General features: G+C 41.1%; 4 protein-coding genes across 6 annotated transcripts in view; 2 read left to right on the top strand and 2 right to left on the bottom strand.

The window, feature by feature from the left end:
• Window positions 1–2,679, bottom strand: part of LOC139155543 (cytochrome c oxidase assembly protein COX19-like) — a 2,840-nt gene extending 161 nt beyond the window's left edge. Inside the window, exons 1-3 of the mRNA XM_070730724.1 lie at window positions 2,513–2,679; window positions 1,149–1,260; window positions 1–195 (exon numbers count right to left, since the gene is read on the bottom strand). The exon at window positions 1–195 is cut by the window's left edge and continues 161 nt beyond it. Coding sequence (XP_070586825.1) covers window positions 93–195; window positions 1,149–1,260; window positions 2,513–2,591 — 294 coding nt within the window. The 5' untranslated portion in view covers window positions 2,592–2,679 and the 3' untranslated portion in view covers window positions 1–92. The remainder of the gene's footprint in view (window positions 196–1,148; window positions 1,261–2,512) is intronic.
• An 11,865-nt stretch (window positions 2,680–14,544) lies between these two features.
• Window positions 14,545–29,938, top strand: LOC139155563 (cytochrome P450 2W1-like). The gene is made up of 9 exons (XM_070730746.1): window positions 14,545–14,742; window positions 17,472–17,634; window positions 19,790–19,939; window positions 22,195–22,352; window positions 23,683–23,856; window positions 26,325–26,466; window positions 27,169–27,353; window positions 28,003–28,144; window positions 29,747–29,938. Exons 1-9 carry the CDS (start codon window positions 14,545–14,547, stop codon window positions 29,935–29,937), a joined length of 1,503 nt encoding a protein of 500 aa, XP_070586847.1. The 3' UTR covers window position 29,938.
• Window positions 29,939–50,812: 20,874 nt separating this feature from the next.
• LOC139155562 (tumor necrosis factor receptor superfamily member 13B-like) lies at window positions 50,813–60,002 on the top strand. Its single transcript, XM_070730745.1, has 5 exons — window positions 50,813–50,899; window positions 53,338–53,536; window positions 56,311–56,427; window positions 58,367–58,594; window positions 59,640–60,002. Exons 1-5 carry the CDS (start codon window positions 50,813–50,815, stop codon window positions 59,906–59,908), a joined length of 900 nt encoding a protein of 299 aa, XP_070586846.1. The 3' UTR covers window positions 59,909–60,002.
• A 5,966-nt stretch (window positions 60,003–65,968) lies between these two features.
• LOC139155575 (ubiquitin carboxyl-terminal hydrolase 22-A) lies at window positions 65,969–133,141 on the bottom strand. 3 transcript variants are annotated; one of them, XM_070730767.1, is made up of 15 exons: window positions 132,711–133,135; window positions 122,084–122,216; window positions 121,378–121,428; window positions 116,151–116,264; window positions 115,655–115,699; window positions 113,162–113,263; window positions 88,074–88,243; window positions 85,467–85,614; window positions 81,683–81,788; window positions 79,627–79,785; window positions 76,673–76,799; window positions 72,481–72,572; window positions 71,149–71,211; window positions 70,070–70,219; window positions 65,969–66,719 (listed from the first exon to the last, which is right to left on the bottom strand). In XM_070730767.1, the coding sequence occupies exons 4-15, from the start codon at window positions 116,227–116,229 to the stop codon at window positions 66,677–66,679; spliced, it is 1,284 nt and encodes a 427-aa protein (XP_070586868.1). In that variant the 5' UTR covers window positions 116,230–116,264; window positions 121,378–121,428; window positions 122,084–122,216; window positions 132,711–133,135; the 3' UTR covers window positions 65,969–66,676. The 3 variants fall into 3 exon arrangements, with proteins under 3 accessions (XP_070586868.1, XP_070586866.1, XP_070586867.1); XM_070730765.1 differs by lacking the exon at window positions 121,378–121,428; XM_070730766.1 differs by lacking the exons at window positions 115,655–115,699; window positions 121,378–121,428 and having other exon boundaries at window positions 132,711–133,141.
• Between the last annotated feature and the right edge of the window lie 11,038 nt (window positions 133,142–144,179).

The raw sequence follows: 144,179 nt of genomic DNA, 5'->3' as shown, positions 1-144,179 counted from the left end.
CAAATCCGTCATTTGCTTAATTTCTGTGACCTTTTTCGAGAATAACTTTTTCTTAAAACGAGGCCGCAGATTCTGGGGGTCCAAATTGAGGGTCAGGAGGGATTTTGTTGCACTGTTTCAGGCTGGTCTTCGGGTTTCTCTTCCTTTAGGTCTTTAAACCCCAGTTTTTCCAGGGGCTCTTTGGCCATCAGTTGCCTTGAAGAAATCAAAACAAGATTGGGGGGAAAAATAGTTAAGACTTCAAAGCTGCCCATTTAGCCATGTTCATTTCCATTGTTGAATAATTTAGTCTCTTTAAAAGCAATCACACACACACACACAAAGCACACACGTCCCAAAGGATTATATCAAGTTCTCTGTGTGTGTATATCTGAATGTGTGTGTTGTGTATGAGTGCATTATAAACTCTAGAACAGATACCGAAGACTCCTGCACATGGTACAGGACAAGAGAATTTAGCATCCTATGTACCCCAACACATACTTTGAGTTAGTACATTTCTGTTTCTTCTGTAAATAAAAATATACTTAACAGTTGGCAGGCAGTGATTCACAAGACAACAACTATACAACAACAAAATACGCTTGCTGAGAGGGTTAAGCTTTTCTTAAAGCAATGTTGGCTTTTGATATCAGACTCATCATTATTTAAATGTACAATTCATAGTAACTCTGGGCCGCTTGGATTAGATTTATTGGATTTATATGATTAGATTTATTGGATTTATATATGGATTTATATGCCGCCCTTCTCCACAAACTCGGGGCGGCTTTATTTCTTAGAGGAAAATAATGTGTGTATGTGTGTGAGTGAGAGAGAGAGAGAGAAACAGACAGACAGACAGAGAGAGAAACAGACAGAGAGAGAAACAGACAGAGAGAGAGAGAGAAACAAACAGAGAGAGAGAGAAACAGACAGAGAGAGAAACAGACAGAGAGAGAGAAACACACATACACACAGAGAAACAGAGAGAGAGAGAGAGAGAGAGAAACAGAGAGAGAGAGAGACAAACAGACAGACAGAGAGAATAAAGAAATTGCCTTCCTGTCTTGAGATTGCACAGACCAGAGATGTCTGAAGAGCTAATTTAGCAAAATCCGGACTCGTGCAAAGCGAGCCAAATATCCATTAACCTCAGCAGTTCTCACCTCTCCATTCGGCATTCAAGGTATTCTTTCGACTCCTGTCTGCACAATCCGTTCTCAAAGTTATTTGCCCGCAGACATTTCATGAATTTTTCTTTGAAAAGCGTACATTCTCCTGTACGAAAAACAGAACAAAAAACAGCTCACTATTTTTTGTTTGTGTTCGTTTAGAAGAAAAAGCAAAAGATGCCTAGAATTAGTATATAGTATATATATAGTATGTAGCATATATATAGTATGTAGCATTTGCTGGCTGGGGAATTCTGGGAATTGAAGTCCAAATATCTTCAAGTTGCCAAGGTTGGGAAACACTGCTCTAGAAAAAGGATGAAAATTCTTGCACAGATGAAAAATGTCTAGGGGGGACATGATAGACGTCTTCCAATATCTCAGGGATTGCCACAAAGAAGAGGGAGTCAACCTAGTCTTCAAAACACCTGAGGGTAGAACAAGAAGCAATGGATGGAAACTAAACAAGGAGAGAAGCAACTTAGAACTAAGGAGAAATTTCCTGATAGTTAGAACAATGAATCCGTGGGACAGCTTCCCTCCAGAAGTTGTAAATGCCCCGACACTGGAAGTTTTTAAGAAGAGATTAGATAGCCATTTGTCTGAAGTAGTGTAAAGTTTCCTGCCTAGGCAGGGGGTTGGACTAGAAGACCTCGAAGGTCCCTTCCAGCTCTGTTATTCTATTCTATTTCACAAACTATGGGTTACTAAAAATGTTCCACCCGAAATTACATTGTGGCTCATCCTGAGATACAAAATCTTTCTTTTACACAATTGAGCCCCAAATTTATGTCGCTAAGTGAGTTTGGTCTCATTTTACAAAACAGAGTTGTTAAGTGAATCACGGCAGTTGTTAAATAAGAAACACGGTCATTAAGTGAATCCCCATTGGCTTTGCCTATCAGGAGGTTGCACAAAGGGGGTCCCAAGATCCCAGGGATACCTCAAAGATCGTATATGTGAGTCAGTTGTCAAAAATATGAATATAAATCACGTGTCCGTGAGGGGGATGCTACAACGGCCATAAGTATGAGGAATGGCCAGAAGACATTTCTTTTTCAGTGCCACTGTAATTTCCAACAGTCACTTAAGTGAACCTTTGTGAGTCAAAGACTAACTGTAGTATTTTTCAAACTTGGCCACTTCTGTAATGGACTTCAACTCCCAGAATTCCCGAGTCAAGCATGGCGGACTAGGGAATGCTGGGAGTTGAAGCCCACACACCTTAAAGGCCAGAGAGGTAAAAAGAGCGAGGGCGGCGACGCTCTAGATTCGCCATCTCTATGGTGGGAGTTCTTCACGCCGGGCGTCTCCGTGGGATGGAGAGCCGCGCATGCGCACTTCCCCTCTCCCCTCACCGAAATGATCCAAAGGGAAGGCGCCCTTGTCCGGCGCCTTCGGCTTGAAGCTTTTCGACCCGAAAACCATGGTGGACATGACGGCGACGGACGAAACCGACGGGACCGAGGCCCGTCGCTAAGCTACGAGCGCGGTTCTCCACCCACTTCCGGAATGAAGGAGCCCAGTCCAGGCCTGGCAGCGGAGCACCGAACCAGGCCAGACCGAAGGAGAAGAAAGCCGAGCGAATCGAGCGGGAAAACGCTCGGCCCCGCCCCTTTGGAACGTCGGCGGGGAATTGCTGCAGAGCGGGCGCCACGTGCTCTGGTTGCAGCAAGAAAATAAAATAAAAATATGGACTGGCCAGAGAAGCCACAATGGGGCGGGACGGAGAAGCAAAGATGCTCCTAAATCCTTGCATTCGTTGCCCGGGGCAGGAGGCTTCAATCTTGGCCACTTTAAGACTTCAACTCCCAGAATTCTCCAGCCTGCTATGCAAGGACCTTGATATATAAATTAACGGGGGGGATTGATTTATCTATCTATCTATCTATCCATCATCTATTATCTATCATCTATCTATCATTTGTCATTCTATCTATCATCTATCCAGCTATTATGTCTATCTATCATCTATCCTATCGTTGATCATCTCTACCATCGTCTGTCTAACCTATCTAATATAAATAAATATTGATGAAATTATTAAATTGATATGCCATCCATTCATTTTCATACTTTATTTATTAATTCATGTGTCCCTTCTGGCTCTTAGGCAACTCTTCACGTTGCCTTTATAAGTCCAATTAGTTCTCGATGTACAGCAGTTCATTTAGTGACTGTCCAAAGTCACAGTGGCACTGAAAAAAATCGACATGACCATTTATTATTTATTATTTAGATTTGTATGCCGCCCCTCTCCGCGAACTCGGGGCCATCCTTCGTTGCAGCATCCTCAAGGTCACATGGTCAAAATACAGCCACTTGGCAGCTGATCTCCTTTTGCGACCTTCTCACAAGCAAAGTCCATGGAAGGGAGCCAGATTCACTTAATGACTTAATAACTTAATAATTATTAATAAATTAATACAACTTAATAATTTGGCAACTGCGGTGATTCACTTAACAACTGAGCCAAGGAAAGGTCAAATGGTCAAACTCACTTAACTGTCTCACCTAGCAATGGAAGCTTTGGGTTCCATCATGGTCATAACTTGAGGACTGCTGGTAATGATTTAAGAGTGGTAATATTTCTTTTTCCTGGACATAAACTGTTTCAACTCTGACCCTCAAAACGTCGCTGCGGAGCACTGCACCCCAAGACAACTAGACACAAGAACAGGTTTTCCCCGAATGCCATCACTCGGCTAAACAAATAATTCCCTCAACACTGTCAAACTTTTTACTAAGTTTGCACTTCTATTACTACTAGTTTTTTTCATCATTCCTATCACCTATTTCCTCCCACTTAGGACTATATGACTGTAACTTGTTGCTTGCATCCTGAGATTTTTATTACATATTGTTTCTTCATTGCTTATTTGATCCCTGTGGCAATCATTGTTGTGCCTCACGATTCTTGACAAATGTATATTTTCTTTTATGAACACTGAGAGCATCTGCACCAAGACAAATTCCTTGTGTGTCCAATCACACTTGGCCAATAAAGACTTCTATTCTATTTTATTCTAGACAAACGTATTTTTTATTTTATGAACACTGAGAGCATCTGCACCAAAGACAAATTCCTTGTGTGTCCAATCACACTTGGCCAATAAAGACTTCTATTCTATTTTATTCTAGACAAACGTATTTTTTATTTTATGAACACTGAGAGCATCTGCACCAAAGACAAATTCCTTGTGTGTCCAATCACACTTGGCCAATAAAGAATTCTATTCTATTCTATTTTTTCAGCTCAGTGATGTTTAGGGAGAAACAATGGCAGGTTATAAAACCCCATTTCATTGGTGTGACCACAAGCAATAAAATAATCTCCTTAGCTTTGTCTTCTGTTCGTGCTTCATATTCTACCTCATAAGTGGTGGCGGGGGGAACACCACCTGGATGGTTATATAACCACTGGCTGGAAATATGAATCTGGTATTGTGCGGTGGCAGAGAGCGTGAAAAACAGGCTTTGCTGGGGTTTTGAAGAAATTACTCCTCATGGTACCGCTAACAAAAATCTCTTGAGTCAACTTGTTTGCCTCGCCACTTGATTTGAACTGCAGGAAAAGGAGAATATGAAACGAGGGGAAATATTTTACCCTCTAGAGCAGTGTTTCCCAACCTTGGCAACTTGAAGATATCTGGACTTCAATTCTGGGAGTTGAAGTCCAAATATCTTCAAGTTGCCAAGGTTGGGAAACATTGCTCTAGAGGGGTTTCCATCCAACCTCTAACTGGACAACTTACAGATTAACAGAGTTGGAAAAAGGGACCTTGGAGGAAAGATCCTTAGCGCCTTGTTAGGACTGAAAACACACACACACACACGGGCGTAGAAATGAAAACAAGCCTGCAAAGCAGAAATTGCTGGGAAGATGGTTCACATCTGAGGGCTGGAGGAAAAAGCTACCTAAGTTGAGCATTGAGCACATGGAATGGAAGTGTTGCACTCTGCCTTTTGAACCACTTTAGTGGTTAAGACACCAGATTAGAAATCAGGACACAGTGAATTCAGGTCCTGCCTTAGCCATCAAATCACCAGCTACTGTATTTTTCGGAGGATAACATGGGCCTTTTCCCCCTCTAAAAGAGGCTGTTGGGTGTGTCTTATACTTATGTGGCTTTTTCTTTTTTTATATAAAGTTTTAAAATTGGTTTTTATAGTACAGTGTTCCCTCTATTTTCGCGAGGGATGCGTTCCGAGACCGCCCGCGAAAGTCGAATTTCCGCAAAGTAGAGATGCGGAAGTAAAAACACCATTTTTGGCTATGGACAGTATCACAAACCTTCCCTTAACACTTTAAACCCCTAAATTGCAATTTTCCATTCCCTTAGCAACCATTTAGATTATTACTCACCATGTTTATTTATTAAAGTTTACTAAAAAAATATATTTATTAAAGTTCTTACAAACTTTTCTTCTTAAGAACCTGGTCACAGAACGAATTAAGTTCAAAAGTACAGTGGTACCTCTACCTACAAACGCCTCTACGAACTTTTCTAGAGAAGAACCGGGTGTTCAAGATTTTTTTGCCTCTTCTCAAGAACTAGTTTCCACTTACAAACCCGAGCCTCCAAAACTGTAACTGGAAAAGGCAAGGAGAAGCCTCCGTGGGGCCTCTCTAGGGATCTCCTGAGATGAAACAGGGCTGGAAAAGGCAGAGAGAAGCCTCCGTGGGGTCTCTCTAGGAATCTCCTGGGATGAAACAGGGCTGGAAAAGGTGGGGAGAAGCCTCCGTGGGGCCTCTCTAGGAATCTCTTGAGATGAAACGGCTGGAAAAGGTGGGGAGAAGCCTCTATGGGGCCTCTCTAGGAATCTCCTGGGAGAAAACAGGGCCTCCACCCTCCCTGTGGTTTCCCCAATCGCACACATTATTTGCTTTTACATGGATTCCTAGGGGGAAAATTGCTTCTTCTTACAAACTTTTCTACTTAAGAACCTGGTCACGGAACGAATTAAGTTCATAAGTAGAGGTACCACTGTAGTTTCTCCAGATGTTGTTTCACTCCAACTTCCATCAGCCACACCACAAATGGTGAGGTTTTATAGGAACTACCCTGATGGTTGATCACAGGGATCTTTAACTTTGCTTTAGCTTGGTCATTCAGCCCCATGAATTGTGAGTTGCGTAAAGCCAGCGTTAAATAAAATTGGACACACAAACATGTTACATAAATATAAATATAAATATATATATATATAAATATAATGAGAAGACAGAGGGAAGTGATCAGCATTGAGCAAGCCCTGGCAGACTTAATGCCTAATCTTAGTACTGTAATTTGAAGAGACAGGAAGGAATGTAATCTGATCTTTGGTGTTTTCTGGACTTTAATCTGTGTTTTTGTTAATTTAGTAATGCACCAAAGGAGCTCAATGAAAATGTCTGACGAATGGTATTTTTCAGGGTAATGATTCCAAGGGCGCTACTCTTTGGGGATTCTTGGATAATTTGGTGCTAATTGTCCCGAGAATTACAAAACTGAGAAATTGTCACCAATCTATTGCTGATTTCCTCTCTCTCGGAATAGGTACTTTGCCTGACATTATCGGTTAATATTTGGTGTTCATGTGTGGTAAGATTCTGTCTGTCATCTTGTCATCTATCTATCTATCTATCTATCTATCTATCTATCTATCTATCTATCTATCTATCTATCTTCATCTATCTATCTATCCATCTAACTATCTATCTATCTATCTATCTATCCATCTAACTATCTATCTATCTATCTATCTATCTATCTATCTATCTATCTATCTATCTATCCATCCACCTTTATCTATGTATCTATCCATCCATCCATCCACCTCTATCTATCTATCTATCTATCTATCTATCTATCTATCTATCCATCTAACTATATCTACCTATCTATCTATCTATCTATCTATCTATCTATCTATCCATCTAACTATATCTATCTATCTATCTATCTATCTATCTATCCATCTAACTAACTATATCTACCTATCTATCTACCTATCTATCTATCTATCTATCTATCTATCTATCTATCTATCTATCTATCTATCTGTAACCATCTATCTAACCCATTATCTATCATCATTCCTTCCTTCCTTCCTTCCTCCCTTCCTTCCTTCCCACTAGCTCTGCTACTTATTTATTCCTTGCACAACAATATATTTTAGTCCACTTTAGAGTATTTTTTTCTAAAAAGCAAGTCTGCCAAAAACAATTTGCAAATTGGAGACTCGCATTCGTCCAACCTCTCCCCACTTGGTGTGTCTTTCCCAGAACACTTTAATTTTTATTGCTATCAGCACAATAAAACCGCCCAAAAATGTATTTATTAATATTTTTTTTGAACAAAGTCTCATCAATCGACCGCCGAAGCCAGAAAACCTCACCGGATAAAAATCCCAACAATGGTTCCCATTAGAAGCGAGGGAAGGCAAAGGGTGGGTGTGTAAAGCCTTTTTTTGACTTTTTTCCAGGGGCCCCCAGGCAAATATTAACCTTTGTGGTGACAGGGAAAAACGCCTAGAAGATAAATCCTAGCGCACAAAAACCCTTGAACACAAAAGGCCTAGGAAGGGGGGGGGGGGGAAACCCATCATAGATGGAAAGAAGAAGAAAAGTCATTAAATTTTTCTTTCTCTCCTTCCCTCTTTTTTTTTAGCCGTACACCTGCTCAGCTTTGCTAAGGAAATTCTCTGTTTGACAGGAAAGCAATGCTTAATAGCTTGGGCTTCAATGCGATTAATCTCTCGGCTTTTAAGAGTTGCCTTTAAAAAGGGGTTCACAATACACCTGCCTAAGCAAGCCCCACATTTCGACCAAACACGTTAGGCTTAAAAGTAAAGGGCTAATCACAGGAACAAAGAGCTCGGTTGTCAAGGTGTACTTTGTGGTTAAGGCACATCCTTCATCTTCTTAGCTGACCTGCCTTCGGGCAGGACCCAGGTATGTCGCTGACAGGTATTAATCTCTTGGGAGAGAAGCACCAGCTTTCCCATCGCGAGCGGAGGAACAAGGGTCCAAAAATAAGATTGCTAAGATTTTTTTTAAAAGAAAAAAGCAAATTGTTTTACAGTATCCAACTAAAGGGGGGAGGGATCGGTCCCTGTAACTGTATTTGCAATGCGCTGTTATATTGAGGAGGAGGAGGAGGAAGAGGAACAGGTGGAAGGGGAGGAGGGGGAGGAAGAAGAACAGAAGGAGGAGGAGGAGAGAAGCAGGAGGAGAAGGAGAAGAGGAGGGGGAGGAGGAAGAAGAGGAAGAAGGAGGAGGAGGAAGAAGGAGGGAGGAGGAGAAAGAAGGTGAAGAGGAGGAGGAAGAGGAAGAAGGAAGGAGGAGGAAGAGAAAGAAGATGAAGAAGAGGAGGAAGGAGGAAAGGAGAAGGAGAAAGAAGAAGAAGAGGAGGAGGAGGAGAAAGAGGAAGTGGAAGAAGAGGAGGAAGAAGAGGAGAAAGAAGAAAAAGAAAAGGAGGAGGAAGAAGGAGGAGGAAGAAGAGGAGGAGAAAGAAGATGAAGAAGAGGAGGAGGAGGAAGGAGAAAAGGAGAAGAAGAAAGAAGAAGAGGAGGAGGAGGAAGAAGAGGAGGAGGAGGATGCAAAGGCAGGGGCAGAGGAGGTGGAGGAGGAAGAAGAAGAAGAAGAAGAAGAAGGTGAAGAGGAGGAGGAAGAGGAAGAAGGAAGGAGGAGGAAGAGGAAGAAGATGAAGAAGAGGAGGAAGGAGGAAAGGAGAAGGAGAAAGGAGAAGAAGAGGAGGAGGAGGAGAAAGAGGAAGAGGAAGAAGGGGAGGAGGAAGAGGAGAAAGAAGAAAAAGAAAAGGAGGAGGAAGAAGGAGGAGGAAGAAGAGGAGGAGGAAGAAGATGAAGAAGAGGAGGAGGAGGAAGGAGAAAAGGAGAAGAAGAAAGAAGAAAAGGAGGAGGAAGAAGGAGGAGGAAGAGGAGGAGGAAGAAGATGAAGAAGAGGAGGAGGAGGAAGGAGAAAAGGAGAAGAAGAAAGAAGAAAAGGAGGAGGAAGAAGGAGGAGGAAGAGGAGGAGGAAGAAGATGAAGAAGAGGAGGAGGAGGAAGGAGAAAAGGAGAAGAAGAAAGAAGAAAAGGAGGAGGAAGAAGGAGGAGGAAGAAGAGGAGGAGGAAGAAGATGAAGAAGAGGAGGAGGAGGAAGGAGAAAAGGAGAAGAAGAAAGAAGAAAAGGAGGAGGAAGAAGGAGGAGGAAGAAGAGGAGGAGGAAGAAGATGAAGAAGAGGAGGAGGAGGAAGGAGAAAAGGAGAAGAAGAAAGAAGAAAAGGAGGAGGAAGAAGGAGGAGGAAGAAGAGGAGGAGGAAGAAGATGAAGAAGAGGAGGAGGAGGAAGGAGAAAAGGAGAAGAAGAAAGAAGAAAAGGAGGAGGAAGAAGGAGGAGGAAGAAGAGGAGGAGGAAGAAGATGAAGAAGAGGAGGAGGAGGAAGGAGAAAAGGAGAAGAAGAAAGAAGAAGAGGAGGAGGAGGAAGAAGAGGAGGAGGAGGATGCAAAGGCAGGGGCAGAGGAGGTGGAGGAGGAAGAGGAAGAAGAAGAAGAAGAAGAAGAAGAAGAAGAAGAAGAAGAAGAAGAGGAAGAAGAAGAAGAAGAAGAAATAATAATGTGGAGTCAGGGCTCTCTGAGCTTGGTTGTTTTGTTCTAAACCTTTTATGACCCAACTAGATCAGGGCATCCAACCTTGGTTATTTTAAGACCTGCGGACTTCATCTCCCAGAATTCCCCACCCAGCTATGAAATATAAAGACAATTCAAAGGATGCCTCTTAGCAGAAGACCAATTTTGAAAGCTCTGAGCCATATATGGATGAAAGAAAGCCATCACTGGAAGGGGAAAAAAAAAAGCAAAAAACATATCTTGGCTGCGTTCGACCCGAGAAGCACGTAGACCTGCGAGGCAGAAGGTCGAGCCCAACAGAAGCGTCTTCTGAAGTAGCGACCTGCGTCACTGACTCGCTCCCACCCGTTTCTCAGCAAGCTGCGACTTTTGTACAACATAGTTTCAGCTCACAATGGAAAACAGTCTGTCAATAGTGGGCGGAGGGCCAACCTCGGTGGGCAATGGCACACATACCTTTGGGGACCTGAGGTGTGTCTCGGTGCAGCAATAATCCTGTGGGATAATACATGTCAAATCAGCCTGGCAATTTAAACACACAGCACACTCACTCACAAACACACACACACATACGCACAGGGAGGGAGGGAGAGATATGGTTCATCAACAGCTAATGCTACTGCAAAGAAGTTCTGCTTTTGGTTTGTCCAGAATGGACAATGGTCTGCTTAAGCAGGGAGTGGTAATAATAATAGTAATAGTAATAATAGTAAGATAAAATACAGGAAATAGTATAAGGGCAGACTAGATGGACCATGAGGTCTTTTTCTGCCGTCAGACTGCTATGTTTCAATAATAATAATAATAATAATAATAATAATAATAATAATAATAACAACAACAACAACAACAAAGCCAGAATTGAAAAATCAACAGACGATCCAAAGTGCAGACTCTGTAAAGAAACAGATGAAACAATCGATCACATACTCAGCTGCTGCAAAAAGATCGCACAGACTGACTACAAGCATAGACATGATGCTGTGGCACAGATGATCCACTGGAACGTGTGCCGTAACTACCATCTACCAGTGGCAAAGAACTGGTAGGATCATAAGCCCGAAAAAGTGGTTGAAAATGAGCAAGGAAAACTACTGTGGGACTTCCGACTTCCGACTGACCGAATCCTGAAGCATAACACACCAGACATTGTGATTGTGGAGAAAAAGAAAGTATGGATCATCGACATCGCAATCCCAGGAGACAGCAGAATTGAGGAGAAGCAGCTAGAGAAATTAGTGAAATACAAAGATCTAAAAATCGAGCTGCAACCACTCTGGCATAAGCCCGTGGAAGTGGTCCCAGTGGTCCTTGGCATGCTGGGTGCAGTGCCAAAGGATCTCAGCGGACATTTGAAAACCATCAGAATTGACAAAATCTCCATCGGTCAATTGCAAAAGGCCGCTTTACTGGGATCGGCAAACATAATTCACCACTACATCACGCAGTCCTAGGTGCTTGGGAAGCGCCCGACTGGTGATGAAATACGAAATCCAGCATAGTGATCTCGTTTGCTGCGTTGTACTGACATAATAATAATAATAATAATAATAATAATAATAATAATAATAAGAAGAAGAAGAAGAAGAAGAAGAACAACAACAACAACTAACAATAACTGTTATTGAGTTGGAAGGGACCTTGGAGGTCTTCTAGTCCAACCCCCTGCTTAGGCAGGAAACCCTGCACCATTTCAGACAGATGGTTATCCAACATCTTCTTAAAAACTTCCAGTATTGGGGAATTCACAACCTCTGGAGTCAAGCTGTTCCATTGATCAACCGTTCTGACTGTCAGGAAATTTCTCCCTGGTTCTAAGTTGCTTCTCTCCTTGTTTAGTTTCCACCCATTGCTTCTTGTCTTACCCTCGGGTGCTTTGGAGAATAGGTTGATCCTTCTTCTTTGTGGCAACCCTTGAGATATTGGAACACTGCTATCATGTCTCCCCTGGTCCTTTTTTTCATTAAACTAGCCATGCCCAGTTCCTGCAAGCGTTCTTCATATCTTTTAGCCTCCAGTTCCCTAATCAACTTTGTTGCTCTTCTCTGTACTTTTTTTTCCTAGAGTCTCAATACCCTTTTTGCATCATGACGACCAAAACTGAAGGCAGTATTCCAAGCGTGGTTTTACGAAGACCTTATAAAGTGGTACAAAGGGTTGGTTTACAAGACCTCCAACGCTATTATTCTACATTCTGTATTCTGGTTCTAACTTTTGCTGGGCTTCCTCTTGGTCCCTGTTCTTTGTATATTATTATTATGTATGTTCAGCAAAGATGATTAGGGGACTGGAGGCTAAAATATACAATGCCTACTGTATAATGGGGGATAGAATACTTATTTATTTATTTATTTATTTATTCATTTGTCCAATACACAATACTGTACATATGGAAGAGAATAGACATGAAGTAATATATATAAAGATAATATGTAAAAATAGAGGAGAGGATATATGAAAGGAAGAAAATATATATGATATATGAGATAAAGGAAAGACAATTGGACAGGGGACAAAAGGCACACTAGTGCACTTATGTACGGCCCTTACTGACCTCTTAGGAACCTGGAGAGGTCAATTGTGGATAGTCTAAGGGAGAAATGTTGGGGGTTAGGGGTTGACACTATTGAGTCCGGTAATGAGTTCCACGCTTCGACAACTCGATTGTTAAAGTCATATTTTTTACAGTCAAGTTTGGAGCGTACCCCCGTGTGTTTTGTGTTGTTATTGTTGTATGTTGTATTTTCGTGTCTGTTTATTTTATTTTTTTTAAAGAGAGAATTTATTCTTTATTTTGTCCCTTTCAAGAGAGGATAGCATTTAGGTGAAAACTTACCTGGGTTGGATCTGGTATCTGTTGTGTCTTATTTTCATTCGCCTTGTACAATACTGACCTTACAGTTCGTTGTTCCTTTGATAACCCCAAGATGGAATTTTTGGGGAACCTGCTGATGAATGATTCCAAACTTTGAAAAATAGACAAAGCCCAGGAATTTGGTTGGTCTGCATTCTTTGCAAAATTGCACGGGGGACAGGTGGGGGTCTGCCCTCTGCTTTCAACTCTTGACGAAACATTCCCAGTCAAGCATCACAAAGAAATATTTATTTATTGGATTTGTATGCCGCCCTTCTCCGTAGACTCCGTAGACTATTCTACCCGCGTTGGAACACCTACTGCAGAGAAGAAGCCAGTGGCCAGGACCAACCTACCAGGTGAAGAAGCTCAAGAGAAATATTAAGTTGAAGGGCTGAGACTTTGCAGGGAAGCTAACCCAAGTTTGGGACAAGCCATAATGCCATTGAAACCCAATATGAGCCGTTATTTATTTTACCCAATATACTCAGAGACCTGGACAGCTTACAGATATAGAAATAGAGATGAGGTCAATTTTATATCTGCAGGGATGATGTTCCACAGGGAGGGAGCCACCACAGAGAAGACCCTTTGTCTTGGTCCCTCTAGATGGACCTGGAACTATTGAACGATTACACTTTGCTCCAGCTAGTAGTATGCTAGTAGCAATGGATGAGTGATAGATGAATGTTTTTAATGTTTTTTTAAAAATATTTTGGAGTTTTAAATTTTGTGTCTTTGTTTAATTCTGTACGCCGCCCTGGGTCCATTAGGAGAAGGGTGGCCTATAAATAATAATAATAATAATAATAATAATAATAATAATAGGAAGGGGGGGAGGAGGAGGAGGAGGAGGAGGAGAAGAAGAAGAAGCTTCTCAAGGTGAAGCAAACCAAGGATCAGTACAGAAAATCTATAACTCAATGTCATATGAACAGCTGGCGGAACATTGATTGATGACCCCAAACCTGGCGGCATAAATAATAATAATAATAATAATAATTATTATTATTATTGTTGTTGTTGTTATTATTATTATTTATTAGATTTGTATGCCACGCATCTCCACATATTCGGAGCGGCTCACAACAATAATAATAACAATGTGACAATGTAACAAATCTAATATCATTTAAAACCATGCAACACAAGCATACCATACATAAAACTATATAAGCCTGGGGGAGATATCTCAATTCCCCCATGCCTGATGATACAGGTGGGTCTTAAGCAATTTACAAAAGACAAGGAGGGTGGGGTCTTTTCTGATCTCTGTGAGGAGTTGATTCCAGAGGGCCGGGGCCGCTACAGAGAAGGCTCTTCCCCTGGGTCCCGCCAGACGACATTGTTTCGTCGAAGGGACCCAGAGAAGGCCAACTTTATGGGACCTTATCGGCCTCTGGGATTTGAATACATTTTCAAATTCTTACAAAAGGCAAGGAGGGTGGGGGCAGTACGAATCTCCGGGGGAAGCTGATTCCAGAGGGCCGGGCCCCCCAAAGAAAAGGCCCTTCCCCTAGTGCCCGCCAAATGACATTGTTTAGTCAAGGCTGACTCTGTGGGACCAAACCGGCTGCTGGGATCCATGCGGCAGAAGTCCACCCATTCTGGAAAATGTCCTTTGGCTCCTGAGTTTGATCCAAAAACCCAGGTGGGTCTGAAAAGTTATAATTTTGATGATTGCTTCACCTGCCTGATAGACACAGCTGGTAACTGAAAACTGTTCTTCCCCTCCAATCACAAACTGCTTCGACCACATTCTGCAGAAGTGTTTAAAGAGGGTGGGGTTTAACAGTCTTTATCTTCACATTTCTGCAGCCCGGCTTATAAAGCTTAGCGCTGGACAAGGGTTCGGCAAAGGCGCCAGCCGATGCCTGCGGTCCCCTGCGCCACCCCTGGGCCAGGCTTTCGTTTCTCGTTGGCAAATGGCTCTGCTGGATTTCCTTTCTTCGCTCCCTGCCTCTGTCGTTCTGCTTTTTTGCCTGTTGCTTTTTGCATCCTCTTATTTGCCGGCTGTCTTTCAAAAATCGTCTTTAAAGCTGCCGCCCGGCCCTTGGCCGCTCCCCATCATTGGACACCTTCACTTGCTCGATTTTAAAAGGCAGGATAAGTCCTTGCTGAAGGTAGGAGAAGGGAGAGAGAGAGAGAGAGAAAGGAAGAGAGAGAGAAAGGAAAGAGAGAGAGAAAGAAAGAGAGAGAGAGAAAGAGGAGAGAAAGGAAGAAAGAAAGAGAGAGAGAGAGAAAGAGAGAGAACGAGGGGAAAGGAAGAGAGAGAAAGAGAGAGAGAGATGAGAGAAAGGAAGAGAGAGAGAGAGAGAAAGAGGAGAGAAAGGAAGAGAGAGAGAGAAAGAGAAAGGAAGAGAGAGAAAGAGAGAGCAAGAGAAAGAGGAGAGAAAAGGAGAAAGAAAGACAGGTGAGAAAGAGAGAGAACAGATAGAAGAGAGAGAGAAAGGGGAGGAGGAGAGAGAAAAGAGAGAGAGAAAGGGGAGGAGGAGAGAGAAAAGAGAGAGAGAAAGAGGAGAGAAAAGGAGAGAGAAAAGGGGAGAGAACAAAGAGAACAGAGAGAGAAAAAGGAGAGAAAGGGAGAGAGAGAAAGGAAGAGGGAGAAAGAGAAGAGAGAGAGAGAAAAGGAGAGAAATGGAGAAAAGAGAGAAAAAGAGGGGGGGAGAGAGAGAGAGAAAGGAGAGAGAGAGAGAGAGAAGGAGGGCTGATAGATTCTCGGGGCAAATTCCAGAGTTTTCCCTCCTTAGGATGCTAAAATCCATTTTTCCCCACTTCCAGGATGCCTAGTTTTAAACCAGCGGATTCCACAGTGCTCTGCCGGAATGCAGAATGTTGAATTCTGCCTGGGTTTGTTCAGTGTTTGCTTTGTCAAGTTTTGCTTGGGGCGAAACAAAACGGGTGCTTCGTCCGTCCATCCATCCATCCATGTGTTTGTGTGTTTCATTTAACTCTTGACTTTGAAATCCCTTAGACATGAATGCCTGGCTTGAGTCTTCTTCTCTTGCTCCCCAATATTTACGGGGGGTTTTGTCTTCAACAAGTGCTTGGTAGACAGTGTATTTGTCTGGGTTAATATACTTTGCACACAGTTCTACTGACTTCAATAGCAGGCTAGGATGGGAGTTGTAGTCTATGACCTTTATAGAGTGCCAAGGCAAGAATGGAGTTATTGTTTATGTATTTTTTTTAAGGCTGCAACTCCTAAAAGAGCGAGAGAGAAATCTTTTTTCAAGCTCCGCTTGGTCTATCAATGCTAGGTGTGGCAGTTATTGGCTGGCAATGCCATTGTGGGATGCATTCATACATACTTATTAACCCGAGAAAACCTGTTTGCTCTTAAGAGGAAGGGGTAGATCTCATGCCTGGGAGTTGGAATTTTTAAAAAAAATCAGAATTGTTCTAAAGTTCAGCAGCCCAAAGCAGGTAGGTCACTGTAAAAGGAGTAAACTATAAACCTTCCAGTATTGACTTCTGAAAGGTATTGCAAAGGGTGTGACTTTTGCAAGTATGTGGGCCTGTTAAAGTAAACTCTAATTGTTGATAGACCCCAAGATAGATCTTGCTATCGCAGTGAAACTGCTATTTCCTAATTTTTGAGAGTTGTATATATGGCTACATCTTTAACAATGGCCCTTTGAGACATGGGCATGGTAATCAATAAACCTCTTATTAGGGTTGGTCTCACAGTCAGACAGATGTTTAGATGGGATTCTTGGTATTTTTCTTTCCAAGGAACTGGGATAGACAGAGGTGCATGTTTGATGGTGTTACAGATATTGTCGGAGGATGTAAGCTGTTCCAAGCAAAACTGCCTTTTGCAATTGACCGACGGGGATTTTGTCAATGCAGATGGTGTTCAAGGAATGCTCAGTTATTAGCATCGGGTAGTGATTGAGGGGTAGTGATTTCTGACAGTCTCAAAATGGGTGAAGCAGTAGGGAAAGCAAGTAGAATGCTTGGCTGCATAGCTAGAGGTATAACAAGCAGGAAGAGCGAGATTGTGATCCCGCTGTATAGAGCGCTGGTGAGACCCCATTTGGAATAATACTGTGTCCAGTTCTGGAGACCTCAGCTACAAAAAGATATTGACAAAATTGAACGGGTCCAAAAATGGGCTACAAAAATGGTGGAAGGTCTTAAGCATAAAACTTATCAAGACTTAATGAATTCAATCTGTATAGTCTGGAGGACAGAAGGAAAAGGGGGGACAGGATCGAAACATTTAAATATGGTTAAATAGGATTCAGGAGGGAAGTGTTTTTAATAGGAAAGTGAACACAAGAACAAGGGGGCACAATCTGAAGTTAGTTGGGGGAAAGATCAGAAGCAACGTGAGAAAATATTATTTTATTGAAAGAGTAGTAGATGTTTGAAACAAACTTCCAGCAGACGTGGTTGGCAAATCTACAGTGACTGAATTTAAACATGCATGGGATAAACATAGATCCATCCTAAGATAAAATAGTATAAGGGCAGACTAGATGGACCAGGAGGTCTTTTTCTGCTATCAATATTCTACATTTCTATGTTTCTATCATGACTTGTCACCGATCAACCAGATGTTTAGACTGGATTTGACATCTTTGTCCATCTGTTCAGTCCTTGCCATGGCCCTGGGAGAGGCAGATGTTTGGATGTTTGATGGTGTTATAGGTCCCATCGCAGGATATTAAGCTGTTCCAAGCAAAGCTGCCTTTTGTAATTGACTGATGGGGATTTGGTCAATGCCGATGGTCTTCAAGGGATTCTCCAGTTGTTTTGGGATTGCACCCAAGGTACCAATGGCTGTTGGGAACTTCCTTTGCTTTCTTTTGACACAGACGTTCCATTTCTATTGGCTCTCTTTCAGCTTGCGGAAAAATACGGACCCGTCTTCACTCTCTATTTCGGGTTCAAGAAAGTGGTGGTGTTGACAGGCTACGAAGCAGTGAAGGATGCTCTTGTGAACTACACCGAGGAATTTGTGGACAGGCCCTCCATACCTATATTTGAGCAAATTCAGCATGGAAATGGTAAATACTCACTGCCTCTCCTTTAAAGCCCTGCATGGCATTGGACCAGATTACCTCCGGAACCGCCTGCTACCGCACGAATCTCAGCGACCGATAAGGTCCCACAGAGTTGGCCTTCTCCGGGTCCCGTCGACTAAACAATATTGTTTGGCGGGCCCCAGGGGAAGGGCCTTCTCTGTGGCGGCCCCGGCCCTCTGGAACCAACTCGCCCCGGAGATTAGAACTGCCCCCACCCTCCCTGTCTTTTGTAAACTACTCAAGACTCACTTATACCGCCAGGCATGGGGGAATTGAGATATTCCTTCTCCGTAGGCCATTACAATTTATGCATGGTATGTTTGTGTGTATGTTTGGTTTTATAATAAGGGTTTTTAGTTGTTTTAGTATTGGATTGTCACATGCTGTTTTTATCATTGTTGTTAGCCGCCCCGAGTCTACAGAGAGGGGCGGCATATAAATCCAATAAATAATAATAATAATAATAATAATAATAATAATAATAATAATAATAATAATGGAAAACTAAAACACATTGTAACTGGTTACACCAACCTTATTCCCTGGTGGAAGTCAGCATGGCATTGCTAATCATTTATGCTAAAAGCCCCTTTGAAGAACCTCAATAGATACAAAAACTAAACACTTCTGGGCAGGGTGATTTGAGGGAAAACAGATAATAGCTAAACCAGGGTCCCAAAACTTGGCAACTTTAGGACTTGTGAACTTCAACTTCCAGAATTCTGGGAGTTGAAGTCCACGAGTATTAAAGTTGCCAAGTTTGAAGACCTTTGAAGTAGACGGAATCTGTCCAGAAAGGTTGACAGTTTCAATAATAAAACTTAGAGTTCTCAAGTTTGGAGACCTGAGAATTTGAGAACCTGCTCTAGATTTTACTAAATGCAATTCCCGCCATTGTCCAACTGCAGTTGAGCTGGGTTTGAACTCCTGGGAGTTACCGTTTTGATCAACAAGTGGAGAATCCCCAATTTCCTAGTTACTCTTTCCCACTTGAATGGCTTGTATCCAAGCTGTATCTTGGTTGACTTCTCATCTGAAATTTCTCCCTCCTCTTTGTGGGATCCTTGGTGCTCTCAGAGCTGGGTTATTTTCTTGCAAATGTTTGCGGAGTTTGCATACCTACATTTCTTAAACTTCACAGGAATAGAAGGTAGAATATAGGAGAAGAGCAGGCAGCACTGAAGGTGGAGTTAAGAACGTTTAGTGTCCTTAAGTTGCCACAAGTGATCAAAATCAAACTACTCTTGAATTCCATTGACCCTTATCTGGGGCCAATTTGAACTTTAGCTGACCAGATTTTTATGTATAGGATTTATTTATCTGGAATAAGTCTTCCATGCTATGACTTAAGGCATTGTTTTTCAATCAGTGTGCCGCGAGACATGGTCAGGTGTGCCGCGAAGAAGGAAGCTTAGGTTCCCGTCTCACAACTTTTTGCTGAGAGCAAGAGAGAGAGAGAAAGAGAGAAAGAAAGCAAAAGAAAGAGAAAGAGCTAGAAAGAAAGCAAGAGAGAGAGAAAGAGAGAGAGAGAGAAAGAAACCAAGAGTGAGAGAGAAAGAAAGCAAGAGAGAGAGAGAAAGAAAGCAAGAGAGAGAGAAAGAAACCAAGAGAGAGAAAGAAACCGAGAGAGAGAGGGAGAAAGAAAGAAAGAAAGAGAGACAGAGAGAGAAAAGGATATGAAGTGAGAGAGAAAAAATGAGCAAAAAGGGGAGGAAAAAAGAGAAATGAGAAAATGATTGAGGCAGAGAATGACAAGAAAGAAAGAGAAACAAAAGAGAGAGATAAGTGACTCTTGATTTAAAGCATATGTTAAAAAGCACCCAAAGAATAAGAGAGAAAAAAACCCCAGCCCATACCAGTTTTTGGAAATGGTTGAAGACTGTGTACACACACACACACACACACACACACACACAAGGGTGGGAGGAGACAGGGATGGAATAAGTCAGGAGAGTGTTTTAGAGTGTCATTTTGGTTGGTGGTCTGCCCCAGGATTTTGTAAATGTAAAAAATGTGCCGCGGCTCAAAAAAGGTTGAAAATCACTGACTTAATGGATGGCCCTTTGCCCTTAATAGTAATTTGGGAATACAGTATTAACAACTCTTCTTCAATTGTATCATCTATCTTCCCCAACAGGGGTTTTCTTCTCCACTGGAGAGTTATGGAGGTCCACCCGAAGATTTACGGTATCCACCATGCGCAACCTTGGAGTGGGGAAAAAACACATTGAGGAATGCATCCAGGAAGAGCTCGCTTTTCTGATAGAGCATATTAACTCTTTCCAAGGTGAGTTTCAGACCTCACAAAAGTAAAGTACCCTTAGATTATCTACGGTTGACCTATCCATATTCCTAAGAGGTCAGTAAGGGGCGAATACAAGTGCACTAGAGTGCCTTCCGTCCCCTGTCCTATTGCTCTCCTATATCTCCTATATCTTTCTTCTATTCCTATATCTCTTCTTCTATTCTTTCATTGCTCTCCTATGTCTCCTATTCCTTTCTTCTATTCCTATATCTCTTCTTCTATTCTTTCATTGATATGTTCTATTACTATACCTTCTTTTCTATTCTTTCTTAGATACAGTGATACCTCGTCTTACAAACGCCTCATCATACAAACTTTTCGAGATACAAACCCGGGGTTTAAGATTTTTTTTGCCTCTTCTTACAAACTATTTTCACCTTACAAACCTACCGCTGCCTCTGGGATGCCCCGCCTCCAGACTTCCGTTGCCAGCGAAGCACCCGTTTTTGTGCTGCTGGGATTTCCCTGAGGCTCCCCTCTATGGGAAACCCCACCTCCGAACTTCCGTGTTTTTGTGATGCTGCAGGGGAATCCCAGCAGTGCAAAACAGGTGCTTCGCTGGCAATGGAAGTCCCGAGGTGGGGTTTCCCATGGAGGGGAGCCTCAGGGGAATCCCAGCAGCTCAAAACTAGGCGCCTCGGCTGGCAAAAGGGGTGAATTTTGGGCTTGCACACATTAATCACTTTTCCATTGATTCCTACGGAAAACATTGTTTCGTCTTACAAACTTTTCACCTTAAGAACCTCGTCCCGGAACCAATTAGGTTTGTAAGACAAGGTGTCACTGTATATTGTACTATGAGTATCTCCTCTATAACCTTCATCATGTATTTTACAATGTGTATATAGATATATACCCACTAAAACCCTCATTGTGTATTGTACAAAATCAATCAATCAATCAATCCTTGTTCCAGGAACAAAGCCCCACAGTCTTCTTTAACAAGAGTTATTGATGAGCAAAAGGATAGTTACCAGTATGTCTGCAACTGAGTTATTTCTTAGTAACAACTCATTTTGTCTTCTTGGATATTGTTTCTCAAACGTGGCAACTTTAAAAGGTGTGGACTTCAACTCCCAGAATTCTCCAGCCATCCAGCATGAGGAATTCTGGGAGTTGAAGTCCATATGTCTTAAGACTGCCAAGGTTGGGAAATACCGTACCATTACAAAGGCGCAAGCAACCAATATATATAAATTGCTAGTGCAGTCAGAAGGGGACACGATTGAAGGATTGACTAAATGGTGGCAAAATGAGATACAAGTAGAGGTACAAGAGATGGAAAATATAGTAGAAAATATAAGGAAAATTAAAAATGCAAGAATCAGGGAAATGAGAAGGAAAATATTACATAAGTGGTATTTTACTCCCGTTCAACTCGCACACTTTCAGCAGAAGGTCAGGGGGAATTGTTGGCATGGGTGTCAAGACAAAGGAGTGTTTATTCATATGTTTTGGGAATGCCCAATAGTGCAGGAATTTTGGCAAAAAGTGAAAGAGGATATCAATAGAATGCTAAACATACAATGGACAATCACTAAGGAAATGGCAGTACTAGTAAAAAGCAATGCGATGGGAGAATTTAGAGAAATAAAAAAAGTAGCAATAGAAAGCGCTCAGGCAGTAATAGTTTTGGGCTGGAAGGATGCGACAAAATGGACAATGCAAAATTGGTATAGGTACATGGTGGACCATATTTAATTTGAAATTATGGATAAAAGGATAAATTCGGATAATGAAACGGAGTTGGGACAACTGATGGGACGGTGGGACAAGGTAAGACGATATATGACGAGCAGAATCCGAGACCAAGCTACAAGAAATAAATTGGAATCACTCTATAATATGTAAATAGATATATTGCTCTTGGGTTAAGTGGACTATACAAGAAACACCCCCAATTTGGTGGTGGGGAATGTGTGTGTGTCGGGGTGGTGGGCACAATTCACTATGTACTGTTTTATGTTGTGTGATATAAAAACTGTGAAAAATCAATTTAAAAAATTATTTTTTAAAAAAGTACCATTCTAAGTTGTTAGAGCAAAGCCTTCGTCACTATCTCATGGTGCTTTTATGTCAAATAGGTGGGGCACCTTCAGTGGTGATGGATGGGCTTACAGGTGTCTCTTTACAAAACAGGCTCTAAGCCCTGAACAATCTTGTCTTTAAAAAACCTCCATTGTTGGAGCACCCACAACTTTCCGCTGATACCGGTTCTCCTTATATTCCCTCTGAAGGTGAACCTTTCACTCTGCGAACGTTCAACGCGGCTGCCACCAACATCACTTTTGTTCTGCTGTTCGGGGAACGGTTTGAGTACAACAACCCGACTTTCGTCACTCTTCTAAGACTCATCGATGAAGTGATGTGTCTTCTTGGGTCTCCTGCTTTACACGTAAGCTGGTGTTGCGCCTGCGGTCAGTGGTGGGTTTCACCTTTTTTAAACTACAGGTTCTGTGGGCGTGGCGTGCCTTGGTGGGCGTGCCGGGGAAGGATACTGCAAAAGTCTTCTGCCTTGTGTATCCCAGTGACCAGTTAGGTCCCACAGAGTCGGCCTTCTCCAGATCCTATCAGCCAGACAGCCAAACTTCAGAAGAGAAGGATTTAGGGGTAGTGATTTCTCACCGTCTCAAAATGGGTGAACAGTGCAGTCAGGCGTTAGGGAAGGCGAGTAGAATGCTTGGCTGCATAGCTAGAGGTATAACAAGCAGGAAGAGGGAGATTGTGATCCCGCTGTATAGAGCGCTGGTGAGACCCCATATTGTGTCCAGATTTGGAGACCTCACCTACAAAAAGATATGGATAAAATTAAAGGGGTCCAAAGACAGGCTGCAAAAATGGTGGAAGGTCTTAAGCATAAAACGTGTCAGGAAAGACTTGATGAACTCAATCTGTATAGTCTGGAGGACTGAAGGGAAAGGGGGGACACGATCGAAACATTTAAATATGTGAAAGGGTTAAATAAGGTTCAGGAGGGAAGTGTTTTTAATAGGAAAGTGAACACAAGAACAAGGGGGCACAATCTGAGGTTGGTTGGGGGAAAGATCAGAAGCTACATGAGAAAATATTATTTGACTGAATAGTAAATGCTTGGAACAAACTTCCAGCCGACGTGGTTGGTAAATCTACAGGAACTGAATGTAAACATGCCTGAGATAAACATATATAGCATAAGGGCAGACTAGATGGACCAGGAGGTCTTTTTCTGCCATCAATCTTCTATGATTCTATGTCAACTGCTGAGGCCTAGGGGAAGAGCCTTCTCTGTGGCGGCCCCGGCCCTCTGGAGCAAACTTCCTCCAGAGATATTTACCACCCCCTCCCTCCTGGTCTTTCGTAAAGCCTTAAAAACCTACCTCTGTTGGCGGGCATGTGTGCCATGAGTGATGACACTGTCTCCGGACGATACTAGATATGATTGGACTGGATGAATGTGTATGAGTTTACATGGGGTCTTTTAAAACTTTTTAGCAAATTTCCATATTTTTTTTACAGTTATTTAGATTTCTTACCTATTGTTGTATTCTATGTTGTGCGCCGCCCTGATTCGCCTGGAAAATGGTGGCATAGAAATCTAATCAAATAAATAAAAACAATAAATTAAATAAAAATTTATCATCTGCAAGCTCTGGATCTTAATGGTCTCTTTTGGAAGCAGAGGTGTATTGTCCTTCGTCTTTCTTATATTTCTCTCCTCTGTTTTTCCTGCCTTTCGGTCTGACCAGCTGTTCAACTTCTATCCATTCCTGGGATTTCTCTTCAAAGTGCACAAGACTTTGCTGCGGAAGATCGAAGAGGTCCGCGTGGTTATCAGAGATTACGTCAAGAGTAGCCGACAAGATCTCAACAGCAACAGCTTCAGGAGCTACACAGAGGCTTTAGTCTTAAAGCAGGAACAGGTGGGACCGACTCGAGCGACAGGGCTCACAAACAGGGTGGTGGGTCTACATAGGGGTCACATTATGTGCATCGCCCAGAATTGATCTCATATGTCCAGGGAAGGGCGGCAAACATTCTTTTATTTTTAAAAGTAAACTTTATTGATTTTCTTAAAATTGACAAACACACATTTAGCATAAAATTGGGGTTGCAAATACGCCGCTTGTTCAGGAAGTCAAATTGCAATACAGAAAAGAGAATACATTATTAATAGGTTAAGTCAACCTATTACTTTAAGTGAAAAGAAGAAATTTTATGTTACCTTATTATAAAAAAACCCATAAACTTCCTATCTAAGCAAAGTACAAACACAAAAATTAAATCCTAACCATACTACTATTGTGCATTTTTAATTCTTCTTTTTGTCTATCCATGTATACACTTTATTCCAAATCACATAAAGTTCAGATTCTTCTTGGTTATTTAACCGTCTTGTCATCATATCCATTTCAGCGCAGTCTAATATTTTCTTAATAACCTCCTCCTCTTTGGGGATATCTTCCCCCTTCCAATTTTGCGCATGTACTATCCTGGCCACTGTCGTTATGTGAATAACTAGATGTAAAATATCTTTCTTATATTTTGGTTTGGTTATACCTAATAAGTAAAATTCCTGAGTTTTTTCTATCTCTTGCTTTATTATTTCTTTTATTATTCTTTCTATCATTTTCCAATATGTCTTAACTTTGCTACAGCTCCACCATTGATGATAATATGAACCTACGGTATTTCAAACATTCTTACTACCACACTGTGGGCATGGCTTATTTTGTGGGTGTGGCTTGATGACCACGTGGGAGTGGCTTGACGACCATGTGACTTGGGGTGGCTTAAAGGTCATGTCATTGGCTTAAAGGTGGCCAACTTGACGTCACTCACGTCAAGGGTTAGGGTTAGGGTGCCTGGCCCCTCCTCGCCTTAAGGAGATACAATTTCCCTCTCTATTTACTATGACTGAACATCCAAAATATACTCTTTAATTCTATGTATAAAGGCCCTATGTGTACATACGTATCACACACAGGCATACAAAAAGATACATTATCTACTACTGTATAAACTGTATGTATATGTACACACACAGAGAGCTCTTCTAAAATTATACAGTGGTACCTCGAGATACGAGTTTAATTCGTTCCTGACCTGGGCTCTTAAGTCGAGCAGCTCTTATCTCGAACGACTTTTCCCCATAGGAATTAATGTAAATAATTTTAATTGGTTCCAGCCCTCAAAAAACTCACAAAGTTAGTCTAAATTATGCAGAAAGACAAGTTTTTAATGAAGAAATGTACATGTACATATAAATGAATAATGAAGTTTCTTTCACTTAACTTGTAAACTTTCTTAAACTTTTAAATTTACATATGTTCAACTTCTCTGCCACCCAATCCTGTAGGACAGAGGTCCCCAACCCTTTTTGCACCAGGGACCGGCTTTAAGCGATCAAGAGAGGAATGGGATAAATGAATGGACGGAGGGTGGGAAGGAAGGAAGGAAAGAGGGAAGGGACAGGAACAGAGGAAGGAAGCAAGGAAACTTATGAAAGGGGAGAGTAAGAGAAGAATGAGTGAAGGGAGGGAGGGAGGGAAGAAGGTGGGAAGGAGAAAGAAAAGAAGAAATAGAGGAAGGGAAGGTAAAAGAGAGAAAGAAAAAGAGCTAACTTCCGCGTTCAGCTTCAGGAGACAGCTGCGAAGCGGCGCGCGTGTTTTAAAAGGTTGCAGCCGGCCTGGGGGGGCTCGGAGGGTGCTGGCAAGCCCCCCAGGCTGGCTGCAAGCCCCCCGAGCCCCCCAGGCCGGCTGCAACCTTTTAAAACACGCGCGCCGCTTCGCAGCTGTCTCCTGAAGCCGAACGCGGAAGTTAGCGTTCGGCTTCAGGAGACAGCTCCTTGGCGCTTGTATCTCGAATTTGGGCTTGTAAGTAGAACAAAAATATCTCTCCCCTCCCAGCTCTTATCTCGAGTTGCTCTTAAGTAGAGCAGCTCTTATGTCGGGGTTCCACTATACACATTTAATAGATAAGCAATAGACACTAGGTATAGCTATAGGAATATGTTGAAGGATTTTTCCTTAAAACAAATTAAAACTGAAATAGAGAGGATACACAAAGAATAAGATTGTGATTTAATGTTTTTCCTTGGAAACACCATTATAGCAAAAATCCCCTTTCTCCATAACCTGGTTCTTCCAGGGATATACTGTTAGCTTTACAGATATTTTTTATTATTATCATCATCATCATCATCATCATCATCATTATTATTATTAATAATAATAATTAGATTAGTATTTACTGCAAGCCCAGAAGAGAAAAAAATAAAAAAATTGCATAACGGACCAAAATTTTTCTACCAGTTCTGCATACCTGACCAAAACCCATAGGAGCCCATCACTGATTCATCTCTCCTCTTCCCTCTCACCCCCTTTCATAGGACATGAACAAAAACCAGAATCTTTTCCATGAAGATAATTTAATTGCGTCCATTCTGGATCTTGTCATGGCTGGGACAGAAACCACGGCCACAACTCTGCAATGGGCTGTCCTACTGGCCATGAGGTATCCGGAGATCCAAAGTGAGTTGTGGCTTTCTGTTGTGGGGTTGTCTAGCTGCAAATTTAGTGGAAGAGAATGGATTGTGAAATGAAAATGGACCGATTGGCTTTCTTTCTTTCTTCTTTCTTTCTTTCTTTCTTTCTTTCTTTCTTTCTTTCTCTTTCTTTCTTTTTCTTTCTTTCTTCCTTCCTTCCTTCCTCCCTCTTTCTTTCCTTCCTTCCTTTCTTCCTTCCTTCTTTCCTTCCTTCCTTCCTTCTTTCCTTCCTTCTTTCCTTCCTTCCTTCCTTCTTTCTTTCTTTCTTTCCTTCCTCCTCCTTCCTTCCTTCCTTCCTTCTTTCTTTCTTTCTTTCTTTCTTTGACCTGTATGCCACCCCTCTCCGTGGACTCAGGACGGCTCACAACATACAGCAAAAAACACAACAGTACATTCTATCCAATTAATATACTAAAAGGTTCTTAAAATTCTAACTTTAAAAGCATTCATTTCCATTCATTCAATAACCACGCAACATTCGTTGGACAGGGGAAGGTCTAATGTCCCCAGGCCTGGCGGCAAAGATGTGTTTTTAAACTATTTCGGAAGGTGAGGAGGGTGGGGGCAGTGCGAATCTCCAGGGGGAGCTGATTCCAGAGAGCTGGGGCCGCCACAGAGAAGGCTCTTCCCCTAGGTCCTGCCAGCCGACGGTGTTTGTCTTTCTCTCTTTTCACCGGGTCGGCTTCAGAGAAGGTCCAGGAGGAGCTCGGGCGAGTGGTGAAGCCGGGCCGCTGGGCCACCTACGAAGACCGACTCCAGATGCCGTTCACCAATGCCGTCATCCACGAAGTGCAACGCTTCATCACCCTCCTGCCCCACGTCCCACGAAGCACCTCCGTGGACACCCACTTCCGGGGCTACTTCCTGCCCAAGGTAACTCCCGCACGGGGAGACCTCGAAACGCCTGGGTTAGCGAGAGGTGGGTGAGGCTAGTTTTGGCCCTGTTTTACGGCCTTTTCTTGCCCCGGTCATTAAGCAGAATAATTAATAATCATAATCATAATTTATTGGATTTGTATGCCGCCCCTCTCCACAGATTTGGGGCAGACCTCCTGGTCCATCTAGTCTGCCCTTATACTATTTCCTGTATTTTATCTTAGGATGGATCTATGTTTATCCCAGGCATGTTTCAATTCAGTGACTGTGGATTTATCTACCACGTCTGCTGGAAGTTTGTTCCAAGGATCTACTACTCTTTCAGTGAAATAATATTTTCTCATGTTGCTTCTGACCTTTCCCCCAACTAACTTCAGATTGTGTCCCCTTGTTCTTGTGTTCACTTTCCTATTAAAAAAACTTCCCTCCTGGACCTTATTTAGCCCTTTGACATATTTAAATGTTTCGATCATGTCCCCCCTTTTCCTTCTGTCCTCCAGACTATACAGATGGAGTTCATTAAGTCTTTCCTGATACGTTTTATGCTTAAGACCTTCCACCATTCTTGTAGCCCGTCTTTGGACCCGTTCAATTTTATCCATTGACCCATTTGAGGCTTTGGTTCCAATCTCCCCTTGTCCTCCAGGGAACGATGGTCATCCCATCATTGACCTCCGTCCTGCTTGACCAGAATCAATGGGAAACCCCCCACAAATTCAACCCCAACCACTTCCTCGATGCCAGTGGGAATTTTGTCAAGAAAGAGGCCTTCGTGCCTTATTCATTAGGTAAGTGAGGTCTTCTTGGGGGCGTTGAGCCTTGGGAGGGTCTTGGGGTCCAACGTGGCAATAACAGTGCTGAAGAGACCCTCCTTCAATCCGGAGCTTTTCTTGCAAGGGTTGTGTGGTCTTTGCACAAAAGTTGTGTCTTTGGGAAACCCTTTTCAGAACACTTTTTTCCAGGCTGGAAGAAGTTCTGACCCCTCCCTCTTCCTCCTCCTTCTTCCTCTTCCTTTCCTCCTCTTCCTTCTTTCTCTTCCCATCCCCTTCCACCTTCTTCTTTTCTTTCTCTTCCTTCTTCTTCTTCTCCTCTTCTTCTTCTCCTCCTCCTTCTTCCTCTTCCTTTCCTCCTCTTCCTCCTTCTTCCTCTTTCTCTCCTCCTTCTTCCTCTTCCTTTCTTCCTCTTCCTTCTTCTTCCTCTCCTCTCCTTTCTCTTTCCTGCCTCCCCCACCTCCTTCTTCTTCCTTTCTTCCTCTTCCTTTTTCTTCCTCTTCCCCTCTTCCCCTTTCCTTTTCCTTTCTTCCTCTTCCTTCTTCTTCCTCTCCTCTTCTTCCTCTTTCCTGCCTCCTCTCCTCTTTCTTCTTCCTTTCCTCTTCTTCCTTCTTCCCCTTCCCCTCCTCCATCTCCTTCTTCCTCTTCTTTCTTCCCCTTCCTTCTTCTTTTCTTCATCTTCCCCTCTTCTCCAACCTTCTTCCTCTTCCTCTCCTCTTCCTTTTCCCACTTTCTTTCTTCCTCTTCCTTCTTCTTCCTATCCTCTTCTTCCTCTTCATCCTCTCCTCCTCCTGTTTTTTCCTCTTCTTTTCTTCCTCTTCCTTCTCCTTCCTCTTCCTCTTCATCCTCTTCCCTTCCTTTCTGCGCCAGCTCAGGAAACTCAAACTGCCCAAGGAGCTGTTGATACAGTTCTACAGAGGAATCATTGAGTCTGTCATCTGCACCTCTATAACTGTCTGGTTTGGTGCTGCAACCCAACAGGACCGACACAGACTTCAGAGGATAATCAGAATTGCAGAAAAAACAATTGCTGCCAACCTGCCTTCCATTGAGGACCTGTATACTGCACGAGTCAAAAAGAGGGCGGGGAAAATATTTACTGACCCCTCACATCCTGGACACAAATTGTTTCAACTCCCACCCTCAAAACGTCGCTACAGAGCACTGCACACCAAGACAACTAGACACAAGAACAGTTTTTTCCCGAACGCCCTCACTCTACTAAACAAATAATTCCCTCAACACTGTCAGACTTTCTACTAAATCTGCACTTCTATTCTACTAGTTTTTTTCATCATTCCTTTCACCCATTTCCTCCCATTTTGACTCTATGACTGTAACTTGTTGCTTATATCCTAAGATTTTTATTAATATTGCTTCTTCATTGCTTATTTGACCCTTATGACAATCATTAAGTGTTGTACCACATGATTCTTGACAAATGTATATTTTATTTTATGTATTCTGAGAGCATATGCACCAGGACAAATTCCTTGTGTGTCCAATCACACTTGGCCAATAAAAATTCTATTCTATTCTATTCTATTCTATTCCTTCTCCTCCCTCTTCATCCTCTTCCTCTCCTCCTCTATCTCCTCCTCTCTCTCTTTTTTTCAACAGGTCGCAGGAACTGCATCGGCGAAAGTCTGGCCAAAACGGAGCTTTTCCTCTTCTTCACGGGCCTTCTGCAGAAATTCACCTTCCGGCCTCCACCTGGGCTTACAGAAACAGACTTGGACCTCAATGTCCCTGAGACGACGTTCACACTAAGACCACAACCGCAGCTGACGTGGGCCGTTCTTCGGGAGTGAAGAAAACGTTGCACGAAAGACAAAAGAAGGACATTCTCTATGTGTATAGGTTTGTGTGTATATTTGTGTGCCTGCATAATCTGTATCTATACACAGGGCTGGGCTGCTGCCCAGATGGTTTGGGGGAATGCAGTGGGGGAGCGAAAATGGAGGAAGGATGAAGGAAGGAAGTGGAAGGAAGGATGAAGGAAATAAGGAAAAGAGGGAGGGACAGAGGAAAGAAGAAAGGAGAAGGAAGGAAGGAAGGAAGGAAGGAGAAGGGAAGAAGGAAAGGTAAAGAAGAAGGAAGGAGGGAAAAGAAGGGGGAGAGGAAAGGACATTACAGCAACTAAGAAACTGGCTTTCATAAAAACTTAACCAGGCAACACTTTCTACACCAGCATATGAACCACAACATCTTTGTAGGTGAGAAGTGAAGTCACCCCAGAGCACCCAATTTGCACCGAAAGATGTTGAAAGAAAATGCAAGACATCTTATTCGGGCAGCCTCGGAGTTCTTCCCGAAAGCGTTTAAAAACCCCAAAGCCGGCGATTCTGCTACAAACCAAAGTGTCTAGGAAAAATATAAGGAGAAAAAAATCTGGAATTAATCCTTTGTGATCTGGGTTTCTGCCTCCCCTTCCTTTCCGAAAGGCTATAATATTCTCTAGAACAGAGGTCTTCATCGCTTGCTGGAGAATTCTGGGAGTTGGAATCCACAAGTCTTAAAGTTGCCAACTTTGGGGACCCCCTGCTCCAGAAAAATAAAATGAATAATGCTTGAAACCTAATGTTTTGCCAGAAACCTAATGTTTTGCCAGAAACCTAATGTTTTGGCAGTCGGCAGGAAGGAGGGTTAAGACTGTGATGTGGAATGGAGCATTTTGGGACGTTCACTTAGGCTGTGGAAGTAGCAAGGGACACCTTAGATTGCCACCTTTGAGTAAGGAATTATTTTGTGAGTGGCCGTTTTAATCATGAAGGCACCTTTGTGCTCAAAATGGGCTTTCAAAGTGAGATGTTTGTTGTCATTTCACTGTTCTGTAACTGCTCACTTCTAGGATGGGGGTGAATTCGATGACCTGCTTGTTTTGAGCCCATTGAGATGGGTATTGTTTGGAGTTTCTTGGAAAATAATAATAATTTAATCATAATAATTTATTAGATTTGTATGCCGCCCCTCTCCGAAGACTCGGGGCGGCTCACAACGATAAAAACAATATTATAATGGCACAAATCTCATATTAAAAAACTAAAAACCCTATCATAATTAAAAACCAAACAGCACATACATACCAAACATAAATTATAATAAGCCTGGGGGAAAGGTGTCTCAGATCCCCCATGCCTTAGCGTATAGGTGGGTCTTAAGTAGTTTACGGAAGACAAGGAGGGTGGGAGCAGTTCTAATCTCCGGGGGGAGTTGATTCCAGAGGGCCGGAGCCACCACAGAGAAGGCTCTTCCCCTGGGGCCCGCCAGACGACATTGTTTAGTCGACGGGACCTGGAGAAGGCCAACTCTGTGGGACCTTATCAGCCGCTGGGATTCGTGCAGTAGCAGGCGTTTCCAAATCCAATCACATGATTGGCAACCCACTCCTACCCAGTCACATGACCATCAAGCCACACCCACAAAATAAATCACGCCCACAGTGTGGTAGTAAAAAATTTGGTAGCCTTTCACTGCATATATGTACAGTATCTATACATAGACATATTAGGGCGGTGTTTGCAACTTTAAGATGTGCAGATGTCAATTCCCAGAATGCCCCAGCCAGCGCATCTTAAAGTGGCCAAGGTTGAAAAAGATTGTGCTGGAATCTAATTCCATAGAATGCTAGATTTAAATTTAAACTGAAGATCACAAAAGAATGAGAGAGATATGTGCCACTCACCTTTGCAAGTATCTGAATGTTATACGATTGTGGATAAAAAGTTTCATGAAAAAGGCCCCGCCCATGGATGATCCGATCCTAGAAATGTGCTTTTTTTTTTCTTACTTTGTGCTAAGATTTCTTTTCTTCCTTTAAAAAATATTTATTGCTACCTACCTACCTACCATTGTGCTTGGATCACAGACAGCTTCTCTGGTAATGGACTTTGAATGTGTGTGCGAGAAGGGTTAGGGGGAGACAGGAACAGTTGCACAAACATAGGAAGAAGTATTGATCACGGCAGGGAGTAATAGGGAATTCTTCAGCATGCATAAACGGGGAGGTTTTGTAGGAGCGTTCTTTGCAGGAGTTATCGTTTGTGGTTTAACAGAGAAAAAGAAACAGATCCAGAATTTTCTCTAAACCAACATCTTGCTTCCTTGGAGAAACTCAGCCTTTGGACAATTGTTTTACGAGAGACTGTAGCTCTTGCAAAAAAAGAGAGTGAGAACCTTTCCTTCAGCCCCGTTTGGAGACATTATTTACAAATCTTGGGGGGATGGGGCATTCATGCGTACCTGACTGCACCCGTAGGAGCCCATCACTAGGTGTGACCCTAAAAGTTACACTAGTGAGAACTCAGGCCTGATCCAGTCCCTGGGGGCGTCTTACATTCTTTGGAATCCATCACAAACTTTTCTAGTTTAGCTTACAAACTAAATTCTGTCTTGCTGGGGACCGTCCCTGATTGACCAGTGGAGTCAGAACAGAACAGCCTCAAGGAAGCCATATATATATATATACTGTATTTACAAGAATTTGTCTCTGTTACTAGTAGAAAGGCATTTGGGAATAATTTATAAGAAGAAAACTGTAAATATATACTACCAGTATGTACACACACACGCGCGCACACACACATGCATACACACACATATATGTCACATGTTTTTTTGCTCAATTTGAAAATTAAGGGAGACTAGGATAGATCTATTTCGGCCTTATTTTGGCCTCATCAGCTAGCCATACCCACTGGGACTTGAACCTGAAACCGTTGCCTTGTAAGGCAGAGAATTATCCTCTAGGCTACAGTATCCAATCCCTTCAGCTATATATATATACATATACATACATACATACATACATACATACATACATACTGGTAGTATATATTTATAGTTTTCTTCTTATAAATTATTCCCAAATGCCTTTCTACTAGTAACAGAGACAAATTCTTGTAAATGACTTTGGGAATGGAAACAAAAGTTGAAAACAGATTTTTGACATCTCCTCCTCCTCTTTTTCTTCTTATTCTTCCTTTTACTCATGTTTTTCCTCCTTTTCTTCTTTCCTCCTCTCTTCTTCTTTCCTCTTCTTCTTTTTTCCTTCACTCTTCTTCTTTCCTCCTCCTCCTCTCCCCCCTCTTCTTCCTCCTCCTCTCTGTGCCCTCCCCCTCTTTTCTTCTATCATAGAATAACAGAGTTGGAAGGGACCTTGAAGGTCTTCTAGTCCAGCCCCCTGGTTAGGCAAGAAACCTATAGTGCTTCAGACAAAGGGTTGTCCAGCATCTTCTTTAAAATATTTCCAGTGTTCGAGCATTCACAACTTCTGGTGGCAAACTGTTCCACTGATTAATTGTTTTAACTGTCAGGAAAATTTCTCCTTAGTTCTAGGTTACTTCTCTCCTTGTTAAGTTTCCACCCATTGCTTCTTTTTTCTACCCTCAGGTGCTTTGGAGAATAGCTTGACTCCCTCTTCTTCCTGGCAACCCCTGAGATATTGGAAGGCTGCTATCCTGTGTCCCCCGGTCCTTCTTTTCATTAAACCAGCCATGCCCAGTTCCTGCAACCGTTCTTCATATGTTTTAGCCTCCAGTCCCTTAATCACATTGGTTGGTCTTCTCAGCACTTTTTCTAATGTCTCAACATCCTTTCTGCATTGTGGCAACCAAAACTGAAGGCAGTATTCCAAGTGTGGCTTTACCAAGGCCTTGTAAAGTGTAATTAATCCTTCACATGATCTTGATTCTATCCCTCTGTTGATGCAACCTAGAACTGTGTTGGCTTTTTTGACATGTGCTGCACATGGCTGGCTGATATTTAAATAGTTGTCCACTAGGACTCCAAGATGCCTCTCACAGATACTACTGTTGAGCAAGGTACTACTACTGTTACTACTACTACTACTATTTCTCCTTCTTCTTCTTCTTCTTCTTCTTCTTCTTCTTCTTCTTCTTCTTCTTCTTCTTCTTCTCCTTCTCTTCCTTCTTCCTCCTCCTCCTCCTCCTCCTTCTTCTTCTTCCTTCTTCTTCTTCTTCTTCTTCTTCCTTCTTCTTCCTCTTCTCCTCCCTTCTTCTTCTTCTTCTTCTTCTTCTTCTTCTTCTTCTTCTTTCCTCTTTCTTCTTCTTCTCATCATCATACTGAATTTCAGCCACAGGAATTTCCGTTCCAGCTTCCCCTGGAGGGCCACCTCAATACTCTGGGGGGTTTCAGATGACAATTTTTAGAGCCCACGGCTTCCCTGACACGGTTGGTTGCCTTCCTTGATTGAATCAGAAAATGTTCAGTCTTTCTCACATCAAGGCTTTGGGCCTCTGCAAATGCTCGGGAGGAAGTAGGTTGGGTTGGCAGTGGATTGTGCCCGAGAACATTCTATTGTCTGAGATTTAAAAAAAACAGAACAATACCCCTGCATTTGTAGGGGCCATGCCTTAAAATGACCACCGCCGGACTTGCAACTGGAAAATATACAGGAAGGGTTTAGAAATTTGGAAGAAAAAAGAAAAGAACCCATTGCTTTTGAGTTACTTTAGCAATTTTAGGGTATAGGACTAATTTTACAACTGAGAAAGTATATAGCTAAATGGTTCAAGTCTACATTGTGGAATTCTGTGGATGTAAATCCCTGGATTAAGGGTGTTAGTGTATAGAATAAGATATCATATCACATACACAACTGTTTCCAGCAGTTAATTCCATCTTCAATCCAAGACAATATCTCAGGGGTTGCCACAAAGGAGAAGGAGTCAACCTATTCTCCAAAGGGTAGAACAAGAAGCAATGGGTGAAAACTAAACTTAAGGAGAGAAGCAACTTAGAACTAAGGAGAAATTTTCTGACAGTTAGAAGAATGAATCAGTGGAACTGCTTGCCACCAGAAGTTGCGAATCCTCCAACCCTGGAAGCTTTTAAGAAGATGTTGGATAACCCTCTGACTGAAGTAATGTAGGGTTTCCTGCCTAAGCAGGTGATTGGACTATAAGACCTCCAAGGTCCCTTCCAATTCTGTTGTTATTATTATTATTGGAATAGAGCAGCCTTCTTTACTTTAAGATGTGTGGACTTCAGCTCCCAGAATTCCCTGCACTAACCATTACACCAGGCCTTGTAAACATTTAGACCAGGGGTCGGCAACCTTAAACACTCAAAGAGCCATTTCCCCAAGTGCATTATTTTACATTTGGAAACATTAAACTGCAGTTTCCATTGCTTTGACCAGTTATCTAGTAAGGCTAAATCATTTGCCATATTATAGACGCCTCCAGGAATATCAACCCTATCTTCTCTACCACAATTAGCAAGAAGCTTTTTTAGGGTTAGTTGTTCCTTTATAGAAGTGAGGGAAACCCCAGTGATGTACGACAAGGTGTTTAACCATTGTTGTAACCCTTGCTGTAAATCCATCAACTGCCCAGAAAAAAAACCCCCTCTCTTTGTTTTCAAAATGTATCATTGAAACCTGATTTTGCAGCAACAATTGAAGAGCAGAACAAATAACTTATCCAATGACGCACAGTGAGTTTCTCTCCATCTGAGTGTTTTAACCCCATTTATGCAATAAATCAAAGGGGCAGAACAACATGAGGACAGTGGATGCAACAGGGTTCGTCTTTGAAAAGATGGCGCGGACTCCAAAGATACGTTTCTAAATGGCATTGGGCAACCAACCGGCATTACAAAATGAACTACACTGCTCAAAAAAATAAAGGGAACACTCAAAGAACACATCCTAGATCTGAATGAATGAAATATTCTCATTGAATACTTTGTTCCGTACAAAATTGAATGTGCACAACAGCAGGTGAAATGGATTGTCAGTGTTGCTTCCTAAGTGGACCGTTTGATTTCACAGAAGTTTGATTGACTTGGAGTTATATTGTGTTGTTTAAGTGTTCCCTTTATTTATTTATTTTTAGCAGTGTATTTATCCTCCATTCAAGGATGCCCGTTAGAACAGGGATGGGTCTGGTCTCTGAGAAATTGCATTTTACATTTCCATTCTAGAAACATAGAAGACTGAGGGCAGAAAAAGACCTCATGGTCCATCTAGTCTGCCCTTATACTATTTCCTGTATTTTATCTTACAATGGATCTATGTTTATCCCAGGCATGTTAAAATTCAGTTACTGTGGATTTACCAACCACGTCTGCTGGAGGTTTGTTCCAAGGATCTACTACTCTTTCAGTAAAATAATATTTTCTCATGTTGCCTTTGATCTTTCCCCCAACTAACTTCAGACTGTGCCCCCTTGTTCTTGTGTTCACTTTCCTATTAAAAACACTTCCCTCCTGAACCTTATTTAACCCTTTCACATATTTAAATGTTTCGATCCTGTCCTTCTGTCCTCCAGACTATACAGATTGAGTTCATGAAGTCTTTCCTGATACGTTTTATACTTAAGACCTTCCACCATTCTTGTAGGACCCTTTGGACCCGTTCAATTTTGTCAGTATCTTTTTGTAGGTGAGGTCTCCAGAACTGAACACAGTACTCCAAATGGGGTCTCACCAGCGCTTTATATAAGGGGATCACAATCTCCCTCTTCCTGCTTGTTATACCTCTAGCTATGCAGCCAAGCATCCTACTTGCTTTTCCTACCGCCCAACCACACTGCTCACCCATTTTGAGACTGTCAGAAATCACTGCCCCTAAATTCTGTATTGCTTTTTTAAAAAATGTGTTTGTATTGATTTTTCACATTTTACATATCATAACATTTCTTTTGAGCAGATCTGCAGCCTTTTATATACATGATTGTTATATTTATACAATGTATACATCATTTTACAGTTATTTTCTAATTTGATATCTTTGTCTCACATTTTGTCTATTGTTAGTCCATTTATACTATTTTCCCCATATTTCGTAATAGTGTGAGTCCTTTTGTGCTCTACGTTCTATGTTTAAATTCTGGGCAATCACATATCTTCTTGCTTAGCAAATTTCTATGGGTGCATTAGGGTTCCTTCAGCATTGCACATATGCAGTCTTAGCAGCTGTTGTGATGCGCAAAGTCAGATGTACTTGGTACTTTTATCGCATTGCCTTTTAAATATACGGTACCTAACAAAGTTCTGGGGTAGATTCTACTGTTATTCCTATTAGATTTTGTATTGTTTTTAGAATAGAATAGAATAGAATTCTTTATTGGCCAAATGTGATTGAACCCACAAGGAATTTGTCTTTGGTTCATATGCTCTCAGTGTACATAAATATATATATATACTGTATATTCATCAAGAATCATAAGGTACAACCCTTAATCATAGTCTGGGTACACTGAACATTTAAATAGGCCTATGAGTTATCCATAACCCAATAATGGTCACTTGGAAAGGGAAGAAGAAAAGAACTAGATGGATGTTGAACCAGGAAGTTTTAAATGAAAAAGAATTTCAACAATATACAAGAAAAGAAATAGATTTTTTTCTTCAAAGAAAATAATAGAGATAACATATCTTTACATACTATATAAGACACAGCTAAAGGGTATTTTAGAGGACCGACAATGACTTACACTGCAAAAAGAAATAGACAAAGGGGAGAATAAAAAAATAAGGAATGGGAAAAGAAACTTCAGAGAGATGAACAAAATAAAAAGATTAAATTGATGATGGATTTGAATAAGCATAAATTAAACAGGTTAGAAAATGAAGAGATTAGCAAGAAAGTTTAAAAGTTCCAAACAATTTTTTTTTGAACACGCTAATAAACCAAAGAGATGGTTAGCATACAAGATGGAAAAAAAAAAGATAGAAAAAACATTTGGAAGATAGTGTGGAGAGGAATAAAAGAAGATAGTATGGACATTTTACAAAGATCTATAGGAACAGGAAAAAATTAAAAATACAAAAATTTAAAAAAATATTAGGAGGAAATGGACATACCCAAAATTTCTGAAAAATATAAGAAATTATTAGAGGAGAAAATAACAATGATGGAATTGACTACAGCAATTAAAAAACTGAAAAATGGCAAGACATCAGGACCAGATGGATTACTGGGAGAAACATATAAAATATTCAAAGAAAATTTTGGAATTGTGATGCTAGAAATTTATAATGAGTTGATATTACGAACTAAAATTACTGGATTCTTGGACAGAAGCACTTATTACTTTGATACTGAAAAAAGAGACTGGTTTACAAAAAAGTTAAAAATTACAGACTGATCTTCTTGTTGAATGTGGACTATAAAATATTTGCTACAATATTAGCAAACAGACTTTAAAAAACTCATTCTGTTCTGTACAGTTCTGTTCTGTTCTATTCTATTCTACCCTACCCTACTCTATTCTATTCTATTCTATTCTATTCTAAACATTGCCAATATACCCCTTGAAAATGTCCAAAGATACTTCACCAGAAGAGCCCTTCACTCCTCCACTCGAAACAGAAGACCCTACGAAAGCAGACTATCAATCCTAGGTCTAGAAAGCTTAGAACTACGTCGCCTAAAACACGATCTAAGTATTGGCCACAAGATCATATGCTGCAACGTTCTACCTGTCAATAACTATTTCAGCTTCAACCGCAACAACACAAGAGCACGCAACAGATTCAAACTTAATATTAACCGCTCCAAACTTGACTGTAAAAAATATGACTTCAGCAACCAAATTGTCGAAGCGTGGAACTCATTACCCGACTCAGTAGTGTCAACCCCTAACCCCCAACATTTTTCCCTTAGACTATCCACGATTGACCTCTCCAGGTTCCTTAGAGGTCAGTAAGGGGCGTGCATAAGTGCGCCAGTGTGCCTTCCGTCCCCTGTCCAATTGTCTCTCCTTATCTCCTTTGTCTTTTCTTCCTTTCAAATATGTTCACCTATACTTTTATATCCTATCTTCTATTCTTTTCTTTAATTATATTATTACATATCTTTCTCTTCAATGTGTATTATGTATTGGACAAAATGAATAAATGAATAAATAAATAATAAAGTAATAAAGTAATAAAGTAATAAAGTAATAAAGTAATAAAGTAATAAAGTAATAAAGTAATAAAGTAATAAACTAATAAAATAATAAAATAATAAAATACTAAAATACTAAAATACTAAAATACTAAAATACTAAAATAATAAAATAATAAAATAATAAAATAATAAAATAATAAAATAATAAAATAATAAAATAATAAAATAATAAAATAATAAAATAATAAAATAATAAAATAATAAAATAATAAAATAATAAAAATAAAAAAAATAAAAAAATAAAAAAAATATTTTTTTATAACCACCTTCTTGAGGAGTTTGAAGAGCAGGAGAAACCCCCCCCCCAAAAAAAATCTTCTCCTGTCCCACCAGAGAAGCAAAGTTTTAAAAAGCGGAAACTGTTTTGCAAATCAAGGCATTGAATGTTTGGTGAGGTTGCGATATTACACTGACTCATCAAGAAGCGTCAACTTGTCTAAAGAAAAAAGAAAAGGGGGGGGGGAAGAATGAGAAAAGGAGAAGACTTACCAGCTATTTAACTGACATTTCCATAATATACGACTTCTGATTTAAATATGTAGTTGGTGTAAATTTCCCTTGATATTTATTAGTTCATTGAATGGTGTTAAGTTAGATTTTTGTAAATATTGTTGATATTTATCTAACGAGCAGGTTCTTGTCCATGCACTCAATATTTAATGTCGCTTGGCGGGACCCAGAGGAAGAGCCTTCTCTGTGGCGGCCCCGACCCTCTGGAACCAACTACCCCCAGAGATTAGAATTGCCCCCACCCTCCTTGCCTTTCGTAAGCTGCTTAAAACCCACCTCTGCCGCCAGGCATGGGGGAACTAAGATACACTTTCCCCCTAGGCATTCACAATTTTATGTATGGTAAGTTTGTATGTATGATTGGTTTTTATATATTGGGTTTTTCATTTTTTTTTTTTAGTATTGGATTTTGTTGTACTGTTTTACTGCTGTTGTTAGCCACCCCGAGTCTGCGGAGAGGGGCGGCATACAAATACAATAAATAATAATAATATTAATAATTTAGGGGTTTTGTTCGTAGCGTTAGTTACATGTCCAAAAGATGCATCGATCAATGCCTTATGTTAGTTATGTGAAAAGTTGGTTTCCGTTTCATGTTGTATTGCCAGCACATGAAAAAAATTTTTATTTTTATTTTTACTTATTCATTTGTCCAATACAGTACACAATACATATGGAAGAGAATACACATGAAGTAATATATATAAAGGTAATATGTAAAAATAGAGGAGAAGATATATGAAAGGAAGAAAATAGATATGATATATGAGATAAAGGAAAGAATTGGACAGGGGACGGAAGGCACACTAGTGGACTTATGTACGCCCCTTACTGACCTCTTAGGAACCTGGAGAGGTCAATCGTGGATAGTCTAAGGGAGAAATGTTGTGGGTTAGGGGTTGACACTATTGAGTCCGGTAATGAGTTCCACGCTTCGACAACTCGGTTGCTGAAGTCATATTTTTTTACAGTCAAGTTTGAAGCGGTTAATATTAAGTTTGAATCTGTTGCGTGCTCTTGTGTTGTTGCGGTTGAAACTAAAGTAGTCATTGATTGGTAGGACGTTGCTTCATATGATCTTGTGGGCAATACTGTACTTAATTCGTATTTTAGGTGCCGTAGTTCTAAGCTTTCTAGACCTAGGATTGATAGTCTGCTTTCGTAGGGCATTCTGTTTCGAGTGGAGGATTAAACGGCTCTTCTGGTGAAATATCTTTGGATGTTTTCAAGGGTGTTGATGTCCGAGATGTGGTATGGGTTCCAAACAGATGAGCTGTATTCAAGGATGGGTCTGGCAAAAGTTTTGTAGGCTCTTGTGAGTAGTGTGAGATTGCCAGAACAGAAGCTACGTAGGATCAGGTTAACAACTCTAGAAGCCTTTTTGGCTATATTGTTGCAGTGGGCTTTAGCACTTAGGTCATTGTTGTTGAACAATCTTTTTAATAATATTTAGGTATTTGTTTTTGTCTTTGCCATTGGTACCATTTCTCCCAGGCCTTGTAGAAGTCGGTTTCATCCCTATTTTGCATCTCCATAGTCAATTTTGATAATTCTGCACATTCAATGATTTTGATTAAAAGGTTTAAGGTGGTTGGGCTGTTCGGTTGCTTCCAAAATTGTGCATATAAAATTCTCGCTGTGGTTAAGATATGTAGAATGATACAACAATCTTCTTTTTTTATCGTTTGCTTAACGATTCCAAGGAGGAATAATTCTGGTTTAATTTGAATGGTCTGGGAAGTAATCTGATCTAAGAGTTTTTTTAAAAATTTGCCACTATTTTTTTGTGTTCTCACCAGTCCACCAGACGAGGTAATAAGTTTCAGGTAGCTTTCTGCATTTCCACCAGAGGGGTGACATATTTGGCAACATTTTGGAGAATCCAGCAGGTGGTAAGTGCCATCTGTAAAATATTTGATATTGATTTTCTTTGTAGGAAGTAGCCGTTGTTAGTTTATAGTTAGTTTACAGTCTCAAAATGGGTGAGCAGTGTGGTTGGGCAGTAGGAAAAGCAAGTATTATGCTTGGCTGCATAGCTAGAGGTATAACAAGCAGGAAGAGGGAGATTGTGATCCCCTTATATAGAGCGCTGGTGAGACCACATTTGGAGTACTGTGTTCAGTTCTGGAGACCTCACCTACAAAAAGATATTGACAAAATTGAACGGGTCCAAAGACGGGCTACAAGAATGGTGGAAGGTCTTAAGCATCAGCGGCCAGTTAGGTCCCACGGAGTCGGCCTTCTCCAGGTCCCGTCAACCAGACAGTGTGGTGAGGAGGTAGGGAAAGCGAGTAGAATGCTTGGCTGCATAGCTAGAGGTATAACAAGCAGGAAGAGGAAGATTGTGATCCCGCTGTATAGAGCGTTGGTGAGACCCCATATTGTGTCCAGTTCTGGGGACCTCACCTACAAAAAGATATGGATAAAATTGAATGGGTCCAAAGACGGGCTGCAAAAATGGTGGAAGGTCTTAAGCATCAAACGTATCAGGAAAGACTTCATGAATTCAATCTGTCTAGTCTGGAGGACAGAAGGGAAAGGGGGAACACGATCGAAACATTTAAATATGTGAAAGGTTTAAATAAGGTTCAGGAGGGAAGTGTTTTTAATAGGAAAGTGAACACAAGAACAAGGGGACACAATCTGAAGTTAGTTGGAGGAAAGATCAAAAGCAACGTGAGAAAATATTATTTCACTGAAAGAGTAGTAGATCCTTGGAACAAACTTCCAGCAGACATGGTTGGTAAATCCACAGTAACTGAATTTAAACATGCCTGGGATAAACATATATCCATTGTAAGATAAAATACAGGAAATAGTATAAGGGCAGACTAGATGGACCAGGAGGTCTTTTTCTGCCGTCAGTCTTCTATGTTTCTATAGTTGATAGTCCAGATTTTTTCCCATTCGTAAAACAAAAAAAACCTCCCTTATTTATTTATTTGTTTAAAACAAACCCTTTCATGATTTCTTAATTCCTCTCCAGAAAAAAGAGACAGCTTCTTTCCCAAAATTATCCTGGTTTTTCACACACATTTATTGCCTGGCCAAAAAAACCAAAAGTCAAACAAGTAGACATCACTTGAGAACAAAGTTCTCCAAACGTGGCAACTTGAAGACTTGTGGACTTCAACTCCCAGAGTTCCTCATTCCTCTTTGTCCTGTCTGAGGAATTCTGGGAGTTGAAGAACACGAGTATGAAAAGTGGCCAAGGTTGGAAACCTCTGCTTCAGAAGATGTTTTTGTCTGACATGCAAATCAGGAGCCAGTTAAATCAAAACTGGCCCAGGTTTTCTTTAAAAAGACATGTGTCACTGCAAAGTAACTTCAAAGGAAAAAAGGAGGAGAGATTTTAGTAATTCAGGTTTAAGAAAACATGCTATGTAGGCCAAGGAGAGTTTCTCTTCTTCCCCCACAATTATAAGTAGTCCTTGAATTACGACCAAAATTGAGTCTAGCGTTTCTGTGGCTGAAGATTGATTGATTGGATTTATATGAAAAAAGCAAAATCTTACACATGGGTAAGAAAAATTTAAGACACACATACAAATTGGGAGAAACCACACTTAACAGCAGTGACTGTGAGAGAGAACAGAGTGACCAGAACAATTTAGAACTGAACACACTCAAAACCGTAGAAATGGTGGTAGACTTTAAGAGAAACCCTTCCACCCTTCCACCTCTCACAATACTAGACAACACAGCATCAACAGTAGAGACCTTCAAATTTCTAGGTTCTATCATATCTCAAGACCTAAAATGGTCACCGAACATCAAAAACATCGTCAAAAAAGCACAACAAAGAAGGTTCTTTCTGAGCCAGCTCAGGAAGCTCAAACTGCCCAAGGAGCTGCTGATACAGTTCTACAGAGGAATCATTGAGTCTGTCATCTGCACCTCTATAACTCTCTGGTTTGGTGCTGCAACCCAACAGGAGCAACACAGACTTCAGAGGAGAATCAGAACTGCAGAAAAAACAATTGCTGCCAACCTGCCTTCCATTGAGGACCTGTATACTACACGAGTCAAAAAGAGGGCGGGGAAAATATTTACTGACCCCTCACATCCTGGACACAAATTGTTTCAACTCCTACCCTCAAAACGTCGCTACAGAGCACTGCACACCAAGACAACTAGACACAAGAACAGATTTTTTCCAAACGCCATCACTCTACTAAACAAATAATTCCCTCAACACTGTCAGACTTTCTACTAAATCTGCACTTCTATTCTACTAGTTTTTCTCATCATTCCTATCACCCATTTCCTCCCATGTTGACTGTATGACTGTAACTTGTTGCTTATATCCTAAGATTTTTATTAATATTGCTTCTTCATTGCTTATTTGACCCCTATGACAATCATTAAGTGTTGTACCACATGATTCTTGACAAATGTATATTTTATTTTATGTACGCTGAGAGCATATGCATCAAGACAAATTCCTTGTGTGTCCAATCACACTTGGCCAATAAAAATTCTATTCTATTCTATCTTGGAATCAAATAATCAAATAAAAGCAGAATGCCTAAACTACTACAGCAAACAAGAGGAAAACCTCCTACACACAAAATCTAATCGAGCCTTCTACAAGTTTGTCAACAATAAACGCAAAGACTCTAGACCTATTCCACCTCTCAAAGGACCCAACAACAAAAGTTTTGGTGGATAACCAACTAAATATGAGCCAGCAATATGTAGCAGCAGCTAAAAAAAGCCAACAAAATCTCAAGCTGTATCTACAGGAGAGTACACTCCAAGACTAAGGAGGTATTAATACCACTCTATAATGCCCTAGTCCAGGGGTAGGCAAAGTTGGCTCTTCTATGACTTGTGGACTTCAACTCCCAGAAATCCTGAGCCAATCATGCTAGCTCAGGAATTCTGGGAGTGGAAGTCCACAAGTCAACTTTGTCTACCCCTGCCCTAGTCAGACCGCACCTAGAGTACTGCATTCAATTTTGGTCACCCCACTACAAAAAGGACATTGAAACTCTGGAGAAAGTACAGAAAAGAGCAACTGAAATGATAAAGGAACTGGAAACCAAGACATGCGAAGAGAGGTTGCTGGAACTGGGCATGGATAGTTTAGCAAAAAGGAGGGGCAGAGGGGAACAGGGTAGCAGTATACAGATATTTGAGGGTTTGCCACAGAGAAAAACCATTTCTGAATCTCCCAGACTTCTGCATCCTCCCCGAACGTCAGTAGCTACACCGGGTGCCGGCTACGTATGTTGGATTTGAGCCACTCTAGAATTCTCCCCAGCTTTGTGGCCAGAATAAGGCAAGATCATTGGTCTAGCTTAGGAAAGGTTAGTAGGGGCACCAGGTCTCAGCTTGTTGACTACAAGAACCTGGAAAAACAACAGATGACCGCTTGGCGCAGGAAACAAATCTGCTACTTTCAAGTACCAGCAAGGTGTTGAAGTTCAAAACAGAGAAAATTGACTACGCCAAGCCTCTCCCAAAGCAGATGATACTTTCATAACCTCGAGGGTGAGTTTTTCTATCCGTTGCCCCATGGCCGGGCGTACAAGCAGCCCTCGACCACTTCATTTAGTGACCGTGAAAAGTTACAACTTTGAATAAAGGCCAAAGCATACTGGACAAAGAACACATACTTGGATAGAAAAAAAAAAGATAAAGGAACATAGCGATTTAAAACCAGAAATACAATAAAGAAACATAGAAACATAGAAGAGTGACGGCAGAAAAAGACCTCATGGTCCATCTAGTCTGCCCTTATACTATTTCCTGTATTTTACCTTACAATGGATATATGTTTATCCCAGGCATGTTTAAATTCAGTTACTGTGGATTTACCAACCACGTCTGCTGGAAGTTTGTTCCAAGGATCTACTAATCTTTCAGTGAAATAATATTTTCTCACGTTTCTTTTGATCTTTCCCCCAACTAACCTCAGATTGTGGGACTAAAGGGACTACGGATCTGATACTACATGTGTTAACAGCAGCCAGAATTGTATTTCCACAGCAAATTTGTAGTGTGTAGCAGCTGCCAAAAAAGCCAACACAGTTCTAGGCTGCAGTAACAGAGGGAGAGAATCAAGATCACGTGAAGTGTTAATGCCACTTTGTAAGGCCTGGGTAAGGCCACACTTGGAATACAGAATTCGGTTTTGGTCGCCATGATGCAAAAAGGATGTTGAGACTCTAGAAAAAGTGCAGAGAAGAGCGGCAATGAGGACTAGGGGACTGGAGGCTAAATTTGGTCTTGAAAGAGGGGATGATGGTGCCAAATGCAGCCACACGAACAGCCATGGGCCTCCCCAGGCATACCCAAGTCTCTCCAACACTCCACAGGCTTCATTGGTTGCCGATCAGTTATGACCTTTGAAATGCAACATGGCATCGGACCAGATTAACTACAGGACCGCCTTCTGCCGCATGAATCCCAGTGACTGGTCAGGTCCCACAGAGTCGGCCTTCTTTGGGTTCCGTTGACCAGACAATGACGCTTGGCAGGGCCAAGGGGAAGAGCCTTCTCTGTGGGGGCCCCAGCCCTCTGGAATCAGCTCCCCCTGGAGATTCACACTGCCCCCAACCTCCTCGCCTTCCGCAAGAGTCTAAAAACTAATTTGTGCCACCAGGTTTGGGGCTATTAACTGCTTGCCCCCTGGACAATGAATGCATGGAATACTTGTTGTTTTAAATGGAAGTGACTGATTTTAAATATAGGGTTTCTTCAACTTAATTGGATTTCAGAAGGTTTTTTTCTAATTGTTTTTTTACTTGTTGTAAGCTGCCCTGAGTCCTCAGAGAAGGGCGGCGTATAAATCCAAAAAATAAATAAACTTCCAGGGTAAAATCATTTCTCATGAAAAGCCGAAAAGGGAGTAACAGTAAAGGACCCACCCCAAAAGAATTTCCTCATTCTCAAATGTTCTGGGTAACTTTGAGCTGTCACCTTCCCCACCATCACCTTGTTGACATTTACAAAGTAAATTGAACGGTCTTTTTCTGGAAAAAGAGAGGTTGAAAAATGACTGAAGTCGAGTTTTTGACCTTCCCTTGGGAGGGAAACTCAGAGAAGGGGCCTCCTTCTGCTGCAGGTTTTGTTGAGTTGGTTTGCATCTAAAACCTACCAGGGGAAATCCCCAGGAAACACACAGAAGGACTAATCAAATGAAGGACTCATAATAAACCCCCGTAAGTAAGGATCAGTGACACATTCAGATGAAATGAAAGAGATGACCATCAGCAAAGAGACGTTTGGTTCGGTTCAGTAGCAGGGGGGAAAGTGTAAGTAAAATCTGATTTATTTTTTTTAAAGAATAGAATAGAATAGAATAGAATTCTTTATTGGCCAAGTGTGATTGGACACACAAGGAATTTGTCTTGGTGCAGATACTCTCAGTGGACATAAAAGAAACATTTGTCAAGAATCAGTAGAGTAGAATAGAATAGAATAGAATAGAATAGAATTCTTTATTGGCCAAGTGTGATTGGACACACAAGGAATTTGTCTTGATGCAGATGCTCTCACCGTACATAAACTAAAATATACATTTGTCAAGAATCATGTGGTACGACACTTAATGATTGTCACAGGGGTCAAAGAAGCAATGAAGAAGCAATATTAATAAAAATCTTAGGATATAAGCAACAAGTTACAGTCATATAGTCAACGTGGGAGGAAATGGGTGATAGGAATGATGAGAAAAACTAGTAGAAATAGAAGTGCAGATTTAGTAGAAAGTCTGACAGTGTTGAGGGAATTATTTGTTTAGCAGAGTGATGGCGTTCGGGAAAAAAACTGCTCTTGTGTCCAGTTGTCTTGGTGTGCAGTGCTCTGTAGCGACGTTTTGAGGGTAGGAGTTGAAACAGTTTGTGTCCAGGATGCGAGGAGTCAAAAAAAAATCCCTTGACCCCTTTAGAATTCGTGTCTGGCTAGTTGGAAGGATGCAACAAAATAGACAATACAAAATTGGTACTGGTCCATAGTGGAACACATTCAGTTTGAAGTTATGGATATAAAGATGAATATGATTATTGAAAACAAAGTGAAAGAACTGATAGGAAGATGGGACAGGGTTAGAGCTTATACGCTTAGTAGAATTCGAGACCAAGGTATAAAGAATAAACTGGAATCACTCTATAATTTGTAAATATTGTAATGTTCTTGGTTCCAAATGATATTTTTAAAAAGTACATCCCCATTTTGGTGGAGGGGCCTGAATGAATGATGTTGGGGGGTGGGAGCCCGCATTGCACTGTGTTTTATGTAGTGTGTATCTGTCATTATTAAAAATTAATAAAATTTATTTTTTTTAAAAGAATTTGTGTGTGGCCTCCTCAAACTTTGGGTCCAGCTCCAAATGGCATACGAAAGTTACTACCAAATTGTATGTTTGTTTGTTTCAACTTCTATGCCTCCCAATTCCATGGGATCAAAGGGGTAAATTATTAAATGAACGGAGAATAATTTCAGGGTTTATATTTTAATTCAATTTAAAGAGTCAATTTTGAAGTGAGTGGCATATAAAAGAAAGAAAGAAAGAAAGAAGGAAGGAAGGAAGGAGAGAGAGAGAAAGAAAGAAGGAAAGAAGGGAAGGAAGTAAAGAAAGAGAGAGAAAGAAAGAAAGAAAAAAAAAGAACGAAAGAAGAAAGGGAAGGTAGGAAAGAAAGAAAGAGAAAGAAAGAAAGAAAGAAAAAGAAAGAAAGAAAGAAAAAGAAAGAAAGAAAGGGAGGGAGGAAAGAGAGAGAGAAAGAAAGAAAGAAAGAAAGAAAGAAAGAAAGAAAGAAAGAAAGAAATGAAAATTACATCGAGATTTCTCTCTGGAGGCTTCCTCACATTTCCTTTCTGGAATGCAGAATTCCTGGTTGGAGGTCACCCTGTTTTCTGACAAGGAGTGACCTTTGCAATGGAAGCATCGCTAGATGTTATTATGGTGGACTTAGCTCACTTGGTTCAAAGCCTGGAGAAGTTTAAACCTCAGAGAGCTGTCCCGGAGCATGGATTGAAATGAGTTGAGTTGTTGAATTGAATTGAGGTGAGCAGTGCCTTAAATCATTGGTGTGAGTTGTTAGCAACATCTCTGGTTTGGCTCCATTTTACACTAGCTTGGTAGGAGTGAAGGTTGGGCAACCTTGTCTAGGGGCCATGATCCGCCATCTCAAGTCAGCCAAAGTCAAGAAATAAACCTATCCTTGCGAATTCAGGGAGAAACGTCAAAATACCCTATGTGTCCCACAGAGTTGGCCTTCTCCGGGTCCCGTCGACAAAGCAATGTCGTCTGGCAAGCCCCAGGAGTAGAGCCTTCTCTGTGGCAGCCCCGTCCCTCTGGAATCAACTCCCCCCCGGAGATCAGGACCCTCCTTGCCTTTTGCTAATTATTGAAAACCCTCCTATGCCGCCAGGCTTGGGAGAAATAACTGACCCTTTGCTGTTTCATTTTATATATGGTTTAATTGGATGATATGACTGTTTTATAATGAGAGTTTTTATCATTGTTTTTAATATTAGATTTGTGCTTTGTATTGTTGTTCTGAGCCGCTGTGAGTCCTCGCAGAGGGACGGCATACAAGTCAAATACATTATTATTATTATTATTATTATTATTATTATTATTATTATTATTATTATTATTATTGGTTGTGAGATTTGACATGGGCAACGTGTTTTTTAGTTTAGTTCAGTTCAGTTTAATTTGACTAATCCCAATGGGACTCAACTTCTTTTTAAAAAAATAATGCCAATTAATTACACATTTGCACCTCTCCTTCATTTTATTTCTTCCTTTTGTTTTGTTTTGTCTTGTCTTTTCAAAGTTGTGTCTGCCTCAAGAGCGGTTTGCTATTTTTCTATTATTATTATTTTTTTGCCTAAAGGAGCCCTACCAAAAAGAATTGCTAAGGAATTAAACATTGATCTCCTAAGAACGGATCCATTTTTTTCTCCTGTCTTCGTCTCTCACAATGAGGAGACAGGTGCCTCCAGGAATCTTCTGCAGCGAATGCAAATACTCGCCGTTCAGTTTCCCAACAAGCTGCATTGGTTATTTTCTAGCCTTTTCTGAAACTCAACTTTCCACAATTGTTTTTCAACCTTGGTGTTTTGTTCTGACACGCAACCCAGCTGCAAGGCCCCTCCAGGACAGAGTAGGTCTCTGGTCTCTTGACTTTTTTCTTCTCTGGAAAAGACTGATCCGGAGGAGAAGAACTACGGCGCCTAAAACACGATTTAAGTATTGCCCACAAGATCATATGCTGCAACGTCCTACCGGTCAATGACTACTTCAGCTTCAACCGCAACAACACAAGAGCACGCAACAGATTCAAACTTAATATTAACTGCTCCAAGCTTGACTGTAAAAAATATGACTTTAACAATCGAGTTGTCGAAGCGTGGAACTCATTACCGGACTCCATAGTGTCAACCCCTCACCCCCAACATTTCTCCCTTAGACTATCCACGATTGACCTCTCCAGGTTCCTAAGAGGTCAGTAAGGGGCGAGCACTAGTGTGCCTTTCGTCCCCTGTCCAATTGTCTTTCCTTTATCTCATATATCATATATATTTTCTTCCTTTCATATATCTTCTCCTCTAATTTTACATATTATCTTTATATATATTACATTATGTCAAATCACTTCCATATGTATTGTGTATTGGACAAATGAATAAATAAATAAATAAATAAATAAAATAAATAAATACAAAATACCAGAGTTGAGTATCTCCTCTATAACCTTCATCATGTATTTTACTATGTGTGTATATATATACCCACTAAATCCCTCGTTGTGTATTGGACAAAATAAATAAATAAAAATAAATACATAAAAGCTTGGACTCTATCCAGCTAGCGCGTAGCCTTCACCGACATGTTTATCGTCCGCATATCTACTAAAAAAATATTATCTGCAGTTATATTTCCTAGCCTGGGCATTTTGCCTGTAGAAGGGACCCATCGGTATCACAAAAATCTTCATGTTTTTAAAAATTATAGGAGGTGGCTTTTTCAATTACAGGCAATTGCTGCATTCAATCTGCAACATCCATCTTCCAATTAAGTCCAAAGACAGCCAAACTTTGGCATTGTCTGCTTCTGCCCATCTCCTGCAAATCAGCATGCCAAAAATGGGAGGGTGCTTTAAAAAAATAATATCTCTGTTTGTTTTCAAAGAGCTTTCTCTGCGCGGCTTGTTTTTTGTAATGTACGTTACAGCAATTTTTATTTCGACACAGCTGAGGTTGCGAGAACATCAAAGTTCCCTGCGGAGAACACAAAGATGGTGGAATTGCACACAGCCCTGTGCAACTCGTACTTTGCTTTCGCTTTGGTTGTGGTGTCAGTTTTGTTGAGTCACTGCAGGCAGGTCAGCCATTATAGTTTCAGAAGCATGGTGCCCAGCCTTTGTGGACAACCTGGCCGTTGTGATTTGTGCAATGCAACCCAATTAAAACAAACCACACTTTAGAGTGATGCATGAATCAGATTTCAATGCAACCAGGCTCTGTGCGTGATCTTTAAAAGTTTCCCATGTAAATTTGCTTTAAATTTCTCCCTCTTGGAGCGTTAACATGACACTGGAGTCACCAATGTCGCCACTTGTTTTGCTGTGGTTTATTGAATAAATCCCAGTTGCACAACGCATGAGTCATATACTGCACCTAACCCTAACCAAAAAAGGCACCAGAGTAGAAGCTTTAGTCCCTAACACCATGGAATTTTTATTTATTTTTTATTTATTTATTTATTTATTTTGTCCAATACACAATGAGGGTTTTAGTGGGTATACAGTGTTCCCTCGCTTTTTGTGGGGGATGCGTTCCGAGACCGCCCGCGAAAGTCGAATTTCCGCGAAGTAGAGATGTGGAAGTAAATACACTATTTTTGGCTATGAACAGTATCACAAGCCTTCCCTTAACACTTTAAACCCCTAAATTGCAATTTTCTATTCCCTTAGCAACCATTCAGATTATTACTCAACATGTTTATTTATTAACATTTATTAAAAAAATATTTATTAAAGGCAAACAAAAGTTTGGCGATGACATATGACGTCATCGGGTGAGAAAAACTGTGGTATAGGGAAAAAACCCGCAAAGTATTTTTTAATTAATATTTTTGAAAAACCGTGGTATAGACTTTCCGCGAAGTTTGAACCCGCGAAAATCGAGGGAACACTGTATATCTATATACAGTGATACCTTGTCTTACAAACTTAATTGGTTCTGGGACGAGGTTCGTAAGGTGAAAAGTTTGTAAGACAAAACAATGTTTCACATAGGAATTAATGGAAAAGCGATTAATGCGTGCAAGCCCAAAATTCACCCATTTTGCCAGCCGAAGCTTCTGTTTTGTGCTGCTGGGATTCCGCTGAGGTTCCCCTCCATGGGAAACCCCCACCTCTGGGCTTCTGTGTTTTTGCGATGCTGCAGGGGAATCCCAGCATGGGAATCCCAGCATCACAAAAACAAGCACTCCACTGGCAACAGAAGTCCGGAGGTGGAGTTTCCCAATGAAGGGAGCCTCAGTGAAATCACAGCATCGCAAAAACACCGAAGTCCTCGAAACCCCACCTCTGGACCTCTGTGTTTTTGCGATGCTGCGATTTCACTGAGGCTCCCCTCGCTGGGAAACCCCACCTCCGGATTTCCGTTGCCAGTGAAGCACCCGTTTTTGCGCTGCTGGGATTCCCCTGCAGCATCACAAAAACACGGAAGTCCAGATGTGGGGTTTCCCATGGAGGGGAGCCTCAGGGGAATCCCAGCAGTGCAAAAATGGGCACTTCGCTGGCAACGGAAGTCCAGAGGCGGGGCATCCCAGCGGCGGCGGTGGGTTTGTAAGGTGAAAATAGTTTGTAAGAAGAAGCAAAAAAATCTTAAACCCTGGTTTTGTATCTCGAAAAGTTTGTATGATGAGGCGTTTGTAAGACGAGGTATCACTGTCCACCTAGTAAAATACATGATGAAGGTTATAGAGGAGATACTCATAGAAACATAGAAACATAGAAGTCTGACGGCATAAAAAGACCTCATGGTCCATCTAGTCTGCCCTTATACTATTTCCTGTATTTTATCTTAGGATGGATATATGTTTATCCCAGGCATGTTTAAATTCAGTTACTGTGGATTTACCTACCACGTCTGCTGGAAGTTTGTTCCAAGGATCTACTACTCTTTCAGTAAAATAATATTTTCTCATGTTGCTTTTGATCTTACCCCCAACTAACTTCAGATTGTGTCCCCTGGTTCTTGTGTTCACTTTCCTATTAAAAACACTTCCCTCCTGGACCTTATTTGTCCCTTTAATATATTTAAATGTTTCGATCATGTCCCCCCTTTTCCTTCTGTCCTCCAGACTCTACAGATTGAGTTCATGAAGTCTTTCCTGATATGTTTTATGCTTAAGACCTTCCACCATTCTTGTAGCCCGTCTTTGGACCCGTTCAATTTTGTCAATATCTTTTTGTAGGTGAGGTCTCCAGAACTGAACACAGTAAAATATATAGTAAAATATATCTAAGAAATAATAGAAAAGAAGATATAGTAATAGAACATATCAATGAAAGAATAGAAGAAGAGATATAGGAATAGAAGAAAGGTATAGGAGATAGAGGAGAGCAATAGGAGAGGCGACGGAAGGCACTCTAGTGCACTTGTCTTTTCCCATGGTCTTAGGCGACCCCTGTGAAATGGTCGTTCGATCCCCAAAGGGGTCCCGACCCCCAGGTTGAGAACAATTGGTATAAGGACTCCTGCCTTGGGTAGGGAGTTGTATTACACCTCCCTTTCAGCTCCGTGCTTCTAGGTGGCCAAAACTCTACCAGACCACTTATTCTACAACCTGTTGTTCTTCTTTTTAGAGACCGCCCTGGATTCAGAAGTGCATTTTCAGCGGATCATGCAGTGTTCGAAGGAGCAGTACTGGGATGGCCTTCTGAGTAGCTGTGTGTCTTGCAAATTTGCTTGTCAGCCACTCAAGTCCCAAGGATGCGCCGATTTCTGCAGTAAGCATCCGAATATGATGTTTTATGGCTTCCCCACTGAAATTGTTGCATTTCAGCCCTCCAAAGCAATCCACGAATCATGGTAGAACTGGGGAGGGGGGCAGTGAAGGACTGCAAAACATGTTATTACTACACTGTGGGCATGGCTTATTGTGTACATATGGCCATGTGACAAGGTGGGAGTGGCTTGAAAAATCATGTGACTGGGAGTGGCTTAAATGTCATGTGATTGGGTGGGAGTGGCTTACCGACCAAGATAAATTTTCAAAGAGGTGCTTGGACTCCTTTTCACTGGATTAATTCCCATTATTTGAATAGCCACAAAAAGGACAAACGATGGGCAGCATTATCTGTTGAGCAGCACAGTCACATTTTAAGGTTTTGTACTGAGCCCACAAGGTTCAGCAGGATAACAGATTGGGCAAGTAGCTCAATTTTCTTTCATGGCTATAAAAGTTCAGTTCTAGATAATGATTAAAATTATTAAAGTGTTTATGGGTAAAAACATACTATTTGATTATTTTCTATTTTAAAAGTAAGGTACTAGAGACTAAGATATTAGAGGTAAGGTACTAGATACTAAGGTACTAGAGAAGGAACAATGGGTTGCTGGGAAGGGACCGCCTTCTGCCGCAGGAATCCCAGCGGCCAGTTAGGTCCCACAGAGTGGGTCTTCTCCGGGTCCCGTCAACTAAACAATGCCACTTGGCGGGACTCAGGGGAAGAGCCTTCTCTGTGGCGGCCCCGGCCCTCTGGAACCAACTCCCCCCAGAGATTAGAATTGCCCCCACCCTCCTTGCCTTTCGTAAGCTACTTAAAATCCACCTCTGCCGCCAGGCATGGGGGAATTAAGACTTTTTTCTCCCCCTAGGCCGTTACAACTGTATACATGGCATGTTTGTATGTATGTTTGGTTTTTATATATTAAGGGGTTTTAATTTGCTTTTAGTATTGGATTTTATTGTATATTGTTCATGATTGTTGTTAGCCGCCCCGAGTTTTCGGAGAGGGGCGGCATATAAATCCAATAAAACTTGAAACTTGAAATAAGGAAGGAGCTATTCCACATCCCTGACTCCCAAATTGTTTCATGCTCTCAAACAGAGAGGTCCAACCTTGGCCACTTTAAGACCTACAGACTTCAATTCCCATAAAATCATCTGCTACGTCCTTCCTGTCAACGACTACTTCAGCTTCAACCACAAGAACACTCGAGCGCACAACTGATACAAACTTAAAGTAAACTGCTCCAGGCTCGACTGCAGGAAATACAACTTTAGTAACCGAGTAGTTGATGCATGGAACTCACTACCAGACTCTGTAGTATCATCACCTAACCCCCGAAACTTTACTCTTAGGCTATCCACTGTTGACCTCTCCCGATTCCTAAGAGGTCAGTAAGAGGCGTGCATAAGTGCCCCAGCGTGCCTTCCATCCCATCCTAATGTTTCTCTCTTCCTAGTATCATGAGCCTTGGTGGCGCAGGGGTTAGAATTATTATTATTATTATTATTATTATTATTATTATTATTATTATTATTAATTAGATTTGTATGCCGCCCCTCTCCGAAGACTCGGGGCGGCTCACAACAGCATTAAAAAACAGTATAATAATGAAAGAAATCTAATAATAAAATTAAATAAAGTCACATAAAAAACCCCAACAATTAGAAACTTTAAATTTGGATCTGTTGTCCCTGTGGGGAGATGTCTTAGCTGTTTCTGCTGACTGTGGCTGTAGTTCACCAGTTCAAATCTCCCCACCAGCTCAAGGTTGACTCAGCCTTCCATCCTTCCGAGGTGGGTCAAATGACGACCCAGATTGTTGGGGGCAAGAGGCTGACTCTCTGTAAACCGCTTAGCGAGGGCTATAAAGCACCTACGAAGCAGTATATAAGTCTAAGTGCTATTGCTATCGTTTTTATAAACATTGTTTATAGCATACTACCAATACGTGAATTGACGAAACAAATAAATAAATAAAAATAAATAAATAGCTCTTAAAGTGGCCAAGGTTGGATATTCCCTGCTCTAAAAGCCCTTTGTCGAGTAGTGTTCCCTCGATTTTCGCGGGTTCGAACTTCGCAGATAGCCTATACCACGTTTTTTCAAAAAATATTACTTAAAAAATACTTCGCGGGTTTTTTTCTATACCATGGTTTTTCCCGCCCGATGATGTCATACATCATCGCTAAACTAATAATTTTTGCAAATCAATAACAAAAAAATTATTGTTAATAAATAATTATGTTTATAAATATCAGGATCACTAAGTGTCTTATTCAATGGTGAGTACCAGTAATAATGGTTGTTAAGGGAATGGGAAATGGTAATTTAGGGGTTTAAAGTGTTACGGGAAGGCTTGTGATACTGTCCATAGCCAAAAATGGTGTATTTACTTCCGCATCTCTACTTCGCGGAAATTCGACTTTCGCGGGCGGTCTCGGTACGTATCCCCCACGAAAATCGAGAGAACACTGTACCCATCTTTTGCCAAGCTCTGGAGAACAGCTGGAGGACCTTCTGCCAACCTTAACAAGTCAGATACCTTCAAGGACGCAGGAGAGGATGGAAAGGAGCGAAGTCACATCTCCTTTTGCTGCATTAGCTGTCTGGAGGATGCTGCTGTTTCCATGGCTACCGGATTGGGTAGCTCATGAGCAGTAGGCCAGCCAATGATTGGGTGGTCCCTTTGTGGGTGGAGGGGAGTGACGGGGCGAAGTCCTGTCCCCTTTGCACAAACTCTCTCTCTCTCTCTCTGGCTTTCCTCCTAGGCTCCTTGGAGTGCAGCAAACAAGGGGGCTCCTACTACGACCAGCTCCTGAGAGAATGCATCAAATGCTCCAGCATCTGCGGGCAACACCCCAAACAATGTGTCCCTTTCTGTAGAAGTAAGAGCTCGATGAGTCGTCTCTCGAAACAGCTCATGTGGGGGCTGGAGGGTTCAGTTTGATTCCTTGTGTTTTCCACCCAGGCCACACCCAAAACTCTTCCCAGTTTTGCCAGTTAACTTACATTACCCTCCATCACTGGCAGATTTTATTTTATTTTTATTATTATTTTTATTATTTAGATTTGTATGCCGCCCCTCTCCGAAAACTCGGGGCGGCTCACAGAATAAGCATAAAAACACAGCGTACAAAATGAATCAAATATATTAAAAAGTAGAAATAAAAACCCTATATGTAGAATAGAATAGAGAATAATACAATGTAGAATAGAATAGAATAGAATGTAGAATAGAATAGAGAATACAATGTAGAATAGAGAATAATACAATGTAGAATAGAATAGAATAGAATGTAGAATAGAATGAGAATAATACAATGTAGAATAGAATAGAATTGAATGTAGAATAGAATAGAGCAGAGTAGAATAGAGAATAATACAATGTAGAATAGAGTAGAATAGAGAATAGAATGTAGAATAGAATAGAGCAGAGTAGAATAGAATAAATAATACAATGTAGAATAGTGTAGAATACAATAGAGAATAGAATGTAGAATAGAATAGAGAATAATACAATGTAGAATAGAATAGAATTGAATGTAGAATAGAATAGAGAATACAATGTAGAATAGAATAGAACAGAGTAGAATGGAATAGAGACTAATACAATGTAGAATAGAGTAGAATAGAATAGAATGTAGAATAGAAAGAGAATAATACAATGTAGAATAGAGTAGAATAGAATAGAGAATAGAATGTAGAATAGAATAGAGCAGAGTAGAATAGAATAGAGAATAATACAATGTAGAATAGTGTAGAATAGAATAGAGAATAGAATGTAGAATAGAATAGAGAATAGAATGTAGAATAGAATAGAGCAGAGTAGAATAGAATAGAGAATAATAGAATGTAGAATAGAGTAGAATAGAATAGAGAATAGAATGTAGAATAGAATAGAGAATAATACAATGTAGAATAGAGTAGAATAGAATAGAGAATAGAATGTAGAATAGAATAGAGAATAATACAATGTAGAATAGAGTAGAATAGAATAGAGAATACAATGTAGAATAGAATAGAGCAGAGTAGAATAGAATAGAGAATAATATAATGTAGAATAGAGTAAAATAGAAGAGAATAGAATGTAGAATAGAATAGAGAATAATACAATGTAGAATAGAGTAGAATAGAATAGAGAATACAATGTAGAATAGAATAGAGCAGAGTAGAATAGAATAGAATAGAGAATAATACAATGTAGAATAGTGTAGAATAGAATAGAGAATAGAATGTAGAATAGAAGAGAATAATACAATGTAGAATAGAATAGAATTGAATGTAGAATAGAATAGAGAATACAATGTAGAATAGAATAGAACAGAGTAGAATAGAATAGAGAATAATACAATGTAGAATAGAGTAGAATAGAAGAATACAATGTAGAATACAGTAGAATAGAATAGAGCAGAGTAGAATAGAGAATAATACAATCTAGAATAGAATAGAATGTCCAATATTAATGCTCGTCAAAGTTGGCCCCATGTAGAGAGCATTGCAGTAATCGAACCTCAAGGTGATAAGGGCATGAGTGACTGTGAGTAGAGACTCCCTGTCCAAATAGGGCCGCAACTGGTGCACCAGGCGAACCTGGGCAAACGCCTCCCTCGCCCACAGCCGAAAGTTGGGGTTCTAAAGTCAGCTGTGGATCGAGGATGACACCTAGCTTGGTAATGGATATTCATAGATCTGCTGTGCTTGTATCCAAAGGCAAAATCCATTCGAGGCCACCCATCAGAATTGGTACCGAAGCAAGTCAGGCTGTGGGACAAACATTTATTAACCTTTTCTCTCTCTCTCTCTCCGCCCCATCTGAACTTCCAGACCCCTTTACAACCCCTTTACCAACTCCAGCCGCTCTCCTGCCTCTGCAGCGCAAACTGGGCGCGACCTACGACCAACAGGTGCTGCTGTACCTGGCCCTGGGCTTCTCCCTTTGCATCCTGCTCTTCTCCTTGCTGCTGACTTGGTTTTACTTCCAGAAAAGGCGGGACGAGAAGTTTTGTCGAGCCAGCTCAGCATCTTGCCATAAAAAGGGAGATTGCCCCAAAGGTACAGGCATTTTCCTTCTTCTGGTTGAAGTACGTGGCCTTCCTTGTGGGGACTTGTGAAAACGCTCAGAAGATTCCTGCGCGTAGGCGGTTGAGCAATGACGCCACATGGAATGGGATGGAATAGAGAATAATACAGTATAGAATAGAGTAATGTAGAATAGAACAGAGCAGAATAAAGAATAATACAACGTAGAATAGAAGAGAACAGAATAGAGAATAATACAATGTAGAATAGAGTAGAATAGAACAGAGCAGAATAAAGAATAATACAATGTAGAATAGAAGAGAACAGAACAGAATAGAGAATAATACAATATAGAATAGAGTAGAACAGAATAGAGAATAATACAATGTAGAATAACATAGCATAGTATAGAATAGAATGCAGAATAGAATAGAGAATAATAAAATATAGAATTAAGTAAAATAGAATAGAATAGAAGAATACAATGTAGAATAGAACAGAGTAGGATAGAGAATAAAACAATGCAGAATAGAATAGAGTAGATAGAATAGAGAACAATACAATGTAGAATAATGTAGAATAGAATAGATAATAATACAATGTATAATAGAGTAGAAGAGAAGAATGCAATGTAGAATAGAACAGAGTAGAACAGAGAATAATACAATGTATAAACAAATAAGAAGAGAAGCTGGAAGGGACCTTGGAGGTCTTCTAGTCCAGCCCTTTACTCAAGCAGGAGAACCTATACCACTGATGGTGAACTTTTTTGGGTTTGCTTACATGCATGTGTCCACCACTTCTTCCCTCCCCACAAAAGAAGCTAGCAAGCCATAGCATAGCATAGCATAGCACAGACTTTATTGTCATTGTACATTATGTATACAGCGAGATTAGTTTTAGCCTCACTGGTGCAATCAGTATAAAGAATAATCCCTATGCGAAGTAATTAGGAAAGAAAAAACTAGTGGTAGCTATATTTTTTTCAGCGCCACCGTAACTTCGAGCAGTCACTAAACGAACTGCTATAAATTGAGGACTTATCAAAATCACGGCAGGATTTTTTTCCCCCTTTCAGACGGTCTCATGGAAGTGGGAATTTTCGGGAGCGACTGCGGAGGCAACCAAACGCCGGAGCCGGTGGAAACATGCGGCTTTTGCTTCCCGGAAGTGAGTCCTGCCATCCAGGAGACGCGATCGTGCCCGAGGCCGTACCAGCTCGAGATGCTGGCTGAAGTTGCCGTGGCTACTATCCCTGGCGGGATGGTGCCTCCTCCTTCCTCCTCCGAAGACTGCCATTACCCCATTATGTGTTCCCCATCCCAAGAAAAAATGCAGATAAGCTAAGCCCTAAACAGCCAGGAGTGGGTGGGTGGGAGATAGGAGCACGACAGCCCCCTCCCCAAAAAGCTGCTTGCATTGCTGAGGTCTTGAATTGTAAGGAACCAGCTTACAAGAAAACCTAGCGGTGATTTTCTTTTTTTTTCTTTTTTTAATCTTTGCCAGATTGTTCAAAATTCCTGGTTCCGGATACACAGTGGTACCTCTAACCTCAGAACGCTTTTACTTACAAACTTTTCTAGATAAGAACCGGGTGTTCCAAGATTTTTTTGCCTCTTCTTAAGAACTATTTTCCACTTACAAACCCGAGCCTCCGAAAAGGCAGGGAGAAGCCTCTGTGGGGCCTCTCTAGGAATCTCCTGGAAGGTAACAGGGCCGAAAAAGGCAGGAAGAAGCCTCCGTGGGGCCTCTCTAGGAATCTCCTGGGAGGAAACAGGGCCAGAAAAGGCGAGAAGGCTCCATGGGGCCTCCCTAGGAATTTCCTGGGAGGAAACAGGGCCAGAAAAGGCGAGAAGGCCCCGTGGGGCCTCTCTAGGAATTTCCTGGGAGGAAACAGGGTCGAAAAAGGCAGGAAGAAGCCTCCGTGGGGCCTCTTTATGAATCTCCTGGGAGGAAACAGGGCCAGAAAAGGCAAGGAGAAGGCTCCGTGGGGCCTCTCTAGGAATTTCCTGGGAGGAAACAGGGCCGGAAGAGGCAGGGAGAAGCCTCCGTGGGGCCTCTTTAGGAATTTCCTGGGTGGAAACAGGGCCTTCACCCTTCCTGGGGTTTCCCCAATCGCACACATTATTTGCTTTTACATTGATTCCTATAGGAAAAATTGCTTCTTCTTACAAACTTTTCCACTTAAGAATCTGGTCACAGAATGAATTAAGTTCGTAAGTAGAGGTACCACTGTATGTCAAACAGAAATGCTTGGGGGGGGGGAAACCTTTATAGGTGGTTCTCGACTGACGACCATGCCAAATTTTCAGTTGCTAAATGAGAGATAAGTGAGTTTTGTCCCATTTGATGACCTCTCTCACCACCATAAAAGTTGAATCACTGCTGTTGTGAAATCACACAGTCCTTAAGCGATCCCGGCTTCCTCCATTGATTTTTGCTTGTCGGGTCACGCAAAGCAGATCGCCATAACTCTGAGGACTTTGCAACCATCATCAATGTGCCAAGTGTCTTGAATTTTGATCCTGTGACCACGGAGGAGGCTGCAATGGTGTGAAAAAACAGTCCCGTCACTTTTGTCGGTGATGTTGTAACTTCGGTCACTAAATGGAGCCGTTGTAAAGCCAGAACTACCTGTATGCTGCAGTTTGTTTCGCTTAGAATAGTCAAGTGTGATTGGACACACAAGGAATTTGTCTTTGGCGCTTATGCTCTCAGTGTACATAAAAGAAAAATATACTAGCTGTTTCCTGTTGCATTTGTTCACTAATTTTTTTCTTTTGGTATGTTTGCTTAAACGAAATTTCAGTTTATCTGTACATGAACTCCCCTTCCTGGTATTTTCAATAAAATTTCCAGAGGAAGATCTCCAGGGAAGTGATATTTCCATGGCCAATTCTTCTTCCTGTTTATCTCAGGTGTGTTTTTTTAGACATTAAGAACTAAGAATTGTTGCAAAGGCCTCTTGGCTTTTTAAAGGTGGGAGACAGCAGACACAAAAATAAGAGCTTCAATGCAGTTTTTTAAGCCTTGGCAAATCTCAAAAAAGGGTTCCCGGAAAAGATATTACAGTGTTCCCTTGATTTTCGCGGGGGATGCATTCCGAGACCGCCCACGAAAGTCGAATTTCCGCGAAGTAGAGATGTGGAAGTAAATACACTATTTTTGGCTATGAACAGTGTATCACAGGCCTTCCCTTAACACTTTAAACCCTTAAATTGCAATTTCCCATTCCCTTAGCAAACATTTAGATTATTACTCACCATGTTTATTTATTAAAGTTTATTAAAAAATATTTATTAAAGGCCGATGAAAGTTTGGCGATGACATGACATCATCAGGCGGGAAAAACCGTGGTATAGACTTTTTGCGAAGTTTGAACCCGTGAAAATCGAGGGAACACTGTATTATTATTATTATTAATTAGATTTGTATGCCGCCCCTCTCTGGAGACTCGGAGCGGCTCACAACAATAGGTAGATAGATGATACAGTTTAAGAGAGTTGGAAGGGATCCTGTAGGTCATCTAGTTCAACCCTCTGCCCAAGCAGATCCTATACCAGTGTTGGTGAACCTTTCCAATACCGAGGGCTGATTTGAAGGGAAGAAAAAAGTCCTTATTTTCTGTTCATATTTGGAGTTTCCAATCCAGGAAAACCTTCTCAATGACTTGAAGCTGACAAATAACAGAAGGATTAAAAGTGTGCATTGCGCCTTCTTACTCCATGTTTTTTTTCAGAGAAAAGATACCATCTGCACAGACTGTTGCCTGGAAAAATCTCATGGAGGTTTTGCGTACAAATGGGGGGGGGGGGGGAAGAATGTGATTTAGAGGTTTGATGATTAGACAAAATAGATTATAGAAAGAAGAGTATTATGAATAAGTTTACAGAATGAGCTTCAAATATAACGGCTATGAAAATTATTGGAAGCCACGTCTTTGCATTTTTTTTCTTCTCTGTTATTCTTCACCTTTTTTCTTAAACTGTTTGTGTTCTTTTCCTTTTTTCCTTCGTAGTTTGTGCTAGCTTTTATCTTCTTGTAAACATTTGAATAAAAATTATATAAACAATTTAAAAAGAAAAAGTCATTGCATAATTAAAGCAAAGGAAGAATAACAATCACCAATTCCAACATTACACAGAGGAAAATAACTGTCCAAAATAAACTCTTAAGATTAAATTACAAAAAGCAGAAAAGATAATACACAAACACCAGAAACTTTTCACAACTTCTGGAAGTACAATGTGCACAAACACATTTCAGTTTTAGGCCAAGATATTACGAACAACAATTATATGATCTGAATTTTAATTGGATTCGTAATTTAGAGCACCCTGGATCAAAGTGTCCTAAATCTGGGTCCATATATTCATAGAAATTTTCTTTTAATTAACATCTTGGTTGCTTTTTTCAAATCTGTTCCAGAAAGAAAACTTACCTATCAAGTCCTTTTGTCCCAAAAAACAGAAAAGGATTAACACTTATAACTACTTCTTTAAAATAATATCCCCCCCCCCCCTTTTTCTCTTTTTTTGGAATCTAACAATAAAAAGGAAATAAGTTTGGAGGTGGAGAAAAAATATTATTCAGAGTTCAGCCACAAGAGGGTGCCATAATTCCATTTTAGAAAGAATTTTGAACTTCATGAAGCAGGAAAGGAGTTCCTTTCCTCAAACCTACATTATTTAAAAGGAAACAAGGAGATACAATCACAACACACTCATAAAGGCCCCTTCATTTGCAGTTATAAAGTGGCTGCATTGGCTCGCTGTTAGGAAATTGCTGTTTTATTCCATGTAAATATTAGTTTTAAATTTATCTCGAAGGAACCAATAAAGATCCCGGAGAGTAATCTAGAATAGATTATTATTATTATTATTATTATTATTATTATTATTATTATTATTATTATTATTATTATTATTATTATTATTTATTAGATTTGTATGCTGCCCTTCTCCGATGACTCGGGGCAAGACAAAGTAAAATTTTAGGATTAAAATCTTCGTGAGCTAATAATATTCCTGCAGGCTGGGAGTAGAACCACCATCGTAATTTTTGAATTTTCTCATTAGTTTTTCTGAGAGGCCACAGGGGCTTCAGAAAACAGCTTGGGGAAAGAGAAAAAAAGTCATGTTATGAGAATTACAGGCAGTCCTTGGCTTACGACCACAACTGGGCCCGAAATTTCTTGCCACAGTTGTTAAATGAATTGCTGCAGTTAAATTGGTAACATAGAAACATAGAAGATTGATGGCAGAAAAAGACCTCATGGCCCATCTAAACTGCCCTTGTACTATTTCCTGTATTTTATCTTACAATGGATCTATGTTTATCCCAGGCACAATTCAGTTGCAGTGGATATGCCAACCACGACTGCTGGAAGTTTGTTCTAAGTATCTACTATTTTATCCATCAAATAATATTTTCTCACGTTGCTTCTGATCTTTCCCCCAACTAGCCTCAGATTGTGTCCCCTTGTTCTTGTGTTCACTTTCCTATTAAAAACACTTCCCTCCTGAACCTCATTTAACCCTTCAACATATTTAAATGTTTCGATCACGTCCCCCTTTTCCCTTCTGTCCTCCAGACTATACAGATTGAGTTCATTCAGTCTTTCCTGATACGTTTTATGCTTAAGACCTTCCACCATTCTTGTAGCCCGTCTATGGACCTGTTCAACTTTATCAATATCTTTTTGTAGGTGAGGCCTCCAGAACTAAACACAGTACTCCAAATGGGGTCTCACCAGCACTCTATACAGCGGGATCACAATCTCCCTCTTCCTGCTTGTTATACCTCTAGCTATGCAGCCAAGCATTCTGTTCGCTTTCCCTACTCCCTGACCGCACCGTCCACCCATTTTGAGACGGTCAGAAATCACCACCCCTAAATCCTTCTCTTCTGACGTTTTTGCTAACACAGAACTGCCAATACAATACTCGATTTTATGCTAGAAAACAGTGAATCTCACATACCATCTGCCTTGAACGGCAGGTGGGCATTGAAAGGCCTCTGAACGGCCTACAGGAAGCACACAAGTCAAACTGGGCAAATATTTTGACAAGGTTTAATTTCTGTGAGTTTGCCCCCAAACCAGTACAGTATACTATTCTCTCGACTCTTTTAAACTGGTGGAAAATTACCAGACTGGGTCAGCCATCTCTAGAATACCCAACAGACTCCTGGGACATTCAGGAGCTTTGAAAAAGCAACCAGGCTTGGCTAGTTTAAAGGCAGAGAATGGCTCTTCCCACCCCCCCACCCCCTTTTTTTTTAAGGCAGCTTTTGTCAGCTGAACAGAAATCCAGCTGGTATTCAAGTCATCGGTTGGGCCCTTTTTCTCCTTCGTGCTCCTTCTTCACACAGAAGGGTAAACTTGTTTTGTACAGATTAAAAAAAAAAAAAAGAGGTGTGACAAAACCACTTCCCTGCGGTTACTGGGTGCGCGCGCGCACACACACACACACAAACACGTCAAGCCCTGCAGCCTGAAGGGGTTTTATTTTTATTTATTTTTCCCTTTTTAACAAGGCAAGGATGCAGTTTTCTTCATCAGGGACGAATAAACGCGGCCCCACCTCTTGATAAAATATACAGCCCATATGGGGCTTTGGCCGTGTCTAGACAGTTGGGGGTGTTGGGAGAAAATAAATGCATTTCTGACCAAAAAAACAAACAAAAGCAAACATGCTCCCAGTTTCCAGGAAGAAAGGACAAAGCCAGAAGCTCTTTGTATACAGAGAGAGGGGGGGGGGGGGGAGTGAAAGAGGAAGGAAGGAACGAAAGAGAAAGAAAAGAACTAAGAGGCCAATAGAAGCAGGAGTTTGCTTAGCAAGGAGAGTCCAGGAGTTGAGATTTAATTTAAAAAAAAAACTGCACCGAAGTGGCAGATGGTGCTTTTTTCAACCCCAAGGGTCTCAGGAGGGCAATATTTCTTTGGAAAGGGAAGATGGGGGGACAGTCACCTCCCGACAACCCCCCCCCCCACTTTGCCCTGAGAGATCAGCCTTATTTACATCCAAACCACCCACCCGCTCTCCCCAACCATAATAAATAACCAAGACCAAACTCTTTTTTTACAGTATAAACATGCCAATTCATTCATTTTACTGATGGTTGCAATTATGAATTTCAGTCTTACGGACGGAAAACGATGAACGGAAGTACACGTGTAAAAGAGAGGGGGGGGGGGAGAAATTAATAAAATAGTATTTTTTTTAAAAAAGGGTGGGGGAGGGTAGAAACTTAGCCTGTTCCAGAAAGAACAATTTCCCCCCCTACACACACAAAAAAATACCTGTGACTTAAAAGAGGGAAGGTTTGGCGCCTTCTCCACCACGCCGGTCCCGTCAATCTTGACTCTGGCGAACGGCTTTTTTCCCGAAAAACAAAACAGCCTAATCATTTCATACTGTATTTATTTAATAACTAAAATTTCACAAATAAAAAGGTACTCGCAAAGTCCATCTCGTCGCGGCATCCCCAACTCTCCTCCGTTTTGACTGCTTTCAGACCCAATGGGCGATGAGGATTTAAAAAAAAAAAAAAACAGAAAAAGGGGGAAAAGGGGGGAAAAATCGGGGCTCGGGGTACTTTTTTTGTTTTTGTTTTTCATTAACTGTCGTATGATTGGTCAGTTTGGAGCTGAAGCACCAATGGAGAAGATGCTTGATGGAGAAGATGAGAGCACGTACACACACACACACCCCGCCGGCCTTCCCCGCACACGTCTCGGAGGAACGGCGGGACTCCTCGGGCTTCCCTCTATGTCCCCGTCGAGGGCAACCTTCGCACTATTCTATTTCTTCGCTCAAAGTCACTGACGGCGGCCTCTGGTTAGGGTCACCCCTCCTTCTGTCTTTGCAGGACCGCAAACCCGAGGAAGAGAATTCATTTATTTTTAATTTTTATTTTAAAAAAAAGACCTCCTCTAGGCGGTGAGCCAACTGGCAAGCAGGTCCTGTCGCAGCTCGGGGCCAGGTGGTCGAATGGGTGTCGTTGTTTTTTTTCTTTCTTTCCATTTCAGGTAGTGTTGTGTGTTTTATTCGGAAGTCTACCCCTCCTTTCGCTTCCTTTTCCTTTCCTTGTCGCGTCGGCTGCTGAGCGGGGCTACTCGTACTCCAGGAACTGTTTGTGATAGAACAGCAAGTATCTGCGGAGTAGGGAAGAAGAAAGGTGGGTTGTAAGAGCTAGGACGACGTGGGTGCGCAGACCCACGTCGACATGCGTTCTGGCTCATCTCCAGCCCCCACCCACCCACCCCTGAGCTCTGTTTAAAGCAGAAAGGATTTGGATTTAAAAAAAATAAAATAAGGGAGGGACGGTTTCAGGGAAGGTTTTTTTGTTTCCAGTTCATGTGGTGAGAGTCTAAATAATTCAAGGCCAGTGACTCATCAGAGGATATGGTTGGGATGCTGAGGGCTTGGGAAGGAAAGGAAAAGAAAGGGAAGGGGAAAGAGAAGAAGGGAAGGGAGGAAAAGGAAAGAAAAGTTGGGAGAAGGGAAGCAAGAAGGAAAGGGAAGAAGGGAAAGGCAAAGAAGCCCTGAATTTAAGACCCAGGACTGAAGAATAAAGCTGCCTTCCCCAAGAGACGCTCAGAACATACATTCTAACAATGAATGAATTCTAAGAGGCCTGAAATGTACAACATTTTGTGGGCAACCGTCCACACATTCCATTCCAACAGTCCTTTTCCCTTTCATTCAGGAAGGGGAGGGGGAGATGGTCTCCATCCTCCATGTAGCAGAGGACGTCAGAGAAAGGAAGGAAATATTGGCGAAAAGAAATGACCTACAGGATTATAGGCATTCCTTGGCAATACAGATAGTCCTTGAACTTACAACCACAATGGAGCCAAAAAATTTCCCAGCCGTCAGGCGAGTTTTGCCCATTTTGTGACCTTTCTCACCACAGTTGTTAAGTGAATATCGCTGCAGCTCTTAAGTTAGTAACATGGCTGCTAAGTGAACCTGGCTTCCCCATTGACTTTGCCTATCAGAAGGTCACAAATGGCGATCAAATGACCAAGGACACTGCGACCGTCATAAGTACGAAGCACTTGCAAAGCGTCCAAATACTGACCACCTGACCATAGGGATGCTGCAATGGTCATTAAGTGTGAGAAATGTCACTTTTATCAGTGCCGTTGTAACTTTGAACAGCCATGCTCGTAAGTCAAGGACAACCGATGCAACCATGGAAGGAGTATTATGAATATTGGTTATGACCTATAAAGCCCTACATAGCATCGGACCAGATTACCTCCGAGACCGCCCTCTGCCGCTTGAGTCCCAACGACCGGTGAGGTCCCACAGAGTCGGCCTTCTCCAGGTCCTGTCAACTAGACAATGTCGCTTGGCGGGACCCAGGGGAAGAGCTTTCTCTGTGGAGGCCCCGGCCCAGAGATTCGCACTGCCCCCACCCTCCTCGCCTTCCGTAAAAGCTTAAAGACCTATTTATGCCGCCAGGCCTGGGGCCATTAGATCCTATCCCCTGGCCGATGAATGTAGTATGTTTTGTTGTGTGAATGGCAATGAATGGTTTTAAATCTTATTAGAGTTTTTTTAAAGGTTTATAGTTATATTAATTGGATTTTTAGATATGTATATGATATATTGTTTTGGATACGTTGACAGCCGCCCCAAGTCCTCAGAGAAGGGCGGCATACAGATCCAATAAATAAATAATAAATGAATATAAGGTTTTTGTATCTCAGGCAGCTTGACACTGGGCTATGCCTAGTCACCCTCTTCTGCGTGAATCCGGGGTTCACAGACTCTCTCCCATTTTGTGAAACGAAAACCAACGACAACAAAATTTTTCCTTTCCTAATACGGCAATACAAAATCCCGGTGAAAATCCCAGAAGCAAAAGGGAGAAAGTGGAATAACACTTTTGGACCCCTCCTTCCCATCCCTGGGAAACCAGAAAAGCAGCAAAAACTGGTGAGTCAGGCCAAAAAGAAAAACGAGTCCATTTGCATAACGTATGCAGGCTGCAGAACTGAGCTGTCAAAGTGCAGGCTGAGCGCAACAGTGTTAATGCTTGTTTAGAGCAGCATTGCTCAGTTTTGGCCACTTTGAAGATGCGCGGGATTCAACTCCCAGGATTCCCCGGCCAGCTGTGGGATTATGGTAATATATACCCTGCGGGCTGGGGAATCCTGAGAGCTGAAGTCCACACAAAGTTGAAAAACATTGGTTTAGAGCAGTGATGGCAAACTTTTCTTTTCTCAGATGCCGAGAGAGGGTGGGCGTGCACTATCGCATATGTGCGAGTGCCCACACCTATAATTCAATGCCTGGGGAGGGCGAAAACAGCCTCCCTCACCTCTAGAGGCCAGAAAGGCCCTGTTTCCCAACTTTTGGTGGGTCCAGTAGGCTCGTGTTTCACCCGTCCCCAAACTCCAAAAGGCTTCCCTGCAGCCGGAGGAGGGTAAAAATGCTCTCCCCTCTGCCCCCAGAGGCTCCCTGGAAGCCAAAAACGCCCTCCCAGAGCCTCTGTGTAAGCCAAAAATCACCTCGCCGGCACACAAATGCATACTGGAACTGAGCTATAGCAGCAGCTCACGTGCCAGCAGATATATATATTTGTTTGGCAAGGCCCAGGGGAAGAGCCTTCTCTGTGGCGGCCCCAGCCCTCTGGAATCAACTCCCCCCAGAGATTAGAACGGCCCCCACCCTCCTTGTCTTTCGCAAACTACTCAAGACCCACCTTTGTCGCCAGGCATGGGGGAGTTAAGATATTTCTTCCCCTAGGCCATTACAAGTTATGCATGGTATGCTTGTGTGTATGTTTGGTTTTTATAATTAGGGTTTTTAGTTGTTTTATTAAATTGGATTGTTACATGTTGTCTTTTACCATTGTTGTTAGCCGCCCCGAGTCTGCGGAGAGGGACGGCATACAAATCCAATAAATAAATAAATAAATATGGCTCCTTGTGCCACCTGTGGCACCTGTGCCATAGGTTTGCCATCACTGGTTTAGAGTAAGGTACCATTCCTTTCTTTGAGGCCACTCCAAAAACATAGGTCATTTAAAAAAAAACACATTATCACAGGCTTTGAGATAATCCTCCAGATCAGAGGTGTCAAACTCAAGGCCCAGGTACTTAGAGCTGGTCTGGGAATTCACCTGGAAACAGAAAAGGACCTACCCACTGTGCCTCTACCAGCAAAATCAGAGCTTGACGAGCCCGTTTTCTCTGGCAGAGGGTTGCAGGAGGCCGTCACAGCCAAAAATGGAGCTCGGGAGCCACTACAGGTGCCCCTGACGTGAGTGGTGTTGAGCTGGCCATGCTCCCCTCTGCCCCCCCCCCCCCACTCGCAGGTCAAACATAACCCTAATGGGGCTCTCAATGAAATCGAGTTTGACACCCCTGCTCCAGAACAAGGTAAATTTTTATTTTCACATGTTCTCTCTAATTTTGTTCCTTTTTTCTATTTCAATGACATGGTAGGAAGCAAAACTTGGCATTTTGTGTTAGAGAGGGGTTTGACATACCCTTCACTGTCTAATACGTCCTTAATGCTAGCCTTGGTAATTATGGCATCGTCACATTTGAACCATTGGTCTCTGTGTTGCCGAATAAAGCTGGTATAATGCCCGCTCTCCAGGGTTCCTTGATGGTTAACTACTGCAAACAAGGAATACCTGTCGGAATGAACAGAAAACAGCTTGGTTTTTTACCAACATAGAACCTTTAGCCCATTCAATAATCAACATTTTGCTAGTATGTACTTGTATGTAAGCTGGGCCATCCAAGGCGGCTACATTCCACATACTACGTGCTATCCTCAACGTACAACCACAATTGAGCCCCAAAACCTCTGCTGCTAAGTTGTTAAGCGAATTCTGCCCCGTTTTGCAACCTCTCTTACCGCAGTTGTTATAAGGGAATCACTGCAGAAGTTAGTTAAATGAACCTTGGCTTCCCCGTGGACTTTTCTTGTCAGAAGATCACAAGGGATATATGACCCTCCCCCAGGACACTGCAACTGTCACAAATATGAACCAGTTGCCAAACATCTGAAATTTTAAGTTTGGAAAGTGGTTGCAAGTCACTTTTTTCAGTGCCGTTGTAGCTTCAAACGGTCGCTAAACGAACTGATGTAAGTCGAGGACTACCTATGTCGTCTAGTATTTCTGAAAAGCATCGATAGTGTTTTTATTACTCTGACTATCAATGCTAATCCAAGCTGCCAAAACGTCGGGTGGGTTAAGTTTTTATTTACAGCACATTTTTGCGTGCCACCCTTTCTACAGAGCCTGGGTGGGCTTTAATAGACCAGGGTTTACTTCAATGGGACAAATGAGTAGATAACATTTGTGGAGCCGTAAGTCTTTAAAAAATAGATAGAAGGAAGGCTGGGTGAGGGGGAGGGGGAACGGTGGAGAGAAATGGAATGGAAAAGTCACTGTTTGAAGAAACAGCATTTGGTTCCTGGGCAATTCCCCCCCAGAGCTAGTTTAGAACACAAAGTGCTAAAAAAAATTGGCTACTGGACTCTGCAAGGCAGCTTTTTATGCCGTTTTAAGGGATGTATCTGAGACCAAGAAGCACAGAAGACAAAGCCACCTACTTATTATCACTGTTTAGACTATCTGCTGGTTGCTGGTACTGCCCATTCATTCTGCTCTCTTTACTACAATAAAAACAAACAAACAAACAAAAAACACCATGTTCAGTGTCATTTAAAAAGACAGCGGGTTATCAAATCGCCCTTTTAGTTAACAGACATTTGAAATCGGAAGGGATCTCCTTATTTTCTCGACATTTCCTGAAGAGGAGAAACAAGTGTTTTAAATAAAGAGACAACACTGACATAACTTACCCCTGGCATGGAGAAAGCCAGCAAAACACCAAAGCTACAAAGCCGGAGATTTAAATTACTAGTTTCAGGGTTTAAGGCTATTGACAAGGTGAATTCAGAATGCTCTATATCACGGGTGTCAAACTCACTATGTCACATGACATATCGGGAATCCCCCCCCCCCTTGCTAAACTGGGCGGGGTCAGCATGTGATGCATCCGTGAGTTTGACACCTCTGCTCTATATGCAGTGCTACTTGGAACTTTTTGAGAAATAATCTTTCTCCGAAGAGGAGAAAGATAAATTTACTGCTCCCTAAACGTATCTTCAAAGGTCCTCTACCCCCCACCTCACCCCAATGGCAATTTTTCCAACCTGGACACCTTCTTGAAAGGTCGATTTCAAATCTCAGCATTTCCTGGGACAAAGGTCATGCTGGGAGGAGAATGCTGGAGAACCTTTGACTGACCGTTTAAGGGGGGAGAAATTCCTGCCTTTATTATCATAGCCAAAAGTTTTAAAATGTGAGCGTGTAACTTTTATACTTGTTTTATATCAGTGATCAGTCAGGCAATAAAATTGTCATTTTTCTTCTTGGCGTAGCAATCAAATCAAAGGAAGTTGATTAGTTAAATAAAAAGCAAGTATATATACAAAACAATTAAAGGGACTATGATAGCAATGGCACTTAGAATTGTATACCGCTTCACAGTGCTTTACAGCCCTCTCTAAGCGGTCAGCATATTGTCCCACAACCATCTAGATCCTCGTTTTACCGACCTCAGAAGGATGGAAGGCTGAGCCAACCTGGAGCCGGTCAGGATCGAACTCCTGGCAGCGAGCAGTGAATTAGCCTGCAATACTGCACTCTCACCACTGTGCCACCGCGGCTCTTATGCATCTTAGAGGGAGGGAGGTGGAATCCCTCTCTTTTCACTAAAGATACTCCTGCTTAATTTCAATTGTGACATCCATGCCAGCGGAACCACTGAAAAGAACATCCAATTATAGTCGCCACCTACAAGTTGGACTAAACAATTCCCTTTAAATGCTGGCTAAGACGTGGAGGCTTTCTCGCCAGAAGATATTTCCAGTACATACCTAGAAGCCATGAAAGGCGTCATGTCCAGCTCTAGTGGAAAGGAGACATACGTAGTGATCTTCCGTCTCAGTTTGGCCGAGTGTTCAAACCGCTGGATTAAAAAAAAAGGGTAGATCATCAGATTTTTAACTTCCTTAATGTAACAGCTTCTCATCAATTAGAATAGAATAACAAGAGTTGGAAGGGACCTTGGAGATCTTCTAGTCCAACCCCCTGCTTAGACAGGAAACCCTACACCACTTCAGACAGATGGTTATCCAACATCTTCTTAAAAATTTCCAGGGTTGGAGCATTCACAACTTCTAGAGGCAAGTTGTTCCTCAGAGTCAACTTGTAGGTTGGTCCTCTCCTTTCTTTCTTTCTTTCTTTCTTTCTTTCTTTCTTTCTTTCTTTCTTTCTTTCTTTCTTTCTTTCTTTCTTAGATTTGTATCCCGCCCATCTCCATAGACTCGGGGCGGCTAACAACACAATAAAAACAGTTTATAACAAATCTAATAATTTACAATATAAAATATTAAAACCCCATTATTAAACAGACATACACACAAGCATACCATACATAAATTGTATAGGCCCGGGGGAGATATCTCAATTCCCCCACGCCTGATGACAAAGGTGGGTTTTAAGGAGTTTGCGAAAGGCGAGGAGGGTAGGGGCAATTCTAATCTCTGGGGGGGGAGTTGGTTCAAGAGGGCCGGGGCCGCCACAGAGAAGGCTCTTCCCCTGGGTCCCGCCAAGCGACATTCTTTAGTTGACGGGACCCAGAGAAGACCCACTCTGTGGGACCTAACTGGTCGCTGGGATTCGTGCAGCAGAAGGCGGTCCCTGAGATAATCTGGTCCGATGCCATGAAGGGCTTTATAGGTCATAACCAACACTTTGAATTATGACCGAAAACTGACCGGAAACCAATGCAGACTGCGGAGTGTTGGTGTAACATGGGCATATTTGGGGAAGCCCATGATTGCTCTCGCAGCTGCATTCTGCACGATCTGAAGTTTCCGAACACTTTTCAAAAGTAGCCCCATGTAGAGAGCATTACAGTAGTCGAGTTTCGAGGTGATGAGGGCGTGAGTGACTGTGAACAGTGACTCCTGGTCCAAGTAGGGTCGCAACTGGTGCACAAGGCGAAGCTGGGTCCAACATCTTCTTAAAAATTTCCAGGGTTGGAGCATCTACAACTTCTGGAGACAAGTTGTTCCACGGATTCATTGTTCTAACTGTGAGGAAATCTGTAGGTTGGTCCTCTCCTTTATTAGTTTCCACCTATTGCTTTTTGTTCTACCCTCAGGTGCTTTGGAGAATAGCTTGACTTCTTCTTCTTTGTGGCCGCCCCTGAGATATTGGAAGACTGCTATCATGTCTCCCCTAGTCCTTCTTTTCCTTAAACTAGATATACCCAGTTCCTGCGACAGTTCTTCATGTTTTAGCCTCCAGTCCCCTAACTGTCTTTGTTGCTCTTCTCTGCACTCTTTCTAGAGTCTCCACACCTTTGTTGCCTCGTGGTGACCAAAACTGAACGCAGTATTACAAGTGTGGCCTTACCAAGGCCTTATAAAGTGGTATTAACACTTCACGTGATCTTGATTCTGTCTCTGTTTATGCGGCCTAGAACCATGTTGGCTTTTTTGGCAGCTGCTGCACACGGCTGGCTCCTATTTAAATGGTTGTCCACTAGGACTCCAAGGTCCTTCTCACAGTTACTACTTTTGAGCAAGGTACCACATATGCTGTACCTATGCATTTTGGTTTTCTTGTCTAAACATAGAACCTTACTTTTTTCACCATTGAATTTCATTTTGTTAGATGCTGAAAGTTAGTTAGCTTGGGTGTAGAAAAGTAACTACGGATGGTCCTTAAGGTACAACCATAATTGAGCCCAAACTGCTCAATTGCTAAGCAAGACTGTTGTTAAGTGAGCTGTGCCCCATATTATGACCTTTCTTGCCACAGTTGTTAAGTGAATTGCTGCAGTCATTAAGTTAGCAACACAGTCATTAAGTGAATCTGGCTTCCCCCATTGACATTGCTTGTTAGAAGGTTGAAATAGGTGATCGTGTGACCCCGAGACACTGCAACCATCATAAATACGAGTCAAGTTTCCAAACTGACCAAATTTAGATCACGTGAACACGGAGATGGTGCAAAGGCCAACAGGACCCAGAGTGAAAAATGGTCCTAAGCCATGTTTTTCAGTGCCATTGTAACTTCGAATGGTCACTAAATGAATGGTTGAAAGTCAAGGACTACTTGTACATGAATACAGCAGTGTGTCAGAAGTGAGTGTCTTTTATACAATTTGTATGGTTGCCTGTTGTTTCTTCTTTTTAGAATAAAGGAGAGATCAGAAAGGGAGAAAAAGGTTTTAAAAACAATTTATAATTCTTGGGGTATTCTAGGATTTTTAGACGTAGATTCAGCCTGAAATCTTCTTTGTACAAACCTAGCACTGAGATATGCTGATTTACAAAGCAACACAAATAATATTCTAGATCTCTCACGCTGCCAAGACACAAGTGGCTGAAAAAGATTAATTTCAGAAACAATGGGAAATGTGATAAGCTCCGTATTTTCATCATCATCCGAATAAAATGCTATAAGCAGATATGAACAGGGGGGCAGAAAGATTAATGAACTCTTCTTCCGAAAGGCAGCGTTTCTCCAAATTTCTAAAAAAAAAACCAACCTCCTGTCCTATTTACCTTCCTAGGTAATTGTACTCCAATTTCAGAAGCAGAACAATTCCCTAGCAACAGAGCAGGCTATTTTCCGAGCACGAGAAAAGAAATTACACAGACGAGATAGCCTTTCACATTTTTTTTTGTTTGCCATATTACATTATTAACATTGTCAGAAGACACAGCTCTTCATCATGACTCTGATAACAGTTCGGCTATAAATAACGTACAGCCCCCTATCCATTACTTCAGCTGCCGGAATTTAGCAATATTAGTTCGCTGGCATTTGAACGCTGTTTTGAGGCATTAAATATTAAAATCTTAATTCTGAACAGACGGGATGACAGGGTGATTCATGGCAAGGGATCATCCTTTGACATTCAATACAAATTCTGCCCGTTTCCAAAATACCCTTCTCTGCGTTCACTTTTATGAAATCTAGACTTTTGGATATATTTTGGATGGTCTGATGTTAGCCTTGGAGTTAATCTATCCTGATCTGGGTGCTCATTTCTGGTGGAGAGATGCTGGGGCCTTTTTGTTCTTTTTTTTTTTTTTATAGTCCCTTTTACATAGTCTACTGACCTTGTTAGTGTCCGTGTGTCTATTGATGACTGATTTGTCAAGAGTGCCAAGAGAGCACACCAAGGACCTTTCATGTCAACCCTGAGCTACAAATATTCTCCTTCATTAGCATCTCAATTCTGCAAGTTTCATAAAATATTAATCTCCAGCAACCACTGGCAAAAATCCTGACAAAACCATTTAAATGCCTGTTGAAGCTCTATTGTAGTTATAGTTGGAAACATATAATGGCAGGTATTTGAAAGTATGCCTCAAATGAACAGATATCCTCATTAATATCAAATTACATGGGTCAGCTAGCTTGTTGCACCAGGTATACAACTGGAGGACAAATAATTTAATAGCAAAGACCACTGTGAAAGAACCCACTTCCTCTGAACTACTCTAGTATTCTCTAATTCAATTCTTCTGGACAGTTTATGGAATCCAGGCTAAAAGTTTTAAGTTGCAACATGTGGCTTTATGGATCTTATAACAGCAGAGAGTTGGATCTGCAATGTCTACGGAAATTCTCAATCTTCCAAGTCATGATTGAACCAAAGGCCCTTTTCCCAAAAGGAAATTAGACTTCCTTGTTTTTCTTTGAAAACATTTTGCTTCTCATCCAAGAAATTTCTTTAGAACTGAAGAAGCTTCTTGGATTGGAAGCACAATATTTTCAAAGAAAAAAATCAAGGAAGTCCAGTTGCCTTTTAGAAAATGCACCTTTGGGACAGAAACTGAAATGTTAAACTCTGGATAACTAATCAATCTAGAAATACATTATCCAACAGTCACAAGGTATTCCCAATTCTTAAGTGTGCACACTCGGTTCAAAACTGAGATTCAGTCCACTCATGAGATTTAAGATAAAATCCACAAAATAAAGAAAGCCAACCAATTCCATGGAGGAAGATTTGCTTTCAGGAATCATCATTTAGCAACTCACTTTGAGATGAAAACAAGCCACAATGGGTAGCTTCTTCATAGTGAGCTGTTTGGTAGATTCTTGGTAGCTGTGGCAACCACTACATTTGATTTTGGCACTGCTTCCTAGATGTTCTGGCCTTGTAAACCTGAAAAAAATATGTTTAAAACAGAATGGATAACCAGCACAAGTAACTATTTCACTTTAAATTTCCATTTAGTATCTTTTACATACAATCTTCTACACGTTTTACATTTAAAATACTAGCTTCATCAGAGTTTTTATTCATTTCAAATCCTTGGCTGATTTCCAGATTTAAAAAAACATTAAAAAACCATAACTTATACATAACCTACCCATGTTTCCCCAAAATAAGACCTGTCTTCTATTTTTTTTTAACCCTGAAATAAGCGCTTGGCCTTATTGCCATGCACTCAAAAGCCCAATTGAGCTTATTATCAGGGGATGCCTTATTTTGCGGAAAAGTGGTGTTAAAATGTTCCTTAAGACATTTCCCATAATGTTTGTTTATATTCTTAAAACCAAGCTTACCTGAAAAATATGACAATAGAAATAAATTTGGCTCAGTGGCCAATCTATCACAAAATGGCTGAAATGAAGAGATCACCTCAGGGGGGAGGGGGGATTTAAAGCTTTGATTAGGTGAATAGGCCAATGTTTTGCATGTGCTTAAACATACATAATTGAGGCGTTTGTGAGGACAGATTAAACATTTTTTCACATTGCCAAAATACAACATAGTTCCCCAAATCTGGAAATTATCTTGGAAGAAATCTAAAAGCATGTTTTTATAATTGCCATCTTACCTTCCAGAATCAAAGCGATCAACTGATTAAAAAAGAAATATGGAAATCTTGCAATTGTTGAGACAATGCTTGGGTCAAGACCTCTCTTACTGAAACAGTAAATCTGAATTTTGTACTGAACCTTCTTTCACACAAATGAATGTCCATCCATCCATCCGTCAAGATGATCGTTCCTTCTACATACAATGAATTCTTTGCCTGGAACAGCTATACCAAACTAGCCGTTTGAGAGATACACACCACACAGAGCTGATCTTCAAGACGCTACAGAAAGGGTATAGAACTTCTAAATGAATTATATCTTTTAGCAACTGCGGCTGCTGACTTAGTGGTTACAGTCAAAGACAGCTGAAATCCAGAAGTTTCAAGGTGTTCACATTTGAATACTTTCTCTTCCAATCTTTAACAGCTTCAGATTAGCCATCATCCACTTTTGATGTGAAAAAAAATTGCCTCCTAAAATCTCTGAAGGGCCAAAACTAACTTTGAATGTGAGATTAACCTCTTCTGAAATTTCCTGCTTGATGAATGCAGCAGAATTACTTAGAAACCAAGACAATATATTAACAAATAAATCCTATATAGTATGAATCAATAAGATAAAAGCATAGCTGTATTGGCATCATTACTGTACAGTATTTCCATGATAAAGGAGAAGGTTTAAAGATGAACTCCATATTTTGTTTAGGGTGACCACCAAAATATGTACCAGTGGACAGTTATGGGATTAGATGGAGGTTTGATCCAGTAGGGCTGTTACTGTGATATTAATTACTATAATAGAGATAGCTGAATGGATCTGGTTATCATTGTTCTGAAGGTGCTTGTCAGATTCCAAGAAAATGGAAGAATCTTAGGGGGAGGAACCAATCTATAATCCTAAACAATTTAGTCTCAAGTCCTAATTACAGTGCGGTGAATTAGTGAATAAAGAAAGACGTCCCCCTGAATATCTCCATTTAACTGACCTGAAAGCAGGTAAACAAGTGGTAAACAATGAAACAGTGAACAGGTAAACAGTTAAATACTGAGGAAATATTTTCAATATTCAACTGAGACTATGGATAACTACATAGAGGAAAGCCCAGACAGGAACTTGAAAACATTGCCCATTCTTGCAAGGAAATTGAGTGTAAATTCAGAGAGGCCACTCTGTGGTCTGTTATCTATTTGGAGACAAGAAAGTCTGTGCAGTGTTCTTCGTATGGATTTCTGTATACTATTGAACAAAGTCTCCAGCATTTTTTTTTTCAATTTTCCAGAAGAAGTGGTTGTGTGATAATTCTGTAACTTCTCAGATCTTTTGTGTAGTGACAGTTGCATCAGGTGGAATAGAAATAAAGTCTACTTATTGTGTTTTCAAAGAAGGATAAACTACTAAACATTGCTCATCTCTTGATCTTTCTTGAATTCAGTACTAAGATGCATTCCACGTCATATTTTAGCAGAACATTCTGTTAAAAACTAGTAGAATTTTTTCTTCATAAGGCCAACCAACAGGGTTCAAAAACTGATGACACAATGGAGGTTTCCTGCTTTACCATTTTGGCTGGCTACTTCGCTTAGCAATTTCTCTTTTATGCTGGATTTTTCTTCCTTACTTCTAAGACTCGCCACTTCTGTTCACTGAGCTAGGGAGGGATAGGTAAGAGGCAGACTATCCAGAATTAAGGAAAACAAGGATTGCGAACCTGCACCTATGATCTACAGAGATACCGCCTATGTAGGCCATAGTTCAACGTCGTTTTATTTTAAAAGCCTGTAAGATGAAAGATCAAAGGTGTTTATATTTACCCTGAGCTTGCCTCGCTTTGCAACATAGGAAGCAACGCTGTCTACTGTCTAACATAATCAAGGATACACAGTGCTGAAATTTACCATGGGGAAAGCTAAACTGAGGAGTTTTTGTTTTGTCTTGGTTACCTACCAGCTTCTATCAAGTTTATGCTACATGCTTATTTTTTTGTCCTGGCCTCTTTTTCCTATAACTCTTTGAGTTGCTTGCACGATGATTCAGCAGAAATAATTGCAGCCGTGGTGATGGTTTTTTTTTTGCTCCTGGGCCATCTGCCTGCCAATTGCTCATCTGCAGACAGGAGGAGGGAAGGTAAGATTGCTCCTTTCTAAAGTCAGTCTGCCAGTCTGTACCTTCGCAAGCAGTCTGTGAGGGTGGTGGTTCCTGACACATGGCTCTCTCCGTTCACCACGCTGCCGTCGCTGCCTGGACTCAGAGGCCAAAATGGGGTGGAGGAACCGGGCAAGTCCAGGCTGATGTCCCAGAAGGGGTCTATCGTTGTGGACACACCGCTAGTAGGAGGAGGAGGGGAAAAAAAGGAGTTCAGCCATGGGATGATTATTATTATTATTTATTTATTTATTATTATTTATTAGATTTGTATGCTGCCCCTCTCCGTAGACTCGGGACGGCTCACAACAATAACAAGAACAATGTAAGAACAAATCTAATAATTTAAAAAACACTAAAAACCCCATTATTAAAAGCAAACATACACACAAACATACCATGAATAAACTGTATAGGCCCAGGGGAGATGTGTCAGTTCCCCCATGCCTGACGGCAGAGATGGCTCTTATTAAAAGCGATACTTTGGACAGAAGTGATTGTGGGGTCCCTAGTACTCTCTGAGTTTAAGGGTTTGCCTGCGGACGATTCATTACCCAACTAGGTAACAACCTCAGCGCTAGAAGGTAGTGGGTTTGCAGAGTGAAGAAAGATGGAGGAGGATGACAACATAGAAACATAGAAACGTAGAAGACTGACAGCAGAAAAAGACCTCCTGGTCCATCTAGTCTGCCCTTATACTATTTTCTGTATTTTATCTTAGGATGGATATATGTTTATCCCAGGCATGTTTAAATTCAGTTACTGTGGATTTATCAACCACGTCTGCTGGAAGTTTGTTCCAAGGATCTACTACTCTTTCAGTAAAATAATATTTTCTCATGTTGCTTTTGATCTTTCCCCCAACTAACTTCAGATTGTGTCCCCTTGTTCTTGTGTTCACTTTTTTATTCAAAACACTTCCCTCCTGGACCTGGACAACAATGAGGTCCTTAGTGTTCTGAGTTAAGTTGTTTTCTTGCAGACGTTTCATTACCCAAATAGATAGCATCATCCATGCAATGATGATGAAAGCCTACTCCATTTCAGCACTGATGAATGTCTGCAAGAAAACAACCAAAACCAAGGATCCCACAGTCTTCCTCCTCTTTTGCTCCTCACCCACTTCCTTCTAGCATTGATGAAGTTACTTAGTTGGGTCAAGAAACATCTGCAAGAAAATCACCAAGTTCAGAGAGAACCAGGGATCCCATAGGTCAACCCTGTATTACAAATATTATATTTGTATGCCGCCCCGAGTCTACGGAGAGGGGCGGCATACAAATCTAATAAATAATAATAATAATAATAATAATAATAATAATAAAAGTAATATCAGGAACAATCATTTTACCTATTAAAATTGAGAGGACAAAAAGAATAAGGAGGAATCCGTGCAAATCAAGAGATCCAGAAAATGGTGTGGTACTACTTTACATAAAAGTAGGTTCACAAGGATAAACGCCGAGAGGAAAAACATTCTGGCAACCCTTCCACGTCCAAAATGAATGTGGAGAAGTGGAAGAAAAATTGGCACTTCACCTCTAGGGGGGGCTCGCAAAACAGATTTCCAACAAAGAACATTTAAAATTTATTTAATGGAGACCTTCAGATTATAGAACAAGATCTGAATGTTAGGGAACGGACAAAATTTTAACCCTTGAAATATAAACCAGCAAGAGGAGTTAATGAAAAGTCCATAAAACGTAACATTGCAAAATTATTTTAAGTTCCAGCAGCTCAGGTCTCCTTTAAAAAAAAAAAAAAAGCATTGGCTGCCCACTTGCTTTATAATCAAGCCAAGGCTGATTTTTAAACTCCTGGTGATGTTTATTTACATATGGCTGAAAAGGACTGCCATCATGGCATCACCAGGAAAAAAAAGGTTGTCTTAATGCCAGCAGGTTTAAGAGCAGTAGGTTAGTTATTACACAATTGAACTCTTTTCTTTATTTCATTTGGGTTCTTACTGAAACTTCCCTCCTAGGCATTCGCTCTCCCTCCCTCCCTCCCTCTCTATATATATATTTCAAGAAGATATCGCCATTTGATTCTGTTTTTAAAAGACTTGCTCATACTCACTGGCAGACTTGACAAGTGACATCAGACTGTAGTCCACCTGTGAAGATTTGGTCTATGATACAGTTACAGTGGTTGGGATTGCTGGCTTTCTTCCCATTATCGTCACCTGAAAAAAAGGAAATAAGCAGACTTTGTTTTCAAGTCTTCTGAATATTTGCCTGCAGCTGTGCAGAAAACTACGCTCTTTATATACTAGACATAAGGGTAATCATTGATTTACAATCATTCGTTTAGTGACCGTTCAAAGTTACAAAAACAATATTCCTTTATAGCTCTCTTAAGCAGCTTACAGAGTCAGCATGTGGAGAGGGGCAGCATATTAATCAGATAGATAGATAGATAGATAGATAGATAGATAGATAGATAGATAGATAGATAGATAGATAGATAGATAGATAGATAGATAGGGTCATCTGGTCAGCTTTTGTGACTCTCTGACAAGCAAAGACAAGGGGGAAGGTCAGATTCACTTAATATCTGTGCTACTAACTTAACAACTGTAGTATTTCACTTAAAACTGGTAAGGAAGGTCATAAAATTGGATGGGGCTCATTTAACAACTGCCTTGTTTAGCAATGGAAATTCTGGTCCCTATTGCGGTTTGTAAGTCAAGGACTGCCTGTAGAAACATAATATAGAAACATAGAAGATTGACAGCAGAAAAAGATCTCCTGGTCCATCTAGTCTGCCCTTATACTATTTCCTGTATTTTATCTTAGGATGGATCTATGCTTATCCCAGATGTTTAAATTCAGTTAATGTGGATTTACCAACCATGTCTGCTGGAAGTTTGCTCCAATCATCTACTTCTCTTTCAAATAATATTCTCTCACGTTGCTTTTGATCTTTCCCCCAACTAACCTTGTTTTTGTGTTCACTTTCCTATTAAAAAACACTTCTCTCCTGAAACTTATTTAACCCTTTAACATATTTAAGTGTTTCGGTCATGTCCCCCCTTTCCCTTCTGTCCACCAGACTATCCAGATTGAGTTCATGAAGTCGACCCAAGATCTACTTTTTTGTGGTATATCTAATGTTCCAAGAGTAAAGAAGTACATCAGGAATGACAGCTATGAAAAAAAGGTTACTTCTATTTTATTGCTTCGAGTTGTGCTCGGTTGACCAAACCAAGAAAGTAGAGAACTTGATCCAAAATTAGATATGAGAAACTCTGTCATAGAGATAGTAGTAATATATTATTATTAAGTGGGAAATTGGCTGGTTTTTCTGTGCCCCAAGGACACCTTCCAGAAGAGGTGGCCCTGCTATGGCAGTAAGTGGCAATGATGATTTAACTGCACTTCGAGGGGTTGAGTAATACATGTAAGTAAAAATGATTCTTGCTGTTAAGAAAATTGCACATGTCATTATTCACACCATCTAGCAAAATCACCAGTCAAGTAAGGTAAGAAAGGCAACATTCGCAAATGTTGAGCATTTCATAATTTATTTCACAATACAAATCTGAGTATTGTATTGGCAGTTCAGTGTTGGCAAATACTTCAAAAGAAAAGGATTTAGGGGTAGTGATTTCTGACAGTCTCAAAATGGGTGAACAGTGCAGTCAGGCGGTAGGGAAAGCAAGTAGGATGCTTGGCTGCATAGCTAGAGGTATAACAAGCAGGAAGAGGGAGATTATGATCCCACTATATAGAATGCTGGTGAGACCACATTTGGAATACTGTGTTCAGTTCTGGAGACCTCACCTACAAAAAGATATTGACAAAATTGAACGGGTCCAAAGACGGGCTTCAAGAATGGTGGAAGGTCTTAAGCATAAAACGTATCAGGAAAGACTTCATGAACTCAATCTGTATAGTCTGGAGGACAGAAGGAAAAGGGGGGACATGATCGAAACATTTAAATATATTAAAGGGTTAAATAAGGTCCAGGAGGGAAGTGTTTTTAATAGGAAAGTGAACACAAGAACAAGGGGACACAATCTGAAGTTAGTTGGGGGAAAGATCAAAAGCAACATGAGAAAATATTATTTTACTGAAAGAGTAGTAGATCCTTGGAACAAACTTCCAGCAGACGTGGTAGATAAATCCACAGTAACTGAATTTAAACATGCCTGGGATAAACATATATCCATCCTAAGATAAAATACAGAAAATAGTATAAGGGCAGACTAGATGGACCATGAGGTCTTTTTCTGCCGTCAGACTTCTATGTTTCTATGTTTCTAATTTTAGTGAACATCAAAAATTATTTATTCTGTACTTCATGGGAATTTTCTTAGCCACCAACAAATCCCAGGGAGATGAATGAAGTAACGTAAAATCTTGCCAATATCAACATGGAATGAGTCTGACTTGGTGTTTTGTGATTAAATATGGCACCACCTTATTTAGAGCAACTGTCTAACAATTGGGATTTAAACTTTCTAGCCAAGTAAAAGTTACATTATTAAATAGCTACTGACAAAAAATCCACAGTATTTCCTGTTTCTTTATGAAGTCATGAAAAGTTACACTACTGTGTCATTTTTGGAGAAAGATACATACCTTGAAAAGAAAACAAAGAATCATTTTTTTTTTAAAGGACAAAGGTTTAACCCTTGCCTGTAAAAGGCGTTTCTTTTATTTTTATCATCTGCTCACAAAAGCTAGCAAAATGGCTTCTTTGCATTATCATTGGGTTGCAGGTAACTTCCCTGCTGGATAGTCTTAATAGACCATCATTTGCACCCACAGGAGAGTAAGGCTGCTCCCTCTTCAATTACCCAAGTCAATTAGGCTCAATGAGGAGGGGCAGGGTCTCTAAAGACTGTTCTGTGAGCTTGTTCACAGCAACACAGGGAGCCATGACAAACTCACGGGGCTTCCCGTGACATCTGGCAAAATGAAATTACCACCTCCTTGCACCTGTCAATATGCAACACAGCAGCAACAGGAAGAAAAAGAAGAAGAAGAAGACTACGCATAAAAGGAATTCCCAGGAATTGGGCAGTTGCATCTGGGAGGGATAATACTAGGCCAGAGGAGTTTATGCCACGGTAAACTTGTTCACATTTAGGAAATTCGAAGAGGTTTACCTGGGAATTACAAAAGCCGTCCTCAACACACAATCACAATGGAACCTAAAATTTGTATTGCTAGGCAAGACAGTTGTTCAGCGAGTTTTGCGCCATTTTACAAACTGTTTAACAACACAATTGTTAAGTGAACCGGGCTTGTCCATTGACTTTATTAATGAATTAATTAGATTTCTATGCCGCCTTTCTCAGGGCAGCATACAACAATGACAAATGCAACAATATGTACAGAAATCTAAATGACTATAAAGTAATTATACAAATTACTAAAATGTATTAAAAACCCCATATACAGTCATACACATTCATCCTATTCAATCATACATAGTATTGGCCGGAGACAATCTCATCACTCGCGGCCCCAGTGCCCGCTGGCAGAGATAGGTCTTAAGAGTTTTACGAAAGACCAGGAGGGAGGGGGCCGTATCTATGTCCGGAGGGAGTTCGTTCGTTGCTTATCAGAAGGTTGCAAAGGGGGATCACGTGACCCTGGGACACTGCAAGCGTCATAAATGTGAGTCAGTGGCCAACTCGCTGAATTCTGATCACATGATTAGGTGGGGTGCTGCAACAGTCATTAGTGTGAAAAAGGATCATATGTCACTTTTCTCAGTGATGAGGTAACATGGAACGGTCACTAAATGAACTGTTGTAAGTCAAGAACTGCCTGTATTTAGACGAACTCCTCCTTTCTCATGTACCTGCAGAAACGCCTCAGGGAGCATTAACAAGAGGAACCAGCCTCACCTTTGCAGTGTCGATGTAGCACATCCAAGGCAGCAATAAGGAATTCATGGGCGTCCTGCTGCTCGTACCCTGCTAAATGCCGTGCGTGTGTCCATACCAGGTGCAATAACCTATATGGAATGTGAGGAGATCGGTGCCCAGAGTAGAACTGCACCCGGGAGGGTCAGAGGGGAGGAAGGGAAAGGAAACAAAAAGTTCAGCAGGGTTTTTTCTTTCTTTCTTTCTCCAAAGCAGCAAATACTCTTCGTGGAAACATGAGAATTATTCCCCCTTTTTTTTTTAATCCTGGTTTTGTTATTCTTATAACTAACTTAAATATCATTATTATTATTATTATTATTATTATTATTATTATTATTATTATTATTATTATTTATTGGATGTGCATGCCGCCCCTCTCCGCAGACTCGGGGCGGCTAACAACAATGATAAAAAACAACATGTAACAATCCAATTTAATAAAACAACTAAAAACCCTTATTATAAAAACGAAACATACACACAAACATACCATACATAACTTGTAATGGCCTAGGGGAAGGAATATCCTAACTCCCCCATGCCTGGTGACAAAGGTGGGTCTTGAGTAGTTTGCGAAAGACAAGGAGGGTGGTGGCCGTTCTAATCTCTGGGGGAAGTTGATTCCAGAGGGCCGTGGCCACCACAGAGAAGGCTCTTCCCCTGGGGCCTGCCAAACGACATTGCTTGGTCGACGGGACCCGGAGAAGGCCAACTCTGTGGGGCCTTATCGGCCGCTGGGATTCGTGCAGTAGAAGGCGGTTCCGGATGTATTCTGGCCCAATGCCGTGTAGGGCTTTAAAGGTCATTACCAACACTTTGAATATACCTTCCTCTTCCTGGTTTCCCCACAACAACAACTATGTTAAGTGGGTTGGACTGAGAGTGAAGTATTGGTCTGAAGTTACCCAGCTGCCTTTCATGACTAAGGTGGGATTAGAACTCACTGTCACCTGGTGATTGGGCCAACATCACCCAGGCGGCTTTCAAATCTGAGTGAGGACTAGAATTCACAATCTCCTGGTTTCTAGCTTGGTGGTTTAACCACTAGACCAAACTGGCTCTCTGATATGCGTATTACTAGAAATCGAATCCAAACTCTTTATATGTGTATCACACCAATATATTATCCAGAATTTAGTGTAAGGAGCTTCCTTCCAGATTTTATCACACAGCTGGGAGGAAAATTCTTCTCCTTGCTATGCTAGGGTTTTGTTGGCTTGAAAACACACTGCAGCAACGCAACGATGCACAAATGCCTTTTATATTCCAAAGGATCAATAAACAATTCTAGGATGCCAACAGGAATGGCACAGAGACCAGAGCTTGAGCATAAATGAAATCTGCTGATACAGCAGTTGTGACACTATAATTCAGAGAACCGCAGCAATAAAACTTCTCCCTTCTTACAATTAGTTCTGGAATTATCCAATTACTCTACCCAGTGGTACTTTCCATAATTACTTCACGGGGCCTCTTGATATGTATTCCTTAGTGTTTCATTAATGAAGGGGGGGGGAAATTAAAGGAACTTCCTCAAACTACCTCTTATGTTGAACAGGCAGCTTTTTAACCAACAGACCTGCAGGGACGGAGTATTAAGGTAGGCTGTCTGTGCAGCTGTAGCACCTTAGCATTTCAAGTAATCCACAGTTTCGAAGGGCTTTAGAACAGGTCTGTATGCATGTTGGGCTAGGAAATGCTTTGAATTCAATTCAGAAGACATGGCAGCACGAAGGCACACACATTATATGAAGACCTAACTCCTTGGGGAAGGTGCTGATGGTGGAAGAGGTGAAAGAAAAGTGAACAAGAGGATAAAGGACTCAAAATCACTGTGACAATGAATGCAACAGTGTAAAATCCTATTAGGGAAGAACTGTCATGCAGAAAACCTATCTATGTGGTTGTTAAGAGTTAACACTGACCTGTGTGTTCTGGCCCAGCCTTGACTGACACTGCTGCTAGTTGTGCTGGCAGCCGATAGAAACATAGAAACATAGAAGACTGACGGCAGAAAAAGACCTCATGGTCCATCTAGTCTGCCCTTGTACTATTTCCTGTATTTTATCTTACAATGGATCTATGTTTCTCCCAGGCATGTTTAAATTCGGTTACTGTGAATTTACCAACCACGTCTGCTGGAAGTTTGTTCCAAGGATCTACTACTCTTTCAGTCAAATAATATTTTCTCATGTTGCCTTTGATCTTTCCCCCAACAAACTTCAGATTGTGTCCCCTTGTTCTTGTGTTCACTTTCCTATTCAAAACACTTCCCTCCTGAACCCTACTTAACCCTTTAACATATTTAATGGGCCACAATGCTGTGCTACATAATCGATCAGAAGGTTTTCAAGCCAACCTATCAACCCGAAGTTACATTCATGATTACTTTAAATCGAAAAGAGCAATTTTGGGGTGATCGTTCTCTTGTCAATGAGAACGTGGCACTTTGCAAATGGGAGCGTGTGGAAGAGGAAATGAACGAACCCTAAAATATTAAGGGGAGCGATCTGCCTGGTTGCCTCTTACCCATCGCAAAGATGAAAGTGTGACATTCTCAACAATGGCGAAAAGGGGGCAACGTACCTCCTGAAAAAGCGTAGACATTTCACAGACCAGACATGAGCTGGGGCTTTGCATTTCACATTTGTGTCTGTCGGAGAGGAAGAAATCTCGCAGCAGTGGAGTGTGAGTAAGTGCTTGGACAATACAGTTCATAAAACATGTGTTCCCAAGATTAATTAGCCCCCGCAGACCTGCATAAAAAGGAAACAAAAAGAGGAGAAGCGAACTGTGGTTCAGTTTCACACAACTGGAAGTCAGCTCAGTTCAAACTTTCAATCACAGCGAAACCAATTTCGAATCATAATAATTATTATTTCTTTTGTATTTTGTTCATCTCCTTCCACTTTAGCTTTTAAATGTTATAATAACCAAATGGCTTGAATACATATGGCAACGTGATTAGGTATTGTGATTTCCTCCCCCCCCCCCACACACACACAAAATGCGGAATGAATTTACTTTCATTGCAGAGCAAAAGCACCTAGGGCTCACTGGAGCATGTTTAAAACTAGAGCTTCTTAAATCTTTATCACTATGAGGTACAGAAGACTTGATCCTCTAAAAATTCTGCAAAAATTAAGCTTGGTGGTCCTTATTTGCACACCAGAAAGATTAAAGCGTGTCCCATGGACTGCAATACTTGGTCTCTAGCCACTGATCAACCACAATTCCCATCACAATAACCACCTCTTGGTAAGAAGCTACAGCAATTATAAGCCATCATTTGGATCTTAGTTTTTTCCTGTTAAGTAATACAGAAAAGAATGAAAATCTCAGAACATCAACAAAACTGAAGAGAGCTTTCAGCATATTCATTTTCATATATATTTTCATCCAAGATCGTTACCAACACCATCAATGCTGGAAAGCATCAAGGTTGGGGAAGGACAATTTTAAAGCATTGACCGGAGGAGCATAATATAAATTCATGTTTGTTCTGAGAATGAAAGTAAAGAGACTTCAGCTTAAATCAGGAAGGTAACAAAATATTTGGACTTTATTACATCTGAAATTCCTCTCCTTAAACATGGAACACTAATCAGAATCCCAGCGACCGGTTAGGTCCCACGGAGTTGGCCTTCTCCGGGTCCCGTCGACTAAACAATGACGTTTGGCGGGACCCAGGAGAAGAGCCTTCTCTGTGGCAGCCCCGACCCTCTGGAACCAGCTCCCCCCGGAGATTAGAACTGCCCCCACCCTCCTTGCCTTTCGTAAAGTTCTTAAGACCCATCTCTGCCGTCAGGCATGGGGGAACTGACACATCTCCCCCGGGCTTATACAATTTATACATGGAATGTTTGTGTGTGTGTGTGTGTTTGCTTTTAATAATGGGTTTTTTAGTGTTTTTAAATTATTAGATTTGTTCTTACATTGTTCTTGTTATTGTTGTGAGCCGCCCCGAGTCTACGGAGAGGGGCAGCATACAAATCTAATTATTAATAATAATAATAATAATAATAATAATAATAATGGATGTAGATGACCAGCCTGAAGATTGGCAAATTCTTACCTCTCCAAAGCAATATAACTAAAATTTTGAGATGACTCATAATATTAAATGGCCTTGCATATGCAGAAATATTTCTGAACAGCCTTTCATCTTCCTTTCCCAAGCAGGTATGTGTTTCTGTTGCTAGGATACTGCAGACTAAGTACAGTGAATCACTATACTGGACAACCTATTAACTATTGATACAGAAGCCGTCCTAAAATCACTGGCATTAATGCAACGCTATCATCTTATCAGCCCAGCAAACTACCTCTTATTTTCAGCAAGAAATTGCTTTGCTTAACTTTTATCTAAGCAGTTAATTTTTATTACAATTTGCGGCGTAAATATTGAGAATGCATTTTTAGCTCATGAATGGAATCTGTCATATTTAGAAAGTGTGCAGTACCAGACATGGCATGTTGTGGATTTGCACGTTAATTGTACCGAGGCAGAAATATAGAAACTGTGTGTTATAAGCAAAAAGTAATGCTATCTCTATTAAAACACCCCAAATTCCCCAAAAAGAAACAATTCAAAATATGTTACGCAAGACAAGACGCTAGTGCATCACTTAATACACTGTGCTTACTGACTGTAAATCTGGAAAATAGATTTGAATAAAGAGTGAAAGTTTATTTCTTTCTTTTAATAGCACAGGTAGTCCTCAACCTATGATCACCATTCAGTGTCCTATGTTTGGACTGCAGTGTGTATGGTAGACAAGTGCCCACAAAGAAACAAATATCCTTGCCACCAATGAGGCTGCTGTAACCACAACTGAAGCATAACTGCTATAGTTTTAGTATCACTGATTTAAGTTATGAGTCTCTCTAATGATGGGAAATGGCAGAAGAAACAACAAAAGACAATAGGATTAAGACAAGGTTTAATATAAAGGTTAATGAAAGACTACGTCAAATGATTTTCGATTTAAGAAATAGAGAGGAGATAGAGAAGAAGAAAAAGTAAGATAATAGAGAAGGCCAGCTGCATTTTTAGCGTTGTTTCTTGATTGCAAGTATGTAAAAAAATCTAAAAACAAAGAAGTGAAATATACATTACAAATTAAACGCAAGAGATTTGAAAGAAAAATAATCCATCCAGTTCTGTAAATGGCCAACAGATGGCAGTACTGATATCTCCAAAGCTCTGGTATGTTTTTTAGCATCTCTTCTTTCACTTCAATGGGTGGGAATTATGTTACATGCTATGACTGAATTTTTGATTGGCAGAGGAGTACTTCCAATCAAAATTCACCACCAAATACAGGTTTGGGATGATGGTAAGAGCATGTGAATACTATGCATCCCTAGACCAAAAATATCAAAGATGATGAACCAGCCAGCTGGAGTTTGTAGGTTCAAGAACAAAGTGGACAATGTGTGACAATAACCAAATGGTTTACCAGGAGAAAAGTTGAGTGACTGATTAAGGACCATTGATGGATCATTTGAAGAGAAACTGCTGTCAGACATGGCATTTCTTAGGAACACAGGGGTGGGGTTACATTATTGACGTTCTCCAATCTTGGAAGGTTTGTGGATGAGGGCTTCCTGGCAATGCTAGTGGCAGAGATGAAAACTTCAAGAGGTGAAGTTGGCCAGCAATTACTGTCATGCTATAGGAAGGAAGCTGAGGCTGACAGCCACCTTAACATAGGATCATTGTTGCAAGCCAGAATAGAAGAATTGTTTTTTATCTATCTATCTATCTATCTATCTATCTATCTATCTATCTATCTATCTATCTATCTATCTATCTATCTATCTATCTATCGGATTTGTATGCCGCCCCTCTCCGCAGAGGGGCGGCCAACAACAGCAGTAAAACAATATATAACAAAATCCAATACTAAAAACAGTTAAAAAACCCATTATATAAAAACCAATCATACATACAGACATACCATACATAAAATTGTGAAGGCCTAGGGGGAAAGTGTATCTTAGTTCCCCCATGCCTGGTGGCAGAGGTGGGTTTTAAGCAGCTTACGAAAGGCAAGGAGGGTGGGGGCAATTCTAATCTCTGGGGGGAGTTGGATCCAGAGGGCCAGGGCCGCCACAGAGAAGGCTCTTCCCCTGGGTCCCGCCAAGCGACATTGTTTGGTTGACAGGACCCGGAGAAGATCCACTCTGTGGGACCTAACTGGTTGCTGGGATTCGTGCGGCAGAAGGCGGTCCCTGAGATAATCTGGTCCGGTGCCATGAAGGGCTTTATAGGTCATAACCAACACTTTGAATTGTGATCGGAAACTGATCGGCAACCAATGCAGACTGCGAAGTGTTGCTGTAACATGGGTCTATTTGGGAAAGCCTGTGATTGCTCTCGCAGCTGCATTCTGCACGATCTGAAGTTTCCGAACACTTTTCAAAGGTAGCCCCATGTAGAGAGCGTTACAGTAGTCGAGCCTCGAGGTGATGAGGGCATGAGTGACTGTGAGCAGTGACTCCGGATTCCAGATAGGGCCGCAACTGGTGCACCAGGCGAACCTGGGCAAACGCCCTCCTCTCCACAGCTGAAAGATGTTTCTCTAATGTGAGCTGTGGATCGAGGACGCCCAGGTTGCGGACCCTCTCTGAGGGGGTCAATAATTCCCCCCCCCCCAGGGTAATGGATGGACAGATAGAATTGTCCTTGGGAGGCAAAACCCACAGCCACTCCATCTTGTCTGGATTGAGTTTGAGTTTGTTGACACCCATCCAGGCCCCAACAGCCTCCAGGCACCGGCACATCACTTCCACTGCTTCGTTGACTGGACGTGGAGTAGCATCACAAAGCTTCACCTGCAAAAAAAAAATTGCAAACTCCAGGCTTCGGTGGGAAAACTCATTGCTTATAATTCTTGGGGATGTAGAAAACGCTATTCAGATGGGTTTCCGTGAACCTGGACTCAACTATCAACCCAAGAGTGCCACACTGTAACATCCAAACCTTGAACACAATGATTAGACGGACTGTGAAAGCATAAGGAGGAAATTCTGCTGCAACACTGCAACATTAGGCTGACTCATACCTCCTCAGCTATCCAAGAGACGATTGTGAAATTGGATCCCATAATCTCACTCCAAATATTATAAAGGCCCCAAATCTGGCATCATGTAACTTCTATTAGTATAAGTGAAGAGAGGGACCAGGAGTGATATGATTTATTTATTTATTAGATTTGTATGCTGCCCCTCTCCGCAGACTTGGGGCGGCTCACAACAATAACAAGAACAATGTAAGAACAAATCTAATAATTTAAAAAACGCTAAAAACCCCATTATTAAAAAACAAACATACACACAAACATACCATGTATAAACTGTATAGGTCCGGGGGAGATGTGTCAGTTCCCCCATGACTGACGGCAGAGATGGGTCTTAAGAACTTTACAAAAGGCAAGGAGGGTGGGGGCAGTTTTACTCTCCGGGGGGAGCTGGTTCCAGAGGGCCGTGGCCACCACAGAGAAGGCTCTTCCCCTGGGTCCCGCCAAACGACATTGTTTAGTCGACGGGACCCGGAGAAGGCCAACTCTGTGGGACCTAACCGGTCGCTGGGATTCGTGCGGCAGAAGGCGGTCCCAGAGGTATTCTGGTCCGATGCTATGAAGGGCTTTATAGGTCATAACCAACACTTTGAATTGTGACCGGAAATTGATCGGCAACCAATGCAGACTGCGGAGTGTTGATGTGGCATGGACATACCTTGGGAAGCCCATGATTGCTCTCACAGCTGCATTCTGCACGATCTGAAGTTTCCGAACACTATATGATACCAGTTTTCTAATATTTGAGGGGCTGCCAGGGAGAGGAGGAGGGGGTCAAGCTATTCTCTCCAAAGCCCCTGAAGGCCAGACAAGGAATAGTGGACTGAAACTGATCAAGGAGAGATTCAACCTGGAAATAAGGAGACATTTTCTGACAGCGAGAGCAATCAACAGATGGAACAGAAGTTGCCTTTGGAAGCTGTGGGGCTTTCAAGAAGAGATTGGACTGCCATCTGTCAGAAATGGTGTAGGGCAGGGATGGCGAACCTACGGCATGGGTGCCAGAGGTGTCACGCGGAGCCATATCTGCTGGCACATGAGCTGTTGCCCTCATTTGGTATGTATGGTTAGTATGTGTTGTTGAATCGTTTTTTTAAATTTTAATTAGGATTTTAGTAATTGCTCGTTTCTTCTTTGACTTCTTTTTATTGTTGTCATTGTCATTGTAATTTTATATTGTTGTGAGCCACTCTGAGTCCTTCGGGATTGGGTGGCATAGAAGTGAAATTAAATAAATAATAAATAAATAGCTTAGCTCCAACGTGTACGTGTGCCGTCCAGCTGATTTTTGGCTCGCAGAGAGGCCCTGGGAGGGCATTTTTGCCTGCCAGAGAGCCTCCGGAGGGATGGGGGAGAGCATTTTTACCCTCCCCCAGCTCCAGGGAAGTCTTTGGAGCCTGGGGAGGGCAAAACACAAGCCTACTGGGCCCGCCAGAGGTTGGGAAACAGGCTGTTTCCGGCCTCTAGAGGACCTCCGGGGGGGGGAGCTGTTTTCACCCCTCCCCAGGCATTGAATTATGGGTGTGGGCACTCACACATGTGCAATAGTGCACGCTCTTTTGGCACCCGAGGAAAAAAAGGTTCTCTATCACTGGTGTAGGGTCTCCCGCTTGGGCATGGGGTTGGACTAGATGACCTATAAGGTCCCTTCCAACTCTGTTATTCTGAGAGATTACTCTGAGACCTTTTCTCCAAAGGGAAGGAATACCACAGTCATCACCTCAAATGATGAAATGAGGCGAAAAAGCCAGGATCTGACTGAAGAGTTTGTGGTGATAGACAATTTCATACAAGTAATGAAAGAATTTCCCTGTTTCATTTAGTCAGCTATCCATATTTAAAGTAAAGTTGTGGGGTGCATTACTTTTCATTCCATGCACTTATATTGAGTGTCCCCAGGGTTTGTTGGGATCAATAAATGTATAAAATAATGATCGCCAAACTGTCTTCTCCTCAAAATAAACATCATCAGTTCCATAAGCATTTCTGCACAACTTAGCTGTTAAGCCCGGACTCTCCAAACTTGGGAACTTTTAAGACTTGTGGACATCAACTCCCTGAATTCCCCAGCCAGCATGGGCGTTGAAGTCCATGAGTCTTAAAAATTCTAAAGTTGAGAGAGCTCTACTTGAAGCCTGAAAAGCTATTGCCATACCGGGAAATTGCTAAAACGGAATTAGAAGGGATATCGCAGAGCAACTCTCTTGACGATGGAATGTAACTTGATAAATAGCAGGTTGGGGGCCTCCGATTGTGATGTATAGCAAATGCAGACCTAAAGGGAAAAAGGCAACAGTGACTTGCAAATGCAGAGTCATTAAGCTTTCTGTAGTCTAACTTGCGCCAAGCTTTCTGCAGAAATTCTGGAAGCAGTTCAACTCTGCAGACCTGAACAGCCCTGAAGATCAATGGGGAAAGAGGTCTGCAATAACCTCGCACAAAATTGTCTCCCTTATTTAAAATCAACACCATACATCCTCGCATATAAGACTGTTTTTATTAATTTACCAAATGGGGCACAGAAAGAAATATATTATATATGTTTTTGTCTTATGTAGAAGGTGAAGCAGGAAGGCTAAGAATAATGACAGGTGGCACCACATAGACAATCAAGAATAAACCTGAAAAGCTCAGCAGGACCGGTCCTTGTAGGTACAGTGGTACCTCTATTTAGGAAGTTCCGTGACCAGGTTCTTAAGTAGAAAAGTTTGTAAGAAGAAACAATTTTTCTCATAGGAATCAATGTAAAAGCAAATAATGCGTGCGATTGGGGAAACCACAGGGAGGGTGGAGGCCCTGTTTCCTCCCAGGAGATTCCGAGAGAGGCCCCACAGAGGCTTCTCCCTGCATATTCTGGCCCTGTTTCCTCCCAGGAGATTCCTAGAGAGGCCCCACGGAGGCTTCTCCCTGCCTTTTCCAGTTACAGTTTCGGAGGCTCAGGTTTATAAGTGGAAAATGGTTCTTGAGACGAGGCAAAAAAAAATCTTGAACACCCGGTTCTTAACTAGAAAAGTTCACGTAAAGGCATTCTTAGGTAGAGGTACCACTGTACTTAGATGCTAGAGCAAATTGGTATTTATTTATGTATTTTATTTATTATTTAGATTTGTATGCCGCCCCTCTCCGCAGACTCCGCAGACTCCAGCACAGTTTGGAAAATTTTGGGGAAGAAGGGAAGCTTCCTCCGAACTGCACTGATAAAGCATTGAATTTTTCTCCAACAAAAATTAAAATAACCCATTATTTTCCTTGACAAGTCAGGAATCAGGAACACAAGGGATGATTAAGAACATGGTTGGGCTGAAAACAATGATAACTTTCACTAAGAATCAGCAAGAGGGTCAAGGAATTCTCCAGTTATCACCAACGTTTTAATTACTGCTTCCAATGATAATATCAGAACCACAAGTTGCAAACTTAAAGCTCAAGAAACAAAACTCCCTGCCCTATCTGTATTTTGAAGACGTCCAACTGCCCTGATTAAAAATATTTTGGTAAAGCTCTAAACAAAGAAAATATAAAAGCCTCCTGTTACCAAAGAAGGCCCGCAAGTGACAAACAAGAAGGCAAAAGATACAAAGACGAAAACGGAGAGACATGCTTGCTGAAATTAGAGGATGTTCTATCAATACCAGTTGGAATTTCATTTTCAGAGCTGATAATATATGCAAAAGAAGACATAACAGAGTGAAAATCGGATGCTCTCAATTCAGACATTAAAGCAAAAGAGTTAATGTCTTATAGGCAGAGAATATTCCAAGAGAGCTGTTGTGATGTCAGGAGGTTTTAGAGATGTGATAAATAAATAAACAAACAAACCAGCCAAGGAGATGCAGTTTCAATTTCCTATTTTTAGGTGAAATGGCGTCAACTGAGCATTCAACTAGAAATGAGGACATACATAGATTGCCGCCCCATTCATAGAAACATTTAGCAGAAAACCTTATTTGTTTAAGATATGCTTTTCCGGTTTGAACAGTTTTAGTAAAAAATGTCCCTTTTTAACCTCAGTTATCACCTACACCCACAGAACTCTTACTGCAGTATAGCAGGATTCAATTACCCTTTAAAGATTGGGGTGTTTCCTCTGGACGTGTGGAAATTAGAAGTTTTCTGAATGGTCAAATAAAGAGATAATATATAAATGTATTTCATGTTGCGCATCTTTTTGTAATAGGATGAAGATTTTATAAAGAGGAGATTTTATATTAAACTCGATTGGAGTTCTGAAGCCAGAATTAAATTTGTGCAGATGGCATCGTTAGAAAATGAGACTCACTCCTACTAAACTGACGAAATACAGTTCATACATAAATTCTTTGCTCCTTCATTCCAGTAACTCACCATATGTTGCTTATATATTCTTATCATTATTCACCATAGAGTTCATGTTTCAAAAAGTGGGAAGAAAAGAACACTGTCAGCTACTAATAGTTTTTACAAGCCAGGCCTACATATTATATATAAGTCTGTATGAAAGCATATGAAACAGTAACAATGCAATTCTTACATTTCCGGTGGTACTAAAACCAGGTATTTAGTTGCAATACTCCCTCACCATAAACAACAGGTTGTGAAAAATAAGCACCTTTGACAAGATAGGGGAATTATTATACATTTTGCTGTGATTTATGATTACTGTATAGAAGGTCCCCCCTCCCCTTTAGATCGTTGTGTTTATTCAAAGATCTAGGTAAGTTTACATTTCTTTAGCTTATAAATACCTTACTTATTCCAATTTTGTCCTAATGTCCTAAGGAGATATGCAGTCTGAAAGACAATTTTGCTGTCTATGTCAGCAGCTTTTTAAAGTTAATTTAATAAAATTAAGCAGACCGTGTTCTAACTCCCTTCCAGAAGCCCAGCAATCATGTTTAATGTTTCTACCACTGAATATTGGTACCCCATCACAGTTCCTTGGGCATTGGGTAAGACCAGGGGTGAAACCCAGCAGGTTCTGGAGATCCAGTAGCGGAAATTTTGAGTAGTTTGTAGAACCGGCAAATACCACCTCTAGATGGCGCCAGAGTGGGAAGGGAATGGGGATTTTGCAGTATCCTTCCCCTGTCACGCCCACCAAGCCACGCCACACCAATCAAGCCACCTCCATAGAACCAGTCGTTTGTTTTTACCATTGGGTAAAACACAAACAGAAAATGTGTCTTGCTTCACATTTGAAACAAAAAACACACACACCCAGAATATCCTATCAGGGTGTTTCAAATAGAGGGTTGAAAGAAACAAAATAAAAATAAAAACCTGAAGCGATTAAAATTTTTTGTCAGTACAAAACTAAAAACATTACAAGTACATATAAATCAATAGGATTTTTATACAAGTCCTTTACTTTTTATTCAGGGGCGACAAATTTATTTATTTATTTATTTATTTATTTATTTACTTACTTACTTACTTACTTACTTACTTACTTACTTACTTACTTACTTATTTGATTTTTATGCCGCCCTTCTCCTTAGACTCAGGGCGGCTTACAACATGTTAGCAATAGCACTTTTTTAACAGAGCCAGCCTATTGCCCCCACAATCCGGGTCCTCATTTGACCCACCTCGGAAGGATGGAAGGCTGAGTCAACCTTGAGCCGGTGATGAGATTTGAACCGCTGACCTACAGATCTACAGTCAGCTTCGGTGGCCTGCAGTACGGCACTCTACCTGCTGCGCCACCCCGGCTCTTTTTGTAGACAGGATGACAGTTCAAGCTAGCCAATTTACAGATAGATTGGCAAAGGGCGAAGATTTTTATTTTAAATGAAAATAAACATTAAATCCTACTAAATTTTTACAGACAAGTAACTTAATTTAAAACACTGGTCCCAATATATGCAGCAGCTCTCATTCTTTAATTAGCAATTAGTTAACAGCTATCAGCTTAAATATTCTAACACAGCTGGAAAAGCACTCTTACTTTCACTACCATGATGCGGAAGTTCCTTAAATGTTTTCAAATATTTACAAAGGCGGCTGCAAATAAAAAAAAGAAAAGAAAAGAATGGGACTGATGCTGCTTAGCTGCACGGAAGAGCATTCATTAACATTACAATAATAAAACAAAGCAAAAATCACCCACTCTTACTGCTTCGCCAGCTTCTGCTACCAATTGCCAGCGTTTAAATAAATGCAATCGCAGCCCAGGATGCAAACCAGCAAACAAATCAAATGTATTTGGGGTTTTGAGTTTCTTAAATAGACCAGGAACTCATCTTATCTACCACCATACAAATGCAGCATCATTAGTGGCCTTTGTTCACAAACTGGAAGGAAAGCTTAATTTCATGAATTATGAAAAATAGGCGAGTCATTAGGACTCTACGTGAATAATTTTTGCAAAGTGCTAAAGGGAAGCAATCCCTGCGGTCATCTGGATTCCCCCCCCCAAAAAGGGGGGGTTGTTTAGTCATGCCTGTATTGTGTTTCCCACAAGAGAGATCCTTTCTTTGCTGAGTCATGCAAAGCTGCTGGTGGAGACTCTGACATACATTATATGGCAGTGTTTTCCAACCAGTGTGCCGTGGCACACTAGTGTGCCGCGAGACATGGTCAGGTGTGCCGTGAAGCTCAGAGAGAGAAAGAAAGCAAGAGAAAGAGCGAGTGAGCGAGAAAGAGAACAAGAGAGAAAGAGAAAGAAAGCAAGAGAGAGAAAAAGAGAACAAGAGAAAGAAAGCAAGAGAGAGAAAGAGAGGGAGGGAAGGAGAGAGACAGAAAGACATAGAGGGAGGTAAGGAGGGAGAGAAAGAGAGCAAAAAATAGAGGAAGGAAGGAAGAGAAAGAAAGAGGGATGGAGAGAGAGAAAGAAAGAGGAAGAGAGAGAGAATTTTTTTGTCCAAACTTTTTTTAGGCCACCCCGCCCCGCTCAATGTGCCCCAGGGTTTCGTAAATGTAAAAAATGTGCCGCGGCTCAAAAAAGGTTGAAAATCAATGTTATATGGCAGAGATTAGCCGGAAACCAACAGTTCACATATGTTAGCTTGCTGTATCCATTTTAACTCTGGTTGTTTTCTATGAAGTAGCTACCTTTGAAAAGTGTTCGGAAACTTCAGATCGTGCAGAATGCAGCTGCGAGAGCAATCATGGGTTTCCCTAAGACCAGATTATCTCAGGGACTGCCTTCTGCTGCACGAATCCCAGCGGCCAGTTAGGTCCCACCGAGTGAGTCTTCTCCGGGTCCCGTCAACTAAACAATGCCACTTGGCGGGACCCAGGGGAAGAGCCTTCTCTGTGGCGGCCCCGGCCCTCTGGAACCAACTCCCCCCAGAGATTAGAATTGCCCCCACCCTCCTTGCCTTTCGTAAGCTACTTAAAACCCACCTCTTCCGCCAGGCATGGGGGAATTAAGACTTCTTCTCCCCCTAGGCCGTTACAACTGTATACATGGTATGTTTGTATGTATGTTTGGTTTTTATATATTAAGGGGTTTTAATTTGCTTTTAGTATTTGATTTTATTGTATATTGTTCATGATTGTTGCTAGCCGCCCCGAGTTTTCAGAGAGGGGCGGAATATAAATCCAATAAAAGTTGAAACTTGATCTGCAGCTTGCAAATTATCTTTTGCCAGGCTGTCCAATTTAGGGATGCGTCAGACTACAATTCCCACAATCCAACGCTTATATGGTAGTTGTAAGTTTAATGCATCTGGAAAGAAATTCTTTGAAAAGGGTTAAGACTACTGCACGGAAGGCCATCACCCTGAGATGTTAGTCTGCAAAAAAAGTTGCTTTTTTAAAAAATGTGTGTTAATCATTAGGCTGACAGGTTTGCACACAGCTGTTGAATCTGATTTCCTGCCACTGACTCTCTCCCAGCTATTAAGACTGTACAGCCTGTTCAGTGGTGGCGAAGAAGACCAGGGTGGAGTAGAGAAATGCATGCAATTTACTCTTTAAATAAAACAAGTTTTCTAAAGCTGATGTTCTTGGCAGGAAAGGAAAACCGAACCCCTATGAATTGGTCAGAGCCAGGTCACCTCAACTAGAAATGTGCAGTGGATCCTTATTTGAGAAGCAAGACATTCCCTTTATCCAAATTTAACTAACTGGTGACTCATTTAAGAAGCATAATCAAAAGCTGGGGCAGCGCGTTTCAGTTTGAAGTTTGTCTCCAGATAACTGAAGACAGGCACATATGCTTCTCTGACTCACATGTATCGTGTAGAAGAGATTCCGGTGGTCTAATGAACGTTTCTGCCTCAAAGGGCTGGGTTTTAAACTACTGATCCTATGGGACTGCTAAGATTTTTCAGCAATGATTTTCTTCAGAGGAAGCTTCTCGGCAGCAATTCTGGAATGCATGAGCAAGCTTCACCATCACTGAGACATCTAATAGGATTCGGTCCTATTAAGTGAATAGAATAGAATAGAATAGAATAGAATGGAATGGAACGGAACAGAATAGAATTCTTTATTGACCAAGTGTGTTTGGGCACACAAGGAATTTGTCTTTGGTGAATATGCGCTCAGTATTTATTTATTTGTTTGTTTATTTGTTTGTGTATTTATTTATTGGGTTTGTATGCCGCCCTTCTCCGAGGACTCAGGGCGGCTAACAACACTGGCAAAAAACAGAATGTAAAAATCCAATACTACAACAGCTAAAAACCCTTGTTATAAAATCAATCATACAAACAAAGATACCATGCATAAATTGTAGAAGCCTAGGGGGAAAGATTATCTTAGTTCCCCCATGCCTGACGGCAGAGGTGGGTTTTGAGGAGCTTACGAAAGGCAAGGAGGGTGGGGGCAATTCTAATCTCTGGGGGGAGTTGGTTCCAGAGGGTCGGGACTGCCACAGAGAAGGCTCTTCCCCTGGGCCCCGCCAACCGACATTGTTTAGTTGACGGGACCCGGAGAAGGCCCACTCTGTGGGACCTAACTGGTCGCTGGGATTCGTGCGGCAGAAGGCGGTCCCGGAGATAAACTGGCCCGGTGCCATACATAAAAAGACAAGATACATTCATCAAGAATCATAAGGTACAATCATAAGGTACAACACTTAATGATAGTCAAACAAGCAATCAAATCATGTTAGGAATCAGTCAAAATAAACCACAAGGATACAAGCAACAAAGTTACAGTCATACAGACATTTGTGAGAGGAGATGGGTAATGGGAGCAGTGAGAAGATTAATAGTAGTGCAGACTTATCTATCCATTCATTTATAGAATTATTTATTGACCAAAAGCCACACGAAGGAACTGAATAGGGTCCCTAAGAAGAAACTGCAGCTGGTCCTCAACCTACAACCATAATTGAGGCTGAAATTTCTACAGTTAAGTGAGACACTTAAGTGAGTTTGGCCCCCGTTTTACGACTTTTCTTGCCACTGTTGTGGTTAAGTGAATCACTGCAGTTGATAAGTTGGTTGTTAAATAAACCTGACTTCCTCATTGACTTTGCTTGTGAGAGCACAAAAGGGATCACGTGACCTTGGGACATAGCAACAGCCATAAGTATGAAACACTTGCCAAACACCTGATTTTTGACCACGTGACCTTGGGGATGTTGCAAATGTCATAACTCTGAAAAACCGTGATAAGTCCCAGTTTTGTAACTTTGACCTGTCACTAAACAAACTGTTGTTAAGTCGAGGACTGTCGGTATTGTAAGGCAATACTGTATGTCTAAGCCGATATGTTCTTCTGTTCTTTGTTTCCCTGTTAATTGTGGAAGATTTGTTAGATCAGGTTAAATACTCATAAAATAAATGAAAGAGTTTCTTAATTTCTTTACATTGTATGAGCAGTTCCTGAAAGAATTGGTTAGTAGATATGGATTATGATTAGATGGCTTGATTTAAACCAACCATATTGTATAGGACAGTGATTTTCAACCTTTTTTGAGCCACGGCACATTTTTTACATTTACGAAACCCTGGGGCACATTGAGCAGGTGGGGGGGGGGGGCCTAAAAAAAGTTTGGACAAAAAAATTCTCTCTCTTCCTCCCCTTCGCTCTATTTCTTTCTCCCTCCCTTTCTCTCACTTCCTTCCTCTTTCTTTCTCTCTCCACCCCTTTCTCTCTCCCTTCCTTCCTTTTTTGCTCTTTCTCTCTCTCTCCCTACGTCCCTCTATGTCTTTCTCTCTCCTTCCCTCCCCCCTCTCTCTCTTACTTTTTCTCTCTCTTTCTCTCGTTCTCTTTCTCGCTCGCTCTTTCTCTCTCTTTCTTTCTTTGTCTTTCTTTCTCTCTCTTGCTTTCTTTCTCTCTGAGCTTCGCGGCACACATGACCATGTCTCGCGGCACACTAGTGTGCCACGGCACACTGGTTGAAAAACACTGGTATAGGAAACCCAGAAAAATGAAGGTGATCAACTTAAGAACAGCACCTGCATTATAATTTTTCTTCAGATTCAGCAAGCAAGTGTCAAACTCAACTGTTTCATTCTCTGTGTTGTTGAAAAGTAAACAAAAACCCCCCAAGACGGAACAACAGAAAAGGAATGAGTATTTATTTTTAGGATTCCATCCGTTAAGGAGCGAATTTGAATTCTTTTGGGGGAGGAAAGCACTCAGAAGTCAACGAATTGTTACATTAACTTGGCATCCCTTCCTGAAGCCTGTTATCCAAGTTCTGATTTATCATTTCATCACGTAAACAGAAATCGGCAAGCAGCATCACCAAGGCACATGATCACCCCAGACCTATGAATGCAACTTAAGGGAACTGCATCCCGATCACCAGATTATAGGCAGCCTGCTGGGCAGCAAACCTGGGAGTTTTCCTTTGATCAAAAAGTCGATGTCGTCCATAGATTTCGGGGAGCCAACAAACCTCTGAGAATTCGGAAGCAGCTGTGTGATTCTTCTCTCACAGATGGCTGGTACAATGGAGCCTCCTGGAGCAGCCAGATTTCAGAAAAGCGTTCTGGCAGTTTCTGCACATGCCTTTTGGGCAGCATGCAGGAGGAGGGTGGGAAGGAAGGAAAAAAGGCACAGCAAAGCTTCATGTTTTTTCATGACTTACGTGAATCACGTACCAGAAGGAAAGGCCCCAGGTATTAGAATTACAGTGCTCCCTCGATTTTTGGGGGGGGTGCGTTCCGAGACCGCCCGCGAAAGTCGAATTTCCGTGAAGTAGAGATGCTTCCTTTCTTCCTCCCCCTCCCTCCTCCATTCCTGGGGGCTTTGCTGCAGGGGCAATGGGGGGGGGCAATCTGGGGGCTTTGCTGCGCTCTAGGGTGCAGGTGGCGGCAGCAGAGGCCGTACTACTGCTGCCGCTGCCACCGCCAATTTTGCCGCTGCCGGGCCCTTCAGCTGTTTGGCGGCTCACGGGACCTCTGCCGCCATTGCTGCCACATATCGTGCCACCACCGGGCTTCTCAGCTGTCTGGCAGCCCATGTGTCTTCTGTTGGTCGCGGCGGCGGCAGGAGGCGCAATCTGGGCAGCGGTGGCCAACAGGTGGGCCGCCAAACAGCTGAGAGGCCCAGCGGCGGCGAAATCGGTGGCAGCAAAATTGGCAGTGGCATCCCGAAAGCGGATGAGCAGCTCCCGGGATATCCCTCTGGCTTGCCCGTCAGGACACTGACCAGCCCAAACCATTGGCTCCCCTTTGCTGCTGCAGGCGGGTAGCCGCCCATCCGTCGGGCTGTCTTGTGCCTCCAAATCCAGAGGCTCGCCCATGGCCACCGAGGGCTCCTCCCAAAGCGGTGCCGGCGCCGAAAGAAGACAGGTCCAGCAAGGAGGCTGTGCCTTGGCCGCCGCTGCCCAGATTGCACCTCCTGCTGCCGCCGCGGCCAACAGAAGACACGTGGGCCGTCAAAAAGCTGAGGGGCCCTGCGGCGGCAAAATCAGTAGCAGCAAAATTGGCGGCAGTGGGTAGCAGTAAGGCTCTTCAAGTGGAGCATACCAACGCTCCGAGAATTAAAGGGGAAGGATGGGGAGGCTGGGGCGGAAGCGGAGCTTTTATTTAAAGACGGCTTCTTTAAATACATTTAAAAAATAAAAAAAATACCACAGGTTTTCAAAAAAATTATTTATTTATTTATTTATTGAAAACCCGTGGTACAGGCTTTCCGCGAAAGTCAAACCCGTGAAAGTCGAGGGACCACTGTATACCTAATTATAAGTGAAAGGACAAACCATACGCCAAACCTAAGGTCACAATTCTGCATTTTTCAAATTTAAAGAAAGGCACAGAAAAAAGAGGAGGTTTACATTTTTATGACTTACATATGTGTATAAAACACTGAAAGTTATTGTTTCATTAGTCCATTCTATTGAGAAGTTAGAAAAAAGGGGGTTAATTCAGGAGGGAGTTAAAATAGGAATGAGGGGAGGTTAAGGGTGAAAAGTATGAACATTAAAAATAAATAATGTAAAAAATAGAATTGGATTCAGGCACAAATATTTTAAATGAATGGGTTTCTGATATTGTAAATAATTTAGATAGGGGGTTCATATTGTTTCCATACAAGCCAGTTACGCGGAGAACAATCTATTTGCAGAGAAATATATATATTTTTGCCATATTGATCTGAACCAAACTGAAACTAAAAACAAGACAGTTAATTGGCATTAAATCAGAAAGAGGTTTGTTTGGCAAGAACTCTATCCATTTCTCACTAATAGAGAGGCTGTGTGGTTTTATTTAGCTTCTGTCTCATATAGACCAAATACTAATTTTGAATTACATTCATCGTAATTAACAGAAATCCATTTTCAACCATGAGCTTTTAAGAGACCAATACACTTTCACCAAAACTACAATAAAGCCTACCCTTGCTTTCTAAAGTTTAAAGTAAGACAGTGCTTCCTTTTCTTTTCTTTTACAGTGTTCCCTCGATTTCCACGGGGGATGCGTTCCGAGACCGCCCGTGAAAGTCGAATTTCCGCGAAGTAGAGATGCGGAAGTAAATACACCATTTTTGGCTATGGACAGTATCACAACCCTTCCCTTAACACTTTAACCCCCTAAATTACCATTTCTCATTCCCTTAGCAACCATTTATTCACCATTATTACTGGTACTCACCATTGAATAAGGCACTTAGTGATCCTGATATTTATAAACATAATTATTTATTAACAATAATTATTTTTTTTGTTATTTATTTGCAAAAATTATTAGTTCGGCGATGACATATGACGTCATTGGGTGGGAAAAACCGTGGTATAGGGGATATACCGCGAAGTATTTTTTAATTAATATTTTTTGAAAAACCGTGGTATAGGCTATTCGCGAAGTTCAAACCCGCGAAAATCAAGGGAACACTGTATTTCCTTTCCTTTCCTTTTGGCCCAGTTCACCAACCAGCTAATCTAAAAGTAGTCATTAAAGCATTCATCCACATGCAATTTTCAACATCCTCCCATCACCTCTGTCCTCCTGCTCAGACACTCATGCTTCCGTTTACATAATATTGAAGGATCAAACAATGTTTCTGGATGTTGTCCAGAGAACCAGAAGTAATGTCTTAATTACTTTTCAGCCTACAAAACCTTCTTGGTGCCATTTTTCGGCTGAAGAATTATTACAATATTTATTCCATTCATGTTTTCCTACCCCAGGTCATGCTGCCAAATGTCACACAGCTGCAAAAGACACCTGCCACTGTTCTGCCTCCATTGTCAGAGGCAACTCTTCCATTCCTCCTTTTATTTCCTCGGCCATCCCCCCCCCCCCTTTTTAAAGAGATCCTTCCTCTCCTCCTTTTATTTATTTTATTTTTTTGGTGAAGTAACAAATGAAAATCCCAGGTGGCTTAGCTAATTACCCTGGTACTTTGGAAGCCTAATTCTGCCTATTGTGAAAACAATAGTCTTTTGGCCACAAAGTAACTTCATATGCTAATCAGAAGCAGACTGTTCTTTAGCTAATACCTCAAGGCTGTTCAGGAAGACTTTTCATACAGAGGGAAATAAGAGGGGAAGGGTAACAATGTACAAGCTGTGCAAGGAAAGAGGAAAAAGCACACACATATACACAACATCATGCTTACATCCCTGGTATCTGAAATTAATCTGATGTGCTCATTTACATCACATGAATAAGATACAGCACAATAGGAAGAATGAACTGTTTTTTTCTCTCCCCTTTTAATTAGAAAACATTGGAAATTAATCTAACTAAAACATTATCAGGTATTCAGGCTTCCGATTTTGAATAAGGTTGATAAAGACACAGCTGTACAGTCATGTCCTGAATTAGAAGCCAGAGATTATTCAGAGCGTTATATGCAGGACCTATATAAATGTTTGCAGATTAGCTGTATTGAGTGGAAGTCAATATGCATCCTTTTAAATACACTGCCATATACTGCATATATACTGCTCAAAAAGATAAAGGGAACACTCAAAGAACACATCCCAAATCTGAATGAATGAAATATTCTCATTGAATACTTTTGTTCTGTACAAAGTTGAATGTGCACAACAGCAGGTGAAATTGATGGTCAATCAGTGTTGCTTCCTAAATGGACAGTTTGATTTCACAGAAGTTTGATTTACTTGGAGTTACATTGTGTTGTTTAAGTGTTCCCTTTATTTTTTTGAACAGTGTATAAAGTATATTATTAACAGATTTTATGGTAAACAAGCCTCAAAAAGTAATAAATGACATGGACCATGCTGCTATTACAGTTTACAACAATATACAATTTACAAAATACTTTTTTTACTCCACAATTTCCCATTTCTCTACTGTGTTTCTTCGAAAATAAGAAAGACCCTGTCTTATATTTTTTTGAATCCTGAAATACATGCTTGGCCTTATTGCCATGCACTCAAAAGCCTGATTCGGCTTGTTATCAGGGGAGGTCTTATTTGGGGGGAAATTGGGTAGTTCATTGCATGAAATTCTTACCAAAGAAATACTCCTCTCTCTCTTCCCAGGAACATCAATCTCTCATCACTCTTTTCAATTAAAATGCTCTTGGCCAAAGTTTATTTATTTTTTAATAAAGAAATTGTATCAGACTCCCGGTATTTGTATTGCTCGTTTCCCATTTCTACAAATCTGACCTGAAGGTATGTCAGAACAGCACATATTCCAAGAGATCACACCACAAATCTTCCTGAATATATAACAAAGTTCTTCAAATATTTGTAATAATTTCTAGAAGGGAGGGGTACCTTTTCACAGCCACTGTACCCTGGAATAGTATCTCCCTATTTGCCGTGATCCGGAAATCCCTCTGCTGATTAGGAAGTAAAAGTACCATATTTTTCGGACTGTAAGATGGGCCTTTTCACTCCCTAAGAGGGTGAAAATTTGTGTGCATCTTATATACCAAATGTAACCCTATCCACCTGCCCCCCACCCACCAATTGGAGGTTTTTCACCTCCGTGTGTCATATTTTCGGGCGGTTCCAGGCTGCAGGGATCCTCACTTCCACTTCGAGGTTAAAAATAATCCCTATCACCCTATGGGCATTTAACTTATGACGTATAAAGCCCTTCATGGCATCGGACAAGAATATCTCCGGGACCGCCTTCTGCCGCATGAATCCCAGCGACCGGTTAGGTCCCACAGAGTTGGCCTTCTCCGGGTCCCGTCGACTAAACAATGTCATTTGGCGGGACCCAGGAGAAGAGCCTTCTCTGTGGCGGCCCCGACCCTCTGGAACCAGCTCCCCCTAGAAATCAGAGTTGCCCCCACCATCCTTGCCTTTCGCAAGCTCCTTAAAACCCACCTCTGTCCTCCGGCATGGGGGAACTGAAATTTTTTCCCTTCCCCCTAGGCTTATAGAATTTATACATGGTATGCTTGTTTGTATGATTGGTCTCTTAAATTGGGGGTTTTTAGATTATTTTTTAATATTAGATTTGTTACATTGTTTTCTTTATTGTTGTTAGCCGCCCAGAGTCTTCGGAGAGCGGCGGCATACAAATCTAATAAATAATAATAATAATAATAACTGGTGTGGGTGGGGTGGGGGATGATTTTCATGGGGGCAGAAGAGGGACTTTGCACCGAAGGCTCTGCTCCCGAGACATCCCCGTCTTTCTACCTATAGCCACAGGCATTGAGACCCTGGCTTTCTCGCAGCAAGGTTGGATAGAGGCACAGCAGTTCAATCTTCCAGGAAGCTGCCATCTCATAAACACATTGCTGGGTTTTCCAGCAAGCCCCCTGCACCTTTGTTGCCTTGGCTGGAACATGATTCCTGAAGAGGGAGGTTGGGACTCATTTGGCGCCTAGTGCTGGCTTAGCAGCTGGAGGGGTTTCTCCCCCTCTATTCTTCCCATTACGAACTTTCCTGGATGGAGAACCACACAGAACGGTCCCCCAGCAGCTGGCCTGCAAAGACTGCTTGATCAGAATTGGGGAGGACGTATCCCCACATTCCACGCTCTCTTCCCCACCGCTGGGCTTTCCAAACGGGACTTCCAACCTCCTGTTTCGGGAATCAGGCTCCAACCGAAGCAGGGAAGGTGTGTGTGGGGGTGGGGGGGTGGGGGGTTGTTTGCTGTGTTTATGAAATGGCAGAGTCCAGGAGGACTGGAATGCTGCGTCTCTATCAGCTTTCAATGCCTACAGCTATAGGTAGGAAGACAGGGGTGTCCCAGGAGTGGAGTCTTCAGTTTATTTATTATTTTATTATTATTATTTATTAGATTTGTATGCCGCCCCTCTCTGTAGACTCGGGGCGGCTCACAACAATAACAAGAACAATGTAAGCACAAATCTAATAATTTAAAAAACGCTAAAAACCCCATTATTAAAAGCAAACATACACACAAACATACCATGTATAAACTGTATAGGTCCGGGGGAGATGTCTCAGTTCCCCCATGCCTGACGGCAGAGATGGGTCTTAAGAACTTTATGAAAGGCACGGAGGGTGGGGGCAGTTCTAATCTCCGGGGGGAGCTGGTTCCAGAGGGTCGGGGCCGCCACAGAGAAGGCTCTTCTCCTGGGTCCCGCCAAACAACATTGTTCAGTGCCAAATCTCTCTTCTTCCCCCATGAAAATTACCCCCATTGCACCCACCCATTCCAGTTAAATGCCCGTAGTGTGACAGGGCTTGTTTGAAACGGATAGAAAGATCTGTGCAGCTCGTTATCAAAATCCGAATAGAAGGGAGGATGCTGTTGATCCTGATGCTGGTAGGCAGAGGCAGAATTGGGGTTTTTTTTTGTTTTGCTCCCCTCAAATTAAGGTGCGCCTTATACTCCGGTGCGTCTTATATTCCGAAAAATACGGTAGCTCCTTAATTATGTATGAAAGTAAAGTTTTTGCCCCAAGGTGCATCACTTGAAACTTACTTACATTGAACTGCATTTGCCATTTTGCTGCCCATTCACCCAGTTTGGGGAGATTCTTGTGAAGCTCTTCAAAATCCGATTTAAGTTTTCACTATCCTGAAAAAGTTGGGGTTATCAACAAACTTTGCCAACTTTCTATTCACTCCTAATGTCAGACCATTTTAAGTATAAGCTGACCCCTCTAGAAAACACCATGTCCTGCTTAATTCTGCTTTGATATCTATGCATTCCCACTCTGCCTCCTGAGCCTGACTCACAGGGTAAATAGCCTAGGCCAGGGGTAGGCAAAGTTGTCTCTTCTATGACATGTGGACTTCAACTCCCAGAATTCCTGAGCCAATCATGCTAGCTGAGGAATTATGGGAGTTGAAGTCCACATGTCATGGAAGAACCAACTTTGCCTACCCCTGGCCTAGCCTACAAGTGCTACCTTTACTTAAGGTGGGATTAGAAATCTGGCTGAAATAGCTCCGTACAGGTAATTCACAATTTACAACCACAACTGAGCCCAAAGTTTCTATGGCTGAGTGAGAAAGTTGCTAAGTGAGTTTTGCTCCATTTTATTTATTTAGTTTTATTTATTCATTCATTTTTTTTAAGGCCGCCCTTCTCCTTAGACTCAGGGCGGCTTACAACATGTTAGCAATAGCGCTTTTTTAACAGAGCCAGCATATTTCCTTCACAATCCAAGTCCTCATTTGACCCACCTCGGAAGGATGGAAGGCTGAGTCAACCTTGAGTCGGTGATGAGATTTGAACTGCTGACCTGCAGATCTAGCAGTCAGCTTTAGTGGCCTGCAGTACTGCACTCTACCCACTGCACCACCTTGCCACATCTGTAAGGGAATCCCAGAAGCTCTTAAATTAGTAACATGGTTGATATGTGACTCTGGCTTCCCTGTTGACTTTGCTTACCAGCAGCTCTAAAAAGGGGATTGTGTGACAATGGGACACAGCAACAATCATAAATATGAATCGGCTGCCAAGCACCCAAATTTCGATCACGTGACCCTGGGGATGCTGCAATGACCACAAGTCACTTTTTTCAGTGCCGCTGTAACTTTGAATGGTTCCTAAATGAACTGTTATAAGTTGAGGACCACCTGTATTTTTTTTTAAAAAATACTTATATACAATCTACTTGTTCTTTCATGCCTATGGATCCCAGACAAACTAAATACTTCTTGAGACTCTCAAATAACTCTAAAGGATTAATGAAAAAGGCTTACATTTATTATTATTAAATGTGCGTATTGCTGGGAAATATTCAACCAATATTGAAGGAAACCCAGTTAGTTCTTAGGATGTGGATGGAGCTAGATTGCTGATGTGTATTTCTGAATGAATTCAGTAAGAAACACAAGATACAGTCGCCCTGAGTCCTTTTGGAGTGGGCGGCATATGAATATAAACAATAAATACCAATGAGGGAAAAAAATGAGTTTTAGGGGTAGATAGCCACCAGACATGGGGAATACTGGACACTTTAATTGCTCACAGAGTGAAAATATAAGCAATTTATCTGAGTATGCTTACTTCAGTCCTAATAAATAAAAATTCATACAATCCATATTCATGGATAAAACTCCAAGTTTCATTCAAGTAAAATGTGTAACTGACATAAGGATAATACAAATGATTAAATATTTTGCATGCAGAAGAATGAAGAATTTATCTTATTCTTTTTATTCTGGATTCCTCACCTCATCACACATTCCTGAATGTAGGGATTTACTATTTTAAGGAAAGCTAGAAACCTTTCAACGAAAGTCAAAACAGCCAGCAGAAGAAGCAAGCAAAGTGGTTTCATTGTTCAGTGATCCCACTCAGACTTTCAATTCATCAAAGTACAATCTTGTCCAGTGCTACTGACTTGACACATGGCTGGACTTTCCTTACAATAGTGGAACATTCGGTAGAGAACTCTGTCCAAAGTTTCCTAGTGGCATATGAAATTCATTATTTCCACCAACTTTTCATCATTTTCAGCATACAGGCATGGCTTCATAAACCACTTTCCCAAGGCAGTGAGTTTAACTTTTGTCTTCAGAACTGAGATCTACCTAACTCCAAGGCTGTAGTATTTTTATGTTATTTGGATTCCAAAGTTGCAAAAACATGAGAAAAAAATTGAATATATACCTTACTTACTGTAGTTTGAAAGTGTATAATGCCGAAGCAGTTAAACCCAAGTAGAATTAAGTCCCACCCTGCCCACAAGGGATTTATGAAGAAAAATAGGAACAGCAAGACAAGAGAGAAATTGGATGAAATATAAGGGGAGGGGAGGGGAGGAGGGGAGGAGGGGAGGAGGGGAGGGAGGAAAGAAGGAAGGAAGGAAGGAAGGAAGGAAGGAAGGAAGGAAGGAAAGACTTTGCTCTTTTTCAGTTTTTTTCCTTTGGTGAAATAATACATTGATAAGGTCACAACAAAGCATCTGAGCAACAAAAATATGTCAGACCAAATAAAAGATGAAAGAATAAAAACATAAATCATTTGGAAAGAGTATGAGAGGATCATAAAACAGGAGAGAGAAAAGGGACAAATAGATATCACCATAGTGATAAGTAAAACAAACAAAATTAGCTCCCTTCAAAGTATTAACAATATCCAAGTCTCCAACTTTGAAGACTGACTGTATCAATCTTTTGGTATACGAAAGTAAAAGTGCAATACGTGGGAAATCAATACATCAATACATAAAAGTATGAATATTAATCCTTGCTTAATGACCAGTTCTGCCAATAAGTGGGAAATACCATGGTGAGGACTGGGATAGAACTACTCAGTTTCACATCTTGAGACTGTGTTTGCCTCCTAACCATTCCCCCTTGCTTTAGAAAGCTGTTGTGTCTGGGCCTGCTTACTCTCTTGTATACATCAAAAGCGATGCAATGTGTCACAGCCTTTGTAATCCCTCTTTAATCTCTCTGCCCCACACAGGAGAGTCAGACAAGGAGACTACAGAAACCTCTGACTTCCTTTTGCGGAATGGAAAGATTGGAAAGAAAGAGGTTTCAAGAGAGCACTGCAAACTTGTATAGTATTCCCGTGGCTCCCAAGCCTGTATGATCACATTGCTTTTGATGAGCAGAAGAGCAGCTTGCTCTCTTGTAATCCCTTTCTCTCAACTCTTTCTTACTCTGCAAAGGGGAAAAGGAAGGAACACATCAGATACAGACCAAGGTGCATTGATTGTAATGGCAATCACGTGATTGGGGGACGCTGCAAAGATCATACATGGTCTGTCAAGTTATTTTTTTAGCAGCACTGTAACCTCAGTCACTGAATGAATAGTTGGTAAGTGGGACTACCTGTCATTCTGCATATGATTGTAGAATTTAGTGAGGAGTGCAATTCTCTCCCTTACCTATGGTACAGTTTGTGGTTATTTTTCGTCGCTTGGGGTTATGTCGAAGCAGCTCTAACTCTCGTTTGGTTGGCTCCCAAGTTGAATACTTCTCTCCAATACCTGGATAATGAAAAGAAATATAGGACTGTATTTCAGAAGACTGCTTGTAGCTATAAGGATACTTTGGAATGCAAACTGCACCACTCAATAAATAGCTTCTCCTATATATTTCCTCTATGGTTCTGACCTTCTAAATATATTTCCATAAAGGTGTGTTTAAAACATACAAGACTTATTGCTTGGACTGTATTGGCATTTTAACCATGTTTAAAGTAACAATTTATTCTCCTTTTCTTATTTCTAGCAGTGGATGAAAATACTGTTAAATTAAAAACACAATAACAGCTTGCCCTTCATATAGCTTGTTCTTTTGAGTTAAGACAGCTATGCTGTCGGTGAAACAAACCCCGAAGCATGAGCTTTGTGCAGAGATGTTTTAAAAATATAATGACAACAGCAAAAAATAAATAATCCAATTCATTAGGCAGCTAGCTATGTGCTATTTTGAAAAGCTGATGTATAGAACTAATACAATGTGGGTAATATTCAAACCATTTCCTTAGTATGTGAAAACTAATATCCCTCTCAGTCTGTCTCTGCAATCTGGATCATAAATGATATAGGCTGAGAGCCAAAGAACTTTGCAATTAATTCTTTAAGGTTCCTGAAGCTTATCTGCCTGAAAGAACAGCTCCCAAGTCTGGCAAGTCTGTTTTTACAGTTTCAAAGAGTTAAAATATGAAAGGAAAGGTAGCTATTCTACTGGGCAATTACTGTACATATCCACTGAGCATAAGCAGCTCTTTGGATCCTGTTTGTAAATTTTAGTTAACAATGTGTTGCTGAAAAACAGATGATAGTTAATCTGTCTCTGAGAATGTGTGTGTATATCTACATGTATGTAGGTGTGTGCGTGGCATGCACACTCTGGGTATGAATTTGCTTGGAAGAGTTAACTATTTGGGGAAAGGAGAGGAATGGGTCATCTTGGCAGCTTCCTGAGTCTAATTATTATAATCAGAGATGTTAGTAAAACAGATGAATAAAATGATACCTGTTGGCCATTTAAAATTTCAATCTGATACACCAATAATGTAATTGTATATATGACTATGCAAATAAAAGATACATGATCTTGTAAATAAATGAAAAAAATAATCTGCATTCTCACACATGCCTCAAAAGAGGGGAGGGTTACACTTCCTCTCAAATAACAAGAATCTCCAATTTTTTCTATTACTACTAAGCTAATATTCTAACCACCAAAAGGAAAATATAACTTATAGGAAATCAAGCTAAAATAGGTTTCCATTAAATATTGGATGGAATAACTATAAACAAATACAATATAAATTCTTCATTTGAATGAGGCGCTATTACCACGACAGATTAAAAAGACTCAGCTACAGTCTTCAGCAAAGCTTTTCAAAAATTGAGGGTTCACAAGAAACCCACCGGCTCTTTCAAAGGACCAGTTCGTTAACTTTTTGAAATCTTTTAAAATTAGAATGCAGAAACAACTGGCATGACTTAGCCCAAATTAACCAGAGGTGTGGATTAAAATAGATATCAAGAATTACATCCACTCTGCACGGTAAACATGTATTAGACATGGCATATCACGATGAATTTGCATACGTATTTGTTTGGATTAGTGCTAATGGCAGAAACAAGATTCTGTAAGTAAGGAGCAAACAATAAAGACACATTGTTAAATACAGAGACAAATATTTACAGGACAAGGACTTACATAATTATCAACTATTGATTTTAATGAGGAAGAAAAAGGTTTTATTCAACTTTAGATATATACCTCTAACAGTTAAAACAGCCCTCCCGGCCATCAAAAGGACTGCAAGTTGAAAAAGCTTCCTGTAAAATGCCTTGTTTTACTAGAGAAACATATATAGCAAATTGAGGGTTCACTCTCAAGTATTGGAGGTATCACTGCCAATTTTCAGCAAAAGAGCTATTTTGCGTCTGAATTAATAAGATCAACTTGGCATTGATAAGGGGTTACTTTGACTGTCATGTAGAGGAAGTTTAATGATACTTTGCCAAGTATTTGGTGACATTATTTTCTTGTTCCAAGACTATCTTAGAACTATCCATTATCCCTCCCTCTCTTCCTTTGATTGAGCTACTTTAAAAATAAGATTTAAAATGCCAGTTGAGAATGATGAACAATGCAGTGGTAACCTGCATATCTATTTTTAACAGCCACCTAAAAATGGTGCAATTCCTTCTAGAGAGACAGGGTTTTTTAAAATCTTTTTTAAAAATCTTAATCAGCTACAAGAAGGTCCTGCAGGATGTATTATTTCTTGGATCATGAAATACAATCTTTACAATATGAAAATATTTGCAAATTCTATCTTTTGCTGAAAAATGGCAGGTAATCAGTAAAGGGACGCTTGCTAGTGAAATGTGTTGCCAGCTCACATTTCTTACCTGTCATTGTACACTGGTAGTGAGAAATCATTGTTGGGGTGAAGGCTAAAAAAGAAAAGAATTAGGGAAAGAAAACTGAATAATAAAACAAATGTGTGTACATATAATTTGTGTGTTAATATCTACATATATACATACTGTATGTGCAAACAAAGTGACATTTTTGTTAAGCTGGCACAGTAACTGCCTAGGGAAAGCGTGGCGTTTTGTAGGAAGAATATAAATTTTTGTCTACTATGTTCCAAAAGATCTGAATAATCATTAATTCTGCACAATCACAAGGGAAGAAAGTATTTTACTGAAATATTCTTCTTAAATTTAGTTTGGCTATGCTTTCTCATGATATGTTCAGTTTAACTCCTGAAGAGACGTTACATCTCTCTCTTTCACTCTCCCCCAAAACTTTCATTAAAATCTTATTTTTCTTTTACAAGAATAAAGGGGCCCGGTACACTTGAAATGAAAACTTCTTTGAGATACTTAAAGAAAACCAAACCTTGTAGCTTCCAAGCTTTCCGCTGTTCTTCTTTGGCAATTTGTTCCATATCTTTGTCATATATGTAATCTTGACACATAAAGCAGTATATACCCCCATACAAAAGGTCTATGGCTGCAGAAGGAGAAGGGAGGGAGAGAAAGAAACATCCTTTTTAAAAAAATAAGAAAGTAGAAACATAGAAACATAGAAGTCTGACGGCAGAAAAAGACCTCATGGTCCATCTAGTCTGCCCTTATACTATTTTCTGTATTTTATCTTAGGATAGATATATGTTTATCCCAGGCATATTTAAATTCAGTTACTGTGGATTTATCTACCACGTCTGCTGGAAGTTTGTTCCAAGGATCTACTACTCTTTCAGTAAAATAATATTTTCTCATGTTGCTTTTGATCTTTCCCCCAACTAACTTCATCTTTCCCCCAACTAACTTCTAAAGAATTGTCTATCATTAATCTTTCCTTATTAGCAACTCGGACTATTGTCGCATGACAAATGACTTTTATATGTCTATTGCAAAGCCTCAGACAAGCAGCAACATTTAAAGATCTTCCTGATTAAATAAACATAAATGCCAAGGTATGAATCTCCGCCATCTCCGCATCTGAGCCGAGGCACAGGCTCAGATTCCCTGTGAAAACTGATTCTATATCACTGTATATGTTCATCAGCCTGCAGAGAGTAAGAGCAAGCAGAGAAACTACTACATAATTATTTTGTGCTTGGACATACCTTTTCTGAAAGCCTCAAATAATTCCATTGTGTTAAGATAGAAATAGTGGATTGTACTGTTTGTAAGCAATGTGAGAGAGTTAAATCTCTAATTTCTAAAAGCGAATTTTAAATCAAGAATTGTCTGATGGGCCTGAATGGCATACATGCTAGATCTACAAAGCGATGCAATTTTAGATATTAGATCAAGTAATAAGCTTCAAACTGCATTGCCTACATATTCCTATAATCAATGGACCTTCAATTTTACAATGAGCTATGTATCTTTTAATCCAAAGAAAACTGAAATCTATTTTCGCAAGGAAAAGCCTTCTGGGGCTTTAAAATAAGATTATCATACCCCTTTACAATCAGGATGTATCTACTGTGTTTCCTTGTTTAACTATTGAGTTACATTGTGATTGGAGGAGTAGATTAACTAATATATACAACTCTGATCTTGTATCATTTCCATATTCTAATTTAACTAACTCTGATGCTCTACTAAGTTATACCAAACTACCGGTAGGAACAAAGATTTCAAAACTCTTAGGTTAAATTGCTGCTTAATACTGCTCTATCACAATTTACAAATAAATGTTCTATTCCATTGCTGAATTTTTTTAAATAAAAGTAGTTCCCATCATTAATTGGCAGATTTACTAATGGATCTGGAAGAAGGTCAAGGCCCCCATGTCCCATAGCATCTTAAAATGGATTTGTGTAGGTCTGTTACCTAAGAAGGCAATTCACCCAATAACTGGGCTTCAATTCAAGATTTAGCTTTAAAGCTAAACCTTGCTTTTTAAAAAAGATTACATTAAAAAAATTGCAATCTCTGTGAGAACAAAGAATTGCTTTTGCTTACAAAAGAACCTATGAACACTAGAATTAACAGGTAAAGTTCATCAATTTAAAAGATGAATGAGAAGGTTTATCTTAATTTCATACATACATTCCTTTATAACAAGATCAGAATTACTTTTAAAATGAAAAACATCAGTTTTAACTATAGCATAGCATTCAGTTCTTGCTTATATAACCCATCCAACTGTTGCTATAGCAATATAATGGGTGGATGAATATCAAGAGCCTTACAATATGATTATCTGAATGTTATACTCTTAAAATAAAGCTTTCAGTTTTGTTAAAATTGGAGCATTTCTTATAGATCTTAATGTTTGTTCTACTCTGCAACTTGGCTAAAATCAAAGTAATTTTGAAATAACATTTAGAAGTAAATAAACAAAAGACAGCAGTGTCAGTTATCCTAAAACTCTCTGGTATTAAAATGGTGTAACTGACATTTGAAAACTGAGTGCAAAAAAAAAAATCCTCTTCATGAAGATTTTGATAAAAATATAAAAATAGCACAAGTAGATTCTATTACACATCCACCATCAAAACTTGTTCACTGACAAGTTTTTCCCTTTTGTATTTATGTATTTTTTGTGTCTTTATATTTGTATAAAGCCATTATACAAATCATCCAGGATAATCAGCCTAATTTGCATCAAATGGGATGTTTTAGCAGTGATTAAACTATTTTATCAGTTCAGATCCTGGAAGCAACCAGTGAGATGGCTTCTTATAGTAGCCTAAACATAACAGACCCGTCACTGAGAGTCTGCTTATGCTATTTCCATTCCAATGTGGGCTCACTTATCCAAACTCCTATTTGCCAGGAATGACAATACTGATAACTCAGTTCCTTAACCAGAAATATTTATAGTTTATATTCTAAAGTCATCTGGATGCCGAATGCAGATTTTGAAAAGTCTACTGCAGAGGTTTTCAAACGTGGCAACTTTAAAGACTTGTGGACTTCAACTCCCAGAATTCTCCAGCCACCACAGAAGTCCACAAGTCTTAAAGTTGCCAGGTTTGGGGACCCTTGGTCTACTGTGAGACATGGTTTTGCAAGACTGAGTTATCTATGTTGCATGGCTAATGTGTTAAACAAACTGAGGTATTTTTTTGGTAACAGAGAAAATAATGTTGGATTCCTACACTAGTATGCCTACATGTAGTACGTCCTCAGCAAAGATTCGTTCAGTGATTGTTCAATGTTATGATAGCGCTGAAAAAATGGTAAAAAATTGTAGCGATTTCACAACAGTCACAGTTGGAATCCTAATTTCCCACATCCAAATTTAGCATCCTTGCCTTTGCCCCTGTTCAAAACAGGTAAAACGATTTTGACCTGGGTTCATTTGCTACCAGATCGTTACGAGATTGTAAGAGATGCTAACGTGTGAAATATGGGCACAGTTCCTTCAAGAGTCTTATATTGGCAAATTTATGCCCTGCTGAAATGTATGGAAGTTACCTAGCCTGCTTTTCCAAAGGAGCAATCAAGCTGTGATAATGACTTTTGGGCTCAATTTTCTTCTCCTTTTTTAGAACTTTTCAAATAGTGTTTGAAAAAAAGTATAGTTCAGTACTCTTTGTCTTTGAAGACAACAAACTTGTTTTTGACATTGCATCATAAATAATATATTGCTTAATTCAAGGGATAATGGAGTAAGGGTTACAACAGCCAGAAAAACTGAGCTTTTTACCAAAGTTCATCTCCAGCTACCACAGAGATCAGGAGATGTAGAGTGTTTACTGCAAGGTTCAATACCTGCCAAATTAACCATGTGGAAAAAAGACAGAACACAATTGAGAATATAAAAATGTGAGCTCAATGCTGATGACCTATGAAAGAAGCTTGTCAGTGACAAGCCCTATAAAACAAGGTGGCCAATCCCTCAAAACGTTCACTCTTTCCTTCTTGGAACTCTGGATGCAAAATGTGGAAATACTTCATTTTGCAAATATACATATAACTGCTTTTGCTAATGATGTGCATTTGGGTCTCTGGAGTTTGAATTTCTCTTTGTCTCCATGGAGACTGCTGTTAGCTAAGCAGAGACACTAAGAGCTTCAAAGAAGAAATTTCGTTCATTCTATTATGTGCCCAGTTGAGAATGAACTGGAAGCAGAGCTGAGCAATGGGTGTTTTTTAGATTTGGGGCGACGTTTTGCAACCAGTGCGGTCAGAGAGTATGGGTAGTCCTCGATTTACGACCCCAATGGAGCCCAATATTTCTATTGCTAAGCGAGACATTTATTAAGTGAATTCTGTCTCATTTAGCAACCAAACTTGCCACAGTTCTTAAGCAAATAGAAACATAGAAGACTGACGGCAGAAAAAGACCTCATGGTCCATCTAGTCTGCCCTTATACTATTTTCTGTATTTTATCTTAGGATGGATCTATGTTTATCCCAGGCATGTTTAAATTCAGTTCCTGTGGATTTACCAACCACGTCTGCTGGAAGTTTGTTCCAAGCATCTACTACTCTTTCAGTAAAATAATATTTTCTCATGTTGCTTTTGATCTTTTCCCCCCAACTAACTTCAGATTGTGTCCCCTTGTTCTTGTGTTCACTTTCCTATTAAAAACACTTCCCTCCTGGACCTTATTTAACCCTTGAACATATTTAAATGTTTCGATCATGTCCCCCCTTTTCCTTCTGTCCTCCAGACTATACAGATTGAGTTCATGAAGTCTTTCCTGATACGTTTTATGCTTAAGACCTTCCACCATTCTTGTAGCCCGTCTTTGGACCCGTTCAATTTTGTCAATATCTTTTTGTAGGTGAGGTCTCCAGAACTGAACACAGTACTCCAAATGTGGTCTCACCAGCGCTCTATATAATCACTGCAGTTGTTTAGTTAGTAACATGGTTGTTAAGTGAATCTGACTTCCTCATTGACTTTGCTTGTCAGAAGAGGATCACATGACTCCAGGAAAGGGTTGGGCTGCTAGCCGGAACGCTAAATTGAGCTTGCCACCACAGCTCGTGGGTGCTTGCAGGGCCAGCGCAATTTTGCTTCTGCACCTGTGAAAATAGCAAAATCGCACACAGAGCCGCAGGTGCACCCGTGTTTTGGCGAGTTTTGTTGCTTCTGCGCATGCTGAAACACGGGCGCAGCTGCGGCTCCTTGCACAATTTTGTTATCTCCACAGGTGCAGAAGCAAAATTGTGTTGGCCCCACAAGCACTCACGAGCCGCAGTGGCAAGCCCACCCCTGCTCCAGTATATCCACCATCACAAATATAAATCAGCTGCCAATTGTCTGAATTTTCATTATGTGACCAGAGATGCTGCAATGATCACTGAAAAAATGGTCATAAGTCACTTTTTACACTGTGATTGTAACTTTGAATGGTCGTTAAACAGACTGTTGTAAGTCGAGGACTACCTGTAACTGATTGGAGCCAAAGGGCAGCAGTGGTGGTAGCAGTAACAGCCACATTACATCAAGTAGATATGGTGGCTGCCGCTGCAAACATTTACTGGATTTACTCTTCAATACAGAATGCAAGTATCTGAAGCTACGGATGAACAATTCAGGCTTCTTGGCTCCTAAGAGTTTCCAGATTGGTATCAAAAATAAAAGGAATTATATATAATTGTTTAAACAGTAGGGCATTTATATAGACATGGATAAGAAGATGACATACTGTTGGCTGAATCCTATCAGGCTGAGCATCTGCCAATCCAGGAAGATGAGGCTAACAAAGTAAATACACAACAGTAAAAAGAAACCTACAAGGAGTTTCTACAGCTAAATGTCTATTTCAGTTGAAACACAGCAATTATAATATATGTAAATCATAGATGGGTTAAAGAAAACCTTGAGGGAATGCTCTGAAGTGAACTTGATAAAAAATGTGTATCTTTACAAATAAATAAAATTTTGGATGTTTCTATATACCACAGGCCACTTGACTTCAGACAAAAAATTGCATCATTTAATAAATATTGAAATCCCATTCAAATCAAGAGTTGTGTTTCATTTCCCTACTTTCTGTTAAAATGACGAACTCTTCAACTACAAATCTACAGGAATTGCAACATTTTCTGTAATTTCAGATTTTATAATGGAACATAAAAATGAGAAACTATGTAACTTTTATTTCCATTAGCCTGCTCTTTGGTTATTTATACATATTTAGCTTCAATTAATCATGGCCATAATTACAGGATTATTTCATTATTATTATTATTATTAAAAACCCTCCTGCATGGATTATATGGAATATTCACCTTACCAGAAAGTCAACCTGTCTGAATTTAATCGATCTAACTGCAAGATTTTCCATATTGTAAAGCTCATGTCTTCATAAACAAATAATTTTAATGCAAGAATCCAGAATAATTACTTACCTAAATTGTGTCGCTTTGCCTTTGCGTGCTCGTGAATATGTTTCTTTGTAAAACAGCCAAAGAAGACACAGTACAGGCAAGAATGAAGTCTGTTCAAATGGGCACCACACATATGACAGATGCACGACTTTGCCTAAAATATAAACAAGATGTTTATTAAAAGCAGCAAATATTGCATCATTTTTCCAATCTGCAACCAGGGTTTAATTCGAACTTTAAGCTTAGATATTATTTCTATTTTTTAATACTAAAACAAACAAAACCAGATGGGATTGTGAATTCAATTCCATTTCAAAAATGTTGGGTCAAGAACTTGGTATGTTTAGGTCGGCTTGTCCCTCGACTGCCATACAACCTTTGTACCACTGGCTCTTTTGATCCTGGTTTTCTGCTGTGGCATAGCTAAGTTTCCTCCTTGGAGATAGATGTAGCTCCCAACCAGCCTCTGTAGGTCCAGCGCTTAGCATTGTGCAGGCATTTTTCCAGAGTATTTGCAGACTTCTTCACTGCACAGCTGGCTGAAGAATTCTGGGAGTTAAAATCCACAAGTCTTAAAGTTGCCAAGTTTGGGGACCCCAGCTTAGCATGTGCTGTATAGCACTGTGAAGCGCTATGTAAGTCTAAGTGCTATTGCTGTAAGTTGAGGACTACCTGCAATATCCTAGCCCCCTGGCCGACGAGAGTAGTATGTCTTGCTGTGTGAATGGGAATGGTTTTAAATGTCATTAGGAATTTTTAAAGTTTTTTAGCAATATAAATTGGATTTTTTAGATATGTACTTTGTATATTGTTTGATATGTTGTGAGCCGCCCTGAGGCCTCGGAGAGGGGCGGCATACAAATCTAATTAATAATAATAATAATAATAATAGCTAGTCCTTCTGCCTGCAGTACCACATCTTGGCTTTGACTTATGTGGCCCAAAGAAAAACACTCCTAGTCCCTTTTGCAAGAGCTGCAAGCAAAAGTAGAAAGTACTACACAAAACATGTAAGGAAAAGCAAAAGTTCCTTTTAACTTTATGTAGTTAAACCGGCATGCACAACCCACACATATTGATGGATGAAGTAGGGGTAACAGCATGAAGCCAATAAACAGTGTCTTAAACATCAATGACCCCTAATATTCCAGATGCAGAGATTCCCAATTAGTAGGAAGGATCAGAGGATAACAAGGATCAGAGATGATAATGTGAAAGAAAAATTGGCACAACTATAATAGACTTGAGATATATTAACTGCAACTCTTCTTCTATGGAATAATTTACCTCCAAATCAGATTCGTTCTTATTCCTTTTTTTTCCTTCTTCCTTTCAATTATGTCAAATTCTCAGAAAGTGCAAGAGAAAGGGACTGGCTCAAGCTCAGTTTGGACCAACTGGATTTGTTTCTAAGACAGGACTAGAATTCTCACCCTCCCAGTTCCTAAACTGATACCTTAACCACTGCACCAAACTAGGCACAGGATAAAAACTTGGCCTTTAAAGAAAACCCTGAGGGGGGGATTTGTCATGTATTATTCATCAGCTGCCAGAGTTTTATTTGTAATTGTACTTGCTATTGTAAGTTGTGTTTCTTTTTTGTGATATTGTTTTGTTGTTTTAATCTTCTTATAGAAAGAAAGGAATGTAAGCCACTCGAAGTCCCTCTGGACTGGAGCAGCATATAAGCCACAGTAAATTAAAAAGCTTATTGAAAATATCAGGACTTTACCATCCTAATATTGTTATTAAGACAAAATTTTATATAAAAAGATAAATAATAGATTAAGGTTCGTGATAAGCTCTTACCTAAGGAGTTTTAAAATGTAGAACATTTCTGAAATTTAGCAGTGCCTCTTCTTACAAAACTATGGTTTTATAGGAAATGTTTCTAGCCTGCAGTGCAGCACTAAATTGAGAACATTCCTCTTAGTAAATACCAACACTGTTTAGTGGTTTAACCCACTCAGATGAAGGAATATACTTATGAACGCTGCTTTGGAGGCATCTATGTACAGCACCATCGTTAGTATAATAATAATACTATTATTAGTACCATAATAATAATAATAATAACATGGGGTCCTCAAGATACGTTAGAACCACAAGTCCAGAATTTCATCTGCACAAAATTCTGAGAGTTATATTCTCAATTTATCAGGAAGATACCTATTTGGAAAAAAGGAGCCGGGGTGGCACAGCAGGTAGAGTGCTGTACTGCAGGCCACTGAAGCTGACTGAAGGTCAGCGGTTCAAATCTCATCACCGGCTCAAGGTTGACTCAGCCTTCCATCCTTCCGAGGTAGGTAAAATGAGGACCCAGATTGTGGGGGCAATATGCTGGCTCTGTTAAAAAGTGCTATTGCTAACAGATTGTAAGCCGCCCTGAGTCTAAGGAGAAGGGTGGCATAATAAATAGATAAATAAATTAATTAATTAAAAGGTTGCTGTACAGGGGTAAAATGCTACTGGTTCGGTCTGGTTCGGGCATACCAGTAGCAGCGGCTGCCAGTGGTTTGGGGAACCAGTAGCGGTGGCAGTATGAGGCTCCATCAACCCGCCCAAACATTGCCATTTTCTTGTTTTAACCCTCTGTGCATGTGCAGAAGATGAAAAAGCATGCACGACAGTGGCACGTGCAAAGCACATGCACAAAATGTAAAGTGCATGCAAAGTGTGTGCTTCCAAACCGGTAGGGTAGGTAAATGGATTTTACCAATGTTGCTACATCGTTCTACCGTGAAGCCTTAAATTATGATAAAATAATAATAATAATAATAATAATAATAATAATAATAATAATAATAATTTATTAGATTTGTATGTCCCCCCTCTCCGAAGACTCGGGGTAGGGAGCTTTGGATGTATATGAATTCAACAGTTCACTTAACAAGAAATTATATCAACAACTTTGTTCTGTGCAAAGCAGAAATGAGAAATAGGTGAGCCTATGCACTTATCTGAAAATCTGCTTTATTTGCCAAGATTCAAGATTATCTTAAAAGCGTTTTGATTCATTCTGAATTTCAATTCTACTGCAGTAAGCTACAGCAGAAAAAGAACATCGTATATTATAAAAGCAACAATGATTAAAAAGGTGCTAATATTTATAAAATACCTATCAACTAAAATATGGACACAGAATATGAGGAGGAAAGTGAAGACAATTTTGTTTTTTACCCACTCGCTTTCATTATCACACACATACCAGATTTGCCCCAGAGAATCAAGCAATACAGGTAAAGCTTCGACTTACAACCGTTCATTTAGTGACAGTTTGGACTTACAATGGCACTGAAAAAATTGACTTATAGTCATTGTTCACACTTACAACTGTTGCAGCATGCTCATGGTAGCATGATCAAAATTCAGACATTTGGCAACTGTCTTATATTTATGATGGTTGCAGTGTCTCGGGGGTCACGTGATCCCCTTTTTGCGACCTTCTGACAAAGCCGATGGGGAAGCCAGATTCACTTAGTATTACTAATTTAACAACTGCGACGATTCATTTAACAATCGTGGCAAGAAAGGCCGTAAAATTGGGGGGGGGGGGGGGGATCACTTCACAACTGCCTTGCTTAGCAACAGAAATGTTGGGCTGAATTGTGGTTGTAAGTCGAGGACTACCTCTATCTATAATAGGAGGATACACTTCCCAATTATTTTCTCAATGGTGAAAAAAAAAATTCCCATTAGCCACACCCAGTTATGGGAGGAGCCCCAGCTAAGATGCACATTAGGCTGTGCGTGATATACTAACATGGGTGCAGATTTAAATAAGCCTGAACAAGCTGCCTGCCTTTGTATTTGAATGGATATATTCTGCATAACAGGAGACAGAAAAAGAGTTTGGGCTGCAGGCCCTGCTGCTTTCAGGACCATGTTTAATATACACATATTGTAGGCTGACTTTATCCTGCAATGCATCACTGCAGTGAGCCGATGACTTGCAATATAGCCAGTGGTATGTTCTAAAACAGATTATAAAAATTGATGACTTCATCATTTCTCTGTGTCAGCAAGTCATGACAGTGTTTTAAAATATTCTATTAGCCCCAACCTTAACACTATTAAGGGATGTACCAACAGACTCTTCAGATGCACAGGACTTGAATAGTAACACAGCAGACAAAGTAGGCAGCCTTACTCACCTAACCACTGAGTGGGATGTTCACTTAATGCTGCCCATACTGTTAAAATGTTATTTACAAGATAAGATCACACTGCAGGAAAATTGCACTTTTGCTAGGATTTGGGGAGGGGTGGAACAGAAAGCTATGTTTTTAGGAGCCTGCCTATTACTTTAAGTTGCATCCTATCACTTAAATGAAATGTAGATTTACTGCATGTTTTTCAAGCAAGCAAGCAAACTCTTCAACTCTGATTTATTTAAGCACTGCAAACGCTCTGCAGGAAATGTAAATTTAATTAGCCCACATCAAAGTCAGTGCAGTGCTACTAGTGAAAATGATAACTGGAATGCAGATCTGATACAAATTATTTATTTGGGCAGCCCAAAAGAGAAAAAGAAGGAAAGAAAGAAAAAGAATAAAGAATAAAGGGTAATTCGTATTAGAAATTTATTTTAAAAAGAAAAGGAAGCATGCATTTACATTGGATTAAGGCACTCATGCTGCCCTCAATTAGTTGAATTATCTCATATACACCTATAAATCTAGCCTTAAAAGCACAAACAGGAAACAGCAATAAATCCAAAATCTCAGTTCTTAAAACTCCATGAGGTAAGCTCCATTTGTTGTTTTATTACAGAGTTGGGTAACATGTAACCCTACAAAGTATTAGGTTAGTGCAGCAAGGAACTGCTTTTCAATAATATGATATATACCATGATATATGGTATGGATGAGTAATGTTGATCTATCAGGTTGTTCTGTCTGGATAAGAGATACATAATGATGTTATAGAAACATTGCAATTGACATAATGAAGACTAAATATGTTACACTGTACTTAGCATTTTAGTGGCATTAGTCCAAATGCTGCTTTCTTTTTAACATTATTAAATATCATAATTCATGTCAAAGAAGGAATTAAAAACATCCATTCATTACCAGTTTAAACTTTTTACTACAATGAACACACACCCCTATCCCACCCACCCCCACAAACACAACTGGACCTAGCTATACTACACAGAGCTTCTCTGAACATAGGGTGTAAACAATTGCTACAAGGCTGTCAGCTCTGCAATATGTTGATATAACTACAAATGATGTAATGAACTGTAATGAAACATGAAGCAATAATTCTAAAGCTTACTCTTAAGGATTTGTATTCAGCCTCCTCAAACTCTCTGGAGCTGAGACTTCGATAACTATGTCCTCTGACAAAACTTTAACAATTTCTAATTTAAAGGGGCATGCAGGAAACCAGCTGCAATAGTTCATTAGCAACACAAAGGGGGGGGGGGGGGACTGAGGTAGTACTATTTTAGGCACATCCACTCAGACTGTCATGCATCTGAAGATGGCCAATTTCCATATTTTCAGAATGAAGTCAGTAACATGTAACAGTAGTTCTGGAGCAAAAGCATCAAGTCTACAGAAGAAATATAGCATTCAACTGTGAGAATAGAATACACAATTAACTTTTTGAAAATTACTTCTTTCCTCTTAAGCTGACTACAGAAAAATGTTGTGTGTCATAGGAAGTATAACAGGAAGGGGAGGCATCAAATAGGATCATTGTACCAGCATTAACTAGCCCCCATACCTTGAATTTGTTATCCAGTTTGTGTTTTGGGGTTCCAAGTATTTGTTGGGTTCAGGAAAAGTTTTAAAGCAGGAATGGACCTCCTGTTGGAGGCTAAGCATTATTTTTAATATTTTTGGGAAGTTAAGTACATATTTATGAGCAGGGTTCAGTTTTGGGAAGTTTGAGATTAATTAAGACAAGCTTATTCTAGGAGTTACAGAACAGTTAAAGTGCATAAATCTCCCAATTCAAGATAACAGCAAAGTCTAATTGTAAGTTTTCAGTTAAGAATGAACTATATCTACTTCGACACAATAACTTTAAATGCTTACAGAGTTGGTAAATACATGTTTTAAATTAAAGAATATCCAGCATTATTTCTTAGCTGCTGTTATGATATTGTATAATGCTTTCTCTGATTAGAAATAATTAAAATCAATTTAAGAGTTAACCAGGAAGTTATTTAAGTAATTGTTTAGTCAAACAATGCTACAGGCTCATTCGGTGGATGAAAAAGCAGAAAAGGACTGGTTTTTGCTCAAGAACATTGTGGGAATAATGGCAACAAACTTAAGTCTTTCATCTTGAATTTTGTATAGACCAGAAACTTTTAAGGAAAGATGAAAACCAGTGATTATGACATTTGGTCCATAGCAACTTCCATAACATCACTACAACTAAACAATCAATTCCTTTTAACAGGAATAATGATCCAGGAGGAAAAATATTGATAAACAAGATACAAAGATGTCAGTCTTCCTGGTATGCAAAAGTCCCACAGAGACATACTCTTAATTGCAGAGTTGAACATGTAGGTCCATGAAGAAAACCATCATTTATATGATTTATTATATTTAAAAGCACATTACAAGTAAACAAAAAAATGGAACAGATGATCAAGACTCAAATAGGAATCTTGTACATTAAAACAATCTGTTCAACAAAATGTTTCAAATAAGTTAGATGCTCTCTCCTATTTTAAAAGAAGAGACTGTGGAAGATATCAATACTCATGTCTTAGATCTAAAAATAACAATATAAACAATTATGGTATATGCTATGGATGTATGTAATGTTCTAAGCAGTGATAGCAGATCATATCCTTCATATGCTAGGTGGGGATTTTCCCCCCTCTCACAATGGTCAGATATCTCACCAAATAATAGTCCGTCAAATAGGACAGACTGTTGCCTTTAGCCTCACCCTACATCTACTATATCTGATAGACTATATCTATCAACTCAATCTATTAGAAACATTCAGAACCCAGAGAACATAAAGACAAACTCCCCCCCCCCCCAATAACTACCTCACAGAAAAATAGTCACTGAAAGGGTGCTGGAACACAAAAGGTTGTTAAAATTGTTTGCTTGTTTAGAATTTGCCTAAGATTACCAGCTATTTCCACTACTTAAAAACAACAACAACGTGATAAACTTATAATAGTACACAATTAATTCTGTCTGGGGTGGCAACCACATAAAATTTGTGCATTTTAAATAGTTGCTTATTTGGACTGTATTTTTAAACTATGGCTTCCATCGTGGTAGAAGTAACCTACACGAATATACAACTATTCCCAATTCATACTACAAGCAGACTTCCACACCTATCAAAATAATTATTATCCTTAGAGGGAATCAGAGGTAGGTTACTCCTAGTTCAGATTGGATCGCATGAACCAGGAACAACCTGCTGGTGACATCACTGTCAGTGCCAGCCTGTGTACACCGCCATCTATGAATTTTTCCCTGTTTCGAAGGTTTCTCCTCTTCCGCTGCTTGAAAAAGGGCTTTCCTGCCCTCCCCCAGGTTAATACTGACCTTTATTTCTTCGCCCGAAGGACAGCTGATCAGCTCCTCAGCTGTGTTTCGGGCTGATTCCTGCTACTGAGCATGCACGGAAGCCAAATTGCATGAGGGTATGCGCACAGGCAAGCGGAGCGAGTGCGTACACGCAAAATGTCATGATGCGAACTGGTAGGGAAGATAAGTAGAACGCACCCCTGGATGGAATACAGTATTATTGTTAATAAGCTAAAATGTTACACTAAGAATATGCAGCAAACTAGTCGTTCTAATTGAAACATCTGAGGAAAAAATATTGTTTTGAAAAACAGATCAAGTGTTCTTATCTTCTCCTTGGATCAAGCACTGGTTTTTTGAGACAAACCATAGAGATAACCATGCAATACATTTGTTCCAGATGTCAACTCCTTACATTTCTTAAAATCTGTGAAATCGTGAAATCTTTATCAAAGTGCCTCAGCTGCCAAGAGGTATAGATGTATTCTCAAAATAGATTCTCTGACTTGTCAAAAAAAAAAAAGGATTGCTATTATCCATTCTAAGCACACTGCAGTTCTTGTCATGTAATGACTTGCACTAACATTGGCGTGAAGAAAAAACCTGAACTGAAAGGCTACCTTCATTTTCCGTAATATAAAGAGGCAATGGATTAACAACTGAGACAGGCATACTGCATGGGGAAGAGGGAAGAACAATAGAAATAAGAAAAGCAACACAATACAGTTAGCAGCCTTTCAAAAAAAGGTAAGGCAATAAGCAGTGTAGACAACCAAGTCAGAAATAAAAATTGACCCCTTCTGCCCCCTACAGTTTAGTTGGATGTTTAAAGACACAAGACCCAGAAATAAAAATGGGAGGTTAATCCTGAACATCAAATGACACCATTTTTCATTTATTCATTGAATAAGCCATAGTAATTTGCTTTCCTTTGCCAGCATTGGTTTTAGAGTTTTCACTACTGCATTTTATAAAATCGATACTCCATACAACAGCTGTTCTATTGAATTTCTACATTATCTTCTCTCTCTGGAATTCTCAGCGCCTGAGTGCTATCTTCAGCTTTTTCTCTCTCTTTCTTTACATTTGTGTACCAATTGAGATAAAAGCAATGGAGATCTTTCTGACAAAGCATGGCCTGAAAATTCAAGATATCCAACAACATCCTTGTACAAAGCAATATTAGATAGCAAGCCATCACGGAAGAAAATGGTTGTACATTTTACTTTTTCATCCCCAGTGCCAGAATTGTGAATGTCAAAGTATCCAATTATTTAAAATGCTATAGGAGGAAAAACTAGCTATTTTACCAGTTTATACATAAAGATACTTTACTGAAAGGCTTTGACACTTCAGATTGGAAGAAAGGATTTGCCTGTACAGAAACCTCTAGTTAAAAAGTACCATGGAAAGAAAACTGGACAAAGCATTTCCCTTACAATACGCATTTGCTATCTGCAAGAAAAGGTGGGTATTTTCTTAAGAGGAATGGAAGCAATTCAAAGTTTTTAAAGATGGAACCCTGCTTTACAACGTGTTCTCTCCTATTTCTCTGCACATGCAGATTTATCTTCTAATTACTAATGGAGACCACTGTAACCTAAGCAGGGAGCAACTACCAAGGCCTCAATGTTATGGTTTAGGCAACGCCTGAAGATATGCCTGCCCCACAAATATTTGCCCCATGGGCAGCCACAACCACTTACAAACCATTTTCCTGATGTTACCAATGACGTGCATGTGCAACCAACAATTGCCTCTAACAGTCTATCCTGCCCTACATTTCTTTAACTTGGCACATGGGAGCCTTTCATTGCTGCAGTCCTGCCATTTCAACTCTGACCTTGGCTTCGATCCTTAAAAGAAAAAGGTCTTCAAGTCAAAAAACCAGAACTATACATCATCCCCACCACCACTTCAGGAGCTGTCTTTTGTATTCTGGATGTATGAAGCTTGCTTCTTTCCCATAGGGACACTTTAGTTGTATTTCCTGTGTTATGTGTTAAGGGAAGGTGGACTGGGCAACTCACCCATTGAAGGAAACAGGAGGGGAGGGAGGAATCCCTGCCTTAAGAGAGCCTGTGTTGTTACATGGTCCTTCCTTCCTTCCTGGTGTATTTTTTGAGGGCAATCTGTGCACTGAAACAGCTCTCCTTTCTGCACTTCCTCGCCACCCACGGATCACGTTTCCCGCCACCCACGCTGCCCGTGGACACCCGGGCCCTTTCAGAAACCTCCCTGCTCGCCTAACGGCAGGAGAGCCGTTTCCATCTATTGTGTGGTGGGCAATCCCGGCCGGCTTCCTCCAGCGGCCGGGAAACAGGCAGCTCCAGCAGCCCTGGCCGCTCCCCATAGAATTGACCAAGGAGAAGCGAGACCTCCCCCCCCCATTCTCCGACCGCGCCCCTTCCTCCGCCCGCGCGCTCCTCCTCGCCCACCCACCCTCGGGACATTGGAAGGGAGGCAGGGAATTGGTGAAAGCCCCTTCCCCTTGCAAGGGGGGGAGAGAAAAGGCCGGCTCTCCTTGGCCGAACAGACCCCCCCACCTCGGGCTAACCTGGGCAGGCCGGGCGCACTCTTTGGCCCCGGAGCTCCGGCTCTGCCCTCCCATTTTTCCCTCCTCCTCCTCTTCCTCCTCCTCCAGGCGGGCTCTGCAGCCGCCCGATTCCGGGAAAGTCCGCCCGCAGCAGGAGGAGGAGGAAGAAGAGGAGTCTGTCCCCCTTTTCTCCTCCTTCCCTCAAAACCATGAGGACTAGAAACACGCCGCCGCCGCTGTGGGAAAAAGGGGGGCGCCCCGCGGGACGGGACATTAGAGGAAGCTTGCACCCTGAGGACTAGAAACATGCTTAGAGGGTTGTTCCTTCGGGGAATAGGAGTGGGGCAGGCCCTTTAGGGGAGGGGGGAGAGAAAGATGCCACCTTGAGGACCAGAAACGCACGGGGTAAGGGTGTGGAGATGAAGAAGAGGGATCTCCCCCTGGGGACCTCCTCCTCCTCCTTTCCTCCCCGCCCCAAAAAACCATGAGGACTAGCAACGCGCCCGTGTCTCTCTGCCCCGCCTCTCCTTGGAGGGAGGGAAGTGTGGGGGGGTCGCCCCCTCTGCAGGGCGGGGAGGGGGGTCCTCACCTTGCGCTTCCTGCTCTCGGCCGAGCCGCTCCAGACGAAGCACTGGTAGATCACCCGCAGGTTCTGCTTCCAGTTCTCCACCTTGAAGCCGGTCACATGGCAGCACCCGGCGGCCGGCGGACTCATCTCCGAGGCCCCCACATCAATCCCCCGCCCGGCCCGCCGATGCGGCTACGGCGCTGGCTGCTGCGGCTGAGGAGGGTCTCGCGGGGGGGGGGAGGAAGAAGAGGCGGGGAGGGAGGGGGGCTTCTCCTCCTCCTCCTCCCCCAGGAGGGGGGGCCACTGCGGGCCGATCCCCCCCCCTCCTTCTTTCCTTCCTTCTTCCTCCCGGGCGCGCTCCCTCAGGGCGGCGCGGCCGACTGCAGTGCCGGGGAGCGGCCGCCCGCTTCCTCCCTCGCCGCCGCCGCTTCGCCTCAACCCCGCCCCCGGCTGCTGCTGCCGCTCCTCCTGCTGCCGCCGCCGCCGCCGCTCCGAACAAAGCGCCGACGTCGGCGGCGGCGGCGCTTCACAAAAAGCTGAGGGGAAAAAATCGGCGGCCGAAGAAATTCTCCTCAGAGAGGGGGGGGGGGGAAGAGGCGAGAGAAATCTCCTCAGGAGAATCGCGCGCTGCTACCTCATGGAGGCCTTGGGGGAGGCGGCGGCGGCAGCGGCGCCTCACAAAAAGCTTAGGGGAAAAAATCGGCGGGTGAAGAAATTCTCCTCAGAGAGGGGGGAAAAAGAGGCGAGAGAAATCTCCTGAGGAGAATCGCCGCCGGGTCGCGCGCTGCTACCTCATGGAGGCCTCGGGGGAGGCGGTGGCGGCGGCGAGGGAGAAGGGGAAGCCCTGGCAGCCGCACCGGGCGAAGGAAGGGTGTGTGCCGGGGCTGCTTGTTGCCGCCGCCGCCTCTTCGTCTTCGCCGCCGCTTCCCTCCCTCCCCCACCCCGGCTCGACTGTCTCTTTAAATCGCGCCTCCCCGTCGCCGCGCGTGCTCCCCTTTCTGCCCCCCCGCGCCGCCCTGAAATGAGCCCGTCCTCGGTAGAGAGAGCGAGCGCGCGCGGCAGGCTCTTCAATCAAGCGCCGCCGCCGGGCCCGAGTGGGACAAACCAATTGGGAAAGGATCGCGGGGGGGTGGGGCAAGAAGTAAGGTAAGGAGGAGAGAGGGAGGGTGGGAGGAAGCAGTGGAAAAGGCGGAGGGGGGGAAGCTAGAGCGGGGGTAGGAAGGAGGTCGGCCCTGCCTGACTTAAGCACACGGATTGGCCGCGCGAGGCGTACGTCCCGTCTCCTCGCCGCTTCTCATTGGCGGGCGCCGCCTTCCCTTACAGCGGGACGGCGAGGAGAGGCCCACCTCTCCTCCGCCTTTAATTGACAAAGGAAGTTCTGGCGACGGGGGAAAGGAGAGGGAGGGAGGGATACAGAAAGAGGGCGCCGATTGGCGGGGCTGCCCGCCGCTCTCTCGCTCCTCGGCGGAGGATTGGCTGGGAGGAGGGTCACTGGGGGTTAAGCACCGCCCCCTCCCTCGAGGAGCCCGGACCAGGCGGGAGGTGGGGCCAGCCAGCCAGTCAGCCGGCGGGCAGGGCTGCTGTCACATCCGCTGGAGGCTTTGCAGGCTCTCCGTTCCCCCAGCGATTCCCTGCAAAGGAGGGCGGAGCTGCCTGGATGCTCTGCTTCGGAGAGCCCGGCCCAGCTCGGATCTTTCACCTGCACCGCCCCGCACACGTGAAACTACCGGGCTGCCTTCACACGGCCAGATCCAACCGGACAGCAGCCGGTCGTGAGAATGCAAAAAAAGAGGATGCGTGTCGGGCAAATAAGACTCCAGTTCAGTTCAACCCTGGCTCAATGTAATGTGAGAAAAGCAGTTTTCCTTGGGGTTTTTTCTCTCAAGGGCAACAACCTGCCTTGCTTCCCACTATGAATTGAAGCCCTGCCTTTGAATTCCCGGAGGATTCCCCGTTCATTTTCAGTGGTCGGAAGAGAGCAACTAAGATGATCAAAGGTCTGGAGGCTGAAACAGAAGAAGACCCACTGCAGGAGTTGAGTTTGGCTACTTTAGAGAAAAGAAGAAATAGGGGTGACATGATAGAATTAGAATATAATAGAATTATAGTATAGAATAGGAACAGAATAGAATTATAGTGTAGAATAGGAATAGAATAGAATTATAGTGTAGAATAGAATTATAGAATGGGAATAGAATAGAATTATAGAATGGGAATAGAATAGGAATAGAATAGAATTATAGTGTAGAATAGAATAGAATTCTTTATTGGCCAAGTGTGATTGGACACACAAGGAGTTTGTCTTTGGTGCAGATGCTCTCAGTGTTCATAAAAGAAAAGAATACGTTTGTCAAGAATCGTGAGGTACAACACTTAATGATTAGCATAGGGTACAAATAAGCAATCAGGAAACAATATTAAAAAAAATCTTTAGGATACAAGCAACAAGTTACAGTAGGAGCAGATGGGTGATAGGAATGATGAGAAAAAATTAGTAATAGTAGTGCAATCAATAGTTTGACAGTACAGTATTGGTGATAATGGATGATAGTGGTATTAGAGGATTTGAGGGGCAGCCACAAAAGAGGAGGGGGCCAAGCTATTCTCCAACACATCAGAAGGCAGGACAAAAAACAATGGATGGAAACTCATCGGGGAGAGAAGCAACCTGGAATGAAGAAGAGCCTTCCCAACAGTGAAGACAGTTAACCAGTGGAACAGCTTGCCACCATAAGTTATGGGTGCTTCATCCCGGGAGGTTTTTAAGAAGAAACTTTTAACAGTCACTTACATGAAATGATATAAGTTCTCCTGCTTGAGCAGGGGGCTGGACTAGAAGACCTCCAAGGTCCCTTCCAGCTGGATTCTATTCTTTGGGGGCTTGGTTAGATTAATGCAGCCCCCCAACCAAAAAAAATTGGGATTTCAAGATGTGTTTGGCTACAGCTCTTTTAAGCTTTAATTTCAAACGCAGAAATCAGAAGACCAAATATAGATTCACCCAAATCACTTGCAGCCGTCCTCATTTAGCACCCAATGGGGCACAACATCCAATTTTTCACTTAGCGACGTAAATTGGTGGTCATTAGAGGAGAACAACTTGTAATCATCGCCCACAAGAGGCAAGCAGCCACAAGGGGAGAGCTCTTCAGTTATTCAAGGGAAGAATGTGGTTAAACAAGCCGCTGAAAGCCAAGCCCCCTCCCCTCTTGTGCCCAGCTATCGCGTTACACACCTGGGCAGAGTCTATTCCCCTGCCCACCTCCATGGGGAGGCTAACGCAACCCACCCCTGGTAATCTGACAAGCCTTAATTCCCAGCATTTAAATCATTAGCTCTCTGGATTTTCTGGGTCTCCCCAAGCAAGGCCATTAAGGGGCTGGTAATGTGTGTTTAGATGCCAGCTGCCTGGGAGTGAACACAAGGGTTGTGTGTGGCCTGGGGGAAGTGTCGGAATTTGCACGCTGTCAGGGCTTCGGTCTCGGTTGGATTGCGGTTTCCGTCATGCACATAATATCCGGTTTGCAACAGTACATTTAGTGACGATTCAAAGTTACGACGCAAAAAACAGTGACAGGCTTTTTTTTTTCACCGCAACGACTTTTGCAACATCCCGTTGGCCACGTGATCAAAATTCAGATGCTCAGCAACTGGTTTTATTGATTTATTATGGATTCGCCCACGTTTCTTCAACACTCCGTGGCTTGCATTGGCTGCCGATCAGTTTCCAGTCACAATTCAAAATGTTGGTCATGACCTTTAAAGCCCTACGTGGCAATGGACCAGATTACCTCCGGAACCGCCTGCTACCGCACGAATCCCAGTGACCGATAAGGTCCCACAGAGTTGGCCTTCTCCAGGTCCCGTCAACTAAACAATGTCATTTGGCGGGCCCCAGGGGAAGAGCCTTCTCTGTGGCGGCCCCGGCCCTCTGGAACCAACTCCCCCCGGAGATTAGAACTGCCCCCACCTGCCCTGTCTTTCGTAAACTACTCAAGACTCATTTGTACCGCCAGGCATGGGAGAGTTGAGATAGCTCTTCCCCCTAGGCCATTACAAGTTATGCATGGTATGCCTGTGTGTATGTTTGGTTTTATAATAGGGGTTTTTAGTTGTTTTTTATTATTGGATTGTACATGTTGTGTTTATTATTGTTGTTAGTCACCCCGAGTCTGCGGAGAGAGGCGGCATACAAATCCAATAAATTATTATTATTATTTTATTTATTTATTATTTGGATTTGTATGCCGCCCCTCTCCGAAGACTTAATATTATTATTATTATTATTATTATTATTATTATTATTATTATTATTTATTAGTTCGATTTCTAGGCCGCCCTTCTTCAAGGACTCGGGGCAGCTTACAACACAAATAATATACTGCTAAAAAAAATAAAGGGAACCCTCAAATAACACATCCTAGATCTGAATGAATGAAACATTCTCATTGAATACTTTGCTCTGTACAAAGTTGAATGTGTACAACAGCATGTGAAATGGATTGTCCATCAGTGTTGTTTCCTAAGTGGACAGTTTGATTTCACAGAAGTTTGATTTTACTTGGAGTTATATTGTGTTGTTTAAGAGTTCCCTTTATTATTTTTTGGGAGCTGCGTACAAAAATAATACATAGAAACGTGTCAGAAACCGAAAATGTTACACTAAACTTTAAAAATTGACCCTGTTTAAAACATTTAAAAACCTTCCAACCTGACTCATCCAAACATTCAAAACATTCACCCAATCTCCACTCGTACAAGGGCTGGAGCAGTGTGTCCAAGCTCAGTGGCCCATTCTTAAATGACCGTTGCTGTGTCCCTAGATCATTGTTTCTCAATTATTTTCTGTTACGCCCCTCCAACTCTCTGCTGTAACGATTATTTGCAATATTCAGCACATTTTTGCTGAAAAAACTCAAGCGGCTTATCAGCGTGATTGGGGTGTAATGTGTTGAAGTGACGCCTTAATTTATTTGGCTTCACGCTGCCAACATTTTTAGACACAGTAAACATACCAGTCTTTCCTCGTCTCCCGTCGTAGTCCCAGTGGAGCCAAGCGTTACATACGCTTCGTCATATTTTCTCATCTTAGCTTTTGGGAGATTTACGTTTGTCTCAGGATCTCTGTCTCTGTCCTCCTTTCTTTTCAGAATAGGAATAGAATTATAGAATAGGAATAGAATAGAATTGTAGAACAGAATAGAATGGGAATAGAGTGGAATTATAGTATACAATAGAATAGAATAGAATTATAGTGTAGAATAGGAATAGAATAGAATTATAGAACAGAATAGAATGGGAATAGAGTGGAATTATAGAATAGAATAGGAATAGAGTAAAATTATAGTATGGAACAGAATAGAATTATAGTGTAGAATAGAATAGGAATAGAATAGAGTTATAGTATAGAATAGGAATAAAATAGAATTGTAGCATAGAATAGGAATAGAATAGAATTATAGTGCAGAATAGGGATAGAATAGAATTATACTATAGAATAAGAATAGAATAGAATTATAGTATCAAATAGAAATAGAATAGAATTATAGTGTAGAATAGAATAGAAATTCTTTATTGGCCAAGTGTGATTGGACGCATAAGGAATTTGTCTTTAGTGCATTTTTCTTTCCTTTTTCCATTCCTTTCCTTTCCTTTTTTCTTTCCTTTTTTCCTTTCCTTTCCTTTCCTTTCCTTTTTCCTTTTTCCTTTCCTTTCCTTACAGAAAAGAATATCCCTTTTGCCAGTCTCTGGATCACTGGGAATAGCAGATGGCAAGACTGTTTCGACAAGGGCTGGAAAATCAATGTTGAGCAAAGAGGAAGACTATTGCACAGCAGGAAGACATACTGACCTTGAGGAAGAGGTGGGGGCAGTGGGCTTTGCGAATTTAAAACCTCTGGCTGTTTCAATTCTCCCAACAGCCTTGGGCTAAACAGCCTTTGCAATCCACGGCTTTCCAGGACCTGACACCATCCACAGAAAGCACGATGGTGGGTTTGTGTTTTTAAAAAAATCCTTGTAGATTTTCTCCCTCCCTCCTTCTCCCCCCCCCCTCTCTCTCTTTGCAGGCATGGGAAACAAGGAGAAAATTCAATTCTTCACTGCAGCAATCCACTTAGCGATAGGTTTTGGAAACCAGAGCCTTCGAAAGCGAGCTGACGATGGGTGTGCTGCTAATTCAACCGGGTAGCCAAACATGTTGTCCCTTCGTTGTATCCAGCATCAATAAGTTTATTTTTCCTCCCTTTCCTTTCCCCAACTGATTGTCAGAGAGAGAGAGAAGCAGACAAGGAAAGGGCACCTGGGCAGTTGTGTGTGTGTTTCCCGCTCAATTTTATTTATTTATTTTTGGGCACCTAGGGAGGGAAGAAGCAGCTACACCAATTATGGATCAACAGCGACATCTACTGGCAAATGTAGGGACTGAGCCTTGGCTAATAGTCTCTGCAAAGAAGCAATTGCAATAAATGAGAAATGAACAAATGAAACAATGGCAGATGTTTTTTTTTTCCCCCTGGCCCTTGAGAGGGGGGGGGGGACACACAAAGGGTTTTGACCACATGAACTCCTCCTAGGTTAGGTGGGCTTTGCAAACCAGCCCTTGGGGGATTTGGGGGTTGTGTTTAATGGGGAGAGAAGAGAAACTTAGAAACAAAGAACCATAGAAGACTGACGGCAGAAAAAGACCTCATGGTCCATCTAGTCTGTCCTTATACTATTTCCTGAATTTTATCTTAGGATGGATCTATGTTTATCTCAGGCATGTTTAAATTCAGTGCCTGTGGATTTATCAACCACGTCTGCTAGAAGTTTGTTCCAAGCTTCCACTACTCTTTCAGTCAAATAATATTTTCTCACATTACTTCTGATCTTTCCCCCAACTCACCTCAGATTGTGCCCCCTTGTTCTTGGGTTAACTTTCCTATTAAACACACTTCCCTCCTGAATCTTATTTAACCCTTTAACATATTTAAATGTTTCGATCAGGTCCCCCCAATTTCCTTCTGTCCTCCAGACTATACAGATGGAGTTCATGAAGTCTTTCCTGATACGTTTTATGCTTAAGACCTTCCACCATTTTTGTAGCCTGTCTATGGAGCCGTTCAATTTTATCAATATCTTTTTGTAGGTGAGGTCTCCAGAACTGAACACAGTATTCCAAATGTGATCTCCCCAGCGCTCTATACAGCGGGATCACAATCTCCTTCCTGTTTGTTATATCTCTAGCTATGCAGATTGCAGAAGATTAGTAACTTCTGTTTCATGGAATGGTAAGAAAAAAGAGATTTGATAAGGAAGAACGTGTGCTGTCCAAGGTTCTGGACAAGAGATGGGATGTAAGCTGAATAATATGGTCAAATAGAGTTTGAGATTCCAACAAGCTTGAATAGTATTTTCACTCAGAGTTGTAGAGATAAACAATACCTAAAACAAGGTGTAAACGTTAGAGTATCCCATGAGTTGAGATGGTAACTTCATGATCTCATTAATTTGTTCATAGATTTTTAGTCTGGTTTTTATTTGTAAATAAAAATGGTTTTGCCAATTATTTAAGAATTATACTTCAGCTTTGATCTTCCTGTTCTGAATTAGAAAGTAAACTTTGAATTAAGTAATGCATAACTTACTTTGCTGTCTGGTTTTAGCACAGTCCAAATAAATTGGTGCACCTTAATCATATTTTGTACAATATAAATCCAACCTTTGGGTAAAGAAGTACAAGATAAACTTTAAAAGCTTGTCACCTATAAATTTCTTCATGCATTTTTCTTTTTTTCTAGTTTTGTAATGCTTCAAAACAGACAAATTGTGCGAATGGTTTTAGACTTAAACATTGGACAATTAATGTTGTTAATATATTCTTAACAACAGGTGCGGAGGAGCTTGCCACTGTATTCTGAGTTACTGTGTTTTGTCTAGCGGTCTTCTGATTTCAAACTGAACACCACTTCCCTCATGGGCTAGTGCTAAAAGAGCAGCAACAAGAAGCATTCTGCTGGGGGGAAATGGCCCTTAGGTGGCATTGCAGATTTTCACTGAGAGGCAGATGGCAATGTTGTGTAGGAACAGAAGCTTTTGTGAAGCAAAGCACCACAGCAGATGTTGGTAGGAAGGTGACAATGGAAGATAATTTTTTTTATACTTGGCAATTTTAAGATGAATGGACTTCAATTCCTGGAATTCAACTCCTGCCCTGGGCTTTTCTAATCAATTGTACAACCCAGTCTTGATTAAAGAACCCGTTTTAATCAATGTCACAATACATGCCTAGTTTCAAAATATGATTTTTCATTTGCCTTATTTTTACAAATACTACGTGAATCCTTAGTGGGATTTCTCTCAGGTTGAATTGATAAAAATATACTTTCCTCCTTTTTTATTATGTTGTTATAAATCTTAGCAACTATGATCTTTTGTATGTTGATGTTTGCATAACATGTTTACACTACTGCATTAACATTAGTTAAATAACTTAGAATATTGAGAATAGAAAAAAATCTGTCAGTCTCACTATTTAGCATTGCCACAAGCAACACACACACACAAGAAAAAAATACACAAAGCAAATTTAATAATTCATTATTGTGTTTTGACGTTATATATATATACATATTAAAAACATTCCCTGGAAACCACAATAGGGAAAAAACCTATTAATATTACAGACCTAAAGAATTAAATTAATTCCTGGAACCATATATACAAATCCACGCACTTTTCCTGCAATAAGTAAAAACAGTTCCATTGCTTTCCTACAGAGCAGTTTTCTGCTTCCAAATATAACCTCGGAGTCCTCGGAGAGGGCCGCGTAGTAGTAGTAGTAGTAGTAGTAGTAGTAGTAGTAGTAGTAGTAGTAATAGTAGTAGTAATAGTAATAATATTAACAACAACAACAACAACCAGCAGATTTAGGGACCATGTTCAGGGCCAAATATTCAGTTTAAGAAACCCTTATCAACTAAACGTTATGCAAGAAAAAGCTTTTTCCTTGAACATAAGGATTAAAAGATTTAGGGGAAAACCCTATAAAGAGCTTTATTATGGATGAATGAATGAACAAAAAAATACCCCTTAAATCTTGAACTGGCCTCTCCCTATTCAAGCTTCATGAAGCCACCACTTCCGCTTTTTCATTGCTTATCTCCCTTGCTGACCTAAAATAAACCCCAAATAGTATTTTATCTATTCCACCCCCCACCCACCCACACTTTCTTAAAGGGATTACTGGGTCGGAACTCTGCTCCACGCGGAACGCTGTTCCTACGGTCAAAGTTTCCGCAGGGAATTGAAAGGCAACAGGACCACCTATTGCATCCATTGCTTCGGGGCGTTCGGCCGCGCGCCGTCGCTGATTGGCTGCTGCTCCGATAGCTCCGCCCGGAGACGGGTTTGAAACGGTGCGTCTTGATTGGACACAGCGGGGAGAGGGGGCGGGACGCTGTCACCCACTTCCGGGTATGTGATTACAATGATGGGGTTTGCAAGGTAGTTTGTATAAAATCGGGAAAAGAGGGGGAGGGAGTTGATGGGGTGGATATATATTTTGGAGGGGGGCTCACAATTATAAATATGGGGAGCTGGTTATCCAAATCCGGGAAGATGGGAGGAGCTAGAATTGCTTTCCCCACTCTTGCATGTTTGGACTTTGGATTGCAATGCCCATTATCCACAGCAAGTGTAATAGCTGGATAGGAGGTGTTTTTTTCTGTGGGTGTGTGTATGTACATATTTAGCAAGGAAAAATAAATCCTGGGAAAGAGATAGAATTGTTTTCCCAAGTCTTCCATGTTGGGCATTGGATTGCAATACCCATTATCCACAGCAAGTGTAATAATTGGGCATGATGAACAGACCCGTCCAAAACATATAGAGCTTGGATAGGGGGTATTTTTTTCTGTGGGTGTATGTTCATATTCAGCAAGAAAAAATAAATCCTGTAAAAGAGGTAGCATTGTTTTTCCAGGATTTCCATGTTGGGCATTGGATTGCAAGGCCCATTATCCACAGCAAGTGGTGTGTGTGGTGTGTGTGTATGTTCATATTTAGCAAGGAAAAAGTAAATCCTGGAAGAAAGGTAGAGTTGTTTTCCCAAATTGTCCATATTGGCCATTGAATTGCAGTGCCCATTATCCACAGCATTTCTAGTAGCTGGGCATGATGGATAGGCCCATCCAAAACACGTAGAGCTTGCTGGTTGCAAAGAATAGGATAGGATAGGATAGGAATAGAATTTGTATTGACCAAGTGTGATTGGACACACAAGGAATTTGTCTTTGGTGCAGATGCTCTCAGTGGACATAAAAGAAAAGAGACATTTGTCAAAAATCATGAGGTTCATGGGGGGGGGGGTTCAAATAAGCAATCAGAAGATGGTTTGGGAAATCCAGAACATTTAGCATCTTGAGTCGTCCTTAATTATGTTTGCTTCAAAGAATCTCAGCATTTTCGTAATATTAACATAGCAGGTTTGCAGCTAGATTCTACTTTTTTCTTGGAAATAAAATCCAAGAGAATGTAAACGTGGTGATTTAATCCGGGACGATGTCAAAAAAAGATCAGGCTACAGTGGTACCTCTATCTAAGAATTATTATTATTATTATTATTATTATTATTATTATTATTATTATTATTGTTTATTCGATTTGTATGCCGCCCCTCTACTTACTAACTTTTCTAGATAAGAACCAGGTGTTCAAGATTTTTTTGCCTCTTCTCAAGAACCGTTTTCCACTTACAAACCTGAGCCTCTGAAACTGTAACCGGAAAAGGCAGGGAGAAGCCTCCGTGGGGCCTCTCCAGGAATCTCCTGAGAGGAAACAGGGCCAGAAAAGGTGGGGTGAAGCCTCCGTGGGGCCTCTCCAGGAATCTCCTGGAAGGAAACAGGGCCTCCACCCTCCCTGTGGTTTCCCCAATCGGACACATTATTTGCTTTTACATTGATTCCTATGGGGAAAATTTTTCTACTTAAGAACCTGGTCACGGAACAAATTAAGTTCGTAAGTAGAGGTACGACGGTAGATGAGGGATTCTCTTGAGTTCTAATTGCTGCTGGTTTGGGATGCTTAACAAGTAGACTCTTGCTGGGTCTTGAGCAATTTAATTTGGTTCCATCACTTCAAGCAAGTTCCAAAATATGTCAGCAATATTAACAATTGAATGGATGTATGGAAAATGGGCACACACAATTATGAATGCGTGCCTTGACATGCAAAGTGAAAAATGGAAGATACAAGTAATATCTTCTCTATTCAATGAACCATCTGTTGGGATGTTTCCTTCATCCAGCACAAGGTGGAGTAGATTGTCCAAACTCCCTAATTCTGAATTTACAACCTCCGTTTGTGGTTTCTAAAAGCTCTTGGGCCTTGTTGGCACGGAACAGGAGGAGAGAACAGAACCTCTTGTGGCAAGACCGGTTGGGAAAACCCCCCCTAAATTTAGCTTGCAAAAAAAGAAGGACCGGAATTTTTGTTTTCTTTCCCATGTAG

This window comes from Erythrolamprus reginae, unplaced genomic scaffold (assembly GCF_031021105.1).
Source record: "Erythrolamprus reginae isolate rEryReg1 unplaced genomic scaffold, rEryReg1.hap1 H_3, whole genome shotgun sequence".
NCBI lineage: Eukaryota > Metazoa > Chordata > Lepidosauria > Squamata > Dipsadidae > Erythrolamprus > Erythrolamprus reginae.
This window is presented reverse-complemented; position numbering and strand designations above follow the sequence as displayed.

Coding starts and splice junctions, on each gene's coding strand:
- LOC139155563 (XM_070730746.1), top strand. CDS start 14,545: ATGGCTCTGCTGGATTTCCTTTCTTCGCTCCCTGCCTCTGTCGTTCTG. Junction 26,467..27,168: donor GAGGTATCCGGAGATCCAAA/GTGAGTTGTGGC, acceptor GGTCGGCTTCAG/AGAAGGTCCAGGAGGAGCTC. Junction 27,354..28,002: donor GGGGCTACTTCCTGCCCAAG/GTAACTCCCGCA, acceptor CTTGTCCTCCAG/GGAACGATGGTCATCCCATC.
- LOC139155562 (XM_070730745.1), top strand. CDS start 50,813: ATGGTGGAATTGCACACAGCCCTGTGCAACTCGTACTTTGCTTTCGCT. Junction 50,900..53,337: donor TGTTGAGTCACTGCAGGCAG/GTCAGCCATTAT, acceptor CCGTGCTTCTAG/GTGGCCAAAACTCTACCAGA. Junction 53,537..56,310: donor AGGATGCGCCGATTTCTGCA/GTAAGCATCCGA, acceptor CTTTCCTCCTAG/GCTCCTTGGAGTGCAGCAAA.
- LOC139155575 (XM_070730765.1), bottom strand. CDS start 132,836: ATGAGTCCGCCGGCCGCCGGGTGCTGCCATGTGACCGGCTTCAAGGTG. Junction 113,264..115,654: donor CTACCAGTGTACAATGACAG/GTAAGAAATGTG, acceptor TTCATTATCCAG/GTATTGGAGAGAAGTATTCA. Junction 85,615..88,073: donor TGTCTACGCTTTTTCAGGAG/GTACGTTGCCCC, acceptor TCCCGGGTGCAG/TTCTACTCTGGGCACCGATC.